General features: G+C 49.3%; 24 protein-coding genes across 24 annotated transcripts; 14 read left to right on the forward strand and 10 right to left on the reverse strand.

Moving 5' to 3' along the window:
• The first annotated feature begins 1807 nt into the window (after positions 1 to 1807).
• Positions 1808 to 2144, forward strand: C7974DRAFT_405354 (uncharacterized protein). Its single transcript, XM_046143034.1, has one exon. It carries the CDS (start codon positions 1890 to 1892, stop codon positions 2103 to 2105), a length of 216 nt encoding a protein of 71 aa, XP_045991877.1. The 5' UTR covers positions 1808 to 1889; the 3' UTR covers positions 2106 to 2144.
• Positions 2145 to 2849: 705 nt separating this feature from the next.
• C7974DRAFT_368991 (non-ribosomal peptide synthetase) lies at positions 2850 to 42172 on the reverse strand (the record flags this gene model as incomplete). Its single annotated transcript, XM_046139926.1, has 7 exons — positions 2850 to 7739; positions 8010 to 8047; positions 9317 to 15796; positions 17036 to 20254; positions 21485 to 32491; positions 32546 to 41272; positions 41381 to 42172. 7 exons carry the CDS (start codon positions 42170 to 42172, stop codon positions 3035 to 3037), a joined length of 34968 nt encoding a protein of 11655 aa, XP_045991878.1. The 3' UTR covers positions 2850 to 3034.
• Positions 42173 to 43992: 1820 nt separating this feature from the next.
• C7974DRAFT_405360 (amidase signature domain-containing protein) lies at positions 43993 to 46382 on the forward strand. The gene is made up of 6 exons (XM_046143035.1): positions 43993 to 44112; positions 44178 to 44624; positions 44676 to 44701; positions 44766 to 45336; positions 45388 to 45923; positions 45977 to 46382. Exons 2-6 carry the CDS (start codon positions 44230 to 44232, stop codon positions 46099 to 46101), a joined length of 1653 nt encoding a protein of 550 aa, XP_045991879.1. The 5' UTR covers positions 43993 to 44112; positions 44178 to 44229; the 3' UTR covers positions 46102 to 46382.
• Positions 46383 to 49163: 2781 nt separating this feature from the next.
• C7974DRAFT_322139 (uncharacterized protein) lies at positions 49164 to 49937 on the forward strand (the record flags this gene model as incomplete). The annotated part of the gene is made up of 1 exon (XM_046138840.1): positions 49164 to 49937. The coding sequence occupies one exon, from the start codon at positions 49164 to 49166 to the stop codon at positions 49935 to 49937; it is 774 nt and encodes a 257-aa protein (XP_045991880.1).
• Positions 49938 to 52003: 2066 nt separating this feature from the next.
• On the reverse strand, positions 52004 to 53816 carry C7974DRAFT_77027 (GDP-mannose transporter). Its single transcript, XM_046147240.1, has 4 exons — positions 53445 to 53816; positions 53296 to 53386; positions 52867 to 53247; positions 52004 to 52811 (listed from the first exon to the last, which is right to left on the reverse strand). The coding sequence occupies exons 1-4, from the start codon at positions 53700 to 53702 to the stop codon at positions 52372 to 52374; spliced, it is 1170 nt and encodes a 389-aa protein (XP_045991881.1). The 5' UTR covers positions 53703 to 53816; the 3' UTR covers positions 52004 to 52371.
• A 4876-nt stretch (positions 53817 to 58692) lies between these two features.
• Positions 58693 to 60367, reverse strand: C7974DRAFT_345837 (O-methyltransferase-domain-containing protein). Its single transcript, XM_046139362.1, has 3 exons — positions 59991 to 60367; positions 59179 to 59899; positions 58693 to 59094 (listed from the first exon to the last, which is right to left on the reverse strand). Exons 1-3 carry the CDS (start codon positions 60267 to 60269, stop codon positions 58772 to 58774), a joined length of 1323 nt encoding a protein of 440 aa, XP_045991882.1. The 5' UTR covers positions 60270 to 60367; the 3' UTR covers positions 58693 to 58771.
• Positions 60368 to 60585: 218 nt separating this feature from the next.
• Positions 60586 to 62509, forward strand: C7974DRAFT_77040 (uncharacterized protein). The gene is made up of 4 exons (XM_046147241.1): positions 60586 to 60954; positions 61026 to 61220; positions 61287 to 62005; positions 62084 to 62509. Exons 1-4 carry the CDS (start codon positions 60810 to 60812, stop codon positions 62276 to 62278), a joined length of 1254 nt encoding a protein of 417 aa, XP_045991883.1. The 5' UTR covers positions 60586 to 60809; the 3' UTR covers positions 62279 to 62509.
• A 3229-nt stretch (positions 62510 to 65738) lies between these two features.
• Positions 65739 to 67457, forward strand: C7974DRAFT_428871 (uncharacterized protein). Its single transcript, XM_046144615.1, has 4 exons — positions 65739 to 66036; positions 66118 to 66312; positions 66358 to 67079; positions 67136 to 67457. The coding sequence occupies exons 1-4, from the start codon at positions 65895 to 65897 to the stop codon at positions 67247 to 67249; spliced, it is 1173 nt and encodes a 390-aa protein (XP_045991884.1). The 5' UTR covers positions 65739 to 65894; the 3' UTR covers positions 67250 to 67457.
• Positions 67458 to 69672: 2215 nt separating this feature from the next.
• Positions 69673 to 74311, forward strand: C7974DRAFT_428872 (lipid A export ATP-binding/permease protein-like protein msbA). The gene is made up of 6 exons (XM_046144616.1): positions 69673 to 69957; positions 70009 to 70114; positions 70163 to 70305; positions 70358 to 71242; positions 71306 to 73972; positions 74025 to 74311. The coding sequence occupies exons 1-6, from the start codon at positions 69766 to 69768 to the stop codon at positions 74049 to 74051; spliced, it is 4020 nt and encodes a 1339-aa protein (XP_045991885.1). The 5' UTR covers positions 69673 to 69765; the 3' UTR covers positions 74052 to 74311.
• Positions 74312 to 74755: 444 nt separating this feature from the next.
• Positions 74756 to 76109, reverse strand: C7974DRAFT_466778 (uncharacterized protein; the record flags this gene model as incomplete). The annotated part of the gene is made up of 2 exons (XM_046146341.1): positions 76023 to 76109; positions 74756 to 75961 (listed from the first exon to the last, which is right to left on the reverse strand). The coding sequence occupies exon 2, from the start codon at positions 75800 to 75802 to the stop codon at positions 74756 to 74758; it is 1047 nt and encodes a 348-aa protein (XP_045991886.1). The 5' UTR covers positions 75803 to 75961; positions 76023 to 76109.
• A 530-nt stretch (positions 76110 to 76639) lies between these two features.
• C7974DRAFT_444904 (pyrroline-5-carboxylate reductase-like protein) lies at positions 76640 to 77575 on the reverse strand (the record flags this gene model as incomplete). The annotated part of the gene is made up of 2 exons (XM_046145532.1): positions 76640 to 77484; positions 77533 to 77575. The coding sequence occupies 2 exons, from the start codon at positions 77573 to 77575 to the stop codon at positions 76640 to 76642; spliced, it is 888 nt and encodes a 295-aa protein (XP_045991887.1).
• A 731-nt stretch (positions 77576 to 78306) lies between these two features.
• C7974DRAFT_322077 (Alpha/Beta hydrolase protein) lies at positions 78307 to 79446 on the forward strand (the record flags this gene model as incomplete). Its single annotated transcript, XM_046138834.1, has 3 exons — positions 78307 to 78571; positions 78633 to 79206; positions 79353 to 79446. 3 exons carry the CDS (start codon positions 78307 to 78309, stop codon positions 79444 to 79446), a joined length of 933 nt encoding a protein of 310 aa, XP_045991888.1.
• Positions 79447 to 84427: 4981 nt separating this feature from the next.
• On the forward strand, positions 84428 to 85489 carry C7974DRAFT_369008 (P-loop containing nucleoside triphosphate hydrolase protein; the record flags this gene model as incomplete). The annotated part of the gene is made up of 1 exon (XM_046139927.1): positions 84428 to 85489. A coding segment is annotated over one exon (1062 nt), but the record flags the coding sequence as incomplete, so codon positions are not given.
• A 534-nt stretch (positions 85490 to 86023) lies between these two features.
• On the forward strand, positions 86024 to 86479 carry C7974DRAFT_322042 (uncharacterized protein; the record flags this gene model as incomplete). The annotated part of the gene is made up of 1 exon (XM_046138829.1): positions 86024 to 86479. One exon carries the CDS (start codon positions 86024 to 86026, stop codon positions 86477 to 86479), a length of 456 nt encoding a protein of 151 aa, XP_045991890.1.
• A 261-nt stretch (positions 86480 to 86740) lies between these two features.
• Positions 86741 to 87989, forward strand: C7974DRAFT_77059 (uncharacterized protein). Its single transcript, XM_046147242.1, has 2 exons — positions 86741 to 87029; positions 87079 to 87989. Exons 1-2 carry the CDS (start codon positions 86771 to 86773, stop codon positions 87942 to 87944), a joined length of 1125 nt encoding a protein of 374 aa, XP_045991891.1. The 5' UTR covers positions 86741 to 86770; the 3' UTR covers positions 87945 to 87989.
• A 9757-nt stretch (positions 87990 to 97746) lies between these two features.
• On the forward strand, positions 97747 to 98690 carry C7974DRAFT_405383 (uncharacterized protein). Its single transcript, XM_046143036.1, has one exon. The coding sequence runs from the start codon at positions 97776 to 97778 to the stop codon at positions 98439 to 98441; it is 666 nt and encodes a 221-aa protein (XP_045991892.1). The 5' UTR covers positions 97747 to 97775; the 3' UTR covers positions 98442 to 98690.
• Positions 98691 to 103197: 4507 nt separating this feature from the next.
• On the reverse strand, positions 103198 to 104317 carry C7974DRAFT_405386 (uncharacterized protein). Its single transcript, XM_046143037.1, has one exon. It carries the CDS (start codon positions 104281 to 104283, stop codon positions 103279 to 103281), a length of 1005 nt encoding a protein of 334 aa, XP_045991893.1. The 5' UTR covers positions 104284 to 104317; the 3' UTR covers positions 103198 to 103278.
• A 3065-nt stretch (positions 104318 to 107382) lies between these two features.
• C7974DRAFT_322208 (uncharacterized protein) lies at positions 107383 to 108175 on the reverse strand (the record flags this gene model as incomplete). Its single annotated transcript, XM_046138845.1, has 2 exons — positions 107383 to 108060; positions 108110 to 108175. Coding segments are annotated over 2 exons (744 nt in total), but the record flags the coding sequence as incomplete, so codon positions are not given.
• An 824-nt stretch (positions 108176 to 108999) lies between these two features.
• Positions 109000 to 110344, forward strand: C7974DRAFT_77084 (uncharacterized protein). The gene is made up of 2 exons (XM_046147243.1): positions 109000 to 109168; positions 109223 to 110344. The coding sequence occupies exons 1-2, from the start codon at positions 109059 to 109061 to the stop codon at positions 110202 to 110204; spliced, it is 1092 nt and encodes a 363-aa protein (XP_045991895.1). The 5' UTR covers positions 109000 to 109058; the 3' UTR covers positions 110205 to 110344.
• A 960-nt stretch (positions 110345 to 111304) lies between these two features.
• C7974DRAFT_380923 (uncharacterized protein) lies at positions 111305 to 112070 on the reverse strand (the record flags this gene model as incomplete). Its single annotated transcript, XM_046140561.1, has 2 exons — positions 111305 to 111558; positions 111620 to 112070. 2 exons carry the CDS (start codon positions 112068 to 112070, stop codon positions 111305 to 111307), a joined length of 705 nt encoding a protein of 234 aa, XP_045991896.1.
• Positions 112071 to 113720: 1650 nt separating this feature from the next.
• Positions 113721 to 115478, forward strand: C7974DRAFT_322137 (uncharacterized protein; the record flags this gene model as incomplete). The annotated part of the gene is made up of 4 exons (XM_046138839.1): positions 113721 to 113893; positions 114167 to 115049; positions 115116 to 115181; positions 115329 to 115478. The coding sequence occupies 4 exons, from the start codon at positions 113721 to 113723 to the stop codon at positions 115476 to 115478; spliced, it is 1272 nt and encodes a 423-aa protein (XP_045991897.1).
• A 288-nt stretch (positions 115479 to 115766) lies between these two features.
• Positions 115767 to 118777, reverse strand: C7974DRAFT_77104 (uncharacterized protein). Its single transcript, XM_046147244.1, has one exon. It carries the CDS (start codon positions 118425 to 118427, stop codon positions 116055 to 116057), a length of 2373 nt encoding a protein of 790 aa, XP_045991898.1. The 5' UTR covers positions 118428 to 118777; the 3' UTR covers positions 115767 to 116054.
• A 1843-nt stretch (positions 118778 to 120620) lies between these two features.
• Positions 120621 to 122629, reverse strand: C7974DRAFT_77136 (uncharacterized protein). The gene is made up of 3 exons (XM_046147245.1): positions 122464 to 122629; positions 122279 to 122339; positions 120621 to 122149 (listed from the first exon to the last, which is right to left on the reverse strand). The coding sequence occupies exons 1-3, from the start codon at positions 122550 to 122552 to the stop codon at positions 120983 to 120985; spliced, it is 1317 nt and encodes a 438-aa protein (XP_045991899.1). The 5' UTR covers positions 122553 to 122629; the 3' UTR covers positions 120621 to 120982.
• Positions 122630 to 123460: 831 nt separating this feature from the next.
• Positions 123461 to 124111, forward strand: C7974DRAFT_321981 (ribonuclease H-like domain-containing protein; the record flags this gene model as incomplete). Its single annotated transcript, XM_046138826.1, has 2 exons — positions 123461 to 123845; positions 123888 to 124111. The coding sequence occupies 2 exons, from the start codon at positions 123461 to 123463 to the stop codon at positions 124109 to 124111; spliced, it is 609 nt and encodes a 202-aa protein (XP_045991900.1).
• Positions 124112 to 136415: the final 12304 nt, after the last annotated feature.

Consider the following 136415-nt stretch of genomic DNA (forward strand, 5'->3'; position numbering starts at 1 on the left):
AGATAATATATAGATATTGATAAAATAGATTAAGCAGTGTCTAAAGTATGTTTTTGCACGTGCGTGAGTTATGCCCAGTCTCTCTGCACCTCTTGCAGCGCGCAAGAGCCTGGCGGCTGAGGCCTGATTGCTCTCTACCTTGACGCTGTTCACGCTCTATCTGCTGGTCAGCCTCCTTTTGAGCGAGTATATCCTCTCCCTCTCCCTTTGTTAAGGTCCCCTGCTTCTGTATCCGCTTCTTTTTGCGCTGCCTGCGCTTTGATGCTGCCTCGTTGGCTCTCTCAAGGCTGGTGATCCGATCGCGCATCAGCTCAGCCGAGAGCATCATTACCTCTGCTCCTTTCTTGAGCTGGCTAATCGCCTCAATTATCGAGCCTGGCGACGAGCTCTTGTGCTGCCGCACGCGATTACGTATTAATGTTGATTGAGCCTCAAGCTCACGTACGTTGCTCGGCGTACGAGCCTCCCAGGGGGCCTCTGGCGGAGCGGCTGGTGTAGGCGTACGAAGCTGCACATCTAGCTTTGATAGAACAACGTCTGGCTGGAGAGGGACAAGGCCTGCGCCTCGAAAAGCTGAGCAGATATTGGCTGCTGTGAATGACCGTGTAAAGGCTGCCTTGAAAGCTGGCAGAAACTCAAGCTTTGTGATGTGGTTGATGTGGTGGCGGATCAGATCTTCAATCTCACGGCTGTACGCGCGCTTCAGCACTGAGAAGCAGACTACGTCAAGTGGCTGCAGCAGGTGCGACGAGTGAGGCGGCATACAGAGCGTGTAGATATTGTTCTCCTTGCAGAGTTCTCGAAACTCAAGAGACTGGTGGCTCTCATGGCCATCAAGGATAAGCAGCCGACGCGCCCCAACCACCTTGCCCTCTGTATGCTTGATGAAGTGCTTCAGCCACTCAATCCCAAGCTCGTTAGTCGTCCAGCCATTGTTGCTGACAGCGATCGCCTAGTCGCGCGGTATATCCTCCTCATACCAGGCAGATAGGTGGTGCTGGCCAGCAAAGACGATAAAAGGCGGGATAGCCCAGCCAGCAGCGTTAATTCCCTGGATTACTATCACCCATTCGCGATTGCCTGGCTGGATAGCCTTTGGCCGGCCTCTCCTCTCTGATCCTGTTACGACAAGCTGAGTCATAATCTTGCCCATCATGAAGCCAGCCTCGTCGAAGTTGTAGACGTCCTCGTCGCAGATGCCGTACTTGGCCTTTGTCTGCTCTACAAGCTCAAACCAGCTCCTGATTAACACAGGATCTTCGCATAGAGCTCTCTGCCTATCGTACGCTCGATTGAAACGCGTCGCAAGACTGTCTGTACGCTTAACAAAGTTGCGTGGCCATTGGACGCCGACACGACCTGCGCCGCGCGCAGCGAGCAGCTTATTCGCCATATCACGTACAGCCGCGTACGTAGGCGCAAATCCACGTTGATCTAGGTCAAGTATATATCTGACAATCACCTCCTCTTCTAGCTGGGTAAGTTTCTTTGAGTTAGGCTGGCAATCGCGTCGGGCAGGCTTGCCAGCGCGTCGGCGGTGGAGTGTATCTCGAGAGACATTGAACGTCTGTGCAGCGACTGCCTCACTCTGAAATTGGTTTTGCTGAAGAGCTGAGATAGCAAGGTGTATATTAGCCTCAGAAGAAGCTGGCTGGGCTTGAGTTGGGGGTGCCATGACAGCTAGGAGTTCACGCGTCGCAGAAAGTTGGTGGGGTGCGCACTCGCTTGTACCTAATGCGCACTCGCTTGCAAAACACGTTATCGGTAAAACAATCATGCCCGTAGAGAGTCAGATCACTCCTAGTTTCAAGACCATCAGGACAGACGCCACTGTCTCTTTTGTCAATACTAACGGTTATCCCGTAACGACGAGTAATAGCTGCTGCGACATGCCAGCTTTTTTTGCCGGCTCCGGCGTTGTCATCATCGAGGGTCCGGGCCACGGATATGAACGAGCCCCATCCAAATGTGCCTTCGACCTCGTTGTAAAGTACATGAAGGATGGAATCTTTCCAGAAAATGAAGTAACCTGCCAGATGGACGTCAAAGCAGACTACTTTTGTGGGTGTCCCTCGCCAGATCGGCTTGACGCAAAGGGGACGTAGATGACGACCTCGTTAGCGCTACTATGGGTGATCTGTGGCGTGCATGGGGGTTCTTTTAGTATGAAAATAAATACTTTTGAGGGGTTTCTTCTCATGTTCAAGATCCAGTTGCTTTAGCCATAGACAGTATATGTATTGATGGTGCATTATGTGAAGATATTAACTATTGATTTGAATCACGAAACACAAATCAAATTGAAATCCAGTCTCTCTAATGTTGTGAATTGATGCAAGGCACAGACTGGGATGGAACAAGACGAAAATGCAGAAGTTTGCATTTCTGCAACGCAACCCAATTAGTATATCACCAAGGCGGAAAGTTACTCGCCTCCAGCACTGTAGCAGGACTGTTCAGCTGCTAGAATCAATGTGTGAAATCGATCTTGAGCGTCTATCGAAGAGATCCAACCAAGCAGTAAGATAAAATACGCCGAGTAAAAGATGGGAAATGCGAAGCGCCTAAGAGATCGACACATGGATATCAACAGCACTACAATCATCCAATGTCTCTCATAGAAATCTGGAGGCTAATAGTCTTTCCCTTGGATCAATGGATATACGACATTGACTAATTTCTGTCAATCGAGGGCACTACAGTATGTTTGGCTGGCAATTTTGCCCGGCACAAGCCAGGCGAGCACTTGAGTTTCTCTCCTTCAAAGTCATCTTAGAAGGTACTGCGTTTATCATGTAAAACTACCATAGTTAATAAAGTGTTACGCTTAGAAAAACAAAAAGTATATACGCCTATCTACCTTGATATAACAAAAAGCAAAAACGCCTACTCCTTAAACTGCAAAACAAAGGTAATAACAATAACTAATCAAGATCCGAGCTGTGAAGTTCCGGGTGGGTATTCAATGACCACGGAATCCTAGTCAAGATCATAAAATGCCAAATGATGTGACCATTTCCTTGGTGAGCTATTTTTACAACATCTTGTTCAAACCCAAGATGATATCGCAGAACTCTTCGTGCATGCGGTCCACAACCTCCTCCTCGAAAATCTGCCTGCTAGCGGTAAGGACAACTCGTACATGAAGTCCATCCGGCTCAGGGATTCCAATCATATCAATCTCATGCATTGGTGCGTCATCTAGAACTCTCTTGTTTGGAGCGGTAGCGCCATTTAGTGGTTCTGCATCTTCGGGATTTGTCAAACCAGCCAATCGAACACGTTCGTCCTGGACTTGACTTTGAGGCTGCATCTCGAAGTTCTGGAATGTGCTGCAGCAGCCGTAGTTTGTAGTCGACGCTGGCCATTTAGTGCAGTTCTCTTTGATGTCATCGAATCCTAACGTTTCAAACGGCAAGCTGTCGATGTATTGGTCTTGCACCATGCCGAGAAGTTCTCTTGCATTAGTGTGATCAGTCATGCGAATACGCACGGGGACGATGTTTGTGCAAGGGCCGACGATATGTTGGTCATTGATCGGCAAAGATTGACGCCCAGATACGAGTCGGCTGAAGGTGATGTCGCTCGATCCGGTCATTCTGGCAAGCAGGATGGTGGAAGCAGTGGTAAATACTGTTGCCTGCGTAATGCCATCTGAGTTGGCTGGGACAACAGCCTTGATGATCTTCTCGACGAACCAAGCACCCTCAGGTGATGATGGTTGTTGAGCGCGACGGCCAGTCTCTACGACTGTCATCGAGGACTCCTCCAGGACAGATAGCCAGAAATCGTAACCTTCTTTGCGGCTGTCAGTCAGATGCTGAACATACTGAACAAACTTGGGTTGTGTTGGGATGCGGTCGCCATTATACAAAGCATGAAGTGATTGCACAACGTGCTCGAAACTCAAGCCATCGTACAAGCAATGAGAGATGCGAAGTACCAAGCGCACAGCTGACCTCGTCTTCACGACTGCAAAGCGTAAGAATGCTTGTCCGAATTGGAGCGGATTTTGTTGATCCTGTTCCTTCAGGACACGAGTTGCAGTACTGATGTCTTCCTCGGTTTCGATGACCGAGATGGGTACGTCAAGCTCTTCCAGAACGACTTGGTAAAAATTGCCGGCAGCCTGAACAAAGACAGTCCTGAAGATATCGAAAAGCTGAATGAGAGACCGACTCGCATTGCATACTTTGTCGCAGTCAGCGTTGGCTGGGAAATCGACAAAGAAGAGTGATGGTGCACGTGGAAGTCCTGTTGCTGGATCAACAAGGAAGTGCTTTTGTATCCACGTAACAGGATAGACATCCACGATTTTGGCTGACTGATGAGCAAGTTGCGGGACAATGTCGCGGTCGATGATTTTCTGCGAATCTTCAGAATGTAGTAGCTGGAAGGGGATGCTGTTCGTTGTCGACAAGGCTCCGTTGTCCATTGCATGACCTTGGGACATGTAAGACGAAACCTTGAGTGCTAGATCTGCGGGCACAGGCTGATCGAATACGTCTTTAACAGACACGCGAATATCCAGCCGGCGGCTAATGCGAGCTGCGAGCTTGGTTGCCAGTAGCGAGTGCCCACCGAGGTCGAAGAAATTGTCAGTGATGCCGACCTCAACGCCGAGCACTTCAGCGAACTCCTTACAGAGCGCAGTCTCCAATTCATTGCGGGGAACTACGCGCCCTGCCGTAGTCTTCTGTCTAGGTGCGCTCTGAGCCATGCGATCAAGCTCTTTACGATCGACCTTTCCATTGGAATTCGAAGGCATCTGATCAAGGATGATGATGCGAGATGGGAGCATGTAAGGAGGAAGGATGCTCTTCATCCGGTTGAGGATCGCCAATTCAGTTTGTAGCAAGTGTTCTTCCTGGCTCTCCCCGTTCTTGGGTGTATTGTTCTCAATCACCACGAAACCAATCATTCCCTTCTCTTGAATGTCCTGGGTAGGGACGACAACAGCAGCATTGCGAACTGCGCTGTGACTGAGCATGGCGTTCTCAACTTCCGCCGTCTCGATACGGAAGCCTCGAATCTTAATTTGCTGATCCATGCGCCCGAAGAATTCCAATTGACCGTCTATTCTTCGGTAGCGGACACGATCGCCTGTTCGGTACGCCCTCACGACCTGACCATCGATGTTGACCTTGATGAATCGGTTGCGGTCTAGTTCCGGATCAGTGTACCCTCGAGCAAGTCCATCCCCAGTGACGACGAGCTCTCCCATTACTCCGAGAGGGACGAGCTGTTGCAGGGCATCCATAACGTAGGCTCCCGAATTGCTGGCGGCTGTTCCAATGGGAACGCCATTCACATACGAATGCTTGTCGCTGAGATTGTAAAGCGTGCTGATGACCGTGTTCTCGGTAGGTCCGTACATGTTGTAAACGCCTCCGGGAACAAGTGCTTGCAACTCAATGGCATCGCGACTATCGAGTCGGTCTCCACCCGTGTAGATCACCTGTAAAGCCCTGAGCATTTCGGGTGCACTGTTCACACACTGCTTGAGCAAGCCAGGAGACAGCGAGGACGCGGTGATCTTCTCTCGCTTGAACATGGCCACGAGAGCATCAATGTCCAAGAGGGTGGAGTAATCGACACAGATCAGGGCACCCCCATTCAGCAGTGTACCATAGATCTCGTAGTTTGCTGCGTCGAAGGCAAGGTTGAACTGATGAGCGACACGAGCGGCTCGTGGGAGCTTGGCGAGGGTATTGCTGTTTTTGACAAGTCGCACAATGCTTCTGTGCTCAATCATAACGCCTTTAGGCTTGCCTGTCGACCCAGATGTAAAGATAACATATGCAAGGCTTGCAGCGGAGGGCTGCAACTTGGCGCATGTGCTGTTGAGTTGCAAACTGTGGCCTAAAGTATGATTGATCTTGACGAATTCAGCATCTGCTGATCCAATGCTTGGAGCAGCCACATGTGAGCCGAGTAGGACTAATGTGTGGCCAGGGACTGTGGACAATATAGTCTCAATGCGAGCAGCTGGAACATTATCGTCTAATGGCAAGTATGCGAGGTTGGCCTTGAGGATTCCGAGGAAGGCAATAATTGTCTCGCAAGATCTAGGAGCCAGAACGCCAACGATTGTCTCTGCCGGAATGTTATGTTGGCAAAGCCAGGCAGCCAACCGGTCAGATTGCTCGTCCAGCTGAGCGTAGGTCAGCTCTAAGACTGAATCCTTGACGGCTATTGCTCTAGGATTGGCTGCCACCTGATCACGGAAGATATCAACCACACTAGAGTCCCGTGGATAGTTGGTTCTCTCCATTTGGAGCAGACCCATGCTGCGAAGATCCTCGGACGCGCTGTCAAGGGGCAAGACTGCAATAGGCGTTTGGGGTTGCTCAAGTCCTCGGCGTAAGACCTCCTGGAAGACGGAGACCAGTCCTTGAATAGTCTCAGGCTCAAACAAGTCTGTTGCAAACAGTACGCTACCACCTAACTTCTCAGCTTGCTGGAAAAGATGGAACTCTACATCCAGTCTGGTGGACACTGGTGTGGGAAGAGCTTCTCCTGTCAGATCCTGGAGATCGATTCTTCCAAGGTTATGCTGTGAGTGAAGAGCAAAGCTGAGCTGCACTAGTGGATTTCGGGACGTGTCTCTTGAGCCAGGCATCAGGGCTGAGACGATGCGTTCGAATGGGACATCCTGGTTGACCTGCGCAGCTGCTGTCGTTGCCCGGACTTGCTGCACCAATTTGTCGAAGGTATCGTCCTCTCTGATTGTCACGCGTATACACTGGGTATTGACAAAGAAGCCAATCAGACTTTCTAGTTCTGGGCGATTACGATTAGCAATTGGAGAGCCGATGGTAGCATCCTCAGCGCCCGTGAGACGGTAGTGGGTTGCACGGAAGGCTGCGAGGAGTACAGCGAACGAGGTCGTTTGATGAACGCGGCAAAAGGCTCGAAGGCGCTCGTAGACTGCGCCCTCAATCGTGAGTTGAACGAGACCGGCCTTGCCGGTTGGCACCGATGGCCGGGGTAGATCCGTAAGAAGCTCAGCTGGAGAGCTATCTGCCAGTTGTTCGGTCCAGTATTGTAGCTGGCGCTCATGCTCGGCCACTTGCTCTGGCTGCTTTTGCCAGATAGAGAAATCTCGGTACTGGATAGGCAGAGGGCTCACTTGCGCCAATGGATCCTGGCCCTGTAGTGCAGCAGTATAGAATTGGCCAAGCTCTCTGCATAGAACATCAATAGACCAACCATCATAGATGATATGGTGCATGACAATTGACAGAATGAAGTCGGTCGGGCCCAGCTGCAAGAGGGCGATCCTAAACCCTGGCTCGGTCGTGAGATTGAATGGAGCTGTCCGTTCCTGTCGCAGGGCTTCCGTATAGTCGTTCTCGGACGCGTCAATGACTCTCAGTTTCTTGCTGTTACTGGGCCGAATGACTTGCATGCCTACATCGTCGTGATCCACGAAGGTTGTTCGGAGAGTTTCATGGCGTGCCTCGAGAGCAGATACTGCAGCTGCGAAGGCGTCAACGCGCAGAGGTCCGCGCAGGCGTAGAGCAAGAGGCATGAGATATAATTCCGATACGCCCATATTCAGCTGATCCAGGAACCAAAGTCGGCCTTGCGCGAAAGATTGCTCCACGGGTCCAGAGTAGTTGGTCGAGGGAATGGGATTATGAGGGATCGAACCTCGTTCAATTGACGCTGCTAGATCAGCAACGACAGGGTGATCAAAAACGTCCTTGACAGAGACGCGAGCGTCGAGGTGCTTGCTGATACGGGCTGCGAGCTTGGTGGCCATGAGCGAGTGTCCGCCCAGGTCGAAGAAACTGTCTGTTATCCCGACCTCCACACCAAGGACATCGGTGAACTCTTCACACAGTACAGCTTCCACTTCGTTCCGTGCACTGACCCTCTCAGAAGCTGGTTTCTCGATCTTAAGTACTGCTTCAGCTCTTCGTGCCAGGGCCTTCCGGTCAACCTTGCCGTTCGCATTCAGAGGCATCTGGTCAACCATCACAATATGTGATGGAATCATGTACGATGGAAGCACACTAAGAAGCTGTTCCTTGAGTTTTGTCTCCACCCTTCGGCTCTGGAGACGCTGTAGTGGTCGGTTCGTAAGCGAGCCTGCCCGGATGTGATTGTCGGTCGGAAATTGTAGCAAGACACGGCTACCTTCTTGCGCAGGTTTGTAGTGATGGAATACCGCATCGATCGCTCCATTATGAGACCGCTGTCGTGCGCAGCTGAGCTCCACACGGAAGCCGGTCTCTTCAGCAACCTGTACAAGGTGGATCGCAGACAAGGATGCGCACTGTTCAGCGCTGGAGCGGACTGCCGAGATCCAAGCAGGGCCGTCCAGCATCTCTTGTGAATCCTCTGCACTGAGTGACTCAACAATATGCCGCGCCACGATCGTCTTGCTGTAGGGAATATTGCTGACAGCGATAGCTTCAGCATTTGAGCTCTGTAAGAGACTGACGAGCGCACTGCGGTCCATTTGAGAGGTGCTGAAATCAATCCAGGCGTCCGATTTGACCGTCTGCACAGTCTGCGCTCGTTGTGGATCACGGATGTAGACTATAGCCGCGTATCGGTATGCGCTGAGTTCGTTGGTGGCCTGCATACGCTTAGGTAGGATCTCAACGTGCTCGACCTGGCCTTGAAGCTTGGCCGTTAGACTGGTGAAGAACGTTGGGTCGACAAGCAGTTCCTCCTCGTAGTCTTCGAGCTCAGCCATTTTGCTTCGTACAGTATCCTTAGTAGCCTTTTCTCCTAGCTTGTGTAGGGCTCTGGCTGCAAGGAAATGGTCATTAGTAGCGTAGGATCGTATGTCGCCGAAGAAGAGTCGTTTCACGCCTGGAATGTGAACCAGAGCGCGAACGACATCGGCCAAATACTCAGGCGATGGGAAGTATTGAGCTACCGAATTGATAACCACCACTTCGGGGTGAAGATCTCGCATCCAAGCCACATCTGTTGCTGTGCCGACGTGAACCTCAGACTTGCCTGCCAGAGATGGGCGAGACTTGATGGCCTGATTAACGAATGAGGTTGCCTTCTTCGAGGGATCGAGGCCTACGTAGCTCTTCAATCCCACCCTCTTGGCTAGGTTGAGCAAGATCATGCCAGTACCAGTACCGATTTCGAGTACGTGGCCTGGTTGTCGACCGTCGAGCAGTGTGCTCATAGTGTCGTCCAGCCACTCCTGCATTTCGTCTTTGTCGATAGCACTACCGTCGTACATGGACGTCCAGCCCATGAAGTCGTTGCCAATGGCAGAGGAATCGATCTCTTCGATCTCAGCATATATGTTACTCTCAAACTGGTTACCCCAATCTTCGACTTGGTTGCTGGCTTCGTCGTTGTCAATTCCCTTATCGCTACGCGTAGTAACAAAAGCAATCATCTCTAGCTCCTGATCTTGCTTGCGAGTAATTACGGCAGCATCTTGCACCATACTGTTGTCAAGTACGGCGTGCTCCACTTCGGCTGGCTCAATACGATGGCCACGAATCTTGATTTGTTGGTCCATGCGGCCGAAGAACTCGATCTGACCGTCTTTAGGTCGGTAACGAGCGCGATCACCTGTTCGATAGGCGCGCACCGCCTGATCACCATCAATCGCGATCTTAATGAAACGATTGACATCTAGTGCTGGATCGGTATATCCTCGAGCGACTCCGTCTCCTACCACGATAAGCTCTCCCATAACACCCACGGGGACGAGCTGTTGATTGGGATCCATGATGTAGGCACCTGAGTTGCTAACAGGGCGACCGATTGGAACTCCGTTGACGTTGGCGTCGCCTTTGACCACATTGTAGATGGTACTGAGAGTCGTGTTCTCGGTAGGGCCGTACGCGTTGTAGACACCGCCTCCGACGAGCGCTTGTGTCGCCGCCGCGTCGCGCCTATCGAAACGGTCGCCCGCTGCAAGTACCACGTCTAAGGCGCTGATAGTCGCAGGGATGTTGACCAAACACTGCTTGAGCAGCGCCGGCGGAAGCATGGCCGCTTGGATTTTTTCTCGTGCAAACACGGCTTCAAGCTCCTTGCTATCCAATGTAGTGAAATAGTCAATACATATGAGAGAGCCGCCGTTAAGGAGCGTAGCATAGATCTCCCACGTGGCAGCGTCGAAAGCGATATTTGATAGATGGGCAACGCGTGCTGCCTGAGGCATCTTTGCTACCACATTACTCTGCTTGACGAGACGTACGACACCACGGTGCTCGACCTTGACGCCCTTGGGTAGGCCTGTAGATCCGGACGTGAAGATGACGTATGCAAGACTTGTGGCAGAGGGTTCGGGGCTGGTGCATGTACGAACAGTCTCAGCCGTGGCTTCATCAATCCAAACATATTCGACGTCCTTTAGTTGTACCGCAGGAGCGGGGACTTGAGACCCAAGCAGTACTAGCTTGTGACCAGATATGGTTGATAAGATCGCCTCAATACGGGCGGCTGGGACGTTGGTATCCAATGGAAGGTAGGCTAGATTAGCCTTGAGAATACCAAAGAAGGTAACGATGGTTTGACACGTTCTTGGAGCGTATACAGCAACCAAAGTCTCAGCTGGCATATTGCGTTGGAGGAGCCAGGCAGTGATCTTATCAGACTGGTCGTCGAGTTGACTGTAGGTAAGCTGTGAGGTGGAGTCTTTGACCGCAGTCGCGTCAGGGCATGCGGCAACCTGAGCACGGAAAACGTCGATCACGCTTGAGTCGCGCGGATACTCAGGCCTCTCAATCTCAAGCAGGCCTTGACTGCGAAGATCTGCCAGCCCATCAGTGAGTGGGAGAACCGCGAGCGGGGTCTGTGGCGTTTCAAGGCCTCTCCGGAGAATCTCTTTGAAGATTGCAACCATTCCTTGGATAGTCTCTAGCTCGAACAGATCCTCTGCGAAAAGAACCCTTCCAGAAAGGCGTTCTGCCTGCTGGAACATATGGAACTCAATGTCAAAGCGAGTGGATGCAGCCGTGGGGATAGGCTTCGTGTCCAGGCCTTCAAGCTGGAATTTACTGATATCCCTCTGAGAATGGACGGCAAACATGAGTTGAGCAAGAGGATTCCGGGAGGCGTCTCGCGAGCCTGGTAGAATCGCGGACACAATTCGCTCGAACGGAACATCCTGATTGGCAAAGGCAGTCGTCGACGTAGAATGGACTTGTTGTACCAATGCTTCAAATGTATCCTCCACGTCTACCGTGATCCTGATACATTGAGTATTGACGAAGAAGCCCACCAATCTTTCAAGTTCCGGCCTGTTACGGTTGGCAATCGGGGTGCCGATAGTGGCGTCAGTAGCGCCTGTCAAGCGGTAATGAGTTGTTCGGAAGACCGCCAGCAGGACCGTGAACATTGTTGTCTGATGTGCTCGGCAAAACGCCTGGAGCTGATCGAACACCGGACCATCGATAGTGAGTTGTACGGCTCCAGCCTTGCCAGATAGGACCTCCGGCCGGGGTAGATCGGTCAGGAGCTCGGCTGGAGTGTTATCTGCCAGCTGCTCGGTCCAGTACTCGAGCTGTCGATGGTGCTCAGCAACTTGATCTGGCAACTTCTGCCACAATGAGAAGTCGCGGTATTGGATTGGCAGAGCGTCAATCTGCGCCAGAGGATCTTGGCCCTTGAGCGCAGCAGTATAGAATTGCTTCAGCTCTTGGCGCAGAACATCCACGGACCATCCATCTGAGATAATGTGGTGCATGACGATGGAGAGGATATGATCGTCTTCGCCCAAGCGAATGAGCGATACCCTCCAACCTGGATCTGAAGTCAGATCAATGGGGAGCGTGCGCTCCTTGTGGAGGGCTTTAGCATAGTCGCCGTTTTGCTCTTTAGATACGTCCAGGATTCTAAGGTCCTTCTTGTTGGTAGGGTGTACAATTTGGATGCCCACACCATCTTGTTCCTCAAATGTTGTTCTCAGGGTCTCATGACGCTGTTCTAGTGCAAACAGCGCAGTAGTGAGGGACTTGACGTGAAGGGATCCTTGCAAGCGTAGCGCGAGAGGCATGAGATACCACGAGGCACCGAAGTTGAGCTGGTCTAAGAACCAGAGACGGCCTTGGGCAAAGGACTGTTCCACAGGCCCGGTGTAGGCGGTCTGTGGGATAGGTTTGTGCATGATTGAGTCTTGCTTAATAGTGGATGCAAGGTCAACGAGGACGGGGTGGTCGAAAACGCTCTTGACGGATACTCGGGCATTCACGCGGCGACTAATACGCGCTGCGAGCTTGGTTGCCATGAGTGAGTGTCCTCCAAGGTCGAAGAAGTTGTCGGTAATGCCGACCTCCACGCCGAGAACGTCGGCAAACTCTTCGCACAATGTCCTCTCCATGTCGTTGGTGGGAGGAACTCTTACGGAAGGAAGGGAAACTGCCTCGCTCTTCTGTAGGGTTTGTGCTCTTTGCGCGAGCTCTTTCCTGTCAACCTTACCGTTAGCATTGACAGGCATTCGATCCAGTACAACAATCTGTGTAGGAACCATGTAGAGCGGAAGTAAGGTCTTGATCCAGCGACGGACTTCATTCTCGATCCGTGCTGTGAATTCCTCGACTGACTGCTTCTCAATGGAAGTATTTTCATGGGTAGTGACGAAAGCAACCATTTCTGGTTCTTGACCCTCAGGTCGCCGGATTGCGACAGCCGCATCGCGGATAATGTTGTGGGTGAGAATAGCGTGCTCTACCTCAGCCGGCTCGATACGATGGCCTCGAATCTTGACTTGCTGATCCATGCGACCAAAAAATTCAATCTGACCATCCTTTGGACGGAAGCGTACGCGATCACCGGTCCGGTATACTCTAACCTGTTGGCCATCAACAGTCACCTCAACGAAGCGATTTACATTCAGTGTGGGATCGGTATATCCTCGCGCAAGGCCGTCGCCAGAAACGACGAGCTCGCCTAGCACGCCAACGGGGACGAGCTGTTGCCGGGAGTCCATGATGAAGGCTCCGGAGTTGCTAATGCTCTGACCGATGGGAACACCGTTCACGAACGAATCGTCCTTGGCAATTTCGTAGATAGTACTGATGACCGTGTTTTCCGTGGGGCCATAGGCGTTGTAGACGGCGGTCTTGACGATCGAGCGCGCTTTCATGGCATCCTGTTTGTCGAATCGATCTCCAAGCGCGTAGAGCACCTCTACGTCATCGAACATAGTAGGCATGTTGGCTAAGCACTCTTTGAGTAGTGCAGGAGGCATCAGAGATGTCTGAATGCGTTGCTCCTTGAACACGGTCTCGAGGGCTTTGCTATCCAGAACGGTGGCATAGTCGATGCAGACTAGCGTTCCTCCGTTGAGAAGGGTGGAGTAAATTTCCCATGCAGAGTTGTCGAAGACGAGGTTCGTCAGATGTGCGGTGCGAGGCGCGCTTGGGAGCTTAGAGACAAGATTCGTCTCTTTGACAAGGCGCACAATACTGCGGTGCTCGATCATGACACCCTTGGGCTTGCCTGTGGATCCAGATGTGAACAGAACATACGCAAGATTTCTTGCCAATGGTCCTACACTCTTATCTGTAGCATGAGAAGGGACAGAGCGGCCTAAGATTTCACTGATTGGTACGACATCGACGTCTGGGAGCTGGATTTCTGGGATAGGTACGTCCTGCCCAAGCAGAATCAGTTTCTGCCCTGGAATGGACGACAAAATGGCCTCTATGCGGGCAACCGGCACTTTGACGTCTAGCGGTAGGTAGGCTAAGCTTGCCTTTAAAATACCAAGAAAGGCAACGATCGTTTGGCAAGACCGTGGTGCTAGCACGCCCACCAAAGTCTCGGGCGCCATCTTTTTCTGACGCAGCCAGCTGGCTAGCTCGTCAGAGCGGAGATCCAGCTGTGCGTAGGTGAGCTGGGAGGCAGAATCTGTGACGGCCGTGGCATCCGGGCGGGCACCAACCTGCTGGCGGAAGATATCGATGACGCTGGAGTCTTGAGGGTAGGCGGTCTTCTCAATATCTAGCACACACATGCTGCGAAGCTGCGCAATACCATTGGTAAGAGGCAAGACCGCAATTGGCGTCTTGGGTGTCTCGAGACTCTGGCGGAGGATCTCTTGGAAGACGGAGACGAGGCTGTCGATCGTCTCCGGCTCGAACAGATCTGCCGCGAACAATACAATGCCGCCTAGGCCCTTCTCTTCCTGGAAAAGATGGAACTCTAGATCGAAACGAGTTGATGTGGCTCGTGAAATGGCCTCGCTCTCTAGGCCGTCTAGTTCGATCTTGCTGATGTCTTTCTGAGAATGTACGGCAAACATGATCTGAGAGAGCGGGTTGCGGGACGTGTCTCGGGAGCCTGGGAGTAGGGCTGACACGATTCGCTCAAAAGGTACGTCTTGGTTGGCGAAAGCGGCTGTAGATGTAGTCCGAACCTGGTGGATGAGTGTCTCGAACGTGTCCTCCTCTTCTACGGTAATCCGCATGCACTGAGTGTTAACAAAGAACCCGACCAAGTTCTCAAGCTCTGGTCTGTTACGATTAGCGATAGGCGTACCAATCGTAGCATCCTCTGCTCCAGTGAGGCGATAGTGGGTGGCTCGAAATACAGTGAGGAGCACCGCGAATAAGGTGGTCTGGTGGACTCGGCAGAACGCGCGGAGACGATCATAGACTGGGCCTGTAATAGAGAGCTGGATGACTCCAGCCTTACCGGACAGAACGGCTGGCCGAGGCAGATCGGTCGGGAGCTCGGCTGGAGTATTGTCGGCTAGGTTCTTCGTCCAGTAATCAAGCTGCCGTTTATGCTCGGTGATCTGATCCAGCTGCTTTTGCCAAACGGAAAAGTCGCGATATTGGATATGCAGGGGGCTCAATTGCGCCAAGGGGTCCTTGCCCTTGAGCGCGGCGTTGTAAAACTCCCTGATCTCCTTACGCAGGATATCGAACGACCAACCATCAGAGATGATGTGGTGCATCACGATAGAGAGGATGTTGTCATCTTCGTTCAGGCGGAACACCGATACCCTCCATCCTGGCTCCGTTTCTAAATTGAACGGAGTTGTTTGCTCTGTGTGCAGAGCCTGAGTATAATCGCCATCATGCTCTGCTTGTACATCAATCACTCTGAGTTCTTTGGGGCGATGTGGCTGAACAACCTGCATACCAATGCCGTCGTGCTCTTCAAACGTCGTTCGCAGGGTTTCGTGACGCTCCTCCAGAGCGTGTAACGCCGCCGCGAGCGCCTCAATCTTAAGCGGTCCGCGCATACGTACTGCGATTGGTTGCAGATACCATGTTGAACTGACGTTCAGCTGTTCAAGGAACCACAGCCGACCCTGAGCGAAAGACTGCTCCACAGGCCCGCTATATTGTGTTGCGAGGATGGGGTTGTGTGGAGTTGAGCCTCGCTGAATTGCAGCTGCTAGGTCCGCTAGGATAGGATGATCAAACACGTCTTTGACAGAGACCTTCGCATCGAAGCGACGGCTACTGCGAGCCGCAAGCTTCGTGGCCATGAGAGAGTGTCCGCCAAGATCGAAGAAGTTGTCATTAACGCCAACCTCGACACCAAGCACTTCGGCAAACTCCTCACAAAGGAGAGCCTCTATCTCGTTGCGAGGCCCAACGCGTTCAGCGGTTGTCTCGACCCTCGAGACCATCTTAGCTCTGCGGGTAAGCTCTTTTCTGTCAACCTTGCCGTTCGCGTTCATAGGCATCTCGTCCAAGACCACAATGCGGACTGGCATCATATAGGACGGCAGTATAGCTTGTAGCCGCTCGCGCATTTGCACCTCGATTCGTCGGCTCTGGAGTCGTTGCAGCGGCCTGTTTGCAAGCGAATCGAGCGCTCGGCCTTGATCATCTGTCGGGAACTTGACCATGACGCGAGCTCCATCGTGCACCGACTCGTAGTGGTGGAAGACCGCGTCGATTCCACCCTTCTGAGACCTCTGTCGCGCCCAGCTGAGCTCCACGCGGAAGCCGGCCTCCTTGGCGATTTGAACGAAGTCGACTCCGGAGAGTGACGCGCACTGTTCGGCGGTAGAGCGAACAGCCGATAGCCATGCTGACCCATCTAACGAGTCCTCGACTTCATCGTCGTCCAAAGATGCGAGGACATGGCGCTCATAAATCGTCTTGCTGTAGGGGATATTGCTGATGGCTACAGTTTCGGCCTTTGGTGAGCTTTGTAGGTGGCGAAGAAGAGCGTGTCGATCCATCTTGGATCCTCGGAAGTCAACCCAGGCGTCTTGATTGACTGTTACGACTGGTTGTGCCTCCTGGCCTGGAAGCCGTATGTGTATGACGGCTGCATAACGGTATGAGCTCAGCTCGTTGGTAGCTGTCATCTGCTTGGGCAGAATCTCGACATGCTCGACTTCTGACAGCCAGCTGGCGAGGCCTGTGAAGAAGGCTGGATCCACGAGTAGTTCCTCTTCGAATTCCTCTAGCTCCACCATCTTCCTGCGAACATCGTCCTTGTTTGCCCTGGCTCCTAGCGTATGTAGAGCCCTAGCAGCCAGGAACTGCTTGTTCATGGCGTAGGATCGCATGTCGCCGAAGAACAAGCGTTTCACACCTGGGATGCGGGCTAGAGCAGTTACTGCTTCGACTAGGTACTCGGGGGAAGGGAAGTATTGAGCTACCGAATTAATGACGACCAAATCGGAGCGGAGGTTTTCGAGCTGGCCTACGTCGGTCGCTGTGCCAATCTCAACTTTAGCCTTACCCGCCAAGGATGAGATAGTCTCAATCTTGCGATTGACGAATGCGGCTGCCGAAGTCGACGGCTCGAGGCCGACGTAGCTCTGCAGGCCCTTGCCGAGATTGAATAGGATCATGCCCGTGCCTGTGCCAACTTCGAGGACGTGGCCAGGCTCTCGGCCGTCATGGAGGGTTCTCATAGTATCGTCGAGCCACTCCTGCATCTCTGCTTTATCGATCGCAGTACCGTCGTACATGGACGTCCAGCCCATGAAGTCATTGCCAACGGCAGAGGAGTCGATCTCCTCGATCTCAGCGTAAACGTTGCTCTCGAATTGAGCCCCCCAGTCCTTAACTTGATTCCTAGCTTCGTCGCGTTCTACGGTTTGATCGTTGGGAGCAGAGACGAAAGCGACCATTTCCAGATCTTGGCCTTCCTGCTGTCGAGTAACCACAACTGCGTTTCGGATATCGTCGTGGCCAAGTATGGCGTGCTCGACTTCAGCCGGCTCGATACGATGGCCTCGAATTTTCAGCTGTCTGTCTATACGCCCGCAGAACTCAATCTGGCCATCTTTGGGTCGATAGCGGGCTTGATCGCCTGTGCGATATGCCCTCAGGACCCGACCGTGGATATTGACCTCCACGAAGCGATCACGATTCAGAGCGGGGTCGGTGTATCCACGGGCGAGACCGTCTCCTGTGACGACAAGCTCGCCTATCACCCCTAACGGCACGAGGCGCTGATTAACATCCATGATCACTGCGCCTGAATGGCTGACTGCGCGGCCGATAGGTAGTCCGTTGACGCAGCGTTCTTCTACCCCCATAGGATAGACAGTGCTGAATGTTGTATTCTCTGTCGGCCCATAGACGTGGCAGAAGCTACCAAGAACTAGTTCTCGCGTCTTAAGAGCGTCTTGAGGCCTCATTCTCTCTCCGCCTGCATATAAAAGCTCGAGTCCAGTGATGGTAGATGGCTCTTCGTAGAGCCGCTGCTTGAGCAAAGCAGTTGAGAAGAACGCAGCTTTGATCTTCTCGCTTGAGAAGACGAGAGCTAATTTAGCAGGATCCAACACAGTGATGTGATCAATGCAAACGGTAGTTCCGCCATTTAGGAGCGCAGCGTATATCTCCCAAGTTGCAGCATCGAAAGCAAGATTGGAGATGTGAGCTACTGAGGAAACTGCCTTTGCTGCTGGGACTAGGTTGGTTTCCTTTACCAAGCGTATAATGCTTCGATGCTCAACCATGACACCCTTGGGCTTGCCTGTAGATCCAGATGTAAACATGACGTAGGCAAGACTGGTTGCTGAGGGGTATTTTGCTGGAGGCCCTGCATTCGAAGCGTGAATGCTTTGGCGTAAGATGTCGTTGATCCGCACCAGCTCCACGTTGACAAGTGGAGCCTCTGGATCGGGGACGTCAGCACCAAGGAGGACCAACTTATGGCCGGGGACTGCCGAGAGGATCGCCTCGATACGAGCAGATGGGACGTTGACGTCTAGCGGGAGATATGCCAGGTTGGCCTTGAGGATACCGAAGAATGTAACGATTGTTGGACACGATCTAGGCGCAAGGACGCCTACCAGCGTTTCGGGAGCCAGCTGCCTTTGACGCAACCATGTAGCCACTTTGTTGGATTCTTCATCAAGCTGAGCGTAGGTGAGCTGCGAAGTTGAATCTTTAGCGGCGATCGCATCCGGGCTGGCAGCAACTTGGGTGCGGAACACATCAACCACGCTTGAATCGCGAGGATACTCTGGAGTGTCGACATCGAGCATACCGACGAGAAGCTCCGGAATCTTGTTATCAAGAGGCAGGACGCTGATTGGCATCCGAGGTGTCTCGAGTCCTCGGCGAAGGATTTCCTGGAAGACGGAGACTAAGCCTTGAATAGTCTCAGGTTCGAACAAGTCGGCAGCAAAGTGGACAATACCGTGCAAGCTCTCTTCCTTCTGGTAAAGATGGAACTCAATGTCGAAGCGCGTCGATACATCTCTTGCGATTGGCTCCGTCTCAACACCTTCGAGTTCAATCAGGCCGATACCCTGCTGTGAATGAAGTGCAAACATGAGCTGCACCAAAGGGTTTCGGGAGGCATCTCTTGAGGTTGACTGGACGGATGAAACGATTCGTTCGAAGGGAACGTCCTGGTTAGCAAATGCAGCTGTTGTCGTTGATCGGACCTGCTGTACCAATCGTTCGAATGTGTCGTCCCCTCCGACTATAATGCGCATACACTGGGTATTGACGAAGAAGCCAATCAGGCTCTCCAGTTCGGGCCGATTCCGGTTGGCGATGGGAGAACCGATTGTCGCGTCCTCGGTGCCTGTTAGACGGTAATGGGCAGCCCTAAAGGCTGCGAGAAGTACCGCGAAGGACGTTGTTTGATGAATTCTGCAGAAAGCCCGGAGACGCTCGTAGACTTGGCCGTCCACGGCAAGCTGTACGATGCCAGCAGTGCCAGACAGCACCTCTGGCCGCGGGAAATCGGTGATAAGCTCGGCAGGCGTGCTGTCCTTCAATTGCTCAATCCAGTAGTCGAGTTGTCGCTGGTGCTCGGCTACCTGCTCCGGCTGTTTCTGCCAGAAAGCAAAGTCACGATACTGGATTGGGAGCGCGTCTACTTGCGGCTCCTGGCCCTTGAGAGCGGCGGCGTAGAATAGTTTTAGATCTTGACGCAAGATGTCAACAGACCAACCGTCTGAAATAATGTGGTGCATGACGATGGAGAGAATGTTGTCGTCCTCCCCAATGCGTAGCAGAGACACTCTCCAGCCTGGCTCGGTCGCGAGATTGAATAGAGTCTGCTGCTCCTTCCGTAGAGCCCTGATGAAGTCACCCTGATAGTCAGCCACCGTATCGACAATTCTAAGCTTCTTCGGCTGGTGCGGTTGAATGACTTGCACACCAACGCCGTCGTGCTCTTCGAAAGTCGTGCGCAACGGTTCGTGGCGCTGCTCAAGCGCATTGAGTGCTGTGGTCAGCGCACCAATATTGAGCGAACCGCGTACGCGTACGGCGATTGGCTGGATGTACCACAGCGAACCGGCGTTAAGCTGGTCCAAGAACCACAGGCGGCCCTGAGCAAAGGACTGGTCGACGGGCCCTGAGTAGGGCGTTGCGACGATTGGGTTGTGTGGAGTTGAGCCTCGCTGAACGGCGCCCGCAAGGTCGGCGAGAACAGGGTAGTCAAAGACATCCTTGACAGAGATGCGTGCGTCAAGGCGTCTGCTAATTCGAGCAGCCAATTTTGTGGCCATGAGCGAATGACCGCCAAGGTTAAAGAAGTTGTCAGTAATGCTGACCTCAGTGCCGAGTAGATCTACGAATACTTCGCACAGCGCGGCTTCGATCTCGTTACGTGCACCGAGTCGCTCAAAAGCTGGCTTTTCAACTTTCTGAACCATGCCAGCCCTTCGCTCTAGGGCTTTCCTGTCTACCTTGCCATTGGCATTCAAGGGCATCTCATCGACCATCACGATAAGCGACGGGATCATGTAAGATGCAAGTACAGCGCTGAGCTGGTCTCGAATCTGGGTCTCCAATCGTCGACTCTGTAGCCGCTGCAGCGGTTGGTTTGTGAGTTGTCCTGATAGACGAGGTCGATTATCAGTCGGGAACTGCACCAGGACACGACCACCATCCTGGTTAGGCTTGTAGTGATGGAAAACAGCGTCTAAAGCTCCGTGATGGGTTCGTTGCCTTGCCCAACTAAGCTCCACACGGAAGCCTGTCTCCTGGGCAAGCTGCGCAAGGTCGAAGGCGGACAGCGATGCACAGGTTTTGATATTGGACCGGATAGCAGACATCCAAGCAGCTCCTTCAAGCTTATCTTGTGGATCATCGCTGTCTGTGAGATCGTCATCAAGCGACTGAACAATGTGGCGCGCCAAGATCGTCTTGCTGTACGCGATGTTGCTAACAGCAATACCTGCAGCATCTGCTGAGTTTTGCAAGAGGTTGGCAAGAGCAGTGCGATTCATTTGAGATGCGCTAAAATCGATCCAAGCGGTGGGATCAATGGTGTGCACCGTCTGCGCCTGCCTTGCTGGGTCTCGAATGTGAACAACTGCCGCGTATCGGTATGCGCTAAGTTCGTTGGTGGCCATCATTCGCTTTGGCAAGATCTCGACGTGCTCAACCTCTGGAAGCTCGGTCGCTAGGTTGGTGAAGAAGGTCGGGTCAACGAGCAGTTCTTCCTCGTAGTTTTCGAGTTCCGTCATCTTGCTTCGAATGGCGCTCTTAGTAGCCTTGCTACCTAGATTGTGCAAGGCGCGAGCTGCAAGGAACTGCCTGTTGGTAGCGAAAGATCGCATATCGCCGAAAAAGAGACGCCTGACTCCTGGAATACGGGCCAGTGCGTACAAAACCTTAGACAAGTACTCAGGCGACGGGAAGTACTGAGCCACCGAGTTGATAACCACTACTTCCGGGCGGAGATCTTGAAGTTGGCTTATATCTGTCGCTGTACCCACGTGAACCTCAGCTTTACCAGCAAAAGCTGGAAGTGTCTGAATCCTGCGATTAACGAAAGCAGCGGCTGAGCTAGAAGGTTCAAGACCAACGTAGTCATGGAGTCCGTCACCTAGATTGAACAACACCATGCCTGTGCCAGTGCCGATTTCGAGAACGCGGCCGGCTTGTCGGCCATCAAGTATTGTCCGCATAGTATCGTCGAGCCACTCCTGCATCTCTGCTTTATCGATCGCAGTACCGTCGTACATGGACGTCCAGCCCATGAAGTCATTGCCAACGGCAGAGGAGTCGATCTCCTCGATCTCAGCGTAAACGTTGCTCTCGAATTGAGCCCCCCAGTCCTTAACTTGATTCCTAGCTTCGTCGCGTTCTACGGTTTGATCGTTGGGAGCAGAGACGAAAGCGACCATTTCCAGATCTTGGCCTTCCTGCTGTCGAGTAACCACAACTGCGTTTCGGATATCGTCGTGGCCAAGTATGGCGTGCTCGACTTCAGCCGGCTCGATACGATGGCCTCGAATTTTCAGCTGTCTGTCTATACGCCCGCAGAACTCAATCTGGCCATCTTTGGGTCGATAGCGGGCTTGATCGCCTGTGCGATATGCCCTCAGGACCCGACCGTGGATATTGACCTCCACGAAGCGATCACGATTCAGAGCGGGGTCGGTGTATCCACGGGCGAGACCGTCTCCTGTGACGACAAGCTCGCCTATCACCCCTAACGGCACGAGGCGCTGATTAACATCCATGATCACTGCGCCTGAATGGCTGACTGCGCGGCCGATAGGTAGTCCGTTGACGCAGCGTTCTTCTACCCCCATAGGATAGACAGTGCTGAATGTTGTATTCTCTGTCGGCCCATAGACGTGGCAGAAGCTACCAAGAACTAGTTCTCGCGTCTTAAGAGCGTCTTGAGGCCTCATTCTCTCTCCGCCTGCATATAAAAGCTCGAGTCCAGTGATGGTAGATGGCTCTTCGTAGAGCCGCTGCTTGAGCAAAGCAGTTGAGAAGAACGCAGCTTTGATCTTCTCGCTTGAGAAGACGAGAGCTAATTTAGCAGGATCCAACACAGTGATGTGATCAATGCAAACGGTAGTTCCGCCATTTAGGAGCGCAGCGTATATCTCCCAAGTTGCAGCATCGAAAGCAAGATTGGAGATGTGAGCTACTGAGGAAACTGCCTTTGCTGCTGGGACTAGGTTGGTTTCCTTTACCAAGCGTATAATGCTTCGATGCTCAACCATGACACCCTTGGGCTTGCCTGTAGATCCAGATGTAAACATGACGTAGGCAAGACTGGTTGCTGAGGGGTATTTTGCTGGAGGCCCTGCATTCGAAGCGTGAATGCTTTGGCGTAAGATGTCGTTGATCCGCACCAGCTCCACGTTGACAAGTGGAGCCTCTGGATCGGGGACGTCAGCACCAAGGAGGACCAACTTATGGCCGGGGACTGCCGAGAGGATCGCCTCGATACGAGCAGATGGGACGTTGACGTCTAGCGGGAGATATGCCAGGTTGGCCTTGAGGATACCGAAGAATGTAACGATTGTTGGACACGATCTAGGCGCAAGGACGCCTACCAGCGTTTCGGGAGCCAGCTGCCTTTGACGCAACCATGTAGCCACTTTGTTGGATTCTTCATCAAGCTGAGCGTAGGTGAGCTGCGAAGTTGAATCTTTAGCGGCGATCGCATCCGGGCTGGCAGCAACTTGGGTGCGGAACACATCAACCACGCTTGAATCGCGAGGATACTCTGGAGTGTCGACATCGAGCATACCGACGAGAAGCTCCGGAATCTTGTTATCAAGAGGCAGGACGCTGATTGGCATCCGAGGTGTCTCGAGTCCTCGGCGAAGGATTTCCTGGAAGACGGAGACTAAGCCTTGAATAGTCTCAGGTTCGAACAAGTCGGCAGCAAAGTACACAATGCCGCCTAGGCTCCCTTGCTCTTGATAGAGATGGAACTCGAGATCGAAGCGAGTGCGTACAGCTCGGGGAATAGGCTCCGTTTCGCAGCCTTCTAGTTGGATTTTTCCGAGGTCCTGTTGAGAGTGGAGGGCGAACATGAGCTGTACAAGCGGATTCCTTGACGTGTCTCGTGAGGTAGATTGCATAGTAGACACGATGCGTTCAAAGGGGACATCTTGATTCGCGAAGGCAGCCGTCGCAGTGGCTCGGACCTGACGTATAAGACTCTCGAAAGTGTCGTCTCCCTCGATAGTAATGCGCATACACTGAGCATTCACGAAGAAGCCAATCAGGTTCTCTAATTCGGGCCTGTTGCGATTGGCGATAGGTGTGCCGATAGTGGCGTCTTCGGCTCCTGTAAGGCGATAATGTGCTGCACGGAAGGCTGCTAGGAGTATGGCGAAGGCAGTTGTCTGATGAGTCTTGCAGAAAGCCTGCAGACGCTCATATAGCGGGCCCTTGATAGAAAGGGCCATTTCGCCAGCTTTGCCTGACAGTACGGCCGGGCGAGGTAAGTCAGTTGGGAGCTCAGCTGGGGAGCTGTCTGCCAGCTGCTTGGTCCAGTACTCAAGTTGTTTTGCATGTTCGATGATCTGGTCTGGCTGCTTCTGCCAGAGCGAGAAGTCGCGGTATTGGATTGGGAGCGGGCTGATATGCGCGAGGGGATCCTGACCCCGGAGGGCAGCAGCATAGAACTGCCTCAGCTCGTGGCGCAGAACATCGACTGACCAGCCGTCCGAAATGATGTGGTGCATGACGATGGAAAGATTATGCGTGTTTTGGTCTACTCTGTGTAAAGTCACCCTCCAACCAGGCTGAGTTGCTAGATTGAACATGGTAGTCTGCTCGTCACGTAGCACTTTAAGGTAGTCGCCCTGGTGGTCGGCCGCTATGTCGACGATTTCGAGTTCCTTCTGCTGGAATGGCTGAACGGCTTGCTTGCCCATACCATCCTGCTCAATGAATGTTGTTCTTAAAGTCTCATGTCGCTGCTCTAGCGCATGTAACGCCGTGGTAAGGGCCTTGATATTGAGTGGCCCACGAATCCGCACCGCAAGCGGTAGGAGATACCACGTTGCCTTGAGATTGAGTTGTTCAAGGAACCAAAGGCGGCCCTGGGCGAATGACTGCTCTACAGGTCCAGAGTACTCAGTGGTAACGATCGCCGAGTGGGGAGTCGAGCCTCGCTGAATAGCAGCGGCAAGATCCGCTAGAACTGGGTGGTCGAAAACGTCTTTGACAGACACCTTTGCGTCAAGTCGGCGCCCAGTACGTGCAGCCAGCTTCGTAGCCATGAGGGAGTGTCCACCAAGGTCGAAGAAGTTGTCCGTGACACCAACTTCGGCGCCGAGGACTTCACTGAATTCTTCGCACAGAACCGCTTCGACTTCATTTCGGGGTTGAATACGCTCCGCAGCTGTTTCAATTCTTGGGACCACCTTCGCTCTGCGCGTCAGCTCCTTGCGGTCGACTTTGCCGTTGGCATTGACTGGCATCTTATCTAGCACCATGATCCGAGCTGGAATCATGTATGATGGTAGCATAGCCTGTAGTCGCTCACGAATCTGTGTTTCGATCCGGCGGCCCTGAACTCGCTGTAACGGTCGATTCGTAAGAGACTCCATCGATCGACCCTGGTCGTCAGTCGGGAACTGTATTAGAACACGGCTACCTTCTTTGGGAGATTGGTATTGGTGGAAGATAGCGTCAAGTGCACCGTTCTGAGACTTTTGCCGAGCCCAGCTGAGCTCGACACGGAAGCCCACCTCTTTAGCAACTTCGACGAGATCGGTTGCGGACAGCGATGGACACTGTTCGGCGCTGGAATGAATATTTTTGTTCCAGGCGGATCCGTCGAGCGAGTGTTCTTCGTCCTCATCCAGAGATGCGACAAGATGACAATCGAAATTAGTTTTGCTGAATGGAATGTTGCTGATAGCTACAGTCTCAGCCTTTGACGAGCTCTGCAGATGATGAACAAGAGCGCTTCGATCCATCTTGGTGGCTGTGAAGTCGACCCAGGCGCCCTTTTCAATTTTCGCTATGTGCTGCTCTTCGGGAAGAGCTAGATGAACAACGGCTGCATAACGATACGCGCTGAGCTCGTTTGTGGCGATCATTTGTTTTGGAAGAATCTCCACATGCTTGACCTGGCCTGGCAGTCGGCTGACCAGACCAGTGAAGAAAGAGGGATCGACAATCAACTCTTCTTCGAATTCATCCAACTCAGCCATTTTCCGGCGGATGTCATGTTTCTTCGCGTTGGACCCTAGCGTATGAAGGGCTCGGGCTGCAAGGAATTGCCTGTTAGTAGCATAGGATCGTATGTCTCCAAAGAACAAGCGTTTGACACCTGGTATCTGAGTGAGGACACCGACGACCTCGAGGAGATACTCTGGCGTAGGGAAGTATTGAGCCACAGAATTGATGACGACAACTTCCGGATGGAGTCCCTTGAGTTGAGCCGCCTCCGTTGCAGTGCCGACATATACCTTGGCTTTGCCAGCTACCGTTGAAACGGTCTTGATCTTCCTGTTGACGTACGCAGTGGCCGAGGTTGAGGGCTCAAGGCCGACGTAGCTTTGCAGTCCCTCTTTCCCGAGACCAAACATGATCATACCGGTACCAGTACCGATCTCAAAGACATGACCAGCAGGCTGACCATCAACAATCGTCTGTATGGTATCGTCAAGCCATTCCTGCATCTCGGCCTGATCGATCGCGCCGCCATCATACATGTTCGTCCAGCCGACAAAGTCCTTGCCAACATCAGACTGGACAAGGGTGTCGAGCTCTGCATATGTACTCGTTTCGAAGTGGTCCCCCCATCCAGCCACTTGATTGGTGGCTTCATTGCGTTCGATAGACTTGTTATTGTGGGCTGCAACAAAGGCAACCATTTCTAAGCCTGCACTATCTTGATGGCGAGTGACAATGGCCACATCAACGATGTCATTGTGGCCGAGCATGGCATGCTCGATCTCGGCGGGCTCAATACGATGACCACGAATCTTGAGCTGTCGGTCCATACGCCCAAAGAATTCGATTTCGCCATCTTTAGGTCGATAACGCGCGCGGTCACCAGTTCGATAGGCGCGCACGCGTTTACCATCGATAGTGATGTGCACAAAGCGGTTGCAGTCCAGGGCGGGATCTGTATATCCTCGGGCAAGGCCGTCTCCAATAACGACAGCTTCTCCCATGACACCAACTGGGACGAGTTGTTGATTGAGATCCATGACGTAGGCCCAAGAATTGCTCACGGCCTTTCCGATAGGCACACCATTGGTGAACTGATCGTCATCGGCAAGCTCATAGATTGTGCTGACGATTGTCGTTTCTGTAGGGCCCCATGCATTGTAAACTGGGCCCTTGACAAGCGCTTTTGTCGCGATAGCATCGCGCCTATCAAAGCGATCGCCACCGGTGTACAGAGCGGACAGCTTGCGGAGAGCTTCTGGTACAATAGTGATGCACTGCTTGAGTAACGTAGGCGTAATCATAGCCGCAGTAATCTGCTCCCGCTCGAACAGCACACCGAGGGCTTTAGCATCGAATGAAGTGAAATAATCGACGCAGACCAGAGTCCCTCCGTTGAGAAGCGTAGCATATACCTCCCATGCTGAGACGTCGAAGGCGATGTTGGTCAAGTGCGCAACGCGAGCTCCGGAAGGCATCTTGGACATGGAATTGCTCTCTTTTCTCACGAGGCGAATGACGCTTCGATGCTCGACCATCACACCCTTTGGCTTACCCGTCGATCCAGATGTGAATATGACGTACGCTAGGCTGGTTGGAGAGGGTTCTGTTGTCGCCGTACCGGCAGAGGCAGCGTGGCCGAGAGTGTCTTCGATGCGCACCAACTCAACATTCTGCAGCTGGATCTCCAGGGCAGGCACATCAGAACCTAGGAGAAGCAGCTTGTTCCCTGGCACAGAAGACATGATTGTCTCAACGCGGGCCATCGGGGCATTGACATCGAGAGGTAGATAGGCTAGGTTCGCCTTGAGGACACCAAGGAAGGCTACGATAGTCTGGCACGATCGCGGAGCGAGGACACCCACCAGAGTTTCTGGCGCCATTTTTCGGTTTCGCAACCAGGTGGCTATCTCATCGGATTGTTGATCAAGTTGCGCGTAGGTCAGCTGTAAAGTCGAGTCCTTGACAGCAATTACGTCCGGATATGTAGCGACTTGCTCGCGGAAAATGTCGACCATGCTAGAGTCGCGGGGATAGTCAGTCCGCTTGAAGTCAACCAGATCCATCTTGCGAAGATTATTCAGCCCGTCAGTAAGCGACAGAGCTGCAATCGGCGTTCGTGGCTGGTTGAGGCCGCGACGTAAGATTTCTTGGAAGACAGACACCACCCCTTGGATAGTCTCGGCATCGAACAGATCGGTTGCGTAATACACAACACCGTTCAACCTCTCTTCTTCCTGGAATAGATGAAATTCCGCGTCAAATCGAGTAGAGATAGCTCCAGCAACTGGCTCAGATGTCAAGTCTTGCAACTCAAACTTGCCAAGGTTCTTCTGGGAGTGAACGGCAAATACTAGCTGGACGAGCGGATTACGAGATGTGTCTCTTGAGCCAGAAAGAAGGGACGATACGATTCGCTCGAACGGCACGTCTTGATTAGCATACGCTGCAGTGGCTGTTGAGTGAACCTGGTGGATCAGAGATTCGAACGTATCATCTTCCTCAACCGTGATCCGCATACACTGCCTGTTAACGAAAAAGCCGATCAGGTGCTCTAGCTCAGGTCGGTTACGATTGGCGATCGGTATGCCAATCGTCGCGTCGTCAACACCCGTCAGGCGGAAGTGAGCAGCTCGGAAGGCAGCGAGCAAAACGGAAAAGGAGGTCGTTTGATGAGCTCGGCAGAAGGCCTGAAGCTTCTCATAGACCTGACCTTCGATAACGAGCGGGACCGAGCCGGCCTGCCCGGACAGCACAGATGGACGTGGCCGGTCCGCAAGAAGCGTAGCAGGGGAATTGTCAGCCAACTGCTCAACCCAGTACTTGAGCTGTCGTTCGTGCTCAGCAACTTGCTCTGGCTGCTTTTGCCAGAGAGAGAAGTCGCGGTACTGGATGGGGAGTGGATCAGCCCCTGATAGGGGATCCAGGCCTTGGAGTGCAGCGGCATAGAATTGCTTCAACTCCTGGCGTAGAACGTCGACAGACCATCCATCGGAGATGATGTGATGTAGAACTAGAGACAAGATATGATCGTTGTCGTTCATACGGAGCAGCGATACCCTCCATCCTGGCTCCGACTGTAGATCGAAGGGGGTCGTCTGCTCTCCCTTCAACGCTTCTGTATAATCGCCGTCGTAATCGGCGGCAATATCCATTATCCTGAGCTCCATTGGGTCATGTTCTTGGACGACCTGCATACCAACGCCGTCCTCTTCCTCAAAAGTGGTGCGCAACGTCTCGTGACGTTGCTCTAGGGCATGCAGCGCGGTAGTGAGCGCGTCAATATTGAGTGATCCGCGTATGCGTATGGCAATTGGCTGAAGGTACCAATTCGAGCCAACATTAAGCTGGTCCAAGAACCATAGGCGCCCCTGGGCGAATGATTGTTCAACTGGTCCGGAGTATGTGGTTGTGAGGATCGCATTATGTGGAGTCGAGCCTCGTTGAACCGCTGCTGCAAGGTTGGCTAAAATTGGGTAATCAAAAATGTCCTTAACAGACAACTTTGCATCAAGTCGACGAGCGGCGCGGGCTGCAAGCTTCGTCGCCATGAGAGAGTGCCCTCCAAGATCGAAAAAGTTGTCCATGACACTAATTTCGACGCCAAGGACCTCGGCGTATTCTTCGCAAAGAATTGTTTCAATTTCATTGCGAGGCGGAACCCTCTCTGGAGCGAGGTATGCCGTCTCGCTTCGCGGCACAGTCCCCGCCCTCTTAGCAAGCTCTTTGCGATCGACCTTGCCGTTGGCGTTGAGAGGCATGCTGTTAAGCAGCACCATTTGAGCTGGTACCATGTATGATGGAAGCAAGACCTTCACTCGATCCAGGATATCCTTCTCTGGGTGCTTGCTGTCGTTATCGCCTCGGACTACAGCAAATGCGATCATTTCGATCTCCTGGTCAGCTTGCTTGTGGACAATGACTGCAGCGTCCTGGACTAAGCTGTTATCGAGGATGACGTGCTCTACCTCAGCCAATTCGATACGATGTCCTCGGATCTTGACTTGGTGATCCATTCGGCCAAAGAACTCAATCTGACCGTCCTTGGGTCGGTGTCGAACACGGTCACCAGTGCGGTAGGCTCGTACCATCTGGCCATCGATTTCAACCTTGATGAAACGATCAACATCAAGAGCTGGATCAGTGTAACCTCGGGCTACACCATCGCCAACCACAACAAGCTCTCCCATGACGCCCAACGGGACAAGCTGCTGGTTGAGATCCATGATATACACGCCAGAGTTGCTGACAGGAAGTCCGATTGGAATACCGTTGACGTTAGTATCGCTATCCACAACGTTGTATATTGTGCTAAGCGTGGTATTTTCCGTAGGACCGTAGGCATTGTATACACCACCTCCAACAAGCGCCTGCGCCGCAATAGCGTCGCGCCTATCAAATCGGTCACCAGCAGCGAGGATAACATCTAGCGCGCTGATGGTCGTGGGGATATTGAGTAGGCATTGTTTCAGAAGCGCCGGTGGGAACATGGCTGCACGGATCTGTTCTCGCTCGAAAACGGCCTCGAGGACCTTGCTGTCTAGCGTGGTGAAGTAGTCGATACAGATGAGCGAGCCACCGTTCAAGAGCGCAGCGTAGATTTCCCATGTCGCGGCGTCAAACGCGAGATTTGAAAGGTGTGCAACACATGCCGCCTCTGGCATCTTTGCTACCACGTTGCTGTTCTTGACGAGGCGAACAATACCGCGGTGTTCCACCTTGACGCCCTTCGGCTGGCCAGTGGATCCGGAAGTGAAGATAACATAAGCAAGGCTTGTAGCTGAGGGTTCAGAGTGGGTAGTATTATCCTTCGCCATGTTGTGGTCCATCGTTTCATTGATTCGTACGAATTCGACGTCATCAAGCCGAATTTCCGGCTGAGACTGATCAGAACCAAGTAGGAGGATTTTCTTCCCTGCAACGGACGATAAGATTGCCTGAATACGGGCTGCCGGGACGTTAATATCGAGTGGAAGATAGGCTAGATTAGCCTTCAAAATACCGAAGAAGGTAATGATAGTCTGGCATGATCTGGGTGCTAGCACGGCAACCAGGGATTCTGCTGGCAAATTTCGTTGATGTAGCCATACAGCCACCTCATCGGACTGCTTATCAAGTTGGGCGTAGGTGAGCTGCGACGTCGAATCTTTCACAGCGATTGCATCTGGGCAAGCAACGACCTGAGCGCGGAACACGTCAATGACGCTCGAGTCGCGGGGATATTGAGGCTGCTCAATTTCAAGCAGGCCTCTGTTGCGAAGCTCCGTGAGGCCGTCTGTGAGCGGCAGGACGGCAATGGGGATCTGAGGCTGGTCAAGAACTCTGCGCAAGATCTCCATGAACACAGAGACCATGCCCTGGATAGTCTCCGGCTCGAATAGATCAGTCGAGAAGAGCACATTTCCGCTGAGACGACCGACTTCCTGGAACAAATGGAACTCGACGTCGAATCGAGTGAAAGAAGCCGTGGGAATCGTCTCGCCCACGAGGCCCTCGAACTGAATTTTGCCAAGGTCCTTGAGAGAATGGACAGCGAACATGAGCTGTGCCAGTGGGTTGCGGGCGGTATCGCGAGAGCCCGGCAGGAGTGTTGACACGATGCGTTCAAAAGGAACGTCTTGGTTTGTAAAGGCAGCCGTTGCTGTAGATCGAACCTGGCGCACTAGCTGCTCAAACGTGTCATCAGCTCCAACACTAATTCTCATACACTGAGTATTAACGAAGAATCCGACCAAGTTTTCAAGCTCTGGCCGGTTACGGTTGGCGATTGGTGTGCCAACAGTAGCATCTTCGGCACCTGTAAGACGATAGTGCGTTGCGCGGAAGGCTGCTAGTAGCACTGCAAAAGTTGTCGTCTGGTGCACTCGACAGAAGGCTCTCAGGCGGTCATAGATGGGGCCTTCGATAGTGAGGTGGACCAGTCCGGCATCACCAGACAAGACGGGTGGGCGTGGGAGATCGGCAAGGAACTCAGCGGGAGCACTATCGGCCAACTGATCGACCCAGTACGCAAGCTGCCGCTCATGCTCGGCGACCTGCTCAGGTTGCTTCTGCCAGACAGAGAAGTCACGGTATTGAATTGGGAGCGGGCTCACTTGTCCCAATGGATCTTGGCCCTGGATTGCAGCAGCGTAGAACTGGCCCAGTTCTTGACACAAAATGTCGATAGACCAGCCGTCGTAGATGATATGGTGCATGACGATAGACAGCACATGATCAGAAGGCTCAAGCTGAAGAAGGGCGACTCTGAAGCCCGGCTCTGATGCGAGATCAAATGGGGCAGTGCGTTCGTGATGTAGCGCCTCAGAAAAGTCGCCCGCAGGTACATCAATGACTCTGAGTTTCTTCTTGTGGCTAGGTTGAATGATTTGGATGCCTACGCCATCTTGCTCCTTGAAGACGGTTCGGAGAGTCTCGTGTCGCTGTTCCAATGCGAAGAGCGCAGCTGTGAGAGCATCGATGCGGAGAGGTCCACGCAAACGCAACGCAAGAGGCATGAGATATAAAGATGCACCGAGATTCAACTGGTCTAAGAACCAGAGACGGCCCTGAGCAAACGATTGCTCTACTGGACCAGAGTACTCGGTTGGGGTGATAGGATTGTGAGGGGTCGAACCACGGCGAATGGAGGCGGCGAGGTCGGCAATGACAGGCTGATCAAAGACATCTTTAACAGAGACTCGGGCGTCAAGGCGTCGACTGATACGGGCCGCGAGTTTGGTCGCCATAAGCGAGTGTCCACCGAGGTCGAAGAAGTTATCCGTAATACCAACCTCAAGTCCGAGAACGTCGGTAAACTCCTCACAAAGCACAGCCTCGGTCTCATTACGGGCACCAACACGTTCGGAAGCTGGTTTTTCGACCCGTAGCACTGCCCGGGCTCGTCGTTCCAATGCCTTCCTATCCACTTTGCCGTTGGGGTTCAGGGGCATTTGGTCGACCAGCACGATGAGCGATGGAATCATGTATGAAGGCAAAACGGCCCGTAGCTTTTCTCTAACCTGTGTTTCAATTCGCCGGCTCTGAAGTCGCTGCAAGGGTCGGTTTGTAAGCGGGCCGGATTGGCGTCGATACGTATCGGTCGGGAACTGAAACAGAACACGGCTTCCTTCTCGAGCGGGCTGGTAATGATGAAAGACTGCGTCGATTGCTCCGTGATGAGATCGCTGTCGAGCCCAGCTGAGCTCCACACAGAAGCCTGCCTCCTCACCAAGCTGTACAAGGTCGAGAGCCGATAGTGATGGGCAGTGTTCGGCCTTGGAGCGAACTGCCGAGATCCAGGTAGGCTTATCAAGTTTATCTTGCGCAACGTCCTCGTCTGCATTGTCTTCGTCAAGCGATTGGACGACATGTCGCGCCATGATAGTCTTGCTGTAGGGGATATTGCCGATAGCAACAGCTTCGGTGTTTACCGAGCTTTGAAGAAGACTGATGAGGGCCTTGCGGTCCATCTGAGATTTGCTGAAGTCGACCCATGCGCTCGATTTGATGGCATGCACGGTCTGAGCTCGTCCCGATGAATCGCGGATGTGCACCACAGCTGCATAACGATAGGCGCTGAGTTCGTTGGTAGCCTGCATGCGTTTTGGCAGAATCTCAACATGCTCGATTTGGTCCGGAAGCTCGGTTATTAGGTTTGTGAAGAAGGTAGGGTCGACGAGCAATTCTTCTTCAGAGTTTTCCAGCTCGACCATCTTGCTTCGCATAGCAGCCTTCGTAGCTCGTCCGCCCAGCTTGTGCAAAGCCCTAGCTGCGAGAAACTGGTCGTTGATGGCGTAAGATCGCATGTCTCCAAAGAACAAACGCTTGACGCCAGGAATTTGGGCCAGAGCGCGCACGGCTTCAGCCAAATACTCAGGCGAAGGGAAGTATTGAGCTACCGAATTAATGACGACTAAATCGGAGCAGACGTTTTCGAGCTGGCCTACGTCGATCGCTGTGCCAACCTTAACTTTAGCCTTGCCTGTAAAAGCTGAAAGAGCTTCAATCTTGCTGTTCACGAACGCAGCCGCCGAGGTAGATGGTTCGAGACCGACATAGCTCTGTAACCCTTCACCAAGATTGAAGAGGATCATACCCGTGCCAGTGCCGACTTCGAGGACGTGGCCGGCTTGTCGGCCATCAAGTATTGTCTGCATAGTATCATCGAGCCATTCCTGCATCTCAGCCTTGTCGATCGCGCTGCCGTCGTACATGGAAGTCCAACCCATGAAGTCGTTACCGACAGCAGAGGCATCGATTGCCTCGATCTCGGCGTAGACGTTGCTCTCGAATTGAGCGCCCCAGTCTTCTACCTGGTTGCTCGCCTCTTGTTCGATCGACTTATTGCTGTTTGCTTCCACAAAAGCAACCATCTCCAGCTCATCATTTTGTTGCTTTCGGATAACGACTGCAGCGTCCTGAAGCAAGTCATTGTTGAGCAACGCATGCTCGACCTCAGCTGGCTCAATACGATGGCCTCGAATCTTGACCTGTTGATCCATTCGGCCAAAGAATTCAATCTGTGCATCTTTGGGCCTGTAGCGGGCACGATCGCCAGTCCTGTAAGCCCTCAAGGTTTGGCCTTCAATGGTGACGTTGACGAAGCGGTTGACGTCCAAGGCTGGGTCGGTGTATCCTCGGGCGACACCGTCTCCTACTACGACCAGCTCGCCCATGACGCCGATAGGAACGAGCTCCTGATTCATATTCATGATGTAGGCGCCAGAGTAGCTGACAGGGCGTCCAATTGGGACGCCATTCACATTGGCATCGCCCTGAACGACATTGTAGATAGTGCTGAGTGTTGTATTCTCCGTCGGTCCATAGGCGTTATACACGCCTGCTCCAACAAGAGCCTGCGTGGCTGCAGCATCGCGTCGATCGAAACGGTCACCAGCGGCAAGGACCACTTCCAGTGCGCCGATAGCTGCGGGAATGTTAACCAAGCACTGTTTGAGCAGTGCCGGTGGAAGCATAGTCGCTTGGATCTTTTCCTGCTCAAACACGGCTTCGAGTGCTTTACTATCCAGCGTGGTTAAATAGTTGATACAGACGAGGGTGCCGCCGTTGAGCAACGCAGCATATAATTCCCACGTAGCCGCGTCAAAGGCAATGTTTGACAAGTGAGCAATGCGCGCAGCTTGTGGCATTTTTGCTACTACATTGCTCTCTTTAACGAGGCGGACAATACCGCGGTGCTCTACCTTAACACCTTTGGGCTTGCCAGTCGATCCAGATGTGAAAATAACATAGGCGAGGCTCGTGGCAGATGGACCAGATCCAATGCGACCCGGCAAATTGTGCTCGACTGTGTTGTCAATTTTGACGAATTCGACATCAGCGAGCTCAATCTTGGGAGCAGAAACATGAGATCCGAGTAAGACAAGTATGTGGCCAGAGACTTCCGAGAGAATTGCCTCGATGCGAGCTGCCGGAACATTGACGTCTAGGGGAAGATATGCTAGGTTGGCCTTCAGAATACCGAAGAAGGCCACAACTGTTTGGCAAGATCGAGGCGCTAGCACAGCGACCAAAGTTTCAGTAGGAAGGTTACGCTGGTGTAGCCAAGCAGCGACCTTGTCAGATTGCTCATTTAGCTGAGCGTAAGTGAGCTGCGAAATCGAGTCCTTCACAGCGGTTGCGTTGGGAGAAGCCGCTACCTGGCTACGGAAGACGTCGACAACGCTCGACTCGCGGGGATAGCTGGGCCTTTCAATCTCAAGCAGCCCCCTCCTGCGAAGCTCAGCCAGCCCATCGGTGAGCGGTAGAAGCGCCAGTGGCGTTTGGGGTTGGTCAAGTGCTCGAGCGAGGACTTCCTTGAAAATGGAAACCATCCCCTCAATGCTCTCAGGCTCGAACAAGTCTGTTGCATACAGTACGTAGCCGCTGAGGTGACTCGTCTCCTGGAACAAGTGGAATTCGAGATCGAAGCGGGTTGACAGAGTTGTATGCACAGGCTCTCCAACATAACCTTCAAGCTCAATCTTGCCGAGATCTTTGTACGCGTGGAGTGCGAACATGAGCTGCACTAGCGGATTCCGCGATGTATCGCGTGAGTCAGGCATAAGGGCTGAGACGATATGCTCAAAGGGTACATCTTGGTTGGCAAAGGCGGCAGTTGCCGTAGATCGGACCTGGCGGACGAGTGTCTCAAAAGTATCGTCTTGCTCGACAGTAATACGCATACACTGGGCATTTACGAAAAAGCCTATCATATTCTCCAGTTCAGGTCGATTACGGTTGGCAATTGGCGTGCCGATGGTGGCGTCTGCGACTCCAGAGAGCCGGTAATGAGTTGCTCGAAAGGCGGCCAACAGTACCGCAAAAGCGGTCGTTTGATGAGCTCGAGAGAAGGCCCGTAGACGCTCGTATACAGGGCCGTCGACGGTTATCGGGATGACGCCTGCCTTGCCGGACTGTATGGTTGGTCGAGGAAGATCGGTTAGAAGCTCTGCAGGTACGCTGTCCTCGAGCTGGGTGGTCCAGTACTCGAGTTGCCGGTGGTGCTCAGCAACTTGCTCAGGCTGCTTCTGCCACAGAGAGAAATCGCGATACTGGATAGGCAGAGGGCTTATTTGGGCTAAGGGGTCCTGGCCACGGAGCACAGCGGCGTAGAACTGACCAAGTTCCTCGCACAAGATATCGAGAGACCAACCGTCGGAGATGATGTGGTGAATGACAATCGACAGAATATGGTCATCCTCCCCTTGCCTCAGCAGAGCAATCCTCCACCCTAACTCTGTGGCTAGATCGAAGGGTGTTGTTTGCTCCTGCTTGAGCAACTCGGCATAACCTTGCTCTTTAGTGGACACGTCGATTATTCGCAGCGGCGTCTTGCTGCTTGGCCGGACGATCTGCATGCCCACACCATCCTGTTCCTCAAATACTGTCCGTAACGTCTCGTGGCGCTCCTCAAGGGCATGCAGCGCTGCAGTGAGTGCCTCAAGATGGAGAGGCCCGCGCAAACGCACTGCAAGAGGCATATGATACCAAGCAGCCCCAAGGTTCAGTTGGTCCAGAAACCAGAGGCGACCTTGTGCGAAGGACTGTTCAACCGGCCCAAAGTATTTAGTTGGAGGGATTGCATTGTGAGGAGTCGAGCCTCGCTTGATTGTGGCGGCGAAATCAGCGACAATGGGCTGATCGAAGACATCCTTGACGGAAATGCTAGCATTAAGACGGCGAGCGAGGCGAGCAGCGAGAGTAGTAGCCATGAGTGAATGTCCGCCGAGGTCGAAGAAGTTATCAGTGACGCCAATTTCAACACCAAGGATGTTAGCAAACTCCTCGCACAGTACGGCCTCGATCTCGTTCCGTGCTGCCACGACAACACGCGAGCTTGTTTCCATGGCTGGGCTCAGCGTCAGTCCTGTCAACCCTCGTCGGTCAACCTTTCCATTCTTGTCGAGCGGCATGTGGCCTAGCACGATGATTCTCGAGGGAATCATGTAGGAGGGCAGCGTAGCCTGCATCATGGCACGCAGGCTTGCTTCTAGCTTTTGGTCCAATTGCTCAATCTCCATTCCGCCATGGTCGGTGGCGTTTCGATGGGGCTTCACAGGCTTCTGCTCTCCTAGCACAATAAAACTGACAAGCTCTGTGTCTTGTGCTGAGGAGCCGTGCTGCCTCAGCAGTGTGATGGCGTCTTTGATGGCAGGGTGCCTGTTCAAAACTCGTTCCACCTCAGCCAACTCGACACGATGACCTCGAATCTTGATTTGGAAGTCCATGCGGCCAAAAAATTCCAGTTGACCGTCTGTAGGCCGGTATCGAACACGATCTCCGGTGCGAAACGCTCTTACAGGCTTTCCGTCCATTGTAAGCGTCAGAAAGCGGCCTTCGTTGAGTTCTGGCTTGGTGTATCCAATTGCAAGTCCTTCGCCAGCGACGACGAGCTCACCCATGACGCCGTAGGAAACAAGCGACTGCTTTGGATCCATAACATATACGCCCGAGTTGTTGATTACTCGGCCAACAGGCACACCATTGGTGCACATGGCGCCAGTGGCAGCATGGAAGAGAGTTGTGCAGATAGAGTTCTCACTCGGTCCGTAGGCATTGTACACGGCCGTTTTGACAAACTCACTTGCTCTGGCAGCATCTTTCGGAGGGAATCGATCTCCCAGAACATAGAGTGCCTCTAGTTCATGCAGTGCGTCGGTAGCCTGGGCTAGGAGTCTGGTGAGCAAGGCCGGCGTCATCATTGCGACGCGAATCGCTTCCTGCTTGAAGATGGTAGGAAGCTGAGTGGCATCGAGTGCTACCAATGTGTCGATGCAAATCAGCGTATTGCCATTGAACAAGGCAGTGCACATTTCGAACAGGGAGGGATCAAAGGCGAGATTTGTGATGTGAGCGACATTTCCATAGGCAGGTCGCTGCTTGATCACGTTGACCAAGCTGCGATGAGGAACCATGATACCCTTTGGCTGGCCAGTAGATCCAGAGGTGAAGATAACGTAGGCCAGGCTTGTTGCTGTAGGTCGAATAGCCTTGTCGGCGGCGACACTCCCTGAACTCGAGCCACGCAGCGCCTCGCCGATACGGACAAGCTCGAGGTCGGCCAGCTGCGTATCTAGCAGAGGCACATCTCGTCCGAGCAAGACCAGTTTGTGGCCTGCTACGGTTGACAGGATTGCCTCGATACGAGCAGCGGGGACATTAACGTCCAGAGGGAGATAGGCCAGATTGGCCTTGAGAATACCGAGGAAGGCAGCCACGGAGTCACAGGATCGAGGTGCTAGCAGCGCAATCAATGTCTCGGCTGGGATGTTGCGTTTGCGCAGCCAAACGGCTACCTTGTCAGACTCCTGATCCAGCTGAGCATACGTGAGCTGCGAGGTCGAGTCTTTGACGGCAGGCGCGTTAGAACAAGCGGCTACCTGCTTTTGGAACATGTCCACAACGCTCGCCTCGCGCGGGTAGTCGGTCCTCTTAATGTCCAGCAGGCCGGCATTACGAAGCTCTCCAAGCCCATCAGTCAGCTGGAGATGCGCAATAGGCGTCTGTGGTTGGTCGAGGCCGCGGCGCAGGATCTCCTGAAAGACAGAGACCAGGCTGTGGATGGTCTGGGGCTCGAAGAGGTCCGTGGAGAAGTTGACGACGCCGTTCAGTCTGTCGTCTTCCTGGAAGAGATGGAACTCGACATCGAAGCGAGTCGCCATTGGCGTGGGTACAGTCTCGCAGGCCAAGCCCTCGAGATTGATCTTGTCGAGGTCCTGCTGCAGATGGAGCGCAAACAGGAGCTGGGCCAGCGGGTTGCGAGATGTGTCTCTGGCGCCGGGCAGGAGCGCCGACACGATACGCTCGAAGGGGACATCCTGATGCTCGAATGCGGCAGTCGCGACGGACCAGACTTGACTGACGAGCGATTCGAAGGTGTCATCGTCGGCGACAGCAATGCGCATACACTGCGTGTTGACAAAGAAACCGATGAGCTTCTCGACCTCAGCACGAGTACGATTAGCGATGGGCGTGCCGATTGTGGCGTCCTCTGCGCCGGTGAGACGGTAGTGGGCAGCACGGAAGACGGCTAGTAGCACCGCGAATGATGTCGTCTGGTGGACACGACGAAAAACGCGCAGGCTGTCGAAGACACTGCCTTCGATAGTGAAACGAACCTCACCGGCACGGCCAGACAACTCGGCAGGGCGGGGGAAGTCGGTAAGCAGCTCTGCAGGCGCGCTGTCTTCAAGCTGCTTTCTCCAGTACGCGAGCTGTTGTTGGTGCTGCGCCACTTGCTGTGGCTGCTTCTGCCAAACAGAGAAGTCGCGGTACTGGATCGGGAGCGGGGTCACGTGTGCGAGTGGATCGGGACCTCGCAGCGCCGCCGCATATAGGTCGCCGAGTTCCTCACGCAGTACGCCCAGCGACCAACCGTCGTATATGATGTGGTGGATGACAATCGAGAGGATGTGCTCATCGTCGCTCACTCGTAGCAGCGCGGCTCTCCATCCGGGCTCTTTGGCCAAGTCGATGGGTGTTGTCTGCTCTCGCTTCAACACCTGCTCGTAGCCGCCGTTCTGCTTACCCGACACGTCGATGACGTGCAGCTCCTTCTTGCTGCTTGGGTGGATGATCTGCACGCCTATACCGTCTTGCTGCTCGAACGTCGTTCGTAGCGTCTCGTGGCGCTGCTCCAGAGCATGCAGGGCGCTGGAAAGGGCTTGTACGCGGAGCGGCCCGTGGATGCGGACCGCGAGTGGCATTAGGTACCACGATGCGCCGGTCTTGAGCTGATCCAAGAACCACAAACGACCCTGTGCAAACGACTGCTCGACCGGCCCGCTGTACTCGGTGGTGGGAATAGCACCTTGTGCAGTCGAGCTCTGCTGCATCACATTGATGAGCCCCGCCAGTGAGGGGTTCTGAAAGATGTCGGAGATGCTCAGTAACAAGCCTGCCGCCCGTGCCATGTTCACCATCCGGATTGCCGCAATGGAGTCGCCGCCCAGATTGAAGAAGTTAGATTTGTGTCTCGTGGAGTTGGGCTTGAGACCCAGGCTCTGGAACCAAATGCGTTCCAGTGCAATCCCTTCGGTCGTTGACGAAGCACCCTCCTGTTCCTCCTGTGACGCCATGCCCTCCACGGCTTCCCTAAGCAATTTGGTACCGATGGCTCGAAGTGCTTTCCGATCAGACTTTCCAGTAGCGGTGGTGGGAAGATGGTTGATGCGAATATAGTGAGACGGAATGCAGTACCCGGGTACAATCTGTCGCAGTTTCGAACTGATGCGCTGCGTGGCACTGCCCTCCAAAACGTAAACGTCCTCTTCCAGAATGGTGTTTTCGCCAACCAGAAAGGCAACCAGCGTCATGCTCTTGGACATGCCCGACAGACTGACAGCTTCGACAACTGGTACCAGTTGACTGGGAAGCTGTTGTCGCAAGCATGTTTCTACTTCGCCGATTTCGACGCGCTGTCCTCGGATCTTGATCTGCGAGTCTCGTCGCCCCAGATACACCACGGTGCCGTCGGATCGGTAGCAGACAAGATCGCCAGTTCTGTAGAACTTGAAGTTGTCGAGCGGCTGCGTCCTTGGGTACCAATCAGGAAGCGTGTCAATGAAAGGCGTTGCGTCCGCTGGCAGAGGAATCAGATATCCACGCGCGATGCCAGGACTTTCAACAAGCAGCTCGCCTACGCAGCCGATTGGCGCAAGTTTGTTGGGGTTATTGGGGTCGGTAATCCAGAATCGGGCGCCCACAGCGTGACCGATATTGTGCGCCTCCACCGTCGCGGGAGTGACTTCCGTTACGCTACAGATCGTTGCACTCTCGCTCTGGCCATAGGCATTTTTAAGCTGAACGTGCGAGGCCCAGACATCGCGTATGTCTGACGGCATGGCTTCTCCCACCAATACCAGCGTCTTGAGGTTAGGTACGGTGGTGGGCTGGATGGCGCCAATGAAAGAAGGAGTGAGAATTGCCCAGTTAACGTTTGCGCGGCTGATAAACCCGGGTGCATCATTTATGCGTTCATCATCGGATGGGATGCAGACCGTGCCGCCGTGCATTAGGGTGGTCAAAATCTCTAGCAGGCAGGCACCGAAAGCATAAGAGGCAAATTGAAGAGCGCGTGTGTTGCTGTTGATGCCCAGCGCCGCACCAAATTTGAGACAGCAAGACACAAATCCGTGATGCTCCATCATACTGCCTTTTGGCTCTCCGGTACTGCCAGAAGTGAAGAGGATGTAGGCCAATGTCTGCGGCGTTGCCGTAAACTGGAATTGACCTGCATCAAACGCCAATGACTTAAAAAAGTCGTCGTCGACCACGATGCAGTCGGGCACCAGAGCGCGCATCATATCGCGCTGGTATGGAGACGCGATGGAAATGGTGGCGGCTGTTTGTCGACAGATCTGACGAGCCCTAGCGGGCGGGTTAGATGGGTCAATCAGTGTGAATGCTCGGCCAGCCTTGAGCACACCGAGCATCCCGACGATAGCCCATTTTGACTTCTCGAAGCAAAGCGGTATCGCTTTTGCATCGCCCAAGTCAAGTGATTGGATGTGCTGGGCGAGGCATGAGGAGAAGCTGTCAAGTTCAGCAAACGTTAGCTCGCCGTTCCAAGCGGATACGGCGATTTTCTGCGGCGTATCAGCCACCCTGTTGGCGAACACGTCGTGTATGCATTCCTGGCTGAATTGGAGTTGCTGCGAGTTCCATTTTTGAATCTCTGCGCTATCCTCTTGCGTGACGATATCAAGTTCCCAGAGAGGCAGATCGACTGCCTGGACACACAATTGCTCAATCACGTGCCCGAGCTGTTTTAGGAAACGGGCGACCTGGAGGTCATCAATCACACTGGGATCATAGCGTGCGAGAAGCGTGGCCGAATCGTCGTCCATTCGGCAGTCGAGCAAAAGGGCGCGATCAGTGCAAGACGCGAGTCTATGCGTTCGTGGCGCCTTTCCAGTAGTGACAGCAAGTACTGTCTGGAACTCGCATCCGGCAGACCCGTACTCTCCCGTGCCACGAATGGCGTCAAGACCGATATGCTTCCACTCGCGCAGAGCTGCATCGAGGGTATTGATAGCTTGCAAAAGGCCCAACCCAGCTTCCTCAAGGTCACGTCGGATGCGGATGGGGAGGATGCTTTGTGGTGATTCCTCTGTCGATGCCTGTTCACCGTTGGACGGGCGAGACTGTTCTACCAAGACGCCGAAGAGTGCTTCAGATGCATTCGAATAGCGGGCAAGCAGTATTGCGAGCGCAGCTCGGCAAAGGCTGGTGTTGTCCCATTTTTGCTTCGCCGAGGCTGAATAGGAAATGCGATGTGCTGTCTGCGCGTTGGGACGCGGGACAGTCAAATGGGAGGACAGAGCAGGAAACACAGAGGCGTTCAAGCCGTCAAAGTGTTGCTGCCAAAATTCGGTCGCTCCCTCCGGATGAGTATTGATGTCGCTGGCCATAGTTACAGTATTCGTGGAGTATCCCAGGATGGCTGCTGTCTTCGTAGTTAGTCACCTACCTTCTATTCGATATGTATCGCTCTTTGTCGTTATGGATCGAAACGCGAGGTGTGGCAAGGTGTCAAGAGGGTAAAACAAGTTTTACTGAGGAAGTCAAGAATGTTGCCACATCAAAAGATGTTTAATCAAGCTGACAATACGAGTGATCTTTCTCAGACAGATTCCCTAAGGATCAGCCCTTTCCCGCAGAATGAACAGTGGTTTGGTTAGCTTTGTTGCACAAAATCCTGTGGGCGAGCATAGCATATCTGTGGAGAATAATTCACCACATCTTTGGTTAGACTTGCAATGAAACTTCACGTATTATGCAACCGATGGTGAATTGTTAGAATTAGGCCATCCGTATATCAGGTACATTCGGATACCCGACACGTCATGACCGCAGAAGAGAATATTTTGTGAACAGATGGTCTACGACAATACACGTCTCTCTCCTCGTTTCCATGCTGCGAAATGGGAAAGCGGATAAATTCGTACCATTTGCCCGTGGACATGCTACGCTGTCCGCTGGCACTAAGAGCGATGACAGCAGCGCTAGCCAGATTGAATTCGAGCGGCGGGGGCCAGGCGTCTGTGTGGAAGTTCGGAGAGGCGAGTGGCGAGCATCTCTTAGCTCACAGACCAGCACGCCGGAGTCGATGGTCAAAGCTCTCGGCAGTGATGAGCTCAATGGCTTTTCTCTTACCTTCGAGGCCTCGCGGAATGACTGTCGGAAGATTAGAGCAACAATGTCTATTGCAATGCACAAGTCATAGCTAGATCATGTTGCGTTGTCTCCTTATTTCTTGGTGGACGGCCGGTAGTGTCGGGGGCGCGCCCTCCGGTACGTTGTTCCCCACAATCCCTGGCCGTTCGCGCCGTTGCAGCCTCAGCACAAACTAGCCCTAAATCAGCAGACCTGGACCACACTAGATGCCTGATGCAAAACCCTTTCCCGATTTGACCGCCTTGCCCTGGTCGACTGCATCCCGGCCTACTCCAATCTGATGGATCTACACGCCCTCGGCGAAGCCGTCCGCAACCCTGTCCATGAAACCTTAAAAGAAGCCAACTAAGATGCCGCCTTGTTTCATGCAACCGGGAACTCAATCTCAGTTCTGCCGAGTCGGCTGCTAAACAGGTCTTGCTCAACATAACTTGCACACCCGCATTCAGGCTCCAAAATAGTTGTCGGATGCTGGGAATTACTGACTATCATCTGGGCGATGTCATCGGCAGCTGAGTGGAATCATTTCGACGATATGGCCCCGGTTGAAGCTGCACGTGGGATAGTGGTATCGTTGATAGGACGGCGCGCATACGAGTTTGGCAGGATCAGTTCGCGCATTCTATAGGGACAAGCAACCATATGGTTACATCGACAAAAGGGGGCTTACCTTAGTCTGCAATCGCTGGCGATTGCAGATTCACCACACCACACCGGCTGTGAAGCGAGATATAGGATTCCTGTGTTGTTAAGGCACAGCTGCATGGCTCTGTTCCTGCACCGCACTCTCCTCTCCTCTTGCCAGTGCACGTCAATTTCTGCAGGCATTGCGTCTTCGCCCCATCACAACAGCTGCTTAGCCTCACCTTCTGTAAATGTTTTAGCGCTAGCTGTTGAGCCACGGGGGTGTCAGAATTGTTCGCACCGGGGGTGACAATATCATTCAAACACTTTAGGTGACATAATCACCTTAAGTCCTCATAAAGTGTCCGAACAGGACGCTAAACACACAGTTTAACTAGGTAGTCAGCTATCAACAAAGAGTAGGCTACACCCTTGCTGGCACATCAGCCTAAGTTGGTGTTACTGCCTGCAAGGGTGAAGCCGCATTGCTAGTGACTGTAACGTGTCCCAATTTTTCTTTGAGTGGAAGTGCCGCGCTCGGTACGATTAGGTAAATTGCCCAAACAGCTAAGCATTATAAGTGCCTGGGTATCAAGCCAAACTGACAGAGGTAAGTCATTGGTATCCAGCCATCGTCTGAACACGACCACAACAAAGATCAGGCGCCATGACTGAACCCACATGGAAGACAGTTGCATCGGAGAAACAGCAGCAGCGTGAATCCAAAATCCCTGCAGAATGGCAAATTCCGAAGTCGCTGCATCCAGCTCCCGAAGTAACCTTTGTTCAGGACTTCCCAGCCAAATCGGGAATGTTCACCAATCGAGAGCTGCAACTAACAGCGGCGACTGCATCGGATGTGACGGCGAAGATCTCCACTGGCGAATGGACGGCCGTGGAGGTCACGACTGCTGTGTGCAAGCGAGCTGCCGTGGCTCAACAATTGTTGAATTGTGTAACGGAGATCTGCTTTGATCAGGCTATAGCAAGAGCGAAGGAGCTTGACGCGTATTTTCAAAAAGGAGGGAAGACCGTGGGCCCACTCCACGGATTACCAATCAGGTATCCTGGCCTTCAATAACACGTGAAGCCAATAGCTAACCATCAGAACAGCTTAAAAGACCAGTTCAATGTCAAAGGTAACGATCAGCTCAGCAAAAAGCTACACGGCAAGAACGTCATGTCAGCTGACTCACAAGCCAGGCTTCGACTCCACCATCGGCTACTGCAGTTATGCTAGCAAGCCAGCAACGGCAGACTCAACTCTCGTCAAACTCCTGGTCAAGGCTGGGGCAATCATCTATGTCAAGTCCAATGTTCCTGTCACGCTGATGATGGGCGAGTCATTCAACAACATCTTTGGACGCACACTCAACCCCCGCAATCGGGAGTTGACCACAGGAGGCTCATCAGGAGGAGAAGCAGCACTGGTCACGTTCTGTGCCAGCTTCCTCGGTGTGGGCACCGACATCGGTGGCAGCCTTCGCATACCATGCTCATTCACCGGGCTGTATGGGCTAAGACCATCCCACGGCAGAGTGTCATATCAACATGTGCAGAACACCTTGCTCGGACAGGAAGCGGTCAGATCATGTGCTGGACCCATGTGCCGTGCGCCGGAAGATATCCGCTTGTTCATGTCGAGTCTAGCTGCCCAGCAGCCCTGGCTTTGGGATCCCCAGAGTCTGCCACTCCCATGGCGGGCGGAGGAAGAGGTCTTACCGAAGAAGTTGTGTTTCGGTTTTGCTCTAGGTGATGGCCATGTAGGCCCATCGTAAGATCTCCTCATACCTCTCGTTGCGCAGGCTAGACTAACTTGTTGACGGCCACCATTGCGTCGTGCAATGGACATAACCAGGAAAAAGTTAAAACAAGCAGGGCATGCTGTCATTAACTTCAATCTCACAGAAGGAAAAGAAGTAAATGAGATCATGAACAAAATGTTCACTGCGGATGGGGGTGCCGAGTTTCAGCGCGACACCGATGCCACGGGCGAGCCCCTGCCACCTACAATAGAATACTGGCTCGGCCACAGCTCGCAAATCAAAGCCTCAACCGTAAGCGAGACATGGAAGAATCAGCACAAGAAGGCGTTGCTTGCGCAAAAGTTCCTGGAGAAGTGGCAAGCAACCAAAGGGCGAACGCGCACGAGTCGCCCTATCGATGGGCTGATCATGCCATCGACGCCATTTCCGGCCAGCCGTCACGGCAGCGGCTGGCCATGGCACTTTGGCGATCTCTCTGCCCTGCTGGATCTGACCACGGGCGTTTTCCCAGTCACCCGGGTCAATCTGGAGAAAGACGCCGTGCCGCCAAGCTGGACGCCCATGTCTGTGAAAGACAAGGAGGCGATGGATTACTGTAAGCTGACACGGGCTTGTGACGTTGTATAATCGAGACTGACTGCATGCTAGATGAGAAGCCAGAGAATCACGAGAATGCCCTAGTCGGCCTCCAATTGATTGGTAGAAGGTTGGAGGAGGAAAAGGTAACGGCTATGCTTACGCTTATTAGGAATGTGCTTGAAGTAGATTATTAATCGCAGTTTGGCACTTGAGCATCTGCGCCTTATCGAGCGTCACGATTTCTAAATCACAGAGTATTGATGCATTTAGTTTCGTCAGTTGAGCGGCTGTGTTCTACGTCTTGTGCTCGCTTCCTTACCATACTTTCCTTCCTCCTCGTTGCCATCTTCCCGGTACTTTTGGCTACGTTTGATGCTTTCAATGGAGATTCTGCTCACCAATCTTAGCCTACATTCTACTCTAGAAGGCAAAGTAAGAGAAATTCTGCTTCTCCTCACTTTCTACACTTCTTAGGCCTACAATTTAGCTCTGTTGTGGCCAAAATCTACATTGGGCCCTGTGTTATTACCGTGAATCTAAATTCCGATCATACTTCATGAGAAATTGATTAATAGAAAGTAAAGGAAATAACTTAGAAATAGTTTGTAAGTTAATAGGACTCCGGGAAAAGCGGCTAGTTTTAAAATTTGAAGGGTACCATCAATTTACTTTTAAATTCATTACACTTATAGCAAGCCCTTTACCAAGCAAATTTTTTTCTTAGGAGTACAATTTCTGTCCGAACTATAAGTTATATTATTTGTTACTGCCTTATTGGTAATGTTGCTGGTTGCCGCTCTCGCCGCCCGTGTGCCTGTACTGCAGCATCCTTCGCCAATAACGTCCTTACACAAAACCATTTTTGTAAAACCAAGGCTGACGCGTTGGACACGGGCCGAAGTGGGACTCTCGCGCTAATAAGCCTCCTTCCGTCCTCTTGCTCGTATACCATTTGTAACCACCACGATTGCGCCTATCGCTCTCGCTCTCGGTTCTTCCGCCACGGATAGTCAACATGGCGTTGCAAGAGCGCCGTGCCGCGGTCACGAGTTCCGATATCCTCTCAGCGCATGCCATCTCGTCTCCCGCCTTGGCCGCAGCGGCCATCAACTTCGCCGCCAGCTTCCATCGAGATGCCCGCACCTGTTGCAGCGCGCATGAGCGTAGCCAGCTCCAGAAAGTCTACCGCGACAAGATCCTCGCCAACGACAAGTTTACGGTCAACATTGCTGCTGCCTTCCTCTCCGTCCTGGGCCCCAACGCCGGCCGTAACGATGCAGGTGCCGAGCGCGAGCGCTGGGGCGACTTTGACCGCCTGGCGCAGCGAGGCAAGAACATGCGCGACCGCGAGAGCCAGCATTTGCAACATCAGTCGGGCATCATTGCCGCCTGGGGGCCTCGATGCTTCGAGTACTACGGCTGGCATGTCCTGCCGCTGCCGCTGCTGCGTCAGGTGCACGACCTTGCCGTGCTGATACCTAGCTGGGACGACGCCGTTGACCTGCTGAATTCCAGGATGCTGGTGCGCCACGAACTGCGTGTGCTGCACGGCAACAACAAGGCCCTCCGAATCGGTGAGCACTCTGCCGCTTCCAAAGTTCAGGACTCGCGCTCACCTGTTGAGCGTACCGACATCGTGGCTGCTCTCGACTGGGCTCGTGCCAACGCCACTTCGGCTGCGGCACGTCAGGCGGTCAAGGAAGCGGCGCAGGGCATGAATGGGACTCCGATCAACACATTCGGTTTGAAGCGAGATCGCTATGGTATGGTCGTACCCTCGGTCGGCCCCTACGATCCTGATGGAAATGATGACAATGATGAAGACGTTGTCGATGTGTCCCCTCGGCCAGCGAAGCACGTCAAATTGTCAGCAGCAGAGCCGCTTCGTCTGATGTTTCCAGGTTCATTGAGTCATGTCCAGGCTTGTCAAAGACGTGACGCTGACGGCGAGAAGGCCAGTACTGCACCCATTCGTAGTAACAAACTGTCCCAGTCCAAACAGCCAGAGCTAGACACAGCAGCCGAGAGTCTTCATACGAGGCATATTCACAATGAACACAGCAACGAGCCCCTCGACGAAGTCTCGGACTGCGATCTATCTCTCCAAACAATAGCTGTGGGAGGAGGGAGCGCTCGGGAGGAAACGCCAGACCAAGATGTGGAACATGCGCATCCTGAAGTTGAGATAACATCCGCCATAAGCAGTGAGCTTAGGAAGGCACACGAGCGTACCGATGGTATAGGGATAGGGCGTGTGGTTATGAGGCGCAGTCACTGTATGGAAAGAGAACAGGACAAGCAGACCAACGAAGAGGGGGCAGGAGAAGTACAGTCACAGCGGGACAGGAGAGCGAGGGACTTGGGAAAGGATATGGAGACGGATATGGAGACGGATATGGAGACGGATATGGATGTTGACAGCCAGCTGGAGGAGATGCTGGACGTACATGCCCTGGAGGCGCAAAGAAATCACGAAGAAATGTCGGATGGTGAAGATGTTGTTGCAGGAGTGGCGGGCCCGGGAACGCCAAAGCACAGGGCGGCGGAAGAAGGAGGATGCAGAGAAAAAGAAGCAGAGAATGCCAAAACGGATGAGGAGCAAGTGCAGGACAAAGCAGCTCTGGATCAGGCGGGAAATACGAATACGAATCGAGAGGTAGAGAACGCGGGACCAAAAGCGCACAGCCAAGAAGGTGCCCTGCGTGCATCGCGAACGGGTACGAGCGTGGAAAGGACAGTGGAGTTACACTCAGCGCACTCAATTCATCAAAGAGCGAGTGTGAATACAACGGCTCCTACCGTGTCGCGATCAAGCGATAGCGAGGACAGCGATTCACTCCAGTCACCCACGCCGCTTCAAAATCTGCAAGCCCATCTCGATACCAGAACTCACCAACTCACTCAAGTGCTGAGCCAGCTCAACTCAACACCTGACGTCAGACACCACGCTCAACTGCAGCTTGACTGGTTAAGTCCGCAACGATGGGCCAGTGTCTACGTGGAGCCAGAACATCACATGGGCGCCACTTCCTCAGCATCATCAGACAGCGCTGACATTTGGTGTCTGGACTGGGACACGTTCCACCAGTATGCTGACAGCAACCATGTCTTCCGGCGGCCTGTTGTGATCAAGCAAAAGTTCCAGGACAGCGGTATGTATGAGGTTGACAGATACGTGGATATGCTGTGGCAGCGCTTTCCGGAGCAGCATATTGAGGTCCAAAACAGCATTACAGGCATTAGTCGATCGATGAGCATGGCCGAGTATTGCTCTACGGCTTTGACTGTTACGGAGGCTGGCACGAGTCTGTCTGACAATACCACCTCCGTGAGCAACGCTGTTAACCTTCGCTGTCTGGCTCGCGCAGACGAGCCGCTCTTGACCCGACTCGAGCGCTTCCAACTGCTCTCGACGCTCGCATCTCGCGTCGCAGGCACAATTGGCAGGACCGAACATTCTCCACCTAGCAATCTCGAGAGCCTCCTCGGATTCGACGTGCTCAGCTTTGCCGACGCGTTTTCAAGCTCACATGCCAATCTCTTTGGCGGGAGTTGGGTGCGGTGCCTCGATGGCCTCAAGATTTGTGCCATCGCTGCAGACCTGGATGCAGAGGACTGGCGGCGCTTCGCAGATGAAGGATGCAAATGGTCGCCTCGAGGCAAAGGGCGCTTGATCGCCCTAGAGGAAGACGATGTTCTGTTCATTCCGCCTGGCCTGCGGGCCATACATGCCAGCTTCACGCCAGAGCCCTGCTTGATGGAAGGCGGTATGCTGTGGGACGAATGCGCCATCCCTGAGATCTTAGACGAGCTGCTCTGGATTGCACGACATCAGGCAGGCACTAACCAGCCTCTCGCATTTCAGCTGTCAAGTCTCATCGATGCGTTGGAGCAGTGGTTGAATGAGAATAACCACATTAACCAGTCGTCGCCATCACACACTGCAGCTGAAGAGCGCCAGGCGCTCAAGGCTAGCATTCAGTCGCTTCGCGCCTGTTTGAGCGGCAGATCAGCGGCTTTCCCATCTTGACTTGCATCTACCTAGATATTTCACGATAGTTTGTTACTGGAGGCAATGTGCGAAGTGTTGGCAGCACTAGTGGACTGCACGGATGGGTACGTAGATAAATGGGAAACGTTCAAACGTCCATGGAATTAGACCAATCTTTTGATCGCACTCGCTGGCGATAGGGTCAACCTACCTATTTCAGCCTGTTTCTATACGCGCACCTATTTCCTGTCGGTTTTGGTGGTGCAGCTGTCGAGCTGGTTCATGGTGGTTACAGAGGAACATTCACAGGTCTTACCCGACTAGGGCTAGCCGCATCTACGCGAGACGCTGGAAACCATCAATTGATAGGTAGGTAAGGTAAAGCTAACAGAAAGTTGCTCGATTATATGTCTGGTGCGCACGCCAGAGCTCTTCAGCGGTCCCATCGCGCCTCAGCTTCATGCTCGACGCAATCTCCTCCGCCACCGCCGCATCGAGCAGCGGCTCGTCTGCCCTTCCTCCCGCTTCTCCCACCTCTAAGGATTCGTTGCGAGCCGAAGCAGCATCTCCAGCTTCACCGGGAGCTGGCTCAAGGTCCTCGAAGTCGTGATCGCCGTCAACGTCCTCCGCAACGGCGACGAAGTTGTGCACCGCGGCGAGCGCGTACACCAGCTTTACCTGCGTTCGAAGGTCGAATGCAGGCGCGCGATCATAGATTCCTCCAGCGTCGCTTGAAGACACCGAATGTACGCTCCACCACCATCCTCCGCGAGCTGTGCCTGGAGTTGAAGAGCTCAAACTTATCCCTAGGCCTCCTGCCTGCTTGCCTCACCGCCCGAAGACGGTACCGGACGCCGTGATAGGGCGTGAGCCGCATGGAAGGTGTGTCCCTGTAGCCAGCGTCAGCAAGGTAATAGCATCTTGGTGGTGGCTTGAAGCCGCGATACTGCGCGTCGGTCGTTCATCACCCTGCCGTCATGAGCAGAGCCCTCCCAGCCTGCTAGAACGTAGGTGAATCGCATCCTGAAACCTACCACCGCTTACACGTTCATGCTGATGCTGCAATGCCTATCGCGATACGGTATTTGCGCATCTATCGGCAAGTGAGTTGGCAGATGAGTGCCGTCAAGAGCGCCTACGCAGTTCGCGAATGGACTGCGGGTAGGGTCCCGGGTGATCGCTGGCGGCGTCTCTGCTGATTCTCTGATAACCTCGACACCAAAATCAGGTAGCAGGTCCAGCACCTAGTGGAAAATCTTTCGTTTTGTAAGCAAACCCCTACCAACTGCGAGGATGGACAGCAAGCTTACTGACTGATAGTCGCCAGTGAATGCCCTGAGCGATATTTTGCATTTCGGTAACCGCTACCCTACGCGCAGATATACAAAAAGACCAACACCTTCTCCTCCGCGCTCACGAGCCTGCCACCCGCAAATCCATGATCCTTGAGCCACCTCACCAGCGCTTCAAAGGTAGGTGTGCGAAGCCGACTATCGCAGTACAGCTGGTCTGGGTCGTTGAGGCAGCTCACCACTGCCTACCGCGCACCCAGTCATCAGCGTTCGCGCGCAAGCCTGTGTTATCAGCTCGCTGCTGCTCGCGGATCTCAGCCATCACAGCCGCGGCCGTGACCACCCCGGCGTCAAGGATCAGAGAAATTAGGCGCTCGCCATTCTCCTCTTCTTCAGTCATGGCGATGGTTACAACAACGTCAACTCAGGGCGGGGTATCAAGATAGGCGCAGCGCCGCGATAGCTCGGTACGGGGTCGAGATGCTGGAAATCCTGCTCTCCACCAGAATTCCCAGCATATCGACGAACTGAGGAAGCCGCGCCGCTCCCGGCCCCGTCGCTGCACTATGAAGCATGTTACTTATTTTGTTAGCAGTATCTCGGAGCTCGGCATCCATCAAAATTTTGCTAGCTACCGAACGCGACAATCATTCTCGTATCGGTCAAATACGCCTGCTGATCACCTGCCTAAGTGGGCGATATGCCACCAGCATATTGCTGAACCGAACAGGCCCTTAGGCATACATTGGTGTGTTACAGGCTACTTTAGCCTAAAAGTACAGCTTTTGGTTATTCCGGCGGGTGCGCTGCGGGATAGTGTGACGTTATGGACTGGCGACCGATGAGAGCACCGATCGTGCCGACTATGTGCACCAGAATGCAGTACGTGGATGTGAATATGGGCCAGGATTATTCGAGCGCTGGTCGTAATTTGGCAGCACTCCGATGCGACAGGTGGGCATCTTGTTATACGTAAATTTTTATGTGCTTGCGATCTCTTCTCCACCGGGGTTTTCAATGCGATATACAATTACTCGCAGGGCATGCTGTCCATGTCCAAATGCCTCTTGACTGCGTCCAATTTGTTGCTGCTGGCTTGCGTGTTGTTGATATTGTCAACAACTTAACGTAAGCCGAGAGCGAATTGCTCGTCTGTCACCATAGCGCGGGGCAATCTTGGTTCACAACTTGGATGCATCCTTCTGGCTCTGAGAGCTGGCGCTCATGGGCGGTTGAGAGATGGGGAGGGCCTGCTTGGACTGTTCCTTTTGCCTCATTTTGCCATAGCCGTAAATGAGGCCACTAAAGGATCCCAGCAGAATAGCCGACACGCTACCGAACGTGACGGGTGTGTCAAAAAACACAATGCCGCTGATGGCGAGGGGAAGCTTGTTCAAATATCCAACAAACGAGTATGTAGTAGACGACGTTTTGCGAATGCACCAGGCCGATGAGTAGGAGATGAAGATGGCACCGAGGCCAGAGTAGAACATGCCCACCATCAGGTGGTTTCGCGACTCGGCGGGAAAGTTTCGCGCCAGATTGGCCATAGACCAGTCCTCGGCGAGCAGGGAGCAGATGATCAGAATGGGCAGGGAGAGCAGGTTGTTGTAGAACATGGCTGGTCATTCGAATTAGTTTCCACTGCTGCCCTGCGACGTTGATCGCAAACTTACTATCCCACTCCTTTAATTTCATTGACATGATAAACTTGCGCGTACCCAGGACGTACGTGGCCGAGCAGAAGACATTGAGCGCCATCCACACATAGCCGGCATTCAAGGTGGAGATGGCAGCAGCCGTCTCACCTGAGTGCCCCACGCCGCTCAGGGCAGCCTGAATATCAGCCCACGCGGCCACAACCGAGCTGAGCACCATGAAGCCAAAGGACAGCAGAAGTAGCGAGGTGAGATTGCCGCCAAACCACAGAACCTCGCCGTATGCAATGACCACGATTGTCAAATTCTTGAAGATGGTGTACACCGGAACCGACAAGTATTGCAGAGCCTTGGTGCTTGTATAGATCATGCCGACAAAAACGGCGGACACGGGGAGCCCTGACGATAATTTAGCATGCATGGACTCACAGGTTATGGCAAACATACATCTCCTCGCTCGGTGGCCTTCAAAAGCGGCGAGATTGACGATGAACCCCGCATGCTGCAAGGCCAAGATAGCAACTGTACAGATGACGGCCTGCCAAATGACGTTAGTTGAGCGCAGCGAGGTGGTGTGGGTATGGAGCGGCACGTACCTGAGTAGCCAGATAGAGAAAGTTCAAGTTCCAAGACGAGCCCGACACGACGTACTTGTTCACGACGGTCATGCTGATCGAGGAGAAGCAATAAGCCAAAACAGCAGCGCCGGGACTATTGTCGAGCCGCGCAAGAAGGCCGCTCGTGCCGCCATCGACGCGAGCGCGGTAGTGAGGCGCCGACTTGGGCAGAAAGCTCTCGTGCTCAGCCGACCCATTGCCTCCCTTCTCAAGGTCCTCGCTCTTCTTGTTCGACATTGTGCTTTCGGTAGAGGTACGGGGGTGGTGGTGTGATGGTGCGGAAGGCTCGTGGACGTCTGGCTGAGAGAAGCGGTGGACAGCGAGGGAGGCGGCAGGGGTGCAATGTGAGGGCGGATGCTGCAGCGAGCAACAACACTGACTGCGATATTACCGTGGTACACGCCGTGACGCACGACCCCGCGTGCCGCACGCGATCATCAAAACAACGAATTATCCTCAACACCATAACTCAACAACGCAATGACTTTAGAAGATGCGCTTGGAGATGCACGCGCAGCTGATGCGCGTGGTGAACTTTGCTACCAAAAGATTGCAGATACGCATGGTGTTGATCGTTCAACTTTGTCGCGGCGTCACCGAGGCGTTCAGTGTTCTATGCAACAGAAGGTAGAACAACAACAAAACCTCACTAACCACGAAGAGCTGGAGCTCGTTGATTACATAGATCAACTCTGTAGAGAGCACCTTCCTCCTACGCGCGATATGATTCAAAACTTTGCCTCTGTTATCTGCGGATTCGACGTTGGAAAGATGTGGGTTACCCGATTCGTCACCAAGCATCACGACGCGCTCACTCCACGATGGACCTCCGCCATGGCCTCTGAACGTCACGCCGCTGATTCTTATAGCAAGTACAGCTTGTACTTCGACATGCTAGAGCTCAAAATAGCCGAGAAGAACATACAGCCAGAGCAAACGTACAATATGGATAAGAAGGGCTTCATGATTAGCAGGATAGGCAGGCAGAAACGAGTGTTCAGCAGGACAAGCTGGGGCAACAAGCGCTTCCGCCAGGCTCTGGAGGACGGCAACAGAGAATGGGTGACGCTTATAGCGTGCGTGAGCGCTTCTAGAGTCGCTCTTCCTCCAGGCCTAATCATGGCGAGTGATAGCGGCAACGTCCAGGACGCATGGGTGCGAGATATCAAGCAATCCAAGCATCGAGTCTTTGTCACGGTCACGCAGAGCGGCTGGAGCAACGACGACGCTGGCCTTGGATGGCTGCAACAGGTCTTTGACGAAGAAACAAAGGCCTCCGCACGTCGAAGGTGGAGGTTACTTATCATTGACGGCCACGGCAGCCATATAAGCCGCTCGTTTCTAACCTACTGTTATCAAAACAAGATACTTGTAGCTATCTTTCCTCCCCACAGTACTCACACGCTCCAGCCAGCCAACGTCGTCCTCTTCAAGCCGCTATCGACAGCATACTCACAGCAATTGACAGAGCGGACTCAGCGCTCTAAGGGCTTGTTGCCAGTAAAGAAAGGCAGCTTCTTCTTATTGTTTTGGCCCGCTTGGCTACAATCATTCACCAAAGACAATACACTCAAAGCCTTTGACACGACAGGCCTTCACCCGCTCAATCGCGACAAAGTACTCAAGCGCTTTCCTGAAGGAGCTGCTGATCAGTCGACTCCTCCGCCGCCTCCATCAGGTATAACAGCACGTAGTTTGATGAGCGAATTAGACTCTGTTGTGGCGGATAAAAGCTCAGAGGAGGCGCGCGCCCTCCGTCAGAAAGTCCACACACTTGCGGTCAATAATGAGCTACTTCGCAACGAGAACGACGGGCTCAGTGAGTCTCTCGCGATTAAGAAGAAGCAGAATAAGAAGAGCAAAGCACTTAATTTAGTCAAGCCAACGTTAGATGACTGGGGAGGAGCTCGCTGGTGGTCGCCTCGATCGTTCAAGGAAGCCCGCCACAGAGAGCGGATTCTGAAGGAGACTGCGCATGCAGAGGAGCTTGAAAAGGCCTCAGTAAAGGAGCTCAAGGCTGCCAATAAGTTATACAAGGATAAGATCAAAGAACAGAAGCGCGAGGCAGCTGCTGCAGCGAAAGTTGTTCGTGACGGAGAGCGCGCAGAAGAGCGCGCAGCAATCAACGCTCGCAAACTGCAAAGGCAGAAAGATAAAGAAGCTCACGACGCTTAAAAAGCCTCCCAATTGCCTAAAAAAGGCAAGCGCAAGGCTTCAATTACTCCTAAGACGCCTGCAGCCAAGAAGCGTCGTGTTGTGGCGCCTCGTCGTGGTGCTGTTGCTCCAAGTCCTCCTCCGCCAGCCCGCACCCACACCACCCGCAGCGGCTGCACCGCTACTCAGAACTATTAATACTTTACTGTACACTGTTTTACATATCAACACGTTACTCCGCCAAAAACTCTCGCAATAATAGCTATTGTACGTGGCTCAATGACCTCATTTCTGAAAAGTGACTGAGGGTGGTTGGGCGGGCGGCACGCGGGGCCGTGCGTCACGGCGTGCACCGTGCACGGACACCGAACGCCCGGAGACACCGAACGCCCGGCGCATCACATCAACACCAGTTTTCAACGCGTAATAACTCAACCAACCATGCCAGGAATTAAAGATGCGCTTGATGAGATTTGTAAATTGAAGCCAGGCGAAAAGCTTGTATATACTCATATTGCAAAAAAACATGGTGTTGCGCGTTCTACGTTGTCGCGCGCGCACCGACGCGTGCAGGTGCCCCGGGAGGTTATGACACCAAACAGCCGCAAACTCAACGACCAGCAGGAAACTGACCTTATCAATTATATTGAGAGGCTTACGGCGCGTCACCTACCACCTACAAGAGCTATGGTTCGAAATTTCGCGTCTGCTGTTGCCTCAACTCCTTGCTCTGATAAGTGGGTTACGCGCTTCCTCCGCCGTCACCGCAACCGGCTCACCTCTCAATGGGCGACGGGTATGGACTCAAATCGTCACAACGCTGAGTCAGGGTATAAGTACGAGTCGTACTTCAAGCTTCTGCAGCAGAAGGTCACTGAGTATGACCTTGAGCCTGAGCACACGTACAATATGGATGAGAAGGGCTTTGCTATCGGGGTACTAGGAAGGTCAAAGCGCATCTTCAGCAGGCGTCTATATGAGAAGAAGCAGGTTAGGCAGGCTCGTCAAGATGGCTCACGTGAGTGGGTGAGCCTATTGGCTGCTATTTGCGCGGATGGTACAGCACTTCCCCCTGGCATCATCTTCGCGTCGAAAAACTCCACGATCCAGAGCCATTGGGTGGCCGATATTGAGGCAGGAACTCGCTCAGTTCACGTGGCTTCTTCGCCTACAGGCTGGACGAACAATGAGATTGGATTGGCCTGGCTTGAACAGGTGTTTGACCGTTATACCAAGCCAAAGGCGCGGTTGAAGTACCGCCTCTTGATCGTGGATGGCCATGGGAGTCACCTGACGCAGCCTTTCATCGAATACTGTCATCAAAAACGGATTATACTTGCAGTGTTACCCCCTCACAGTACCCAAACGCTACAACCGTTGGACGTGGTCTGTTTCAAGCCTCTCTCTTCTCACTACGCCAGCGAACTCGATGACCACCTCCAGCAATCCCAAGGCCTATCCCCGCTGTCGAAAGGTGACTTTTTCAGCCTATTTTGGCCTGCCTGGGTATCGACGTTCACTGCGGAGTTGGTTGTGAAGGCCTTTACAGCTGCTGGTATATCCCCGGTAAACCCCGACGTTATACTCAATAGGTTCCGCCACACAACACCCGATAACTCAGGATCAGTCTCCTCTGCTTCTACGGCCTATTCTGCAGATGAGTGGCTCAAGGCTTGCAGTACCCTGAATGCGGAGGTGAAGGATCCGCGCAGTGTAGGTGCGCGGAAGCTGGGTCAAACGATCCATCACCTCTCAACTCAACTAGAGATCGCCAACGCCGAGCTGGAAGGTTTGCGTAAGAAGCTATACCAAAAGCAGAAGCGTCAAAAGCATCCTACTAGGCAGTTAGACCTGCAACAGCATCAGGAGTATCACGGTGGGGCGATGATGTGGTCTCCTCGAGCCTTCCGCGAGGCGCGTGCCCGCATGGCTGTTGCAGAACGAGAGAAGCAAGCTGATGAGCTACAAAAGGCCGAGATGAAGGAGTTAGCAGCTGCTACTAAGCTCTACAAGGCCAAAGTAGCAGAAGAAAAGCGTGTGGCCCAGGCGAGGGAGAAGGAAGAGCGAGACCGGGTCAAGGCCAAGAAGGCAGAAGAAGCAGCTGAACGCAAGGTGGAAAGAGAGCGTCAAAGGCAGGCTCGCGACGCTAAAAAAGCTATACAACTGTCCCAAAGAGGCAACCGCACAACCTCTGAAGCTTCTGCAGTCAAAAAGAAGCCTGCGCGTCGTGCTGTGGGTGCTCGTAGTCATCCAAAGCCTGCAACGCCTCCTCCGCCAGCTCGCACTCACACTACCCGCAGCGGCCGCACCGCCACCCTATATAATTAATTTGTATGAAGGGACTTTGTTCTATAGGTCTATAGTCTATTACTACAAGATATCTCACAATAATAACTATTGCATGTGGCTCTATAGCCTCATATTTGTGGTGGGCGTGAACGCCCAGAGCGGGCGCTCGGTGTCTCCGGGCGTTCGGTGTCCGTGCACGGTAATGTAAGGAGTTTCGATATGAGATGACTCGATCACAGGGGTTAGAGTGTGCTGATGGTCGATAGCCACTTGCGACGATCATGGAAGTTTGAGAAATGTTGTTGAGACTTGAGCAATGAGATTACTAGGTATGGGAATAGAAGAGAATGTGGTGTTATCAGGAAGGCCGCATAATTCCAAAGGCTGAATGTGCGCCAGCCGTGAGGCTGACGTCGGTTTCATCGAAGCGGAATAAGATGGAAATACATTCATGATCAAGGGCAATGCCACATCAGCGAAGGAAAAGAATGGGATGAATAAGAATACAGTGATAGTCTTTGCAGAGCAGGATTATTTTCTCTTTGTGTTAACAAGGCAGTAGCCATCGATTCGACAACGATGATACCATTTGTGGCACATAGTAACCCTGCGACCACAATACCATACTCCAGCCAGAAACTTCGTCGTCCATGAAGTCACACTGACGTTGTCGACATTGCCCTCGGCGAACTCCTTGTCAAGCTTGACTTTGGTGGCCCATCATGTGTGAGACCTTTTCGATGAGTCTTACGCCTGCGCGATTTAGTCGAACACATAAAGTGAAGGGCAATTGGATTTTTATCTATTCTAGCGAAATACATCCACCTCAACATATGACAGGGTCTGAGTCACGGAGGACCGTCCTACGATGAGAGCTTGACTATAATCATAGTTGTAGCGGACTTGAAAGATCTCTTCACATTATGAATGTAGAGTCTCTGATCAGCCGCCTTGATCAAGTCATGAAATTCGGACAACCTACGCTCCTTACCGCCGAACAGCGTCATCATGTCAACGTCATAGAGAACTGATGACGCTGAAGGGGACTCATCCTTTACAATTTGATCGCAGATCAAAATACGACTGCGCTGCACGTCCATGGCAGGAACTATCTGCCTTAAGATCTTGATGCATGCTACATCAGGCCAATCGTGGAATATGTGTCGAAAGAGGTACGCTGCAGCGCCTTGAGAATTGGCATCCTGTCAGCATCACAAATGCTGTAGGGTTTGGCAAGGATGTGAGCCAAAAATGGACTTTATTGACATACCTGTAACCGGCTGAGGATCGAAGAAGTCATGTTGTTGGAAATCCAGAGCCAGAGCCGGACATTCTTCATCGTGGCCATTTATCTCTTGCAGCCCCTTGAGTCGTGGATCGGCAATTGCGTGTTTATCTTGGACCACGCAACGAAGCTCTGCTCCGGGGTTACAGCTAAGAATCTGTCGACTGACTTGACCCAGACCGCCGCCGACATCAACTATCACGCCTCCGTCCTCGGCAAGGCTCGCGAATGGGAAGAGATTCGGTATGTCGCTCAAATTGTTGATGGTAACGGCCTTCATGGCTTGGTTGAATCGATAACCTCGTTCGATATCAGTGTTGGCGATGAACTCCCAGAAGTTTTCCCTGCACTCAAATGCCAGATTGAAACCACTGGTCTCATTGGGGAACGGATCGCGGTAACCGTTAAGTTGCAGTGCATCTGGCTCTCGACTTGCCGATCGAAATCCCTCATCTAGGCGATGTAGAAGAAGATAGTACATAGCTGGCTTTTGCATCGTCCACGAGATGGAGGTATGACAATAGACGTCTGGTTCGGGCTCTGCGAAGACGTGCTTTGTCATCACAACGCGCATAATACGGGTAAGTAACACCCGATCTGCTCCCACTGCCTTAGCCAACTGCTCCACCGACTTCTTCTTATTCTTCGGAATTTGACGCCCGATTCCCAAGTCGAGAACGACCTTCAAGCATGAACAGAAATGAAACTTTTGAGAGCATTAGTCTTTGACACAATGGATAAAGGCAGCGACGGCATAAAGTCGCAGAGAACGATCCGATTGCAGGAGGTTAACGCACCTGAAGTGAATCTAATAGGAGGCTCGTAGCTGGATCCATGGTTGTGGCCAATATTTTTTGTGCAAACTCAATGACCTTCATCCTTTCTTGAAGGCCCCCCTCGCTAAGAGCCTCAGTTGACTCAATGTTGCTAGGCGATAGTCCGGGCATTGGGAGGCTCTCTTTGCGCAAACACTGGCTATAGGCCATGACGGCCTGTAACAGTTTCGTTCCTAGTTCTTCGTACTCATTTATTTGATTTCCGTTCGAAGAAATATCTAGAGCTGTTGCAGAAGTCATTGCCGTAAACCAAGTGGGCTACAGGGAGCAAATTCCAGTCGAGGAGTATACAAATAATGATGATGGTTATGTTCGCAAGAATCGAGCAAGCTCACAATCATCCTGTTGGCAATACAAAGCAAGAGCTTTTGTTCCCGCTCTTATGAGTCATTGAAGATAGGCTCGTCCTAGCAAAGTGTGTAAGCAAGTTTTCACGATGATCCGTGCGCCCTGGTGATGCTAGCGACTGTAACCCTACCCTTGCTATGCTGCATGTCAGATGTGGGTACATTATATATTGCTTGATCCTTCTATCCACTTCCCATCTTTTAAATGCGCAGTGAACGCTTTTAGGCAAAATTCTTCGCCGCTTATTCCCGGTAGTAATGTATGCACTTTTAGCATTAGTGAATTAGCAGCTGCGGTCAGCGTTACCACAACCTCTTCCATGGTTGTTGCAGCGCTCACCAGCCGTTCCATCAGATCTTTTCAGCCGCCACAGCCCACAGTTGGTATTCGTCCAGGAAAGCGTAGACGGTCGTCTCTCCTCTTCTTTTCGTTATGTCCTTTATCGAGACCATTATTGTCCCTGATGACGAGGGAAACCTGTCGGCAGAACATGGCCGTTCCGTAGTTAACAGCACCCAATGTCTAGATGGTAGGGAGAAGAAGAGAATCCAAAATCGTATTGCTCAGAGAACGAATCGTATGTGCATACCATAATCGGAAGTCAAAGATTGTGGAAAAGAAAACAACAGCTAATAGTATCATTGACAGGTCGCCATATGAAAATGAAGCTAGAAGTACTCCAAGAAAAAATAAAGACACATGAGAAGAATATTAAGGAACCAGCCAAAGTCCAGTCATCTAGCTCAACTTCAGTATCACCCACAGCATCTACCACAGTAGACTCGATATGTCCGGTGCCGGCGGTACGGGATGATCATGCAACGATTTTTGAGTTTCTTATGAGTAAGTAGACCACATCGCTACTGGCAGCTTTATGTGTGGCAAATAAATGGTTGCTAACTTCGTCAGCGCCACTACCTGATGTTGGTGACGGCTGTCCTTCACATGAGATCGAGGCCGTGAACCAAGCAACGTTCGTCAACCCCGATAGTTCAACCGCAGCCTTCTCGCTAGATATCCCGCCCTGGACTTGGAACACAACACCCGGTTTGCAAGAACCTCCAGCTCCTATGTCATTATGTTCTACGTCTGGCGCACCGGCGAGATTGGAATTGGACGCATTCTGCTCGCCACAAAGCCTTCATGGCCCGAGGCCCAACAAAGAAGCTCACCTATGCTTGTCCGACTACCTCACCGACATGCCACAAGAGGAAGTCCAGCGAAACGTGGATACAACTGTTCCCCTTCAGGAACGTCTCCGTTATATCAAAGATCAGGCCGTAGCTATGGGCTTTCGCACTTTTGACGAGGTCATTGCAGCATACTACACAGAGTTGTTTGAGCCTACTTCTCCATTGTACAAGGAACAGAGATTAAGCCGCAACCGGCGACTACCTCAGCTTCTGAACACCTTCCACAACGCGGCTAAGGACTGGGCCGAATGGGAGCGTCGAGGGTTCCGCGAACAGATTACCCAAGGCGCCGAAGAGATTCTTGTCGAGGAGTTGAATTCGTACATTGCGCGGCATTCGTTTAGCGCTGCTGGTGAACGACTCGCATCCTATGGCCTAGAATGCAAGCATGCTGGAAGGAGAGACCGTCAGGAGAGACGGGAAGTTCAGGACGACGTAAGCACGCACTGATTTTGTGTCTCTATTCAGTATCTTTGACTGGCGTCAGCAACGTGGAACTGATCAGACAAACAGCTTCCAAACCTTTGGGCTTTAGCAATAGCTCTACTATCAAGAGATAACACACTCGATCAAAATGCCCGCCGAGACACGGTGCTCACTGTCATCGAGACGTTGTGCTTCGACCAAAGTGAAAACCTCGAAGGTCGATTACAACGGGAAGGGGAGGCAGTTGTTCACATTAATAGCACTGGAAGTTCTTGCTCTTAATCTTACAATAACTGCAATAGATTTTAGGAGCAAAGATGCAATAGAATCCCTGGTCGTACCCTCCTAGTCATACACACAGCTATATGTATACAGTAGCCATGCACAAATACACACACATACACCACAAACTATATGGATCTTTCCTATATTGGCATGCACTGAAAAGGGCGAGATTGGCTGCGTTGATGGCCTAGATTGATGCACCCTTACTTTGAGAACATAGATGGTCGCTGAGATTGCCTAGCTCCAGTGCGCGTGGATATTATGGCGGCAGAATGGCTGGCAGGCGCCGCATTGCACTCCCGTCCAGGGATTGCATGGGTGGCTCCGAAGCCCGACGCTTAAGCTGCATGTAGGATGCAGCTTTCATATAAACTTCGGTTGTGAGTGGTCGCGGATAAATCCCACTGTCTTGCCTGCTCACTGCATGGACACGGTATTGGAACGTCACAGGCCGCCCCGTATCCAGCAATCCCTAACTTCATGTGCTATCTCAACAGCTTTTCCGGCGATTTTCCTGCCTTTCTTATGCAATCTTTGTGCACATCTGTCATTACTTTTCGGACTGTTCTTGCCTTGTGGTTTCCAGTTCTATGGTACGCTTCCCATGACTCTTCCGTGATACACAGGCTAACGTCCCTCTCCGTGTAGCGAAAAACCCGGTGTGCCGAGAAAGTCGTTGAATTTCGACCCCACAGATTGCCATGTAAACAAGCAGAGTGTGATGGATCTATTGCTAATTTTGGATTTCTTAAGATATCGTTCTGAGGCAGTGGAAGAGAACATAACGTGTTCTATCAGTAAGCTGCGCACCCCATCAAAATTGAACCAACTCTTTATACGATAGCTTCACAACAACATAAAATAATAGCATTAAATCTTGTAGATAGCTAATCTATTACTGTCTACATTAAGTCCTTGTGTGTTCTTGGACGTAGCACTTTATACACGTTGGTGGTGCGCGCTGACGTCCTTGAGTAGCCGGAGCTTGTTCACTCTCCGCGATTACTCTTTTAGCCTCTGCAGCGAGCTGCTGGCCTTGCTGAGCCTGTAGCGCTCCTCCACGAGCTACATAATGCCGCCGCTGATCTCTCTTACGCCGCTGGCGCTCATTAGCTCTACGTAGCTTCTTAACCTCCTCTGTAAGTATTGTCACTGAGTTAATCATAAGCTGATCACTTTTGACGAGCTGGCTGATAGCCTGCATTATTGGGCTCTGTGATCGGCGACGAAGCAGGTCCCGTATGTGTTGAGCTTGCTGCTCAAGCTGCGCTATCGTGCGCGGCGTCTCTGCTGTCCATTCGACGTTGTTGTCTGCTGTTGTCGCTGGTGGAGACGGCGTTCTGACGACTATGAGCGACGATAGAACGCGATCTGGACAGTATGGGATAAGGCCAGTCGCCTGGAAGCCAGCCTGGATATTCTCCTGTGTGAATACCGCCGGCCGGATCCGTGTATAGGTTGTGAGGAAGTCTATCTTGTCAATGTGGTAGACGCCTTGGCGAGCGAGCTCCTGGATCTCGTGACCGTACGCTCGCTTAAGCGGTGAGAAGCAGCTTACGTCAAGTGGCTAGAGGAGGTAAGAAGTATGAGCTGGCATACAGAGAGTGATAATCTTGTTCTCTGTGCAGTAGTTATCAAACTCAGGCGTGGCGTGGCTGCTATGGCCATCTAGGATAAGAAGCCGGTAGACTCTATGGGTACGAGGCGCTGTATGTCTGTTGAAGTGCTTTACCCACTCAACACCAAGCTAATTAGTTGTCCAGCCGTTGTCTGATACTGCGACTATCCAGTCTAGCGGCAGGTGTTGATACCAGCTAGCCTGGTGGAGCTTCCCGGACAGAATCACGAACGGTGGAAGACACCAGCCAGACGCGTTAATACACTCAATTGTCGTGACCCAGTCGCGATTACCTGGCTGCACATTGACTGCTCGGCCTGTAGTGTCTGAGCTTGTGACAACCTTAGACGTAGCAGTGACGCCCATCATAAAGCCAGTCTCATCAAAGTTGTATACGTCGTCGTCGAGTATGCCGTACTTGGCCTTTGTCTGCTCTACAAGCTCAAACCAGCTCCTGATTAACACAGGATCTTCGCATAGAGCTCTCTGCCTATCGTACGCTCGATTGAAACGCGTCGCAAGACTGTCTGTACGCTTAACAAAGTTGCGTGGCCATTGGACGCCGACACGACCTGCGCCGCGCGCAGCGAGCAGCTTATTCGCCATATCACGTACAGCCGCGTACGTAGGCGCAAATCCACGTTGATCTAGGTCAAGTATATATCTGACAATCACCTCCTCTTCTAGCTGGGTAAGTTTCTTTGAGTTAGGCTGGCAATCGCGTCGGGCAGGCTTGCCAGCGCGTCGGCGGTGGAGTGTATCTCGAGAGACATTGAACGTCTGTGCAGCGACTGCCTCACTCTGAAATTGGTTTTGCTGAAGAGCTGAGATAGCAAGGTGTATATTAGCCTCAGAAGAAGCTGGCTGGGCTTGAGTTGGGGGTGCCATGACAGCTAGGAGTTCACGCGTCGCAGAAAGTTGGTGGGGTGCGCACTCGCTTGTAATGCGCACTCGCTTGCAAAACACGTTACAAAGGGGCTCGTTTTCGGTGATGCACCAACCTTCGCCCTAATATACTAAGGCAGTCAGTGCTTCACCAAACACGAGCCCCTTCGTATAGCAGTAGCGCACCAGTTGGCCGTGCGTGACGAATTGCTGGTGTTGAGACTACTGTTATGATGGTGAATAGTAGCAGTGTAGCACGCTCGAACTCGCGAGCTAAAGTGAAGGCAGAGCTAGGTACCTCCCCTGCTGGGGTAGGCTAGCTGGTGCGTGCGCGCGCAGAGCAAGCGAGAAGGAGGCTCCTCGGCACGGGAATGCAATCTTCCGCCGGATCTGCCCGGTCGTGTCAGACGCCACTGATATCTTGGCACGTGGGCACAGTCACTACCTATTAGATATTGCGGCTTCACTCTTACAGTCAGCAACACCAACTTCGGCTGATGTGCCAGCAAGGGTCTAGCCTAATTTTTGTTGATAGCTGGCTAGTTAAACTATGTGTTTGGCGTCCCACAGTTAGCGCCAGCGCATTCACAGAAGGTGATGGGGCGAAGGAGTAATGCCTGCAGCAATTTACGTACTATACACCAGCAAGAGGCGAGAAGAGTGCAATGCAGGAACAAAGCCATGCAACTGTGCCTCAACCACACAGGAATCCTGTTTCTCGCTTCACCCGTACAGGCAGCAACGCCGATTTGCCAGCAAGGGTCCAGCTGCGTTCATCCCGACCTTGAACATACGCATCTCGGGATGCAACCCCATTTGATCACGTAGTGCGCTGGCCCACTGCTCAGGTTGATAGGGCCGAAAGCGCCTCATGGCTTCCAGATACAGACCCTGGTTCGCCACTCGTTTCTTTTAGCCCCGTGTTCCGTATACCGCCTGCTATGTCTAACCAACCTCTTCAGGCCCCCAGTGAGCTGGATGTTCTGAGGGAATGGCGTTCCCTCCCGGCATATCTTAGGCTCAATCGCTCCATCAAATATCTTTGACTGTCGCTACATAGTTCGTATTCTTATCCGAAAAGTGTGCGTAGATAGCTCTGTTTCTTTCTCCATGACCTTTGTCGAGACTCTAGCCGTCCCGGACAGTGAGGAGCGTCCTTCGGCTGGACACAATCGTCCTGTAGCCGACAGCACCAAGTGTCCCAACGCGAGGGAGAAGAAGGTTCAGAATCGTGTCGCCCAGAGAACACATCGTATGTACATCCCATAGCTGAAGCCTCATCAGCACAGCGCTAGGTGGGACTGGACACAGCAACTGATCGGGTTTTCAACAGATCGCCGTTTAAAAACAAAGCTGGAAGTGCTACGGGAAAGATTGAAAGAGCCTGAGAAGCAAGTTGGGGAACCTGCCAGGGTCCAGACATCCACCTCCACGCTGGTGTCGGGTGCGGCAACCAGCTTGGCAGATTCGATGTGCTTGGTGCCAGCAGTGCAAAATGACCAGGCCATGGCGTTTGATTTTCTGATGAGTAAGTACAAAATGCTGTTGCTACGTTCCTTGCTTAGTTTATCAGTGCCATCACCTTCTGTTGGTAATGGTTGTCCTTCACATGACCTGGAAACCATGCGCCAAGCTGCGTCTGTTCATTCCAACACCTTAGGCGCGGCCTTCCCGCTAAACAGGTCGCCCTGTACTGAGAACATGACGCCCGAATCGCAAGTTAGTCTAGCTACCGCACCATTGTGTTTTACTTCTGTCGTCCCGGCGGAGTTGGACATGGACGCTTTCTGCACGCCTGACAGCAGTGATTGGTCGCGGCCGAATGAAGAATCTCTCCTACGTTTGTCCAATTATTCTACCTCCATGTCACATGCAAACGTTCAATGGGGCGTAGATGCAAATGCTCCGCTCCAAGATCGTGTGCGCTACATGAGGGACCAAGCCGTCGCCATGGGCTTCGGCTCTCTCGATGACGTCGTCGAGGCGCACTACACACAGAAGCTTGAGTGCACCAGCCCATCGTTCCAAGAGCAGCGACTGAGCCGCAATCGGCGACTGTCGCGGCTGTTGAGCACGCTGCACAATGCGGCCAAAGACTGGTCGGAGTGGGAGCGACGCGGGTTGCAAGAGCAGGTTACCCAAGGTGCCGAAGACATCTTTGTCTCCGAGCTAAATTCGTACATTACACAGCGCTCGATGAACTCAACGGACGACAAAATCATCATGGGCGGCCTCCTGGACGAGCAGTCTGGACTGAGGCAAGGCGTGGAAGAGAGGCGGAGACTCCAGGACAGTGTACGTTTACCTCGCCTGTCGTAACTTGCATTTCAAAACAATGACCAGGCAAACAGCTCCCCAACCTAAGTGCCCTCCTCACCACTCTGCTGTCAAGGTCCAACGCACTCAACCAAGACGCCCGTCGAGACGCTGTACTCGCCATGATCAAGACAATGTGCTTTGACTAAGACGAGAACAGGAGTACATCATAGGTTTCCATCGCGTGAACAAAGAAGCTTTGCTATTCAAAGAAAACGTGTATACATACAACCATAGACGCGGCACTCGAACGCACAGATATACGACTGATACATGAGACGGCAACGTGCGTTTTTGCCGTGCTGTTGTAACACCCCTTGTACATGAACCCGGTTCCTACTTCCGTGACGCTCCGGCGATGGGTAGATCAATATAGTGATGAAAGACTAAGACTTGCCAGATTCATGGCTTATATTAGAAAAGCTTTGAGAAGAGATGTAAAAAGGAGAAAAGTTGTAGCTCATGGAATTTCTGTTTGGAAGTACGGCATCTGTCCACCACCCTACGACATTCGGGACGAGCACTGGCGCTGTCTGACGAGCGTGCGCGTCCATGTTTGCCTCAGATTTTAGAAGTTTCTTTTTCACATCAGTCACTTGACTTGGACTTTGCTGTCTTGGGACGTGTCCTTATGTTTGTATTATCATTCAGGTGCTGGTAGAGTGATTTGACACGTTAGTAGTGTGGTTGGATATTGGTGGAGCGAATGATGTGCCAGACGTTGCCTTGACTCTTCCGTATCTCCAGGGTCGGCGTAATCAGATCCCGCCATCCCAAAACATTTGCCTGGTCTCATTTCTCCTCGAGCAGTTGGACAAGGTAGCTCCTGAGCTGAGTTGTCTCGCTTGCAAGTTCGCTCAGAGCGTTGATGAATCACCGCACCGGGTCGTCACGAAGCGGTGATGATTCAATCTGATACGACAAGGAGAGGTATTAAGTTTTCTCCTTCTCCCACTCCTTCCAGCGTCGTCGGCTCGTTCCAAGTTGTCAAAGTGGGCCCCCTTGTTGGTTCCGGGTAGGCTGCAGTACATCGCCAGGGTCAACAGTGAGTTATTGCTGTTTAATTAGGTGTTGCGGATCAGCATCGAAGATTATGCGATCATATTCTTAATTAATATAAAAAGGTTTCAGCTTACACTACCAAGCTTGAGTGTCCTCTGCGTAAGTCGTATTATGAGAACAGCAACTTCTCAAAGTCGACACACGACATTGATGCTTTGCAGCAGCGGCGGAAGAACAAGCACGACCTGAGCTTGCTTCAGCTTCTGCCTGCGTCTGCGCACCCGCGGCCGGTCATCGGAGGCCGTCGCTGTAGCGTATGTTATGAAAGACACCCCCATGGGCTTAGCAGGTCTCCGGCGGAAAAGGAAGCGCATTTCTCTCTCACACTTCCCAGCAGTAAGCAAAGATGGTATGCAGCTGAACCGTTCCTAAGACGTTCAAGTTGCCTGTATGTCGGGGAGAGGTAGTTTAAGAAAGAAGACACAGCACCTCCCTGTAGGCGAGCTAGCCAAGGGCTGAAACTTGAGAGGCGCGCAGGGAAAGGGAAAGGGAAAGGGAAAGGGAAAGGGAAAAAGGCAGTGGAGGGATGGAGCAAGATAAACAATGGCGAGGCGCCTCAGTCCACAGGCAAGCTTACTATGTATGTACTATCAGTACTGGAGAGTCAACCACAATGGTGAGGCCGACTTATCATCTTTTCTCATTGGATATTAGACCCATTCTCAGGCCCATTAAACAGGCTACGATAACTGATCGCCTCGCTCTCATTCTTCTTGTCTCCATGCGTGCATGCATGCCTGCCTCTATGGTAGGGCGGCGGCGGTGGTGGGCGGAGAATTCATCGTGAGCACAGACCAACGCTCCGCGATCGATGCCCTAAGCTTTGTCTCTTGCTTTACACTTTGGCTGCGAAGGTGGCGGATGTCTCGAGTTGGTAAGCAGTAGCCCCGCCCTGTTGTCTACTGACACTGTATTTTGCGTGCTTCGCTACTCGAGATTGCTGGCGAGCTGCGGTCGGCGTATCTCTAGAGCGCTTTCTAGACCTGTAGGGAGGCGGTCTTGGCTCGTTTGCTTTGAGCTATTGATAGACCTGATGGCTGAGTGCGGCGGTCAAATCAGGGGTCTTTCTAGCTAGAGGGAGCAGAACGTGATCTAGCAAGCGTTCGTAGATGCTCGGTGGATACAGGAGCCAATCCACCATAAGACCCATCCTTCTGAATGTGCTTCCTACACCACTCCTGCATTTGCACGCAAGATTGTCCAGAATGAGGGCAGAGATCGCTAACCACTTGGTTTGGAGGTCTTCGAGCAAAAACTCAGACATGTGGCAGTTTGACAATGCATCCACCTTTTCCCTTCGCTCCCTGCATATTTGCAGAGCTCCTAGGACTTCTAAGTGAATGGCCAATGCTGGTCTCGAAAAGTCGTACCTCGATGAAATGTGGTGTTCCAGGCCCATCGTCGGCTGCCAAGCGGCGATCTCCTTCGGGCAGGGCATACCTAAGCGCGGATCAGCCACTTCCCCTATATGCGGCGTCATCGCCAAAAGCTTTCCACGCTCCCGATCCTGCACACGCAGTCAGTGTCCTGCCTGGCAGTTGCATGTCTTCTCTATGATAGCCTCTCTCACTCTGCCTGCTTTCCTTCGCCTTATCCATCTATTATGAGGGCTATCGAGCTGCCGCCGCTGCGCTCGCCGTCTGAAGAAGCAGCGAGGGCAGAACACAATGCGCAGACACTCGCACACGAAAATGCAAATATCGCGGGCTATGACGAGAGCCCGGCGATCCAACAAGTCGAGAGCGATGCTCCAGAGACTAAAGGAGCCCCGCAGGCTTCTTTCAAGAATTACTTTGTGTGTAGCCACCCCCTGCGTATCGCGAGAACACCAGCTAACGGCAGCCAGCGTGTCTTTTCATATGGGACAAAGCTTGACTACTTTTTAGTTTCGCTATGTTGCTTTACGTCTATCGGAGCAGGTACTGCGATGCCGCTGATGAACATTGTCTTTGGTATGCTCTAGGATATTCCAGCTAGTAATCTTTGCTAAATCACCACAGGCAAGCTCGTAGGAAATTTTACAGACTACTTCATCCCAGGATCAAATGTCACCCGACAAGAATTCGAGGCAGAGATTAACAAACTAGCCCTCTATATCTTCTACCTCTTCATAGGCAAGTTTGCCATGTCGTACATTTCCATGGTACGTGCAACTTTCTCCGTTTCACTATATAATAGATTGACAATCGAGACAGCTCGCAATTCGGATCAGCGGTATGAGAATGTCGGCTGCGCTTCGCCTGGCATACCTGCGCGCACTCTTCGCCCAGCCAGTGAGCGTTATCGACACCGTCAGTCCCGGCAAGGTTGCCAATCGCATCACGACGTCATCGAATATCGTCCAGCTTGCCATCTCGCAGCATTTTGCAACCCTGTTCCAGTCTCTTGCCTTCACCATCGGACTATACGTGGTGGCGTTCGTAAAAGGGTGGAAGTTGACGCTGATCGCCTCGACGGGTCTCCCTTTCATCCTGATCGTATACGGCGCCATGTTCCCGCCCTTTCTCCGGATCCACCAGATCACCGACAAGTTCCACGAGGAAGCATCGGCTATGGCGTATGAAATGTTCTCCTCCATTAGGATGATTGTCGCCTTTGGCACCGAGTCGAGACTTGCTAAGCAGCACGGAGTCATGCTCTCCAAAGCTGCAAGGAATGAGAAAAGAGCTGCGCCGTTAATGGGCTTGACCATGTCTCCGACCATGGTGGCCATGTACGGTATCTTCGGTATCACCTTCTGGTTCGGAATCAAGGAATATACAAAAGGGAGAATCTCAAGCGTCGGCGACATCACCGTCGTGCTCTTCTCAGTCATGATGGCCGTAATGAATATTGGGCGAGTCGCGTCTCCGATTATTTCCATCGCAAAAGCCGCGGCTGCTGCGACCGAGCTCTTTGTCACAATCGATGCTTCGTTCCCCGATACATCTGGTGTCAAGGAGCCCGAGGTTACAGGTAATGCTGATATCACTTTCACCAATGTCGCCTTTTCGTACCCGAGCCGGCCGGGCGTCCCAATTCTTGAGGGACTTGATCTGACAATTACTGCTGGCAAAGTCACTGCCATTGTAGGTCCATCGGTAAGTGAGCCCAGTATGTAATCCCACATGAAACAGACGTTGACCGTGTACTTTCGTACTTAGGGGTCCGGAAAAAGCACGATTGTTGGCCTTATCCAGCGATGGTACGACCTTCTCGGCACAACAGCTACTGCTAAGAAAATCGACGAGACAGAGATTCCTTCATCATCTACTATGGCCTCCAGCCCAATAGAAGCAGTCTATGACAATACAGACAAGAAATCCAAAAAGGGGAAGGCCGGGGAAGAAGAAGAAGGACCAGAACAAGATCTCGGGCCAAATACGTGCACTGGCTCGTTGAGTGTTGGCAGAACAAATCTTCGTAATGTGGATGTGAGATGGTGGCGTTCGCAAATCGGCATGGTCCAGCAGGAGCCTTTCTTGTTCAATGATACAATATACAACAATATTGTGTTTGGACTCTGCGGAACCCGTTATGAAGGACTGTCCAAAGACGAAAAGAAAATTATGGTCGATGAGGCGTGTCGCGAGGCGTGCGCGGAGGAGTTCATCTCGCGGCTCCCACAAGGGTTGGACACGCTTGTGGGCGAGAGCGGCATCAAACTTTCTGGTGGCCAGCGTCAGCGTATCGCCATTGCCAGGAGTATTATCAAACGACCGCCGATTCTCATTCTAGACGAGGCAACGAGTGCCATCGATGTCAGAACGGAGCGAATTGTTCAGGAAGCGCTTGATCGTGTTTCTAAGAACCGTACCACGATTGTCATCGCACATCGCCTATCCACAATCAAACGGGCGGACAGCATAGTCGTCTTACGGCAGGGCCAGCTGGTCGAGCAAGGCACGCACGAAGAGCTGCTGAAAAATGGAGATGGGGTCTATTACGACTTAGTTCATGCCCAAGAGCTGGAAATGGACGCTGAAGACGACGATGCCCACAGCTCAAGCTTAAAGAACATCAAAATGAACGACACTAAGGAGGATATTGCTAGTAGCGGATTCGAGGGACACGCTTCTAAAGAAGATCCAACATATCAAAATGTAGGTCTACTTCGCAGTCTCGGTCGACTTGTTGTAGAGCAACGTCACCATTGGATCCTCTACAGCGTTTGCTGCATAGGCATACTCGGAGCCGGCGCAGTCTACCCACTCCAAGCGTACATTTTCGCAAGGATTATTAACGTCTTCACACTTACAGGTCCCGAGCTCGTCAAACAAGGCAACTTCTGGGCAGGCATGTTCGGCGTACTTGCAGGTGGGGTTGGACTGTCGTACTATCTGCTTGGTGCTGCCTCACATCTAATTTCTGTCGAATTAACACGCACGTATCGATCAGAATACCTCAGCAACATGATCCGGAAACCAATCCTCTTTTTTGACGATAAAGTTCACAGCCCAGGCGCCCTTACGTCAAGACTGAGCTCGGACAGTCAACAGGTCCAGCAGTTGTTGTCGATGGAGATGAGCATGGCGCTCATTGCCTGCACCAACCTTCTCGGATGTACAATTATCGCCTTCGTTTACGGCTGGAAGCTTTCCCTTGTTGGTTTATTTGCTGCCTTGCCTCTCATTCTTGGTGCCGGACTCGTGCGCACGCGTCTCGAGATACAACTCGAGGCCGAGAACGCAAAAGTTTTCGAGGACAGCAGCCAGTTTGCCACAGAAGCGGTGGCGGGTTTCCGCACTGTGCTAAGTCTGCTCATGGAGCCGATGATTAGAAGCCGCTACGACAAGTTGCTCAAGGGCCACGTTGTGGAAGCTTTCGCCAAGGCAAAATATGGTACCATTATTTTCGCTGCAAGTGACAGTCTTGAGCTTGCATGTATGTCTCTGACCTTCTGGTACGGCGGAAAACTCCTTGCGTCTCGTGAATATGATCTCATTCAGTTCTTCATTATCTACATGGCCATCATTCAAGGCGCTACGGCAGCAGGAATCTGGTTCTCTTTTACTCCAAGCATGGCTCAAGCAACAGGCGCTGCAAACCGAATCCTTAGCATGCGGCCAACATCGACGGATCCATCATCTTACTCGCCTCTTCCACGCTCAGATGAGGGAGTGGGCATTGAATTTCAACACGTCTCCTTCAAGTACCAGTCCCGAGACGTGCCCGTTCTTTCCAACCTCAACCTGCAAATCCTACCGGGTCAGATTGCTGCGTTAGTAGGCAGCAGTGGCTGTGGTAAATCAACAACCCTGTCTCTTCTCGAACGCTTCTACGATGCGAGTTCGGGCCATATTCTATACAACGGGCAAGACATCACCACGTTCGACCCGGCAGAGCACCGGAAACAAATGAGCCTGGTGAGCCAAGAGCCCACGCTCTACCAGGGCAGCATTCGAGAAAACATCTCTCTGAGTGTAGAGTCTGCATCCGACGACGACATCAAACAGGCCTGCCGTGATGCGCAAATCCATGACTTCATCACCTCGCTTCCAGAAGGCTACGAGACGCGCTTGGGACCGAAAGGAATGTTCCTCTCAGGTGGTCAGAAACAGCGAATCTCTCTTGCCAGGGCGCTGTTGCGCAAACCAAAAATCCTGCTCCTCGATGAAGCAACCAGCTCGCTAGATTCGGAGAGCGAGAAATACGTCCAGGAAGCTATCGAGCGAGCTGCAAGCGAGGGTGACCGAACCGTCATAATTGTTGCGCATAGGCTGGCTACAATTCAGAAGGCGGATATTATCTTTGTGCTGGGCAGTGGAAAGGTGCTGGAGAAGGGGGATCATCAGACACTGCTCCGGAAAAAGGGCGTGTACTGGCAGATGGTATTTCAACTCTTGGTCACGAAATTTTTTTGAAGATGCTAATTAAATGCAGTGTCAAGCCCAGGCCCTCGATCGCTGAAAACGCCCTTTTTTTCTTGCTGTCCCTAGATCCCTTCTCTGTATCATGTAGAGTTAGATTTCCCTCGGTTCGGGATCAAATACTACTTCCTATCCTGTTGCTCACTTAGGCCAGCAATATTGGGGTACGCAGAAACTCAAGTCATGATCATGTAGTATACTGTATGTAAAACGCACAGCGGGGTTCAACGGCGCCTTGTTGGTTTCAAAACACTTTTACAGCATGTAACTAATGATACTATCAGTAGCGTTTCAAACGGTGTTTCATCTTTTTACTTCGTCTCTGCTTTTGCTTAGAGTTTTGTAAGATGAAGTGAAGTGAAGGCGAGAATTATAAATTCATGAGAGATGTTAGAGTTGTAGATTTTATCGATGCAGATTAGAGTCTCATTAAGCCGACGTATAGTCTATCTTTAGCCTCTATATATACTGTTGCCAAATCACATGATCCTCATACACGGTCCTTACCCCACACAGTTAGATCACTCCTTGATACAGTATATAGTCTCGAGAGCTTTACTCTCCTTAAACAACACAGCTCTCATTCTTCTTGCAGACTTCATGTTCTCACATATACGAATAGCCTAGTTACAGCTAAACCAAAGTGAGCTCAAAAGATGATACAAAAATGTTTGTCTAGAACGCTAAGAGTCAAGAATGTGTTGCTCCGGCGATTTCCCTGTCCGGTATCTATCCTTCCTTCCCTCAGAGCCGCGCCAACCCCCGCTCCCTCCTCCCATTCGAATTCCCGCCCTGCACCAGCGCATTCGCCGTTGGCACACCCTTCGCCCAATTATCCAGATTCCTCAGCGTGCACTCCGCAATTTCCGTGAGTGCCTCTTCAGTGAAGTACGCCTGGTGGCCAGACACAACGACGTTGTGAAACGTGGTGAGGCGCATGAGCAAATCGTCATGGATGATGTCACCCGAATGGTCTTTGTAGAAGAGCGCGTGCTCGCCCTCGTAAACGTCGAGGGCTAGCCCGCCCAGACGCTTGCTCTTCAGCGCCTTCATCACGCTCTGCGTGTCGACCAGCCCGCCACGCGACGTGTTGACGAGCATCGCGCCGCGCTTCATTTTGCTGACTGTTGTGTCGTTGATGATGTGCTGCGTCGAGTCCATCAGCGGGCAGTGTAAGCTTACAATGTCGCATTGTGACAGCAGCGTATCGAGATCCACGTATTCGCCGTACTTCTTGAAGGCTTCTGTAGGCCGAGGATCGTATGCCAGCAGCTTGCATCCGAAGCCCTGCACGATCTGCGCCATGGCGAGTCCGATCCGGCCTGACCCCACAATGCCGACTGTCTTGCCGTGTAGTGTTCGTCCGAGTAGGCCGTCGAGGTTGAAATTGCCGTCCCGCACGCGGTTGTATGCCCGGTGCGTCTTCCGGTTAAGTGTTTGGATGAGCGCGACTGCGAACTCGGCGACTGCCTCCGGCGAGTACGAAGGGACGTTGGCGACGAAAAAGCCTAAGCGCTCGGCCTCCCTTAGGTCAATATTGTTGTACCCTGAGCAGCGGAAGAGAATGGCGCGCACGCCGGCGGCGTATAGTTCGCGGAGGACGTTGGCGTCAAGCACATCGTGAACGAAGACGCAGACGGCATCAGCGCCGTTCGCGAACGCGGCCGTCTCGCTGGAGAGCGGGACGTGCAGGAAGTTGATCTCAATTGCAGGCGAGGAGTTTTGCTTAGTAGCGATGCCACCCAGGTATTCGATATCGTAGGGCTTTGCACTGAAAACGGCGAGCTTCATCGTAGGCGAACGGGCGTTTGTCCGGGCGAACAACTCGCGATGCGCTAGTCCAGCCAATTGGCTAGAGAAAAAGATTGATAGTGGAATCACGGGCGAGGTCACCTGTCCTGATTATCTTATCGTGCTGGGTTTTCTTCAGCGAGCGGTGATGCGATGTGGCTGAGATGTGGTTAGTCCTACGAAGGGGAACGGCATATATGACATGATGTGACCCCCGTACCTGCTACCTACTCCCGAAAGGCGACCCGCCGTCATCTTGAGCCTTGTCACCACAGAATTACTAATTCCGTCTCCCTGGGATTTCATTAGTCAGGTCAGGATGGTTGGGTAGTGAACGTAAGTTCGGACCATGACTGGTGGGACGATGGTCTGTGCTGCCGATGCAGGTACAAAGTGCAACCGAAGAGGCTGAAGCCGCTAAAGCCGTGGCGCATGCTTCTAGAAGCGTCTTTATTTCTTGGAGCGCAGCCGCAACCGGGTTGATGACACCAATGACAGTTTACAAGGCGAATGACAGCGTAGATTTCTAAAGATCTTTGTCCAAGGCGTCACGGAGCGATGGCACCTTGGATAGAGCTTCTACGCGGTGTCAGAGTCAATCGTTTCATTGGTCGGTGCTTCAGAGGCTTGTTGTTAGTTGTTAGTCGTTAGTGGCTGTACAGAAGGCATTTTTCCGCCTGACTACATGAGCGGTCTTGATGTAAAGTTTCACGAGTAGGTATGTGGCTGAAAGAAACAAAAGTTTGGTTCGTAACTGTCGTTACCTGATCAGAGTTCTGGACGGAAATGCAAAAGTCCTGCCAACGGCCAGTGCTTTCTACGAATTCTATGCTCTTCCTACGCGTTTTCTTTCGACCCCAGCTTTTTTGCTTCTTTCGCGGCGACCATCAACGCGTTGGAGATAGTCGATCTCAAATTTCCTTGTTCAAGTGCCAGCAGACCCTGCATGGTCGAGCCTCCAGGTGACGCCACCTGGTGTCGTATCGTCCAAGGATTGCCGCTCTCTAGCACCAAACTGGCAGCTCCCCTCATTGTGTAGGCCGCCATGTCGACTGCGTCCTTGTGACTTAGCCCCATGGCTACCGCACCATCCACCATAGAGTCAATAAATACTGCAAGAAATGCGGGCGATGAACCACAGAGAGCAGTACATATGTCATAGGCAGATGGTTGGATGTAAAAGACGCTGCCCACGGCTTTGAAGACGGTGTCGGTGACGTGAAGCAAGGCCTCTGGGAAAGTTCGCTGAGGCTTCTCGATGACGGTTGCAGAATCTCGTACAAAACATGCGATATTTGGCATAGCTCGGATCACAAAGTAATCCTCACCATTCCCCAGCGCTGCTTCGAGTTGTGCTGTGGTAACGCCAGCCAGCACGCTGATGATCAGTTTCTTCTTCAGTGCCTCTCGCATCCCTGGCTCGTCGAATAGAGCTTTGTATAGGTGCGGTTGGCAGGCTAAGAGAACAGCATCTGCTTGCTTGACGCCCCGTAGATTTTCCTTGTTCAATATCTCGACTTTGTTCGCATTGGCGTGCGAACTGATCTTATCACTAACAGCAGCACCGGTCTCTTTGCGACGCACACAGGCAGCGAAATTCGTAAACAGGCGACCCGAATCATCGGCTCTCTGATCTGCCATAGAAGCAAGTATGCCCGAGAGAATGGCGGTGCCAAGCGCACCTAACAGTCTGTTAGCCAGATCTAATAATGATACAAGAGAAATCATACCGCATCCGAGCACCGCTAGAGTGTTGCTTTCCCCGTTCGTCATCGTGTTGATTTTGGTAATTCGTGGTATTTGGAAGTATGAAGTATTTTCAACAGTGCATTCCCTACGGGGTTATCAGATCAATAAAGCGAAGGTGCATGAATGTTTTGCGATACAAAGCACTTTAAATGTTCAACACGTTAGTGCTTATAGAGCAGAATTGTAAGCGGGGACTATCAAGCACTACCAGGGTCCGTGCTAAGATGGAGCCAAAGTGGCCTGCCTGCTGGTGAGGAGATGCAACACTTAACATCCGACTTGGCATGGAGCCGACCATACATCAGGTTAGTAGCCTACCGTGCGACATGTAGAAGCTGTTGATAACGAGCAGACTCCTAATTAAGGATTCATGACCAGCATCTAGTATTTCACCGCGCTTTTGAGCAAGTGACCAAGAGCTAAGTGATAAGCTCAATTTGAGTGATTATGCTTATTTGGTCGACTGCCTGGAATAGCGGTGACGGAGACGCCACAACCACTGATGACGCGATTGTGGTAAATGAGCCGCGTGATGCGAGGACAAGTCTGCAAATCCTCCATATAAAGCACGCTATGCCTGAAGTTAGGATCCAGCCGACTCTTGTCCTTACCTCGCGGCCCCGCCTAATCTAACCCACGTGACCCGACAACGGAAAGTGGGGGAATCTAGTAAGGAGAAAGAGCCAGACTCTCTTATCTCATAACAAATTGCCCTATTTCTCGTTGAGGGTATCGGAAGTTGCAAAATAAGGAGAATGGAGAGTGAAGACAATCCATTGAGGATACAAACCGGCTCGCTCTGCTCATTCCAACGACCGACTCCGCTGGTACTCATTCACGACTCTAGTGGCACGACCTTTAGTTATTTCCGCCTGGGCAGCTTGAACCGCGATGTCTGGGCTATTCATGACCCACACTTTGATGAAGGCACACCGTGGAAGGGCGGGTTTGGCGAGATTGCCGAGCACTACATAAAATTGATCGAAACGGCAGGGATTCGAGGTTCGATCCTGCTCGGAGGTATGTGAACAAAAAATGGTACCGTACGCCGTAGATTGAAGCACTCACTCATATGTCGCAGGATGGTCGCTCGGGGGTTATCTCGCGCTCACGATTTCTCACAAATTAACGGCTATCACGAATCCTACCTTCTCTGTCGCCGGCATCTTGCTTGTTGACTCTCCGTATCACACCCCAATGAGTAAGCTGCCACCTCACGCCCCAGATCCCAACTTTCAACACCTTCCGGAACTTGTCCGTAAGTCATTCGAGAATTACGATGTCCTTTTAGACAAATGGGAACTACCTCCATGGACCGCGCCTGCTTTGGAAGGCAAAACTATACGTTGTAGCGCGGGTGGCAAGACCTTCATGGTAGCAAACGGCAGGATCCTATACAAGCCCTTAGGTAAGGGCTGGGAAGATGTCAAAATGCAAAGCTTCGAGCATGGCACCTCTACCTTGGAACGCTGCATCGAATTACCCCCAGCAGCTCTGATCAGATGCGCTCAGGCCATACCAACTGATACAGATTCGAAAATGCCGTGTTTCGTAGATCGATTCCGTCACGAGACACTGCTAGGTTGGGATAGTAATTTCCCCAGTTTCATCAAGGCCGCCGTGGACACGAACACTCACCACTTCAACATATTCGAGTCTCAGAATGTACGTCTACTGGCATCTTTTCTCTCTCGCCTGACACAAGAGAGCGTGTTGTTTATCAGCATTTCTCTCTATCAGTTTCGATACTTCATCATACATTCTGCCGGTCATTCCGGTCGATGAGAACTTAAGATACTAGTGCTAACATAAATTTTATTGCACAGTTCAAACCATTAACGATACAATTGAATGAATGTCTAGAAGTTCTAGATAGCTGTTGCCCGATGGGATAATCTTCCTATTCGGTTGCGGTCCGCGCGATGAGATACTGCTGAACTAGCAGCCATACTATACCCTAAAACTATACTGATAGGGTAGGGTTAGGTTGCCCCTAGGGGCGAAAATGGCAGTTGCCCCTAAGGGCAAGGTCTTAGCATCGCTTGCCCCTAGGGGCAAGGGGTCTGTGCTAGGATTTATAAACTCTTAACTTGCTTATAACTAATCTAACTAACTTCTATAACAAACTTTTCTCTATAAAGACACTACCTTCCTAAACACTCTAATTCTAATAAAAGTAAAACTGTAATAAAGCGCACAGGCAAAGACGTCTTAACTAAAATAGGAAAAAGGCAATATATAACTGTTAAGGAAATTAGGGAGGCAGACTCTATCTATAACCAAGCTATGCCATACCTGCTAGTAATAGCTAAGTTCCTAATTAACGCACTTACCTTAGAATAGAGTATTAGTATAAACTAACCTATTAACTAAGCGCACAAGCGTTACCTCCGCTAGATTTTTAACAAGGTAGGCGTTCTTTAGCAAGATATAGGCTATTAGTTGCAAGTTACTTACTCTAAGGCGCAGGTGCAGTAGATACTAGATTACCTAGAAAAGAAAGGCAAGGCTTAGACTACTGTTACTGTAATTAAGGACGCTAAGAAGGGGAACTTAAAGTAGCTGTTGTTTAAAGGTTAGGTAAACGTTATTAGAGCTAAGGCAGAGCTTATTATAGGCTATTATTGCATTAAAGCTTTTAAGGAGTATCTACAGCTTTGTTAGTTACTAGAGGAGAAGTAGTAGTAGGTGTGCAGTATCTATAACAAAGGTTTTAGCTGCTATACATGCCAGCCTAGACAATAAGCTAACCTAAAATATAGACACACTTCTAGCGCACTTGCGCATCTAGCTTTGTGCCAATTAAGAAAACATTGTTCTTCCTAATAGCTATAGCTAGATATAGATAGAGCTAGCAACCCTGTTATCTAACAACAGCTAGCTGTTTTAAGGTTCTAATAGGTTAGTTAAGCAGGAGATGTAAGAGTACTTTAGGCTTAGTAGTTAAGTAAAGTTCCTAGTCTAACAGCTAGCTATGCTATAGAGAAATCTTAGCTAGAGACTAATAATTACTTAATAGTGCCGCACCTTAATTAGGCAGGCAACCTTTAATATCTCTACCTTTAAGTAGATAGTAAGCTATAGAATAGATAATATAAGTATAATCTATAACTGCTCTACACAACTACACTAAATAACACTCTAGTATTGGTTTTCTGCACTAAATAAGGTAATAAAAATTACTAAGGAAATCTAAAGCTAGCATAGACTAGACGTCTAACTAGCTAACTAGAATAAGCTAGCTAGCTTACTATAAGTACAAAGCGTACGCAATGTACAGAGATTGTTCTATCCTAGCCTTAAACCTAATATAGAACTCTATCCTTTAAACCTGTGTTAATAGAACTTCTTTTTAAATATAAGTAATAATGTATACTTTAACTTATATTAATTAGTGCTTATAGAACTAGCACGCTAGTTTATTAACGTCTATACGCTTCTAAAGACTATAAAGTAGAAGGGGAAGCTAATAAGCATTATAATATCTTATATTAGTTATTAGATAAACAAAGAGCCTAAAAAGGTTTTAGACTACAACAACAACAAGCCTGCGCTATAGAAGGACCTAGTTCCTGCTCCATCCCATGCTCAGATCGACTCGAGTCGATTCGTTTAAGCGACCAATCACAATTGCTTGCGCTGATCTGCCGAAGTGAACCCGGAACACCTGCGCGACAAAACGCGCATTTGTCGCGACTAGCACGCGTACTGCGTTATTGCAAGCAATTGTCAGGAAATGGATCTCTTCGAACTCCATCAGCACTATCAAGTATTGATCTGTCGCGAATGTCTGTACTGCGTCCGCCCGACAGTCAGTGCCCTCACCACACACCTTCGCGCCAAGCACAAGTTGCACCCAGACGTGCGTCCCCGAGATAGTAAAGGAGGGGCAGCTTGTGTCGCCCGGCTGCTCTGCAGAGCATTTCCCAGCGCTCTAGACCCAGCACAAAGCTCCATTTTGTACCCAGAGCCGACATCACCTGCGATACCTGGACTATCAGTACACCAAGGCTTGAAATGCTCTCATTGTTCAAAGATCGTTACCGCTTCGCGCTGTGCGGAGAACACCATGTCCAAGCATTTTCAGAAGCACCGTGCAGTACGAACTACAAGAGGTGGTCGTCACGTTCCTTTACAGCACCTGTACGAAAACGGGAATCTTATCTACACACACGTCCATTGCCAGCGTTTCTTCGCAAGCGGCGCGCATTCGTCATACTTTGAGGTCGCTCCTGCGTCGAGCGAGGACGCCGCGGTCGACCACCCAATCTTAAAGGAAAAAGCACGGAGGGCGGCTCTATCCCGAGAGGCGCTGTTGCACGAGTTGATTGAGTCAGAGCTGGGTAGCAGTCAAAGGGCGCTGGAAGCCGAGTCAGACATTTGTCAAGGTACCTTGGTAGCAACGGAAGCCGATCCTTGGCTGGACGCTACGCGATGGCGACAGCTGTTCAAAGGCGTACCACTCCTGAAAGCTGCTTGTCTTGGCCATATGTCTGTGTCCGCTATAGAGCCAGACCTATACATTCTTACCGAAAGTATCGATCGCTTAGTTGAACAGGCTTACGCTGCTATTTGTGATGACAGAATTGGTTTCTTCGATCAATTCCGTATCAACAGCTTCATTGACAACGACTCAACTCGAGCTGGTGAGAAGGCACTGATGGTCAATCTGCGGAAAGAGTCTTACAGAGCGTACAAATACACTTGGAAGCGTCTTTTGTGCTTTGTGTGCAGAACCAGCCGAGACGGGGACCACGGTGAAGTGGCTCACCTTCCTCACCGATTCACTGCCGAGCAGCTGACGTGCCTACACGAAGCAACCGAACATGCGAGGAAGCACTGCAAAAGGCAGAGCAACGACACAAGAGCTCTGGACAGAGCGACACTACTGCTGTGTGTATCACTGCTCGATCATCCACTTCGCGGAAGTGTGTTCGAGAGCCCAGTCGTCGTGTTTCTCGCCGTGCTTGGCATTGATGAGAAGAATGCTGGTGCGTTCTACAATGCTGCTGCTTATTCGCCAGCGCTGTCGAAGTTCATCAAAATATCGCAAATGCTTGTGATACAGCGAGCTGTTGCAGCTGCTGAGGACGGGGATGTGGAGTATCCCGCTGATATGCTCGACGACCTGAGGAAGCGCTTCCTAGTGCAGGGCTCCCGCTCGCCATTTGATTGGGCGTACAAACAGCGACAGATTGCAAGAAGAATCGCCAGCAACACAACAGGGACAGGCGCTATCATCTGGACAGAAGACTGTCAGAGGGTCGCGTACCATGAGATCAGCTTAAGCATGGGAGACCTGAGAGATTTCGTCGCCACGCAGGTTAAACTAGCGCAACGGGATCTCGAGGAGCTACTGATGTTACACCCGGAGGAGCGCAGGAGCGAAGTGATACCACTCCTTCGATTATATAAGCTGGAGGATAACCACGCGAATAACGAAGCAGGATGGTCCTTTCTCAAAGACGTAAGGAATGCTGAAGCTTTGCAGTACAATATAGGTGGCGCCGGACGGTGGCTCATGGACCGAGTCATCAGACACGACTGGCTTAGCGATGAGTTCCTTAGTCTATCTAAGTCTGATCAGATCAAGTGGCGGAGGAAAAGGGTCGAGCAATATTTTCAGGATGTTGATCTCTTCCTAGAGAGACTACTGCTTCTGGTACACGTTACCTCTGGGCAGCCTGCTCGTGGCACAGAACTTCTCACGCTACGACACATGAACACATCAAACGGGCACCACCGCAGCATCTTTATTGAGAATGGGTTGGTGGGTACGGTCACCAGCTATCACAAAGGCTACAATGTCACCGGCACACTAAAGATCATCCACAGATACTTGCCGAAGGAAGTAAGCGAGCTGCTTGTCTACTATCTATGGCTCGTGCTACCGTTCTGGCAGAAGTTAGACGTGCTGGTGCATGATCGGAAAGAGCCGCCGTCTCCATACCTTTGGCCAAAGAAGTCAGGAAGCTGGGACAGCGCTCGACTGAGTCAGGTGCTCAAGAGAGAAGCGACTATCCACCTGAAGATCCCAAGCCTGAACATCGCAATGTACCGTCATATTGCTATTGCTATCTCGCGGCAGCACCTGAAGTGCGGCGGTTTCAAGCGCGACTACGGGCCACTGGAGGGAGGGATCGCTGAACAGCAAGCAGCGCATGAACCTCTTTTTGCTGGAGCTGCATATGCTAGAGGTGTTGAGGAAGCTCCGGGTCACGTGAAGGCGAAAAGACTCCAGTATCGACTTGTAAGTCGCGAGTGGCACACTTTTCTTGGGTTTCAGGTTGGCCTGGGTGCCAGGAAGCGAGCGTTAGCTGAGATAGCTGTCTGAAACGACACTATACAACAAGATTAATCTCCTTGCACGAAGATGAGCAGAAAGGCTTCCAAAAAGCTCTGCCGTAATGATTGATGCGTTCAAGATGATTGAGTAAATCAACCCTAACTCTGCGTATGCTGCACAACGACGTGACCCGTTGCACGGCCTTTATCTGGGAGCCAGAGCCAGAGGAGCAGTGGGGGGATGATGGAGAGAGCGATGGCGATGGCGATGGCGATAGCGGTGACGATAGCGAGGAACTCAGCCAGTCGAGCCAGCAGAGGCCCAAGCCGGCTAACCCAGGCGGATACTGGGGCACTGACCGCATACGCCGCGTCCTGCGCGAGCAGACCTTCCGCTACATGGGCGCTGCTCTCGGAACTCGCGCATGGCGGCACGCTTATCCTGCCATTCATCGAGAGCTGGCAAAGGAAGGACAAGCGCGCGACTTTCTAGAGTCGCTCTACTGGAGCAAGGAGCTTGTGCTAGACGATGCGCGCGCGCTGCAGTCGGGCCACACGCTGCAGACAGAGGAGATGAATTACGGTCGCTCTATGAAGGAGTCGCCCTTCCAGACCATGGCAGAGCGTGAGAACTTCCGGCGGGTAAGCATGGATTGGCACTGCGTGCTAGAGTTTGCCTCTGCCTGGGAGGACGGCCGCATGCATCCTGGCGTCCGGGCAGAAGCAGTCGCGCAGCAAGAGAAACAAGCGCTCCAGCGCTGGTCGGCGCTTGCGGCAGCAGACCTCAAGTCCGAGTTTAGACGGCTTGCTGGACGACCAGACGCCGAGTATCGGGGCAAGCAGGAGGAATGCCTCCAGGCGATCGTGCAGCGACGACTGCGCGTGCTGGCTGTGATGGCTACAGGTACGGGCAAGAGCATGCTGTTCATGCTGCCCGCGTCCGTCTCGTCAGGCGGCGTTACGATTGTCGTTGCACCGCTCAACGCCCTGCGGGACAGTCTGCAGGGCCGCTGCGATCAGCTAGGCATCCCCTGCGCGAAGTGGGACGGGAGGAGGCCACCGTACTGGGCTCGCATCGTGCTGGTGACGCCTGAGAGTGCAGTCACAAAGGCCTTTAGCAGATTTATCGACGAGAAGCGTATGCTGCGACAGCTAGACCGCATCGTGATCGACGAATGCCACGTGCTGCTGGAGTCGAACGCAACCTGGCGACCAGACGTCCTTAAGCTGACGGAGATGACGGAGAATGGCACACAGGTTATCTACCTTACAGCAACCCTGCCACCCACGCTGCAGCCTGCCTTCCTGCAGACCGCAGGGCTTAACCTAAAGACCTTGACCATCTGCCGCGATGAGCGCACCACGCGGACGAACATTGCTTACCAGGTGCTGGGCTACGAGCGTGGCACGCTAGACGGCGTGCTTACTACGCTGGTTGCAGCAAAGAGGAAGAAACACGGACCTGAAGCGCAGATCCTTGTGTTTTGCACAAGCGTAGAGGAGACCAAGCGGCTTGCAAAGCTCCTCCAGTGCTCGGCGTACTACCGCGAGATGGCCACCGACGACGACAAGGCGCGTATGGTCCGCAACTTCACATCAGGGCTGGAGAAGCTATGCACGGCCACCGGCATGCTCAGTCTTGGCTTGGATGCTGCAGGCGTCAGGGTTGTGATCCACGTCTCCATGTGTCGCATGCTGCTCCAGTACGTCCAAGAGAGCGGTCGAGCTGGACGGACGGGTGCAAGCAGCGAGTCCATTGTGCTAAGAGCGTACTGGCAAGCCAGAGGAGGGTACGTAGAGAAGTCGCTCGGCTATAAGTTGGAGCCAGCTGCAAAAGACTTTTTGTCTGCAGAATCGTGCCGGAGAGTCGCTCTAGATACGCACATGGACGGAAGGCAAGACAGGCAGCAATGCGAGGTAGGGGAGGCAAAGTGTGATCTGTGCGAGCAGCTTCCACGCGGGGTGAAGCGAAAAGCTGCAGAGAAAGAGCAAGACGCACAAAGAAGCCAGATGTCAACGACAGCTATTGCGGCCGCAAAAGCGCAGCGCAAAGAGCTCCAGGGGCTTGCAGCACTCGAGGAGCGGAAGAGTGAGATCCAGCTGCGACGGAAGACAGAGCAGGCATGCTACCAGCTGGAGCGACTCAGGCAGCATCTTGATCGCTGGAGCAATGCATGTGTCATCTGCATGGCCGCCCACGCCAAGTCAGCAGACCACAAGTGGGAGTGCTGCCGAAATGCCAGCGAAGCGCAGATCGACGCTGTGCGGGAGAAGGTTAGGTGGATGCACCGGGTGAAGTGGGCAGGTTACGCTCGCTGTAATTACTGCTGGACGCCACAGGCACTTTGCAACAGATGGGAAGAGACAGATACGCCAGGCGCGTTTGCGAGAAGGAGTAATGGACTGTGCCAGTACCTAGACGTACTGCAGCAGGCAGCAGCTGCAATACTTGCTTTGCGAGAGTCAGCATGCAGGCCGTGGCTTGAGCAGCAGATGCAAGAAGCAGCCATTGTGCAGGGAAGCTACGATGAGCAGCTTCGCAAATGGCTTGGCCTGAAAACTAAGATGAGCGAGAAGGACGCAAGCTACATGTGCTGTCTGTTGTATGCTTGGGAGGAGGGGCAAATACAGCGCTCTAGATGATGAGTGTTGATTTACAGAATCAGACGCCTGTGAACTGGCGGTAGTAGTAAAGGGGAATGTTTAGAACAGTCGGACAGCCGATAGGGCAGGCATGCGTAGTGTTCGTATGGTATGTAAGGCCAAGAGGCAAAGGCGGACTTCGTCGGGGTTGCAAGTGGCTGATAGGATTGGCGACGCTCTGTCAGCCAATTATGGCACCTTGTTGACATAGCGGGGTAAGGTGCATACTCAGCCTTGTGCCTTTCCTGCTACCATGGGGCACATGTACCTGTTATACAACAATCTCAAGCCATGCCACTACCCGGGTTTTCACCATTACCAGGTTCGTCTGACTTAGGGCGGCTCGTTCAGAATCGCCTCGACAAGGTACAACAGGGGTTTCCAGCCTTGCGGCCAACTACGCTCGAGGACTTCCAGGTACTAGCAAACAAGGTCTCTACGATCGCCCAGGCGTGTCAAACAGTCACACAGAGACTAGAAGCGCAAGGCAACGGGCACGACGCAGCAACGGCCTTCGAGCAGGTCCGGAACGAACTCGACTGGGCTGAGTGTAAGTTCATGACCAAAGCTCTCGGAAGCTGCTGACGAGGATCTTTCAGTCCTAGAGGTGGTTAAGGTTGATCCAGTCCCTGTCAAGCGCACGCTGCTTTTCCGCGCACACCAGCAGACAGCCAGGGACCAGCCTGGAGAATTTCATGCGCGGACAACAGGAGTGGTGCTCAACGACCACTATCGGCAGGCCACGTCAGTGAACGACTTTGTGCTCTCTCTGGGAAAGCATCTGGGCAAGACCGCAAGAGAGACGAAGGAAGGAAGACGAGTGATAACAAAGTTCATTTCGACAAGCTCAAGGTTGAACTGGACTCTCCACCTGACAGGGAAGAAGTCGCGGGAGCAAGACGGGCTGAGAAAAGCAGATCATGTTAACTTCGTGATCCTTGACTTGCAAGCCCTGAGCGAAACACCAAACGTGACTGTGTTTCGAGTCGCAGACGTACTTGACTTTCTCCAGCTAAGTGGAAAGTCCAGCCTCATCTCATATGGGCACCAGCGATGGGCAAGAAACTGCGACGAGTACGTCATCATGGGGCGAGACGTTGGAAACGCTGTTGTGCAGATTGTGCCATGGATCGAGCTCCGATGGATCCCGATCATCAATCAGCATTTCCGCAACGCATACACACTGAAATGTTACCAGCAATTTAGGGATGAAGCTGTAGACAGACGCATTGAAGCAGGGTTTGAGCAAGTGTGCAAGATGGTGGTGGAGTCTGCTAAGGCAGTAGCGGGTCACAAGGCAAGTGATGCAGCATTGGTGCAGCTGTTAGTGAGGTTGATCTTGAAGCCTGAGATATGGTTTTGGGGCATTAACACGACTATTGGACAAGAAGAGATCAGAGATGGATGCAAGACGATCATAGAGAATGAGCTAGTAGTAAAGATGGGTCAAATTTCAGTAGGTTAGCAGTAGTTCGCTCATATAAAAAGTACTATTAGAGGAAAATATAAGTACACAAAAAGCTTTCAGGCTTTTCAATATCCACGTACTAAGCACCAACCCGCGTAGTCAGCACGAAACCGCTTGGGTCCTCGAGTAGTTCCACAAGAGGGTAGGCGGTAGGCCTACCAAGTTATCCAGGAGGATATCCAAACGTGTTTGGATATCCAAAGGTGTTTTTAGCAAATACCTTTAGATATCTATAGGTATCTCCTAGTTTTGGCCTATTCCTAGTGCCTATAGCGTACTAGTGCCCTAGATCTACCTAAATAGGGTTTAGTTTGTTACTTACGTAATCTTTTATGCTTAGATATCTAAACACCTTTAGATACCCAAGGGTGTTTTTCCTAGACTAACTAGGATAACTATCTCTATTCTATACCTACTATACTATCCTAGTAGTATAGTAGAGGCTAAATAGAGTTTAGTTTATTGCTTATATAATATTTAATAGTTAGATATCTAAACACCTTTAGATATCCAAGGGTGTTTTTTAAAGACTAAGTAGGATATCTATGCTATTATCTAGTATATTCCTCTTCTATACCTACTATACTATCCTAGCAATAGAGTAGAACCTAAGTAGAGTTTAGTTAGTTGCTTATATAATCTTCTACAGTTAGATATCTAAACACCTTTAGATATCTAATAGTCTTTTTCTAGAATAACTAGGATAGCTAACCTATTTTCTAGTTTATTCTTATTTTATAGCTATTATATTATTATTATAGTATATAAGTACCTTATAGAATACTCTTAAGTACTAGCTTATATCTCTTTAGTTTTCTTTACTTATATTTTATTTATACTATATCCCTAAACTATACCGATAGAGTAGAGTTAGGTTGCCTCTAGGGGCGAAAACAGGAGTTGCCCCTAGGGGCAAAGAATAGAAGCTGCCCCTAGAGGCGAAAATAGGAGCTGCCCCTAGGGGCAAGGAATAGCTATGCTAACAAGTCTAGGTATTGCCTAAGGATATTATCCTTCCTAATAGCTATAGCTAGATATAGATAGAGCTAGCAACCCTATTATCTAACAATAGCTAGCTATTTTAAGGTTTAAATAGGTTAGTTAAGCAAGAGATGCTGCAGCAACTAAAGCTTAGCAGTAGAGTAAAGTTTCTAGTCCGATAGCTAGCTACGCTATAGAAGAATCTTAGCTAGAGACTAATAATTACTTAATAGTGCCGCACCTTGATTAGGTAGGCAACCTTTAATATCTCTATGTTTAAGTAGATAGCAAGCTATAGGATAGACAATGTAAGTGCAATTTATATCTAGGCACGCTCTATACATCTACGCTAAGCAACTATCTAGTATTAGTTTTCTATAATAAACGAGGTAAGAAAGATTATATTAAAGTTCTAAGGCTAGTATAGACTAGATGTTTAGCTAGCTAACTAGAACAAGCTAGCTAGCCTACTACACATATAAACTATACACAAGGTGCAGGGATTATTCTTTCCTAGCCTTAAGCCTAACATAGACTCTTATTCCTTAGGCACACGTTAGCAAGACTTGTTCCTAGATATAGACAATAGTGCATACCTTAGTTTATATTAAATAGTTCTTTTAGAACCAGGACGCTAGTTTATTAATATCTAGGCGCTTTTAAGGACTATAAAGCAAGAAGAAAAACTAATAAGCATTATAATATCTTATATTACCTTATAGATAAACGCTAAACCTGCAAAGGTCTTAGACTGCGACAATAATAAGCCTACACTGCAAAAGGACCTAATCCCTACGCTGCAAGCAAAGTATAGCAACAAAGCTAATAAGAAGTCTTAAGTCCTCTAACAGGTAGTCCTTAATTATATACAAAGGAATGCAAAAGACTTTATTAGCACTATACTAGAGCACTATCTCTATAAGTATCTAAGCAGAGACAACAAAGCCTATAGCATATAGTTTAAGCATAAGGTATAGAGAGAAGTACTATCTATTATTATAATCTACGCAGGACTATCTCTATAGCACAAGTACATTACTAGTCCTATTCTAGAGGAGGCTAGCAAGATTAGTTTGCCTACTATTGCACAGACTGCGCATAATCTTATCTGTTAGATTCTAGAAGTTGCAAACAATCTAGCTCTTTAGTTAGCAACTATAGCCTAACAGCTACTTAGGATAATGCAGCTAGTAATTACTTAATAGATAATATAGCAACACATAGATGCGTTAGATTCTTATAGCAAAGATAGGTAACTTACTACTATCGACCTAGCAGATAAGCAGCACGCAGAGAGTAGGCTATTCTCTTAAGCATTAATTAGCTATACAACACATAAAGGGCAGCTATTAGCAGAAGCATAGAACTATAGGCCCCTCCCCTAGGCCTAGAATAGATTAAGTACGCACAAAGCTATCTAGGAGCTAACTACTACCTAATTACCAAGCTCTAGATTAACAGCGAAGTTAGACGCAGGGGTTTTACTACAAATAGAGATGTAGGAACAAGTGCTAATTAACTTTTCCTTAGACAGGCTAAATAATCTCTAAAAGCAACACCGTTATAAAAGCACAATTAACTAGTAGTTAGATTAGCTGTAATAGCATCCCCTCGCTATAGAGTCTTACTAGCCTAGATATCTATCTATACCTCTTTCTTTACGCGCTACAACTAGCTTAGGAGAACGTTAGAGGCAGAGAGCATTAGCAAGGCGTAAGAAATAATAAGGATTTATAAACTTTAAACCTACTACAGAAGGTCTAATATTAGTGCCTAGCACCTACTATAGTAGCTAAAGATTATTAGCGCTAGCAAACATAGAATAGAGATTGCGTTCTATATTTAGTGCTCTTAAGTTTAATCTACCCTATAGCTTGCCCCTAGGGGCAAGCAGACACTATGCGATCCTTCTACTAGATCCTATTAGTAGTTACTTCGCCTATTCCTACTATAGGAAAGTGCTACCTATATATATCTCACGATAGATTTTAATATATTTAACAATAAGCTTTTAAACCTAAGTCCACCCTAAGATATAGATCTATAGCCTAATTTGCCGCTAGCTATTATTACAACGTAGCTAATAGACGTGCAACAAAGTGCAAATAGTAATAATAATAGTTCTAGAGATAATAATAGACTCTATAGCAACACATTGCCTAGCAAACTTAGGGATAACTACAGCAAGGGCAGCTTTAAAGACAAGGAATAGGTAATAGTAGCAGTAGACTAGTACTTATAGAAGATTAATTACTCTAAAGGGGACTATAAGTTTAAATGTGTGTTAGTATATAGTAAACTATATACATATATAAACGCAAACAGCAACTAATAATATAGCAGTATAGAAGTTTATTATAGCTACTAAGAGCACATCTTTTAATAGCAGGCAGGCTATTAATATACTACAAAGGCGATATATAATTAACTATAGAAGCAGAAAGGCTAGCTCCTAAGCTACTGCGTTAGAGAACAAGTACATACTATTATTCTTCCTTAATCTTCTTATTATTATTAGACAACTACTTAGGCTAATTATGCAGCTATCTAGCTACTTTTTTAACAACATAACTATTAGCTTTAAGAACTAGTAGGCTTCCTATAGCAACAAGCACGTTTATAGACTATTATTTAACTTAGAAAATCGCACCTTCTAACTAGCTATAGCTGCAACACAAGAGTCTTAGTTTATTATTATACACCCTGTTGCTAACGCACCTAAAGAGCTTCTGTTAAGGAGCAAACGTTAAAAATACTACAAGAAGTCCTCCTAATATAGCGCCCTATAGCTCTGCTATGCCTAGTTCCTTATATTATATATTAAGGAGGTCTTCCTTATTAGCGAGCTATTAGGGGAGGGCGTAGAGCTATCTTAGAGATTAGATAGCCTACACACGCAAAAGATTACCTTTAACAAATAGATAACATTCTAAGAGGCTTTTATATTAGGGTAGCTAGAGCACATAAGTATTACAATCCTAGGAACACAGAATTATAGATAAATAGAATAACTAGCTAAAAAGCGGCACAGTTAAAGGATTCTAGGTATCCTACAAAGAAGCAAAGGTTAGCAGTTATTAAGTTAGCACTTAGTTCCTATTAGAACAAGATTACGTGCACTAATCAAGGGCTTAGCAATAATTAGTTGCTTAGCAATTAGTATAATTAGTAATTAGTAGTAATTAGTGCGATTAGTATACTAAGCACTCTACACCTCCTATATATCTCTTTAGTATATAGCACAGTAAGAACATAACCTTTAAGGTTCGTGTTTAACCTTAAGTTTTAAGTTACAATCTATTATATCTTACCTAACCTTTAAGCTAGACAGATTATATCTATACTACTTATCGTTACTCTTGCAGTCAAGACAGACAGATCGCATCTATACTCCTTATTGCACATACTACCTACAGTATAGTTTCTAAGCCTATATTTATCTATAAAACCTAACTAAGAAGTATTTACAAGCTTTGCTTAGAGTATAACTTTTAATAGTAAGATAGAGCACGTAGGATATATTTTAGACAGAGAACTAACTAGCCTTCTATATATATAACTATAGAGCAAACATTAAGATAGATATAGCTAACTAGCTATAGGCTATACCTAAAGAAACCTAACTCTAGCCTATTAAAGAAGAGTCTAACTCTAAGGAAGAGGCTGTTAAGCTAGGAGGTAGTGCAGAGTATAATAAGACATCCTATAGTAGTACACTAGGAGCTAGCGCGATTCCCTAAGCTAGCTATAACTACTAGAACCTATTTATAGGTAGGCTATACTAGCTTTAAATAGAGCTTAAGGACAAGTACGTTCTTAATAGTATTAAGACAGTCTCTTATACTCTAGTAGTAGATATTAACTACCTAGATAGACATTCCCTAGACCTAGACAACAAGCTAGCGCGCTATCTCCTTGCTAACTATAACATAGTTCTACATAAGTACCAAGAGCTATAAGACTTTACCTTCTACCTACTTGCCTTCTATCCTATATATAGCAATTTTTTGTTACTATAACCTCTAGCGTTCCTAATAAACAACCTCCTCGCAGTTATATAAGAGAATATAAGCTACTAGCACAATAGAGTAGGCATGCTAAGCTATAGATACTTCTAAGGATACTCTAATATTAAAAGAAGTATCTATTATAGGCCTACTAACTTGCTTGCTACTAAGAGAGTTGCAACAGCTGCTCTAGCGCTACCTAACCACGACAGAAATCTATCTACTTGTGTAGCTGCTAAGCAGGATTATCTTCTGCAGTAACTACAAGGCTAATTAACCCCTAACAACTCTAATTCTTTAAGGCTATTTATTTATAAAGGATAGCAGATTAAAAACGCTATACTTAGAGAGGAATATGCATTTAGGATAGAATAAGTGCTCTTAGTCTAGGTCTTAAGGCTAGCTAACAGCAGTTAGAGCTTCTCTACTATACTTAGGCCTATCTTCTAGCTAATGCGTCTTTTCCTTAAAGAGCTGCAATACTACACGCATATCTTTCGATCCTTCTGCCTATCTATGTTTCTAGGCATTCTAGCCTCTTTCGCAACTATATTTGTGCAGGCAATAGATAGTCTCTATGCTTGCTTTAAGGCTGCTAGCTCTAAAGGACTGTGCGTTGCATTGTTAGAAGGGGTTTCTACCCTTGATTGTCTTAGCAGCTACTACTTTACTAGATTCCTAAGGTCTCTTATAGGCTTGGTGCTCTAGCCGCTAGAAATAATTAAAGGCATTAAATAGGGTAGGTAGCTGTTTATTAACCTCTATATGCTAGACCTATAAGGCGCTAGCAACCTTAACCTAGCACAATAGCCTCGACGTAATAACAGACGGCTAATTATAATACATATAGCATCTATTGCTTTCTACTATAGGCCTAAGGTTGCTACTAGCTATTATAGCAAGGTATAGTTTAATAAGCTTAGGGGGCTTAGGGTATAGGGGCTAACAAGTGCGGCTAAGTTTCTTAAAGAGGTGTTATAGGAACTATAGAAACTATAGATAATTACGTTTATAACGCACTAGTTTTACTATAGTTTAAACAAGGGTATTTAAAGCCATATAGTAAGCGAAGGCCAGGAGACACTGCAGTTATTAGAAGACTAGCAAGAATAGGTAAAGCTATAGGTATAGAGCAAGAACCCTTTCTTATAGAAGTGTATTAAATCTATGTTATGCAATTTATTATTAAGCTACTAATAGAATATAGAGAGTATAAGTTAGTTATCCCTATCTTCTTATTACAAGAGACTATGCCATAGTCTACTATATTGCGCAGAATGCGACGCAACTTTGCACAAGACCTATACACTAGCTGCATAAAACCTAACTAATTAGCAGGTAGATTGTTCTACTTATAGAACGCAACCTAGTTCTCTATACTCTAGGCTGCTATATAGCATACTAGGGTAAAGGCAATAAGCAAGGACTACTAGATTAGCGCAATTACTATAGCTATGCTCGCCTATTAGATTAAGTGTCTGCTAGGCTTATATTAGTTAAGACTAAGCTACTATAGAGTAACACGACTAGTAGGCTTAGCTCTACCTATAGCTACAATAGCGGCAAGACCTAGCAGCCTTAAGCAGGCAGCAATTAAGGTAGAGCATTAAGCTAAATAGCTATCGCTAAGAAAGAGCGTAATTAACTTTAACTACGCAATACTATTTACTATAATACTATAGCTTGTTAAGGATAGATTCTAGCAGCAAGAAAAGGTATTTAAGATAGGCAATTAGGGTATACTAGAGCACTACTAGACAGCACTATAGTGTCTTATAGAATGCTTAGGCGACTTAGTATACGATGTTATACTAATATTAGTATTAATATTAACGTACCTCACGGGCTAATGGATCACACGGGTCAATGGATCACTTTTGCCAAGACCACACCAAAACACCATCACCATCTAAATGCCCCCCCACCAACCTCAATTAGACGCGTCAAAAGAACGTCAGATACAGCTTGCGCTTCAGGCTATCAAACAAGCCGCGAAAATCTCACAGCGACGCGCTGCAGCTATCTACAACGTGCCCCAAAGTACCCTAAGCCGGCGATGCGCTGGACAGTCCTCACGAGCTGATTCTATGGCCAATCGACGGAATCTGAACAAGTATGAGGAGGAGGCGATTGTTGATTACGTTCTTAACCTCATTGACCGAGGAAGTCCTCCCCGCCTCTCAGATGTGGCTGCAATGGCCAATTTGCTGCGAGAAGAGCGTGGAATGCCCCATGTTGGGCAGAACTGGCCCAAAACGTTCGTCAACCGTCAACCAAGGCTCAGAGTGAGGTTTAGTCGCAAGTATGACTATAAGAGAGCCCTCTGTGAGGATTCAGAGGTTATACAGGCCTGGTTCGACCTAGTAGCCAATACCAAAGCCAAGTATGGTATACTAGACGACGACACGTACAACTTTGACGAGACTGGCTTCATGATGGGCCAGATAACCCCTGGAGCAGTTGTCACAGATGCAGAGAAGCCAGGACGAGCTAAGCAAGTCCAGCCGGGCAACCGAGAGTGGGCAACAGTCATCCAGGGCATCAATGCCACAGGGTGGGCTATTCCAGCCTTCATCATCTTCAAGGCACGCAACCACCTGTCAAGCTGGACTAAGGATCAAACTCTGCCGCCAGACTGGGTTATTGGAGTCTCTGAAAACGGCTGGACTACAAATCAGCTTAGTTCCAACTGGCTAAGGCACTTTGATGCGCATACAAAGAAGCGCACTGTAGGGACCTACCGTCTGCTTATAGTAGACGGCCACGAGAGCCACCTATCACTGGATTTCCACCAATACTGCAAGGCCAACCAGATTATATCTCTATGTATGCCTGCTCACTCATCGCACCTCCTCCAGCCTCTTGATGTGGGTTGTTTTGGCCCTTTGAAGCAGGCGTACGGGCGCCAAGCCGAAGGGCTTATGCGCAACCGGATTAACCACATTACAAAGCATGAGTTCCTGCCATGCTTCAAAGAGGCCTACAATAAAGCTATTACCTCTAGCAACATCCAAGGAGGATTCCGAGGGGCTGGACTGGTCCCTTTTGACCCACAACGGGTCATTTCAACCCTTAATGTGAAGCTGCGGACTCCATCACCCCAACTACCCACCAACAACGAGCTGTGGCAATCCCAAACCCCCAAAAACCTAATTGAATTTGAGTCGCAATCGACTCTAATTCGAGACAAGTATAAGAGGCAGCAGGGCAGCTCACCAAATTCTGTTTATAGCGCGCTTGAGCACTATGCAAAGGGGGGAGCAAAGGTAGCGCACGAGCTGGCTTTGCTTAAGAAAGAGCGCACTGAGCTTCAGGCAGCTCTAGCAGCTGCAACAGAACGCAAATCACATAAAAGAAGGCGGATTCAGCAGGAAGGGACCCTTACAATTGAGGAATCCCAGCGTGTAGCTACCCTAAAGGAGTTCGGCGCTCGTGGTGATGGTAAGAAGCCAAAGAAGAGGGTGCGCGCTGAAGGAGGCGAACCATCCCAACGACGGTGTAGAACGTGCGGAGAGACAGGGCACAACGCGCGAACGTGCAAGAATAATGCAGATGTAGTCTCTGAGTAATAACACAGGTTGTTTTACCTTATACTGGCCCATAGTGGGCGGATGCGGGCCAAAGTAGGGTGTGATGGGGGAGGGTCTTGGCAAAAGTGATCCATTGACCCGTGTGATCCATTAGCCCGTGAGGTACGTTAGTAGTATTATAAAGGAGATGTAAGATAAATTAAGGCAGGAGATAAATAAGTTCTATAAAAGATAAAAGTACAACTAAGTATAATAGAAAGAGAGAAGATAGAAGAGGGGAAAAAAAGGCAAGAAAGGTTGCAAAGCTAGAGTAAAGATATTTAATGCGTTCTTTACTAGCTAAAGGCATAAAGAGTAAATAAATCTAGCTTTACCTAAAAACAAGAAAAAAATAAATATATATATATAGATATTAAAATAATAGTAGAAGAAAGCAGACTAGACAACTATATATATATTTAAGTGCTCTAGAAAGTAGAGGATAGAACTTAGTAAGAAGAGTTTATAAAAATATTATAAGCCTAACCCTAAAGACTAGCCCTAGCCGTACTCAGGTATTGCGTTACGGAATGCCCCCCCATTCCAGATCTAAACTTCTTTTGGGGTAGCGTCTAACGCTCAAACCACCCCACCCAACCCCTACCCAATCCAACCACCTCTCGTCCACCTCCCTTAGTTCATTACTTTGGCCCCGTGTATAGTCATCCAGATATCTTTCTTAGGTTGTCGTTACATAAAGCGTTGCCTTTCGAGACAATTTCTCACAGAGCAGTCAAGCACAACACCACAGGCAACAAGGTCCTTGTTGAGTGGTCACGCAAAGGCTTCACATCATAGCAGACTCCTATACTAGACTCTTCTGATCATTGTTCTGTGCAGCAACCTCCCACCAAGTACGTGAGACCGTGCTTATACCCCTCGGTTGACTGATGAACAAGACGAAGTTGATCAGTGACTAGTGTTCCGCAATGAACAGATATGGCCGTGGACGCTCATGGACCTAGTTTGGCGAGCACATCGACACTCAGGTCAACAGCGTGCACATAGTCCATATCGTTGAAGTCGTGGCTCTTCTCGACGCGGGATACGGTACCGTACCGGTAAAGTGCCCTTGCGCAATGTCTGGTCGTACCGGGACAGATTGAGATCTAATGGAGCTCATTCCAGAGCTAGGAATGAACTAATATGGTGAGTACAAACATTTTTACCTCTCGCTTGAGCTCTTGAGCATTCAAGCCACATTCGCACTCTTTTCATAAAGCTTTATCCTCACCCGAGCGCGACTATTAGCTCCCTACCTACTTTCTGCGATGTTTGCTTCGATCTGGTCATATCTCGGCTGGAAAGAAGAAGTGCCATCATCAAGTCCTCCGTCTGTCACCATCACTGGCGTCAGAATACCAGCCGATGGTGCTCCGGCTCATCTCGTTCAACTTACCACAATAAGCGCCTCTGATGCTACGGATGGCTTCCTCTTCCACGTACCTGACTTACGTCAATATTGGAGGACAGAGCTAGCCTGGCACCAGCGCGATCTACTCAGACTAGATCTCCAGCAAGATCGTTACGCGAGTTTTATCCAGCTATCGCAACATCTCCAGCAAAAGCAGCATCTCAAGGAACTTCTCAATCCTTGGGGACGGCCTGATCGCCAACGAAGACTTCATCTCAACCAACGCTATGTTCTTGATCAACGGTATCATTCCGTACAAGAGCCGTTCTATTCATGTGTGGGCATCTATTACGTTATTTACTCCTTCTGCTCAGATGAGTTACCGCTCAATACATCTGTCCCTGACTGGATTAGAAAAGGCGATGAAAGTTTTTCCTGGCAGTATTATGGCGACGTCTTTTTAGTCAAGATGGCACCACACGAGTACAAAGAGTATGAGTGGGCTAGCTACGCTAATATCTCTCCTAAATTCCTGGACTTACTACTGGAAGGGCCACTAGAGCGCGATACGGCCGCTCTTTAGATTATGCACAGATTCTTTGGGTAGCAAAGAAAAGGAAGAGGCGAACAAGTATGTCCCGCACTTGACACCAAAAAGTCTTCCACGCTTCACCATCATCATCTGCGGAAAGCGCCGCAAGACGCGCTTCTACCCAACGACTGAGAAAGACTGCAATCGATCTGGGAACACGAAACCTGGTAACGTTGTTGACTGTGGAGTGACGGAAGCGCGGAGCTGGGATTTCTTCTTACCAGCACATGCCGTACTTCAAGGGACCGCGCGCGCGTGGCCACTACTACGTTGTGCACGATGAGATCTTCCGGCAAACATACGCCAAGTCTGTACCGCCGCCATTCCAGAATGTTGGTGATGTAGTGGAAAACTTGACCCATAACATGGATTACTTGTTTGAAACAGCAATCAAGGCATGCCGGCCTGACTTGTTAGCGCGCGCGATGTTACTTGTTGAATCTGTTCGACACGCCGACAACAAGTGCAGCGCCCTCTGTAGCTGGAGTCTCCACTATTTTGTCTCGCAGGACCGCCTCACTACAGTGCAGGCACAAGGACTGTAACAGTTGTAGCAGCGCTAGCCAAGGATATTCTACGGTCAATCGTTAGGGAAGACACACTGCAAGTTCTAGTTCTACTGCCAACGGCTGGCGTTATTCGCCAGTGCCATGAGAAGAAGTTTGTACTGTATTTATTTATTTATTTCTTTCGTTCCTACTCGGTTGCAGCCGCGTACTGAGTTTGTACTGTACTATGGGTAATTTCCGAAATACCTTGTGCACGTGTGATCTAACAAATCTCAGCGAATCAATTTTTTCCTCTGCGTAGCCTTACTGTATATATCATAAGCTAGCCAAGACCCTAGGGTTTAGCGCCCACACCAAGTGCACGTTTCTTACCTTTGCTAGTAACTATATTTTCTACTCTTAACTAACGTTACCGTGTCCGTGCACCCAATGCACGGATTCAACCAATGCACGGGGAACGCGATTTGCAGCCCAACTTCAACGCGTAATTACTCAACCACCAATGCCAGGAATTAAAGAAGCGCTTGACGAAATCAGTGCTTTAAAGCCTGATGAAAAACTTTGCTATACTACAATTGCGAGAAATCATGGTGTTGATCGCTCCACGTTGTCGCGCACGCATCGACTCAATCAGGGTCCTCGACGCGTCGCAAACGAGAACCAGCAGAAACTCAACCACCAACAAGAAGTAGACTTAGTTAAGTATATAGAAACATTGACAGCGCGTCACTGTACACCTACTAGGCACATGATACGAAATTTTGCATCCTCTGTTGCCTCAGAGCCCTGCTCGGATAGCTGGGTTACGCGCTTCCTCAACCGTCACTACGACAAACTTACCTACCAATGGAGCACGGGGATGGACTCCAATCGCCACAACGCTGATTCAGTACGAAAGTACGAGCTTTACTTTGAGCTTCTGCAAGCCAAAATCACCAAGTACAAGCTGGAGCCTGAGCACACATATAATATGGATGAGAAGGGGTTCGCAATTGGGGTGCTAGGGCGTACCAAACGGGTGTTTAGTAGGCGTCAATATGAGAAGAAGGAGGTTAGGCAGGCTCTTCAAGATGGCTCACGTGAGTGGGTGAGCCTTCTGGCTTGCATCTGCGCCGACGGTACTGCTCTTCCTCCTGGCATCGTCTTGGGGTCAAAAAACTCCACCATACAAAGCAGCTGGGTGGCGGATATTGAGGCAGGAAAGCACTTAGTTCACGTCGCCTCTTCGCCGTCGGGATGGACGAATAATGACATAGGATTGGCCTGGCTTGAGCAGGTTTTTGACCGTTATACAAAGGCAAAGGCACGGTTAAAGTACCGCCTCTTGATTGTAGATGGCCACGGCAGTCACCCGACTCAGGATTTCCTCGAATACTGTCACCAGAAACGGATTATACTTGCAGTTTTACCCCCTCACAGTACCCAGACGCTGCAGCCCCTAGATGTAGTCTGCTTCAAACCTCTCGCTTCCAACTACTCCTACGAACTTGATAACCACCTCCAGGCATCCCAAGGCCTCTCCCCACTATCAAAAGCCGACTTTTTCAGACTTTTCTGGCCTGCCTGGGTGGCTACGTTCCAGGAAGATCTCATACTCAAGGCCTTCACAGCCACCGGCATATCCCCAGTTAACGCCGACGTTATCCTTGATAGATTCCGCCACGCAACCCCTGACGACTTAGGATCAGTCTCCTCTGGTTCTACAGCTTATTCTGCAGAAGACTGGCTCAAAGCTTGCACCACGCTTCAAGCAGAAGTCAAGGATCACCGCAGTGTAGGTGCGCGGAAGCTGGGTCAAACTATCCATCACCTATCAACCCAAGTTGAGTTACTTCAGGTTGAAATTGATGGCCTGCGGAAGGAGCTATACCGAAAGCGGAAGCGTCAGAAGCAACCCAACAGGCAATTGGACCTGCAACAGCATCAGGAGTATCATGGAGGTGCAATGATGTGGTCTCCTCGTGCCTTCCGGGAGGCGCGAGCTCGCATGGAAGTACAAGAACGAGAGAGGCAAGAAGAGGAGCTAAAAAAGGTAGAGATAAAGGAGTTAGCAGCCGCTAATAAGCTATATAAGGAGAAGATTGCAGCAGAAAAGCGTGATCAACGGGAGAAGGAGAAGGCAGCGAGAGACCAGGCGCGGGCGGAGGAGCGAGCAGCTATAGAGGAACGCAAGGCTGAAAGAAAGCGCCAGAAGCAAGCTCGCGACGCTGAAAAAGCTCTACAATTATCCCAAAGAGGCAATCGCAAGACTTCAAAAGCTTCTACAGTCAAACAGAAGCCTGCGCGTCGTGCTGTGGGTGCTCGTAGTCATCCCAAGCCTGCGACGCCTCCTCCACCACGCGCTACTGTCACCACCCGCAGTGGCCGCACCGCCACAAAATATAAGTAGATTTGTATAAGAAAGTTTGTCGCATAGGTCTATAGAACACTCCGTCAAGATATCTCACAATAATAACTATTGTGTGTGGCTGTACAGCCTCATTTTTGTTGTTGCAGTGTAGGCTCGGAGCGTGCATTGGTTGAATCCGTGCATTGGGTGCACGGACACGGTAACTAGCGTGCACGGCCTCGTAGTGCACACCGGCGCGTGATGCACACCCCACCAACATTGACGCCTACCTTGCACCCCCCCATAACTCAACACCACCATGCCGTTAGAAGAAGCCCTTGCAGAGCTAGATACTTTAGGACCTGACGATCACTTCTCATACCAGGCTATTGCCAATGTTGCCGCTCAACTTTGACGCGCCGCCACCGCGGCGTATGCGCGTCGCGTGAAGACAAGGCAAATGACCAGCTAGTTCTCCACCCACGCGATGAGGTAGAGCTTGTACAGTACGTCAGATCACTTACAAAGAGACACCTTATGCCTACAAGGAAGCTTCTTGTGAGAATGATCACGCCTCTGTGCAGGTGGCCGCCAAGCGATCGATGGATTTCTCGCTTCCTTCATCGTTACCCCGATGAGCTCCTCACCGCCTGGTCAGCGCCTATGGAGAAGCAGCGTCACGACGCTGCTTCATACAATTCCTTTCGCCTGTATTTTGATCTCCTGCACAGTACAATAAAGCAGCATGCGATAGAGGTAGAGAATACATACAATATGGATGAGAAGGGCTTCATGATTGGAGTGATAGGAAAGAGCGTTAGAATCTTTGATAAGCAGCTGTATGGACAGCGGAGATTCAAGCTAGCATCTCATGATGGCAACAGGAAGTGGGTGACAGTGGTAGGAGCAATAGGAGCTGATGGTTTTGCATTGCCGCCTGCAGTCATTTATCCTTCATCTTCCCTCACTGTACAACACAGCTGGTTGAAGGAACACGAAGCCAAGAAAGACTGTGTACACTTTGGTACCTCACTAAATGGCTGGACGAACGATGCTCTTGGTCTTGCCTGGCTTGAACAGGTGTTTGATCGCTATACTAGAGTCAGAGCGCGAGGGAAGTACAGATTCTTGATCCTTGATGGTCACGGCAGCCACGTTACCAAGGCTTTTATTGAGTACGCTTATGCCAACAAGATTCTGCTACTTTTATTCCCTCCGCATGCTGCTCACGCGCTTCAGCCGTTTGATGTAGCGTGCTACAGGTCACTGGCGCATCACTACTGTGAAAAGCTCCTTCATCGCGGCCACATCACTGAGGGGTGGACGCCTGTAGGTCAGGGTGACTTCTTCCCACTCTTCTGGGCAGCGTGGAAGAAGACCTTTACTGAAGACCTCATTAAACAGGCCTTTGAGTGCACTGGAATCCACCCACCTGATGCCGACGTTGTGCTCAAGAAGTTCAAAGAACCAACACCAAAGACGCCCAGCACATCCCCAGAGCCTGCAGGGCTTCAGCCTGCACTAAACCCACCTAGTTGGCGCAAGACGCAGCGGCTGCTTAAGCGTGCAAGAGAAGAGGATAAGTCTAGTGCTGAAGAGGCAGTTAGGCAGCAGTTTCGAGACAAAGGCACAAATATATGTATACCCCGCCATTCAGGCAAAAATGCTTAGAAGCCATATTTAGCAGTTCTTAAATAGAGGCACCTAAAAGTGTATTTGGACAGATCTTATAGACACATAGACGTAAAGAACAGTAACTTCTAGGCAGAAACACATATATCTACAATGGGTTTTTCAAATAAGAATACGTGCATTTATGCAGGATTCCTTGACAGAACAAACATGCCGCAACCCTATCATCAATGGGCAAAGGAATCGTTGGGTATAGCCATCAGTCCCCCGAGAAACCCTACTCAGGTATGGCGACACGGAACACCCCTTAGGTAGTACCGTAGCGTCTGACCACGGCGGCTTACGCCGACTTATCCAATCATCTGACCGGCACGGCCCTTACCCTCAATCTGCCCATTTTCTTTTGTATCATGTCTATACCAATCTCTCTTACACAATCATCAAGTGTAGGATCGTCTTGCATTAACTGTTGTGCAAGTCTTAATGAGGACCGCTTTGGTCTTTTTGTTTCCAAACCTGCAAGCGCACAATATACTTGTTCGAGTCTCCCAGCCACCTTGTCGACTGCACCATCGTATTTGCGAAATATACTGCTGCGAATCGCGCTTGGACTCAAGCAGCTGTCGAAGACGTCATGTCTTTCGTCAAGTTCGGGCAGTATGTCATCCAATAGCTTCTTGTCAAACAAATCTTGAAGGCTCACTCGAACCTTGATTTGCTCCTTCGAAATCCTCGAAACGAACAAATGTTCGGAATCATAAAGCCTCAAGTTTCTCGGTTCGGTTAGTCGGTTATAAGCCTCCTTGCTCAAGCGTAAAGACGTAGGTTTCGCGAGCGCTCTCTCCTTGAGAGCTTTTGCAGAGTAGCTGCCTGAACTCTTTATAGTAGAGATGAAGATCGTGGATGCATCTCGTGTGTCAAAGCTTTGGTATTTCCATTCATAATAAGCGACTTTGATGGCTCGAACCGGGTCGTGCGTCACAGATATCAAGGTAGTGTCCTTCTTGCTTGTTTTGTCGGAATGGAACTCCGCAAAATGTAGTGCGATTTCGTCTTCTGTCTCGACTAGCCAATCGGGGTTTCCGGCGACAATGTCACCACTCTCGTCTTCTTTTGCTCTTGAGTTTGAGTGCCAAGTTCGGTATAAGAAACGCAATGGTTGCTGAGATAAATTTGTGGGCTCCGGTACACTGGGAGGGCTAGTAGACAGTTTCTTGACTGTTTCAGTCAGATTGGCGATAATACCTGTCTGAACTTGTAAAAGGTTCATCAGTGTATCATTCTTCGTCTTCTCGGCTAACAGAGCATCTGTTGGCGCATTGTTTTCTGGACGCTCAACAGGATCGCCACCATGGATAGCCATTCGAGCCGGTTACAGAACCGATGTTTCAAATTTGACAATGTACTGAACTCAAAACCATCCGGGCTTTTGCATTATATATTTTCGTAGAAAGCGAGCGCTAGCGGTTTACAGGGCTAACGGTGATGCTTGTCGCAAACGGAACTTCTCCTTTGTTGTGCTTAGCCGCATACAGTTGACCTTATGGCCGGATGAGAACAAAACTGCCGCGTTTGGACTACTTCACACTCTACGTATAAGCAGTTGTGACTTTCGCTCTAATTCTCACCCTGCTCTGTACGTTGATGATGATGAGTGGGGTAGGCTCACCAGATATGCGTAGCCTCCTACAATGGTCGTATTCGACTATGCACCCAATCTCTGACGGCCCCTTTCAAGACAGGATCGAACTTTCATCGGTTGCGCAGGCTCATCTGGAAGCTCAATGTACGCTGTGCATTGCAGGACCTTGTGCCCCGCCACCCCCGGCTGCCAGCTTTGTCCAACGTGCAGCACGACACGCACCCGGCCCGCAGCTCGCTGAAAAGCCCCTCCTCCACATGCTCCCACTCCGCGCTTGCATTGCTCTTCTCGTCCTTCCACCTCTGAGCCTACCTCCAAGCGACACTCACGTTTAGGGCCCGACTCGTGTTTTTCCCGCGGTTCGGCCTGTTATCGTTTCCACTTTGGGCCTTAGTTCGGTTCCTTCCCCTTTTACTGCCCGTTTGGGCTTAGCTTAACCCCTAAGCAGAACTGCTAGACATGCTTAGGAACTCTGCCTGCAGCGGCAATACTGCCTTCTGCCTATCTTCGCATGTATCTGCAAGTCTTTGAGCGGAAGGCTACATCTCTAGAGCTACATGACCATATTCAACCCTCGCTGGATTTTCTCGACAGCTGATTTGCTCGCTTGTTTCACCTCGGCTGTGCTCGCGCTAATACCTTGCCTCACCAAAGTCTACGCTGCGATCGCAGGCCTACGAATCCTGCCTCGCGTATAATACAGCACCAGCTGGCTGGCGTGATTTGTCCCCCGCTCTTGAGATTTGTCCCCCCTTTGAGATTTGTCCCCCGCGCTAGCTATATCGTTACTAGCGTCAGAACATAACCTTGTGCACATCTTAGTGGTGTTCTGAACGCATTGCGGGATGGGAGAGTAGGTACGGAATGGAGAAGAAAGACGAACGATATGTTTTCGGCACAAGTGATAGCAGGATTCGGGCCAACTGTGTATTCCATTGCGGATTGTATAATACCACAATCGCTGGATGCTTCGAGTGGTTGATCCAAGGATATCGCGTAGGTCTATATCTCTGTTTGACACGAGTCTACGTGTCAATGCAGCGGACTTGCGCGCGTAGCGGTGTATGAACGTATCAAAGAACGCTATTACGCACGGTTGGTAACACAGCAGCTGTCGCAATCTCCGTGCATGAGGCTGTGCTAACCAAGGACGCATACCTTCTCCAGGCTTCAGCATAGCTCCTTTCAATGTCGCAAAAAAGTCCAGTGTTAATACTGCCAGAAGCCATTAAAAGTAAAGTGAAGCTATTTTTCACCACGTCAAAGGACCTTGGTGTTGCGATGTTGTTGACGCGTTCGAAGAAGCACTCCGCCCCAGCAGCCACGCACGAGCTGCCTACTACACCTGCAGACAATACCAAGCATATAGAAACTCAATAGTTCAAAGGTGTTGCCAATCCTCTCTCGAAGAGGTAGGGGGAGCTCCTAAAATTACGCGCATATAAATTAGAATTAAAGGCGCGAATGGCGTGTCGTGAGCCTGGCGAGTTACCACAAGCCGGCCAACTTGCGGCTGCTGTACAAGCTGAGAACATGCTTGGTAGAGTAGGTGAACACGGCGGTGAGACGACGATAATAACAATCAAGTACTTATTCAGAGCTTACAGGACAATGACGTTAGCTGCGTACGTGTGTCTATACGCTGGAGCTTATCCTCTTAGTCGCACAAGCATCTGAGTAGATCAACGACAAAATCGCCCCCATTCGAGAGAAGACTACTAAACGTTGGCTCTTTCATCAGGTGCACGGACACGGTATTGAACATCTCCTAGCAACTGGCTCATGGAAACAATTGCAATCTGGTGACTAGATAAGCTGCTCACCGCAGAAATCATATGACCAAACAAGATCTTGCAGATAATACTGTACCCCTTCTCACCGTCAAGAGTGGTCGTATAAGCGTGAACCGCGGCCTGAGCAAACTCAGGATCGTCCCAAATTTGATACACGCCCGCTGAAACTTCTCTTTACTAAGAGCTTTCAGCCTAACGATACCCTACTTGTCTACCATCTCATACAACTGGGCATAAGATCTCAGTTCTCCTATCGACAGAGCATGGAGCCTCCCAAAAACAACTCTCAACCATCCATCGCGAACACAGGGGGAGCACATCCTTACAGACCTTAAGGCGATCTTGCTTCCGCAGAGGACTTCCCCACTATTGACGAGGAGGATTCTGTTAGGGAGTTTCCTCCAGGTGTAAAGATTTTATCAGCGCAAGAGCCCCACTCCGATGGAAAGCGTTCCCGATTGTATCCGTCAGACCTTTAACAAACAGTATGCCTTGTTCCTGCAAGCTCTGCTATGAAATCTTTTGGACTTGAAATAATATGTGCTAATCTTGGAGAGCGCAAATAATCAGCAGTGTTGGCCATCGGTGGAAAAATTCAAGGTGAGGAGCTTGGACCTTGCATTTCCATCGAAAGCTTCGAAAAAGTCAATGGTTTGCTGCTCGAAGGTTTTTTTTGTTGGCCTGGCAGGAAGTGGTGAGCAGTCTAGATGAGCTAAGTGGACGAGAGGGGATCAGTCGTCGCGCGCAAATCGCAGTGTGGAGAGCAAGTGTATCGTAGGGGACACTTACAGCTTCTATGGGGTGACTTTGGAGCAGGAAGGATATGCCAGCTGAATGACGGCGACTTGCTCTCGTCCTTGAACCTGTTTTAGAAATTTAAACCTGTCCAATGAGTCGTTCTCAAACAAGTTCGCCAGCCAACATTGAATCGTTACGCCTCAGTCGACATCACATTTCAACATATAGCATATTGTTCAGACGATCACTTGTCCCACACCATCGTACTTCGACTGTATGCAGCTACCATTCAAGATCCAAGCTCTAAAACATGGCTATGGAATCCATCGCATAGCGTACAAGAAAAGGCTGGGTACAGTTTGACTTTGGCCATATGACTCACTTTTCCGCCAGTTCCTTTCCGGCAATTTGGACAAATCCTCCCGTCACTTTCGTTCATAGAAGCCACGTTCGGGCAGTTTTGCGATCCAGAATGGCTATAACGACAATGATCACAGGTAAAGTGATATTCGCCTACATCCTTCACCATGGTTCCATATCGCCTGCCCAGAAGGAGATCCGTCGCGAGGTCTGCGTTTGAACGAAGAAGATCTACCACAGTTTTATTCTGTAAGGTCGACTTCAACAAATAGCAACGACTCGCAACTGCAGTAACAACAGCATTACGTATCTCTCTATGAGCCGGTGCTTCAGTCGTCGTAAAGTCGTATATGAAAGCAGCAGTCGCACGCCACTCGTCGCTTTCGACCGCTTCTACGGACCTTTCAAATGATTCTTTTGCAAGCCTATACAGAGACGCGCAGTCGTATTTGTCCGCTAGTATGGCGACTTGGGCATGGAGGAGGGCTTCGGATGTGTCGTGTTTCGATGCATTGTAGCCTGCCTCGTAGAAGTACGTTATCATGCAGTCGACTGCGTCAGCGTACTCAGGCTCATCTTGCAGGGTGATCACTCCGCTCTTTGTTTCCTGTAAACCTTATTAGGTCGCTCATTTCAATGCTGTCCTAGGTTCTTACCTCAAGCCCTCCAGTAAGAGCCTTTCGAAACCACTTTGAGTGGCAAATTGTGAGAGCTTTGTGGATCTACCAGGTCTTGCCCCCAAAGTTCAGGGTGAGATCTGATAGCTTGCCAGACAGTAGGTACGAGAGATCGCAGATGTAGTTTTGAAGATTCATGGTTGCATTGAACTAAGTGTGATTATTACTTTTCCAGTTTGCAGCAAGTCGTTAAATTGGTAAGATGGCAGTTGATATGGCTTGTGACCCGCTACATTCCACCGTCCAGAGCACAAGGCTGGTGCGCTGCAGTAATGAATGCATCGAAACGTTCACCGACAACTATTCGGCACAACTCTTGCCTAATCATTTACGTAAGAGAACGAAGAAGCTCGAGTTTGGGGAATGCGCTAACGCTGAAGCCCACGGTTTTGTTAGAGGCAACCTCCAGACCTCCCTATTGCGTCGAGGGGTTGGTGCCACATTGCAGACTCATCGGTGTACGATGTAACGCATGCAGTGCATCTCGCTGATGAGTTTGTTCGGTAGAATTATCAAATCATCATCCATTTTGCAGAGGGAAGAATTCCTTTCTTCACCGATGTGAGCATCCAAAGTGATATCCTGGGTTCAGATCGTTTGCCAGAATGCTGGGAAGGGCTTTGACACTATGAAGGCCGATCCGGAGGTGCATTGCCCCAAGCCCATGATGATCTAGAATCCTACGTTTTCGTCAATGTAGTCTTCCTTGAGTCGCGAGAGGAAAGATACCATACTGCGAAAGCCTGGTTTCCGCTTGCGGAACAAAATCCAAAGTCACTGACTAAAGGAATGACGACAAATCACCCTCAACAAAGGATGTGGGAATGCAAACAGATACCGAAATCCGCAGCTGAGCAACCTGTTGCGTTAATTGAACCACGCTCCTAAAAAATCACTTTCGTGACCTTGTTCTTAGGCAACTTCTGCTATGGCAAAGAAAACCAAACAGAGAAAGCAGGCCCGACAGGATGCAGAGAGGACATCCATGATTAACCAAGATTCAAACTCTGAGGGCCAGCCACAACGGCCGCTTACTTCGTAAGATGCTCTGTCTGGTTGTATCAAAGGTTGCTAGCTGATAACCACCGTTAGTCCTTATGCAGAAGTTCCGGTCGAGCTAATTGTTGGCCCTGAAAAAATAGTGTACTACGTTTCCAGGTACGCAGTGCCTTCTGCTTGGAGCAAGGCCAGCCCTGAAAACCGATACTATCTCCCAGATGTAGACCGAGAAACTGGTCATACCCTCGTCCACTATCTTTACAAGGGAGCCTACGAGACGCTCGAGGTCATAGCGAATGCTTCACTGTCTGGAGCATGCGCTGAATTTGCACAAGCCCTTCTCGTGTACATGATGTCGAGCAAATACAGCGGCCTGAAAGAGCTCCAACGCCTGGCGATACTCAAGATGGAAGACATCGGACAAAGACTGGACATTTGTGAGGTTCTTGGGGCGATCAAGAGTCAATTTACGAAACTTCAGTCGGACAGCTGGGTTCATGATTATGTGTTCAAGAAGGCCAAAACTGCGTTCGCGGAGGATCGCACTGTCTTCAAGAGCAATAATCTTGCTGAAAGCACGGATAATGCATACGAAGGGTTCTTAATGAGGTGCATCATAGATTCGTACGATGAGAGAATTTTTCACATGGCTGAGACGGAGAGAGTGCTGTTAGAAAAGTTGGATAATCACGCACTTGCGTCCCCTGACAAATTGGTCAAGAACACTCTCTCTGAAGAGAAAGCAGAGGGGCTGGAAGATTTCATCCTACCTGATGTGGATGACGTGGACGTGAAAGAGTCGCGTGATCAAGATGAGCATGAGCAGTATAGCATCTCGACCGGGGACTTCAGTACGATTGAATGCTCGTCCTCGGATTCCGCAGCGAGTGCCTCCACAGAGAGTGTCTCTATTGAAGAAGCCATCGTCGAAGAAGCCATCGTCGAAGAACGTCACATTCGGCAGCCTTGCCCGCGCCAAGCCGCCCACATGCTCGAAGAGAAAAGATGGAAGAATTGCAAGTCGTGTCGGGCCGTATTACACAAGGTAGCCATTCGACTGGCTCAGGCCTCTTGATTTCCGAGGATCGAGCAATCATTCATCGCAAAGTGTTCGAGAGATAGACTCATCTTGCTATATGGAACGGATGGGACGGTTGAGCAGAGGGCACCCCTTTAGCTGGTGGGTTTCGGTAACCGGCGCCGTAAACATATTATCACCGCCGTTTCTTCCATTTTATTGCGCTAAATCCACGGTATAAAGTATCGCGTGTTCAATTGCACGGTACGTGCCTCACAAGACATAGCCTCTTCGCGCACAAGCCAGAACCAATCCGGACAAATGACAGGAACTCGTGTCAGGCGTTCTTGATGTAATTGCATCCTATATGCTCCTGATGAGAACATTTTTGCGGCAATAATGGCTCGCTCACGCACCCAAGAAGCCTCGGATATCTTTGCTTTCTAACGCCAAAAATCAAATCACATTGGTAGAGGAGTGCACAAGTGAGTACTTCAAGCTTTTGCAGCGGTAAGCGTAAAGTACTTACGAGCTAGCGACGTCGAGTTTTAATCACCATAGCAAAAGGGCCACCGCTCCTTCCCAACGCGATCCTGGTTCGCGGCTCTGCCTCCCCCTTGCGCTGCTTCAAGATCTTCTGTCGTGTCCCCTAGAACACAATACTGGTGCTGTTTGCTCCCTGTTGGTGACGCATGCATACGGCAATGCGATAGGCGGACAAATGTTCAGATGTGGCTTGAAGTTAATATTGTACACTACATAGAAAAGAGCAGCTCTTAAATAGTAGATTACAAGTTACAATGTTGATCTACGCTGTAGCTACTAGACGACCTAGCCAATTCAGAAGATTAATGAATATTAATCTTTGGGCCCTGGAGGGCCATTGGCTCCCTTGCTAAATGATCCGCCCCTCTTTCCGATAAGCCCTTCCTCCTCAATGAAGGTTTTAGCTTCTGGCGGTAGGTGCTGCAATAGATTCTTACACTGCGAGTCCTGGTCGTTCATTACAAAGAGAAAGTCGTCGCTGGCCTTGCAAATCCCAGCGAAAGCTCTGACCACGCGCTCCTGTTCCTCATTCGTGACCTCCATAGCGCTGGGCCAGATGCTCTGTGGACGCGGCATGAGATACGCAAGCATGTCGCTGTAGCAACCCTCCTCTAGGTACTGGACTCATCGATGACCAGGGGGACTGTGGTCTCGCCAAAATTTCGCTTTTGGAAGCGAAAAGTCCCGATAGGTGCGACGAAGATGCGCCGCTCCTTGAAGGCACCGCCATACGCGGCGGTCAGTTCAATCTTTTTCTCACCATTTGTTGTTCTGTCGGGCCCGATTTGGATGCTGATTGTATAGGGTAGGGTCATGTCAGTCTTGCAGACGGACTCAAAGTCGAGCGTGAAGCCGTGCGAGTTGCCTGAGGGCGAGAACAGCTCGAACAGCGGCTTCCATAACCACCACAACAGTGGGGGCCGTACCTGTGAGGCTGATGGGGTCACCGAAAGCTTGTTCAAGTCGACAAGCGAAATCATCGGTATATTCCAGGCTCGATAAATGGAGCTTCTTGTGGTCCGGGAACAGCGCCGTCATGATATGAGGGGAACAGAGAATCGTGGCCATCTTGGGACCGAATCGCCCAACGACCTGCGCCACGTCTTCGACAGACTTTTGGATCTCGACGAGCAGGACGGAAGGCTCTGGCAAGGGTGTCAGTCCGGGGTGCTGTTGTAAAACTACGTTGCTGACCGAACAGTTCGTGTTCGTGGCGTATAATGTAGCTGTCGATGTGGTCGTAGGAGTAGCTATGCCCTCATTGCTGCTGGTGGTGCTATCATCTCCGTAGCCGTTACTGTCGTCCACGTCGTCCAAATTCGTATTGGTGTTCCCAACGTCTGTACGCTTGTCCAAGTACCAGAAGGGATCGAACATACTAGGTAAGGGACCGTGGAAAACCGGTAAAAGTTACAATCTGTATAGATAACGCTAGATAGAACGGCACTTTATGGGAATGTCACCAACAATTTTCACAAAAGCTGCGAAAGCGCCAGAGTGTAAAGAGCGGAATACCAAGCGAACGTTGTATATGTCGGTATGTTCTGTGGCGGGAGAGAACGGTAGCTGAGTCGTTAATGTCTGATGATTATGCGGAAGCAGCCAGGAACAAATTGCCTGTCGTAGCTCAATTGGTAAGTCTTCCATACTCTGGTCTCCGTTGGAAGTGACAATGGACGCGTGACGGTCATTGTTTTGGTCGCAAATGATTTTCGCGAAACTCTGCAAAAGCCGTATGGATCTAAGTCACGGGGTGCGGCCGGTGTTTTGCAAATGATAATAGTGCTCTTGGATAGGGCGTTAACCTCTCGGCATTCAGCATATCCATACTCCAACTTCACATTCTTCTAACGAACGAGACGTATCTCGTTGACATTCATACGCTCGGGGAAGAGGCCTTAAGCAATCTATCCAGATTGGCCTGGAGAATCGAATAATAGTCAGTAGTTGCATCTCTTCAAATAAGATGCTCCAGATTGGTCCAGGATCGTAATACTGATACGCATCGACAGCAAGCACCGCAAGAAACATGATCGACGGTTCAATCGCACAGTCGATTCATGTAGCCAAGCTTTCCAGTATAAGAAGGATCTTACGCGTCATCGACGAGTTCGCCACCCAGATTCTGTTGCCGGTACTGTTCTGTGGTTCTGCTCTCATCAGGGCTGCAAGTATTGATGTGCACAATGCCAGAGATCAAAAGGAGTAACATTCGGATGCGGTACGGAGGTCGAGGGCAAGCCTATACATTGCCAGATGAATAGATTAAGCACCGGGTAGTGGAACAATCGATCATTGTCCCCCCAACCCGCACTTTTTGACAAACGTACAACTGTGCATGAATGAATGGCTAAGTTGACAGGATCAATGCTGCACAGCAGTATAATTTCTACGGGAATCTCGGGAACGCGCACATTGTTCATACGATAATCCAGAAACCCAACGATTGAAGACGTGCGCCGTATCATACAAGACTTTGGTAGCCAATCGCACCGCATTGTCTTCCAAGATGGAAGCCCCTGCAACTGGTGTTCCAACCAGAGACTTAATTGCAACACAGCTTATTGACGAAACCGCTAAGCCTCCCCCGGGTGGTGCGCATCTCACATGAAGCGCGTTGGTGTCTTCTTGAGTGACGATGAACACGCCTCTGCGGGGTGATACCATCCTCACAATGCATCATTTGGATGTAGCGATTCTGTGAAGTGCTGGCGGAGTCGGAGAGCAGTGCGTTTGTTGAGCAAAAGTTATGGGTACACGGACTTGGGTATGCATTGTGTGCTCAGAAACGTGGTGAGAGTTAATTGGCTCCTGTAAGTGGGGTATTCCCGATACCGTAGAGACGCACGTCGTGTCCTGACACCGGAAACACTAGCGTCAGTCACCGCACCAGTCGTGAGGTCAATACCATTCATTTTCTTGCTTGCTTCGACCAAGCACTCATATAGACATTCAGTTCAAACCTGCGATTCTGGTCAACAAAGCCAGTAGGACGCGAATACTCTACTAAGCATGGACGGCGACCCAATGTACACTCTAGAAGACGTTCCAGGAAAGGGCAAAGGACTTGTTGCAAGAAAGCTCATTCCCAAAGGCACCCGCATTCTCGAGGAACGACCGATTGTCAAGACACCTAAACGCAAGAAGAGCGACGAGTGGCTGAACGCAAATGTAGCCCAGCAAGTTGATTCGCTGGATGAGTACCAACGATAATCTTTTGTCGCCTTACACAACCTTTATCCATACAAGAACACCACTGAGATGTATCTTGGTATTATTCGAACAAACGGCCTTCCGGTTGAGGCCGAAGGGACCGGAGGGGCAATTTTCCTCGAAGCCTGTCGCATCAATCACGCCTGCGATAACAATGCACAGAAACACTGGAACAAGCGCATCGAACGGCACACTGTCCACGCTCTGAGGGATATTTCCAAGGGTGAAGAGATCACGATATACTACCTGGGTCATGACAGCAGTCGCAAGGTTCGTCGCCAGACACTTCAAGAAAAATTTGGATTCCTCTGTTCATGCCATCTATGCTCCCTAGATTCGGCAGAGAGCCAGAAGAGCGATCAACGTTTGGCTAGAATTGATCAACTGGACGACCTCATTGGCGCGAAATGCATTTCAGGAAACTTTTCACAACAAGCTCTTCGCTATGTCGATGAACGGGTTCGGCTTTACGATCAGCAAGGACAAAGTAACTCTAGTCTGCCAAGAGCATACCTAGATGCCGCTCAGATCGCCATTGCCAACGGCGATCTCGCCAGAGGAAGCGTGTTTGCAAGGAGGGCAGTGGAAGGATGGCGAACAGCTCAGGGAAGCGATAGTGATGAGGTGGTTGAGTACGCACCATTGATACAAGATCCCGCCAAGCTGCCGCTATATGGTATATCGATGAGATGGAAGACGTCATTGGAAGAAGTCCCTTCGGAACTTGACTCGAACGACTTCGAAGACTGGCTTTGGAAAAGGGAACAGCCAAAGAAGACACACCAGTCAGGACAGTTGACAAGTCTTCGCTGCCGTGATGTCTTTCCTGGCTTCGCTGCTCTTCCATACAGCTTGGATTCGCCAGGTTTCCATCGAGGTTCTCAGGAGATTTACCAATCTTCACGTCATTGGTGCTTTCTAGGAGAAATCACTGATTCGATCACGCTCCATCATCTCGAGCTGGAACTCACAGATGCCGACGACAAAAAGATACCTTTGCACTTCAACACTGATGGTCGAGGTAGTGAATTCAGTATTGCGCAGCTTCGGAAAGGATATACAGTCGCAATTCTGTATGCAGAACGCCACACATTTATACACGGAGATCCTGGTATCAAACTCATAGATCCAAAGATGCTGAAGGTACGCAAGACCCACCCGCTATTCAATTCACTTTCTGATGCACTGACGCGGTTGAACACTACGAAGATTTTCCCAGTATCGTTGAACAAGTTGCTGGACCTGAGCGACCGGATTCAGCAATTCTCAGGCGACGTGGACAGGATCAGAACATGCCACGGGTGTAGCAAGAAGACCGCGTTGTCGAACCGATGTGGGAGATGCTCTCTCTTCTGGTACTGTGACGATGTAAGGCCACCATTTCCCCACGGTTTTTATGAAAGTCTAACGTTCTCTTGCAAGGCCTGTCAACGGACTGGTTGGGTTGAGAAAGGGCATAAAACCGATTGCAAAATGCTGAAAGATTCTGATTTACGTGGGTTGTTTACCCTGGAATGGGACAAGCTGGACACCCGTACGCACTTTCCTCTTGATGTCACGACAACTGCCTAGCATTGGGTGACCAATGACGTAGGCGCGGAAGACCTTGGACGGTGTTTCAGCGCGAATGCGGCGACTAAGCATCATATTGGAGCATGACATTCGGATTGACGGCCATGCATCAAGAACAACGCGACGAAAGATGTTGCGGTGCAAGTCGGCCCTACAGGCCTCAATCGTCACTCCTGTGACTATCCTGGACTAGCACGTCTCAGAGCATGTATATATTGACGCTCCCTAGCTAGCAAGTAACGCAAGCGCAGTTTCCATCATTTTCAGCGGCTGCTTCTGCCGCCACAAAAGAAAACACAAAAAGGACAAGCAGGTTCTGTAGACTAAACGCTATTAGGTCTAGGATGAATGCGCTGGGAAAGTATGGACACGTAGTGATGAGAAGGTTCTGCTGATTTTGGGAGGTTGGCTTGAGCGGCGATCGCAGTTGGTCTCGTCCCGGTTTTGTAAAAGAGATGCACGTATTTCTTGAGCTCGATTCTAGGTTCAGTAATCTCTGCAAAATCTTCTCACCAAACAGTGTTTGTACTTTATGATTCGCTCAACGCCCTGACTTTCTATGCACCTGGGGTTCTTTCATGCCAGTCGAAACATGTCCGCGTTCCACCCATACGCTCTTCCCAGCCGCCTTCCGTACCTCCTTGCCCACAGGTACGGGATCTTGTTGTTAGGGTGAGGCTCGTGAAATTGTATGCTTCTTTCAATACCAATATCCGGAGTCTGGGGGGTGAAGTTCCATGCTGAGCCGTGCAGCTTCTGAGCAGAGAAGCCTACAGACACCATCGAGTAAAGGAAGTCAGCCCAAGGAATTTCTCCGGGCGTATCTGGGCTGTTGGGCGAGTGAAACAATGTTCGAAAAACCTTATGGGCGCGCTTATCGACGCCAAAAAACGCCGCGATCTCCTCGGATTCATGCTGGATGCCAGGATGCGTTTCGTCATCCGAAGTTGCGCTACCACGGGTTTTTGTCTTTGGCGCCTTATAGAAAAGGGATGCGCGGTCAAATGTTCCAGTGACTTGTTTTGTGGGGTCGTGAAACACGGTTGAGAAAGGCTGATACACGTACTGGTCCTCACCGAGGGGCGATATGGTCTTCTCAGGCTCGATCCACTCGGGAGTTCTCTGAATTGCTCGATCACTACGCAGCAAATGAGCTACCAGGTCTTGCTGTGACTTTCCAATCGCCTTCGACTTATAGTGGTGATCGACCGCTTTCCAGAATGAATCAAGGTTTGCTTCAGCCTTACGCAAGATTTCGACGTTCTGCCTGTTGCGTCGTCGTTGGACTGGGTAGTTGAACTTTCCGTCACTTGGGTCGGCACATCGATAGACCTGGGATCCTTCGAACTTGACTCCCAAGACTGGAACCCAGTCTTTGAAAGACTCCTTATAGATGTTTCGTATTGTGCTGTCATTGACTTCCATGTCGTCTTCGATCTTTCGTGACCAGGGCTTGAAAAGATGCAGCTGATGCAAGCACTCAGAGACGACAGTCAGAGACGAAAGCCGTCTGGCAATCCAAGGCGATATGACAGCATTGACACCGCTATCGCTTTGCATCAGACGTCCTATCTCATCTATCACTGTGTGTAACCCATACAGACGAAGCTGTTCCTCATCGAAGAGAATGTTGAAGAAGGGCATGATGCGCTTGACAGCATGGTTTTGGTGCGGTGGCTGATAAATTGCTCGGATTACGGATGTTCGCGGATCTTGAGGTTCGCGAGAACAGAACTGTCGAAATGGCGGTGATGGAAAGAGGCCAACTCGCAAAGTCTGAATGAGGTTGACTTTTGCAGCGTCCAGGAGGAAACGAAGGTTCTGGAAGGCCATGGACAAATCTGAAGGTAGACTGACTCCGGGCTTGACCCGATCATGGTATCTCGCATGCAGTAACGTCAGGTTATTGACCTGTCGAACGATCTCATCGAACGTAGCAAACCCGAAGTGCGACTCAACTAGGACGTTGCCAACAACACGGTTCCAGAACAATGGACGCCCGGGCGCTTTCAAAGTTGGATGCTCGTGACCTTCGGTATCACGGAGCATTTCCTGGCGATGCACCGATGCCTCTTGCATTCCATCGGCAAAGTAGCCGGGATCCTCGCGAAGAGCCCACAGATGATCTTCTCGTGCGTTACGCTCAGCCGACGCTATAGCCTTTAAGCGGGCGAAATCTAGATGAGCCGGCATACGGTACGGAGCTTCGAGGGCGATGATCTGTAGCGACGTGACATCTCCCAGAGTTGGTGGTGGCCCGGGGTTGAGGAGAACATCGCCTTCGGTTTGAGAAGGTACGTCTTGGAGTACACTCTTGGACCACGTGACGAGGAACGCCCAAATACGTTGTTGTATCTCCAAAGCCTGCAGGCCATGACCGGGGTGCATGCCGATTTCGTTGGTCATATCTTCAAAAGCGTCCTCTTCGTCGTCCCAGGAGATTAGATCGCCATATTCATCGGCGGTTTCGCCCCTATGAAAGTACATGGTGTATCCGTTCAGAAAGGCTGGCACAGTCGTACCGCTGGCTTTACCAAGTGCTGCTTGTTCGAGATCCGAGTGGACAAATGCTCTAGGATGATATCTACCGCGAAAATGGAGCAGAAGCAACACTGTGTTACGTTGGGCGAGGTCTTCGAGGTTCATGTACGGCCACAAGTAAGCTTCCCTCCATTCTAAACGTTGACGCCATGCTTCAACATCTGGTCGGTGGTGGGTTGACATATTCGGCCAGGCCTCCAACAGCAACTTCTTCTTCTGTGAATTGGACTTCTTGCTCCATCTCGTGCGTATTGTTTCCTCGTGGCGTTCAACAATCTTCTTGAGGGTTGCATAGTCCTTGTAGAGCTCTGTCGCAAGTTGCTGTGCGTCCCGGCGTACATCGTCGGAGGATGGAAACGAGCCTGGCATAGGCAGATTCGGAGGCAGATTCTGAAAGAGCTTGGACATGTTCGTGATTGTGGTATTCAGCGCCAATGCCTGACCCGCGTTGTATTGTGCAAACTTGAGTTGGGCAGGATTAGAGGTGCTACAGACGCCGGGGAGCGGGGTTCTGGGTATCACGATCTGCCCCACTTAACATGGCGTTGTATAAATAGAGGGCATTACCACAGTAGATTTGCCCTGTGCTGCTTTGGAAGCGCGCGGCAATACATCGCATCTTTGCTTGCGAACAATCCCGCACGGTGCGCGACAAGTTCCTAGAGCGCTGCGCCTGCAAGATCGTGCATAATCGGTACGCACCGGAGCGTGAGCGCTGGTTGTCAAGGATTGCCAAGATCGCGAACTGCAGAGCATCGCCCAATTTCGTACGGCGGCAGAGCCATGTACAGGTGCACAGAGTCTTTGTGTTGGCTGTAATCAGTCATCATCGGGACATGCTTCTTCCGCATGATTCGTGGGCGGTAAGCGGTAGCCGATGATGATCCTGACGTTCCAATCAACAGCGTCGTTTGCGCGTTCTGGGGTCCGTTTGCCCTGCTTCGGTAGCGGCAACTCGTAAGAATCACACACAATCGCGCGACAGTATTATTGTCATAATTTGAAGAGTGCGCTGTGAGAATACGACATCACAGCAACGAATACACACAGTTCTTAAGCCTCGACAAAAACGTTCTGACGCCGCCTGCAGTTTGTACCTCATCGCTGATTCAAGCGGCCATGAAACTGATTGGCGGACAAATGTATGCAGCCCTCCGTCGATTTGTGCAGTACTCAACTCAATTAACTTAGTGATGCGATCTGATTGGAAGATCATGCTTTGCTTATCTTTACACTGATACGACAACCACGCAGCTGTCTCTGTCGTCAGCAGCTCCTATGCCTTATGAGTTATGATCAAACACTCTCGGCGATAGATAGAAAGCCAAGTTCTATCTGCGGTCATTGTTGCTGACAATGTTTCTGTGGCACGCAATGACGGGTCTTGTAAAACTGATGATCATGACATAGACGGTCGCAAGAGGTGACATTTCTTCCTTCTTTAGCTTGACGATGATGATGATTAAGCTATGCTGACCGTCAGTACCTCCGCGCTGAGCACATCGTGCTGACCCTTGTGCTGTGCTGACGATGGCGCTTACCGTCAGCATCCTTCCAATGGTAAGCGTCGCCCTGATAAAGCTAATCCTAACTGTATCATTGCTCTCGTTGCCACTTTGTCTGCGCGGCTCCTCCGCCAGGCTTTGTAACCACAGGTCCGCACAACGTGGAATAATTCATGTCTGTATACATGCCCTGGTTGCGGCACCCACGAAGCGGTCGTTTATGGCAAAGTCGTCAACAAACGATATTAGCATAACAATATCGGTTTGCTTGGGGTCTATTTGAGTTAATCAACTGTCTATTTTACTTTAACTCTTACTATATTGGGTAAGCGGCACCTCTGAGAGTGAATATGTTTTGTTTGTTGACAGCTCTGGTTTATGGACACCAAGATACACTTGAAATCCCAAGAAGCCATGCCACTCCCGACTAACTATCCTATACTCCGTGCTACGCATCTTGATATGACTTGGCGCATCTTGGAGGCCCCTGGCGTATACTGTACCTGCAACCCAAGTACCATGGGTTGCTTGTTCGTCTACAAGCTTCTTATCGACCCCATAATCCCTCTTGAAGCCGCCACTCGAGAGATGTTGGTGCGCAATCGCGATCGCAATGTGGCGATACACCAAGATACTCAGCGGAGTTTCTAAGTGAGCTCTTCCTTCGCGGCTGAGTACGCCCGTTAGCCTACTTGCTTTCCAGCTCTCAGTTTTGCTTACAACGAAGGTGGCATGTCTGTCAGGGCACTCACGTCGGTGACATGTCAGACTAATTGTTGGGTCTGCATGTCTCTCCCAACCAGCGTTACCTGAGTAAAGGCTTTCCTTTTTTCCCGGATTGGAGTACTGGAAAAGGCACTCATGATCTCTAGGGCTCTGAATCGTTTGTGTAGAGAGCATGCCTGTTGAGATTCCATGGCATGTTGAGGGCGACGATCCAGGTCAGACATTACTCCGGATGAGGCAAGATATGACGCGAAAAAGAGAACATATGGAGATGTTCTCTCCGCGCATTCATTCAAAACACAATTTTTGGATCTGATCAAACATTTTCGGGTTGACATCTGAGCGCAGCCGGTGTCACGGGCTTGCGTAGGTAGCGATAGATAGTCTGAGAAGAGCGAATGGAGCTTGGCCGCGTTGAGGGTTTAGCGTGTGTATGAGCGGTTCTAAGCTTATTGCTCTTGAGATCAGCCTCTGACCTTTTGTTGTGTCATCTCAGTACATGGAACATAATCAAGATTCGGCTTATTGACAACGCGCACGATATCTCAGTAAACGAGACTCGTCGGATACAGTCTGACAAGCTGTAGACCACGCATACACTGCTCATCCGTACCGAATCGAATCAAGGACCTAACAAAGACTGGCTAACATAGCTTCATCCAAGATACTGGGAACTGAAATGGCATAGTACAAAATTGCAGAACCCTGAGGATGCACAGGCCTCTCTCGCCACTAGTCTCCAACAGCATGCTGCCTTGCGAGAGCAATAGACATGTCTTGCAAGTACTCGTCTTTGTGGTATTGCGGTCGAGGCGTGTTGAAAACCTTTACTGTCGTCTCTCGCTTTCCTTGCCAAGCGAGTCGTCTAGCATCTCGCTTATGCTTTTCAAGGGTTTCCTGATCGGTGAACGTACGACCGCACATACAGACAAGACTGGCTTCTAAAGGCCTGGCCCGAGTCGACACTGAATCTAGATTCAGAGAAGCGAGGGAGTAAAGTAAAGAGTCGTCTACTGGTTCGTTTCGAGCTGAGGGTACTATCGAGAGTATTGAGGACGGAATCATCCCGGGTACTGACGTATAAGCTGGAGGAACCGAAGTTGGGGGTAAATGTAGAGCCTTGAAGGGTACCGAACCCGGTGTTGTGATCTTGAACCTAGGCTCAGACCTAGGCTTCCCTGTCAGGTGGGTCTTCGAATATTGCAGATGCTTGTTCAGCAGCTTTTCTTTCGCAAAGCTCTGTCCACAAGGACACCGGATCGTCGTCTTCATAGTTTCCGCAGGAGATATGAGATACTCCCCTGCTGTCGATGCAGAGGCCGCATTTAGTTCTAACTCCATGACCCGGCCTGGATCTGATAAAGCCGAAGGCATGTTCATCTGTCGTTCCCACGTTGCAGGGCAGCATCCGTGTTCGGGAAATGCGAGAGAACGATTCGACACAGTGTCAGACATACTGACTGCAGGCTTTTGCGATGGAGCTGGAATTGGAGCTGTGGCTGGGACGATAGTAGTACTTCGATTGATGCTTGAGGGTTTGTGTGTTACATTTCTCTTCTCCAGATGGGTTGTGCAGTGCTCTTTGTGCTGCAGATACGCCATTGCATCCTCGAAACTCTTTTTGCAAGGGCACCGAACCTCGATTGTGCATATCCTTTCTGCTGCGTCTGTCATTCTGGACATCTGGGCAGAACAAGGTGATGTGAGCTGTAAGTGGCTGACTGGAGTTAGATGGAGTGGGCCAGGGCTTCGCTTATGGTGAATTCGCCAGCAAGGGTGTCCCGCTCCTAGGTAAGCGCTGGTCAAGGCCGGGCCACCTGCAGCGTTCAACATGCGAGCAGTGTAGCGCGCAGAACCTGCTACTGTACGACATTCGTAGCACCGCACTTTGTCTGTGTCCTGTGCGCTCTCTCAGCACTCCGTACCTTGACATTTAGCGCACAATCGCAACTTTGATGTCCCCTGAGCACTCACGCTGATGAACTACAATGCATGGAATGCACACATAGAGTAGATAGGAATGCATACAGCTAGGATAACTTTGAAGCAAGAGGTCACGCTCAAGGACTCCTTCTTAATCCGTAGAGTTCTAGATGTTGTCAGCTGAACATCAAATCGTCGTGCATATCTCCCTTCAACTCTGCGCTAGGCGAGCGCGGCTGAAATCGAGGAGGAGTGGAGCAACCAATCAACGCCCTACGCAAAGATCATACCTATGCGAGTCTAGGTTGTGACACAGGTCGCTGCCGCCATAGTTTAGCCACGCACTACATGACGCCGTGAGCGCCTGCAGTAGCGTCATGACGGATTTTGGTCAAGTTAAACGACTAACGTTACAGTCGACGCTTCCAGACAGGCTTTTTAACAGCTTGAATTATGACACAGCAGCATGTTGAGCGGACCAAAACTCAATCATATGCGATAGTAGCCAGTACACAGCTTCAACACGATACTTTAGAGTCATCTGATGGGTTGGTCATCACGCAGATGTAGTACATGTTCAGCCCATGCTTTGCGTCACATATCATGCAACAACCTGCAAGTCCACGTATCGCACTATACCTATTATGTATCACATACTAGGAAATTCCATTCTCGAAACTTGTCCCGCAAGGACAGCGAACCTCGACTTTGCGGATTGTCCATGGGGAGCCCTTCATCTCGTCCTTCGCGCCGGAAGAAGAGAGCTTTCGAGTAGATGTAGGCGAAAGGCGAGGGCTCGATTTTCTCAGGACAGGGTTTCGATACTCACTTTGTTATCGCCTGCATACTCCCGCTTCTGACGATGGGCAATGCGGGGAAGCTGCCAGCAAGGGTGCCTCGTCCCGCCCGATTGCCTCATTGTTCTGCTGGATTTCATCTGTACGTGCATTCGTCGTGTGTTGCGCAACTATGACACCGTAGGAGCTTCACTCCGCGGCATGCCGTTGGGCGCTCCGCAGCTACATTGAAGTACTATCCGCCAATAATGCGACGCCACGAGTCAGAGCATGTATTGCTGTGCAACACGCATTTGGTCCAGCTAATGTACAGCCAATAATGTAGCAACAGGTCGCGGTAGTGACATCCGATTGCATTCGTTGCACTCCGAGTCTGTATAGATACTGAGTCGTGGTGATCAAAGCATCATCGGAGAATGGCCCCCCATTGAAGATCGACCGAGTTACTCCTTTTTCGCGCTCCACCATATCAAACGTTCGGAAGGACGAAATGAACCCAACACCAGAAGGCTTTGCAACAACAGTAGACCTCCTCCGCAATGCCCTCACCAGAAAGATTGCTATTGATTGCGAGATGATGCAGGCCAACATCGGCCAGGTCCTCGGTCGCGTCTCTATCGTGAACTATGAGGGTCAGACTGTCTTTGACACCTTTGTGTGCTACCCTGAACCAATCAAGATCACAAACACACATCAAGAGTATTCGGGCATCAATTGGAACGACATCGACCCGAAAAACGGCGCGCAACCATTCTCTGAAGTCCAGACCCGACTGGTTGAGCTTCTCCATGACCGCACTGTCATTGGCCATGACATACAAAAAGATCTAAGAGCCATGTCGATGGACCTGCCTGCTTGCGTCTCAAAGCTTCAGGGTGTTCCTCGGTTCGCAACTCCTATCGTCTTCGACGTAACAGTCCGCGACACACAGAAATATAGTGGATACCGAAAGTATGCCAATCGCGGCGCCCATCAGGGGCCGAGTCTTAAGAACCTGTCTCAGCAGGTGCTAGGTCGTCCGATAAAGCAGGGTCGGGTCTCCAGCGTAGAGGACGCTCGCGCAACTATGGAAGTTTATCGCAATGCTGAGGTAGCTATCGACCAGGAGCAAACTACGGAAGGCACTCGCGTCACGAAGTAGCAATATGAAACACTTAACATCACCCACCATTGAACGGATCACACCACTGAACGGATCACCTTTGCCAAGACCCTTCCACCACCCACCATCTATCATAATGCCACAATCACCTGATCTTGAGGCGCTCCCTTGAAAAAACAGGATGGTCTTTGCTATTCAAATCATGAAACTCGACGCTTCAATAAGCCAGCGACGCGCTGCTGCTGTATAAAACGTTTTTCGAAGCACCCAACACGCCCGATCTATTGGTCGAACTTCACGACGCGACATCCACCACGGCCAATCAAAGCTTTCAAAGCATGAAGATGAGACATTCATACAATACATAAGGAAGCTTGACGTGCGAGGATCTGCCCTTACGTTTACCAACGTACGCAGTATGGCCAATCAGCTGCTGGCTGCACGTGGTAGTGGCGAGGTTGGGTATACCGTCTGATCAACCGGAGATCCGATAACGTGTTTTATAAGCGGGTAAGCATTACTAGCGAATACGCACCCCACCAACTTTCTGCAACGCGTGAACTCCTAACTGTCTTGATACCCCCAACTACAACCCAGCCAGCTTCTTATGAGGCTGATATACACCTTGTCATATCAGCTCTTCAGCAAAACCAATTGCAGAGTGGGGCAGTCGCCGCACAATCGGTCGATGTCTCTCAAAATACGCTCCACCGCAGGCGCGCTGGCAAGCCTGCCCGACGCCATTGAGGTGAAAGACCAATTAGACTTTCTCATCGGGGATTTCGACACTAGACGTTCTGGATAGCAAGAGCGGCCTAGTAGTACTGAATGCTCATAACAAGCGCTGAACAATGTTTGTTCGTTCTAATTACTCTAACTTATATCGTTTGACGAGTTTTGATACGAATCAAAGAGCACAAATTCAATAGCGGCTCTGAGTCGCCTCCAGACCTATTCTTCATCATGGAAGAATTCTGTCATTCACAGGAAACGACGCACAAAAGTAGAATGAGCTTTCAAGTAGTGACAGCTTTGGTGCAAGCCACTATCAGGATAAGAGTGACGGTCGGCACAAACGAACTCAGACGACGCTGACAATTGTCGGAAGATCCTAGAACGGCTTATGTTCGAGTAAGTCCTCAGACTCAGCAGGAGTATGAGCACCGTAAGCGCGTCCAAAGTCCGCTGGTAATCGGTATCACCGTTGTGGTTATCATCAAGAACATCGAGTAAAGATGCTCCACCAAGCAGTGTAATACTCAGTGTGTTACTGGGACTCCACGTAGTACCTCATGTGATCAAGCTGAGGTGTCTCGAGTGAATCTATCGTTCGTCCGGAGCTCGGAGCATGTGGTCGCCACAGAAGAGATAAAAGCCATGTGGCAACCCAGAGATATTGCACAATGCTGCGACAGTATAGCTCGGTATAGAACAATTTGCTGGTCATCAGTCGTCTCAATCATGCCGTCGTTTCCGTACCCGTACCCTTTCTCCTCGAGAATAGATAAGGCGCTTCCAAGGGAAGAAGAGCGGCTGGTAAATAACAGACGAATAGAGATTATAAGGCAGACAGAGTATGCCATGCTGAGAGGTATATCTTTCTCGTGCTCTTAATCCATCAGTATTGATCAGAGCAGGTATCACCTACCTCGACCATGGAGGGACGACGCTAGCGAGCAAATCGCTCATGGACTCTTTCTGCACGCAGATGAAGGCTTCGATCCTTTCTAACCCTAGAAAACCTATACACCTAACCTAACCTAACCTAGTATATAATGCTCCGGTGATTTGGCCCCTCAAACATCTTTATTAGGCAATCGCACACCCTGCCCCAAATCTGCATGCATGCAACGCGAACCAGGTGCTAATTCTCTCCTATTATAGTCTAGCGTAGCGGCACCCCTTAATTTACGTGCTTTTAGTCTAGCGTAGGTTCTAAGAAACATTACTACTAGCAAAGCTATCCCTACCTACAGGCAACCGCTTTTAGATTCTGTTAGTAACTGTATCTAAAGTGTAGAAATAGCAGCAGGCTAGATCGTGTCGACGCTAGCATCTATTGCTAACTATCTTGTACACAATGTTAGTTGCTAATCCGCCAAGGTTGCTACCTAACCCCTATAGAAACATGAGTCAACTGCTCTAGACTATGTTACATTTATTGCTAGTAAGAACGTTATCGTCTACACTCCCTGTTGCACTGCTGTACCTATTACTAGTTTAGACACTCACTTACAAACGTGCCACTATGTGCCTTCTAAGCTATGGCAGACGACAATAGCTCGATTTAACGGCGTGCCTGCTGCCTAATCCTTTAACGACCTAGTCCCTCGCTAAGATAGATCTGCACCGCTTTCCTATCTCTCTTTACCTATGCCTAGATTTTGTTGTCTACACTGCACAAAGGGAAAGACTATTAACTAGGATCAAATGCGACGGCATGCAAAGGCAGACCACAACATTAATACTCCTAAGTGCTTTTAAGATCAACCTTAGTACAAGTGTCACCTGCAGAGCTAGACGAAGTACTCGCCCAAGTACTAGGCAGTTAATCTAGACGATAGCTCTAGCTAGCATTATAGCGAGGACCAAGCACACTATATAAGCAAAAGCGAGCAACTAGCACGAGTAGAGGACAAAGAAGAAGAACAACGCTTTAATAATAAGCCTGCTGCTGTGGCTCTAGATGCACAGCTTAAGCACGACAAGAACACAGAATAGCTTCGAGGCTGCAAGTGGCCCGCATAGTTTGCTCACAAGCCTATCTACATTATTGTCGCAGCTGCAGCGCTGCCGTCCGCAAGGACGTCGGAAGATCTCGTACTAGGCCTCTAGAATAGATTCGAATGTGTAAGCCCAGCACAGACAGAGAGAATCATCTAGAAGATACTAGAGGCAAGCAAGACTATTTTCTAACGATGCGAAGCAACGCTTAAGTAGACTCCGCGTGTTTTACGTTGCTAGCTGCGCAGCTAGACACCTTCTTTCCTTCCTTACCCTTTTAAGCTACCTTAATGCAAATAGACCTAGCGAAGGTACTACTCTATCTATAAGCAGTTTCTTTGCTACATCTTCCGAGTCCTAGCACTATCGCGTAATCTAAAGAAGTCTACAAAAGATATCTCTAGGCTACAGCTAACTATAGCTTAGCTAGCTATAATAAATTATATCTAGAACTATGTCACTATTGTTAGCTAGCAGGCAGACCTTAGAATCCTGCTTTAGTTATTACTAACTAGCGTCTATAAAAATCTCTTCTAACTTCTTATTATGTTCTAGACAGATCTGTTATATAATAGGAATATAAGTTATAGTGCTATTATAAACTTCTCTAGCGTTTTAGAAATCTATCTAGCAGAATTATATTTTTATAAACCCTACAATTATACTCTGTTTATATTAGCACTCCTATAGGTTAGATAGCTAATTATACTTAAGTATGCCCTCCTACTTACACTATATAACTATCTTAAGACTTCCTAGCCTACGCATATAGCCTACCCTAACTAAGCATAGCGACTACGTAAGCATATACAACCTAAGTATCTCTAATAAGGAAGTCTCGCACTAGCTAGTTATCTTATTAAACAACTCTAGCATAGAAGAGCAATTACTAGGCGCAAGGGCCCTTAAACTAATATATCCTAGTCTTTAAATAGCTTAATACTATATATCGCAGATATATAAATCTAGATGCGTTACTTCTACAAAACTATATATAACGTTATAGTTAGATTACAAAGTCTTGCATAAGAACTCCTTTTTAGGTAGTAGCTAGAAGTTTAACTCGATACTATATAAGACAATCTTATAACCTACTACCTAGAGTTTTTATTTCTAGCGCACCTAGCTAATAAACTTTAGGGATCCTTTCGCGCTTTAAATAAAATAGCGTTTTTAAAGTAGAGCAGGTTTTCCTTAGAGACTAGAAAAGGTAGAATAAAGTAGAAGTAGTATCTAAACTAAAGCAACAATTTTATATATCTCCTTTACGCAGCAATGCATATAACATCTAGCATACTAGCATATAGAGAAGAGTTTAGAGTACTACGCTAGGCTAACACTATCTCTATATAACAAAACATCTTTATCTATAAAGGAAGCATAATACTTGTCTTTATATACAATAAAGCAAACACTAACACTAATAACTTATTCTATATTATGCGCTCTCTCTACCCTCTAGTATAGTAGATCCTTTACTTATACCTTATTTATATTAGCCTATTCTATAGTCTTATTAGCTAAGATCTAGAAGTATAATTAAAGAACTTAGCTAACCCTCACTTGTTTAGCACACACAAGAGTATAGTAGTATGCTTCTCCTTAGACTAGGCCTACTCGAGCTTATAAAAATCAATAGCTATATATATTACTCTAACAACTACTAGCCTATATAGGTAAACTGCAATAAGCATTGCTAAGAAGCACCTCCTAAGCCTTGTTACTATATTTAACCCTAACACACCTAAGGATTATAATAGATTTCTTTAGCTCCTTACTTTCTAAACAGGTTATAGGCCTATTATATATGCTAGTATATACGCGCTTAAGCATAGCTTTCCTACTAAACTCTAGCTAGACCTAATTAACCGCTACCTTATAAACAGTTATATATAGCACAAGTTTACCTTAACCTAAGAAGAAGACATTCTAGATTATAGTCTAGCAATTATATATAATACTCTAAGTTAAAACTTATAGGTTAGCTACTACCTAGATAATATCGCTATAGGAACCTTAAAGTATGTTATACCTAAGATAAGTAATAAAGAGTTCTTAGACAAACCCTCTATATAGACTCTAGAGCAAAGGCAATAAAGAGGGACTAAGCAACGTAGAGAAAGTAAGAGTCTTAGCCCTCTAATAAGAAAAATCTATACTATATAGCAGTAATTAGACAATCTTATTAAAAAACGCGCAAGGTTAAGGAAATTATAAGTTTTAGGGCAACGCAATAGTCGCATCTTTATAGAAAATAATTTAGAAAAAGGGGTAGATCCTAGCAATAAGGAGGATAAAAGGATACTTTAGGCAAGGACTAAAACTCTAAAGGACGCGAATCGCGAAGACTCTAGTCTAAAAGCTCGAGGTGCTTAGAATACAAGAGCTAAAAGCTAAAGAATAGACTAATATCTATATAGGAAGTGCTATAATCTATTATAACTATATTTACTACGTGCGTATATCTAAATATCCTACCTAACCTAACCTAACCTAACTTAACCTAAGGCTATACTACTTATAGAATATACTTTATATAAAACCTACCTTAAATTATCTACTCTATTAAGCTATAGCTTTTATTTCTATATTTCTAAGCTTACATTGCTATACTTAGAGTTATCTTAGAGTTTCTTAGGGTTAACTTACTAAGCATAGAGCTCTACTAGAACATACAGCTACCTGCAACGTCGACTACAACATAGTACTGCAAGTAACTACGTGCAAGCAAGATTATAATTAATAATATATAAGAGTACTTCTACTACCTCTAGTGCTATTAGGTACTAGTCTATAGGGAGCACGCTATAGGTATATAGAACGTTAATGTGCACCTATACAACTAGTATAGTATAGTAAGCAAAGAGAGGAAATCTATTATAGAGCACTACTAGTAATAGTAGATTACTGCACTATAAGATATTAAGCTACCTACGCTATTAGGGCCGCTAATTAAGTAGCTAGGCAAGCTATTAGACGTCTATTAATACAGGATTACTAGCAACTACAGCTTCTATACTGCAAATAGGATTAGAATATAGAAGTACTATAATAACGTACACTAGATAGCTTAGAGTAGTAAAGACATTATACTCTATAAGAAGGTTAAGGCATAAACCTTCTTCTAAACTAGCAGGCTCTAGCAATACTTTATTATTAAGGTAGCAGATAATAATTATGCACTATCTAACCCCTATAAGATAGCAGACGTTGTTAGAGAGTAGCTAGTAGAGTAGAAGCTAACTAAACACGCATATAAAGAGGAGGTATAGGTTATAGACACTAGCGTTGCAAAGACAGATAAAACTAGCTAGTTTAAGTAGACAGGCTACCTATCTACTATAAGGTAATAAGAGAGGCCTTATCTACTATAAGGTAACAAGAGAGGCCCTATCTACTATAAGGTAACAAAACAGGCTCTACCTAATATAAGGGCGCATAAAGAATACTAAATCGTAGTAAAATAGGTTTAGCGTTAGGGTTTTTACTTAATTAAGAAGCACATTTTAGTAGTCCCTTGCACAACTCTAATACCCCTAAATCGCAATTAATTTTTACTTAAATTAAAAAACATCTTATATAAACTCGATTTCTACATACTTTGCGCAGCAACGCTAAGTATTTAGTCTATAACTTTAGTAAAATATAGTGCTATTTTAGTAAGTAGAGTTAGGGTTTCTACACAATAGAGCTTATATAGGATAGCTAAGCAATAGCACCCTAATAAGCAAATATTATAAGTAGTAACACTATAAACTCTTATAAGTAGCTATAGCAGCTTGCGCTTAGCAACTATAATAGTATATTTAGCTTTCTTAAAGACTTTAGTATTATTATTTATAAGCAGCACTATATAGTAGTAGTAAGTCTAGATACGCATCTCTATAAACACTATACTATATCTACTATGCTATAGTAATAAATACTTAAGCGCTTTAGTTAATTTAAGACTATTGCTCTAAGTATAATTAAGCTCCTAGATAAGCCTATATAGCCGCTAGATAAGCTTAGAGAGCCGCTTAATAGTATATAGTATAAGACGTATAGCTAGATTACTATTAATAAAGATAAGATATATAGGCATTATAAGAAAAAATACTAGCAAGCTTAGGTAGAAGAGAAAAGCTTGCTCTATAATATAGTAATAGTATAGAGCTTCTTTTATACTAGGGGGCTGTAAAAATATTTTATTATTAAGGCTAGTGCTATTAAAAACAGGCAAAATTTAGACCTAAATTAGGTTATTAAAGAATAACTTAATGCATAGTGCTAGGTGCAAAATTAGCTTAAAGAAGATATATAGGTTATAGGCGACGCTATAAAGACTAATAAAACTAGCTAGTTTAAGCAAACAGGGTAGTTAGAGTTCTTAAAAGGCTAGAATCTTATTTATCTAGCCTATTAAGCCCGCTTACCTAACTATAACAAGGTAAAATTATAGGTAGCTACTTAGCTAATAGAGCAGCTAATTAAGAATTATGTTAAAGGCTTAGCAACGCTTCTATAGGAAACCTAGTAATAGCTTTATAGTATATAGTAGATAGATATTAATTAATAACTGCTAGCGCAACTATAAAACCCTAAGAGTTAGGCAATATATACTAGCTATATAGTCTAATTTATCTACTTCTATCTTTATATTATTATAGACAAAGAGCACTAGATAGATAAGTATCTATTATAGAGAGATTAGGCTATTTATAGCAGCAAGGAGTTAAGTAGCGATAGTACTAGTATAGAAAGCAAGTATAACAACAGCAATAACAATAACAATACTAATAGCAACAGCAATAATAATATTATACTAGAGCACTAACTACGTTAAAAAGTGCTAATAGATATAATAAAGGATGCATATAAAGTATTTAGCTAGAAGGAGGATTAGAAGGCACTAGCGATTTAGCTATAGATTGCTCTTAATAATAGTAACCAAGCAGCTTAAATTACTATTCTACTAGACTTACTAAGTTTGTTTATACTTATAAGCTATAGCAACAAGGTGTTATTAGCTAGATTAATATAGTTTCTTACTATACTAGGCATAGACACTAAGATAAAACACTTACGCACTATAAAGAACTACTTATATATGCTAGTAGGGATAGTATATTATATCTAGGTAGTTAGAGTTAAGAAGCTTCTTTCTATAGCAGAGCATAATAAGTAAATAGAAGAAGCATAGGATAGGTTCTTAGAAATATATAAGAAGTATCTAGCTAATAGCTTATATAGTCTAATAAGTAAGATAATTAGTCTTCTAGTATATAGTAAATATACTACACTAAACAAAGGCAATACTAGTAACGCATACTAGTTACTAGACAAGAAGATCTTCTATCTTAACAGGCAGCCTATTATTATTAAGCGCTTCTATTAGATAGCTTAGAGTATGCAAGCCAAGGTAGTAAAGTAGTTCTAGTAGCTATATTAGGTTAACATAGCTACTAACTACTTTAGTATTAATCTTACATAGATTTTAGATAATATTACGTTTATAATATAGGGCATATCTTTTATTAGTAATCTAGCAAACAGTCTATCTAGTAGACTAGCTTAGATACTTATAAGAGCCTAAAGCAAGAAGGGCAGCATATAGCTATAGATAGTAGATAGTTAGTAGAGAGGCAAGAAGGTATAGTAGTATCTACTATAGGTAGACTAGTTCTTAGAGCTACTAATAGGCTATATATACGTTAAGTATAGATAGCTAGGTTAAGAGTTAGAGATTATAATAATATAACACTATAATAGGCTACTATAAAACCGCAACATCTTTATTATAGATAGTACTATTATAACAGTCGTCTATTATTACAAGTTATAGTCTTAGTAGAATAAGCTAAAGGTTATACTATACTTTCTACTACTATAGTTAGGATAGATTATAGCTCTATACTTAAGCTACTTGCAGCTATTTTAAGAGTATCTTATAGTTTAGGTGCTAGGTAGCAGCTTAAGTAACTATATCTAGAGTAATAGGCAAGGGGCATAAGGCATAGATAAACTAATAAAGGTGCTTAAGCACAAGATAGGTAAGCAGCTAGGCGTTCGATTATATATATAGGGCTACTATTACATAGCTATAGGTATTAGTAGGGTTAAAGTAGGGGAGTTATTTAGTTAGGGTTATTAAGACAAGGTTAGGGAAGTAGACAAAGCTAAGATAGATAAAGATTAAGAGGATATTATTAAGCTATAGAACTTATAGACAATAGTAATAGGAGTTAGTAACTATAGCATGCTAATTAATATTATTAAGCATCTTAGCATATAGTTAATAGATATATTCTAGGCACTTAGCATAGCATAGCACTACTTCTTAGGCATAGATAGGCTAGCAGATAAGCTAGTAGAGCTAAGCAGTAGAAGAAAGAGACAGATGCAAGAGAGCATATTAGGGCTAGTAGGGTTACTAAAAGAAAAGACTGTCCTAGTAGAGGACCTATAGGCTAAGATAGTATATAAGGCACTATAGCAAGTGCTAGGCAAGTAGGACATTAGCTTCTAATCTACTAAGTAGGAATAGGCACTATATATAGTGCTAGATAATTAGACGCTACTTATTATAGTGCTTCTAACAGGAGGGGGGCAAGAGCTTGCTATTTATAGTGCTAGCTTGCATTAAAGATAGTATAACTATAGTTGTTATACTATACTAGGCGTTAATTAAGGACTTAGTTAAGCGGATTTATAGCTATAGTATTAACTATATAGAGTAGAAGCGCAGTAATAGTAACCCTATATTAGTAGTAGTTATTAGCATAGACATAGTAGGCAATATTATAAGCAATAGTAACTTCTTAGGGTATACTAGACTGCTAAAGAATAAGGGACTACTATAGTAGGTAGTAATAGATAAGTGTTATCTACTATATATATTATAGCACTAGTAAGAGAATCTACTTAAGGTTAAGAACTTATAGCTACTTAGAGGGTTATTAGTTATACTAATAGTAACGCTGCTACTAGTATAGGAGGGGTAGCTAGAGGCAAGTATACTAGTCTAGAACATAATATATATCTAAGTAAGTATAGTATAGCTAAAGGTGCAGTACTTTATATTATAGTGTTTATAAAGTAAGCTAGAAGACACAGCACTAGCAATATATAAGCAGTAGAAAGATAGGCTATAGTAGACAAAATAGAAGGGGGTAGTATACTATCTAAGCAAGGGGCAGTGCGAATAGATTGCTAGGTAGCTAGGCTGTGCGCATTATTATGCTAGTATAAATAATTAGGCAGAGTAGCTATAGGGATAGGTAGAGCAGGGTAGGCTAATTATAGCTATATTAGCGTTAGGGATAGGGGTAGACTTCCTAAGGATTATATATATCTTGCATATAGGGATACTATAGAGCATAATAGATTTTGCGTAGGCAAGTAGGCATAGGAGATAAGAAGGAGAGTAAGTCGATATAGTAGTAGTAGTAGGGTAGAGGGAGGTAGAGAAGTAGATAGAGAGAGAAAGTAGCAATATTAATGTGCAGGTAATAGGATAGTTTCTTATTAGGAGTAAATACTAATAGGAAGCTATAAGCTTATACTTAGATAGTAAGAGGGTGTAGTATAGGGATATAGAGGTAGTAGGCTATAATTAATATAGAGATGGAGAAGAGGTATAGATAGAAGAGCAGGAAAAGTAGTTATAGGAGTAGGTAGTAGTAGAGAAGGCATTTAGAGAGCTATAAGAGGGGTGCGCAATATACTAGGTAGTAGGGTAGTAGTTTAAGATAGTAAGAGAAAAGTAGTAGAGGGATTATAAGGTAATATAGTATATAGTATAGAGTAGAGGAATAGGGATATAGGTAGATTAGTTTTAGGTAAAGATGCAGAACTATATAGTAAGGAACAACTACTAATAGTGCTAGGTAAGCTAGAAGTACTATATAATAGGAGAAAGGATAGACAAGCGGTACTAGTAGCTAAACATAGTAGTGCTGCTAGCGTTTATAGCGTAGTTAATAAGGGGTAGGATATAAATAATAGGCAAGCTAGGATTTATAGAGATAGGAGACAAGGTATATACTAGGTAGCTAGAAAAGCTATATAGGTTAGAGATTTAGGGATAGATATTTAGCAATATAATAGCGATAGTAATTAGGCTAGTATTAGAGGGGTAGAAACAAGAGAGAGAGAAAGAGGAGGGTAGTAGAGTAGAGTAGTAAGTAGAGAAATTAATAAAGTAATAGGTATATATATATAGCAAAGCTATAACAAGGTATTAGCAAGAGAGTAACAGAGTAGAAAGGTAGTAGGCCTATCTAGGGTAGAAGAAGGGGGGGGTAGGCAGTAGGTAGTCTAGGGCAGAAGAAGGGAGGGTAGGCAGTAGGCCTATTAGGTGTTATAAGCAGTAGAGCAGTTAGGGTAAGTAGGAGAAGAAGGGGGGGGTAGGTAGTAGGCCTATTAAGTATTATAAGCAGCAGAGTAGTTAAAGTAAGTAGGAGAAGTAGAGAGGTAGGTAGTAGGCCTATTAGGTATTATAAGTAGCAGAGTAGTTAGGGTAAGTAGGAGAAGTAGAGAGATAGGTAGTAGGCTATTTAGGTGTTATAAGGAGTAGAGTAGTAAAGAGAAAGAGAGAAGAGTATAGTAGGGTATAGTAAGGTATAGTAAGGTGTAGTAAGGTATAGCAGAGTATAGTAAGGTATAGTAGAGTATAGTAAGGTATAGTAGGGTATAGTAAGGTATAGTAGAGTATAGTAAGATATAGTAGGGTATAGTAGAAGGCTAAGCTATAATAAAATATTATAAGTTAAGAGAAGAGAAGAGTAAGTAGTAGGTATTAAGAAAAAAATAGGTTATAGGTATAAAGAAAAAAGTAGGTAGTAGAAAAAAAAGAATAGGTAGTAGTATAGAAAAAAAAATAGTTATTAAGTATAAAAAAAATAGTTAGTAGGTATAATAAAAAATAGTAGATAGTAAATATTAAAAAAAAATTAGAAGAACTAGAGAGAGAGAAAAAGAGTATATAGAGTAGTAAATAAGTTAGTAAAGTATATAGACTAAAAAAGTATAGTAAAGTAGTTTATTAGAATAAGTTAGAATAGATAAAGTTAATAGAAAAAAAGAGTAGTAGTAGAGAGCTAGAGAAGAGAAGAGAAAGGTAGTAGAGTAAGGTAGTATAGGATAGGATAAGGTAAAGTAGAAAGCAAATAAAGTTATATAGAGTAGCAAAGAGAAAAAAAGAAGAGTATAGTAGAGTATAGCAGAGTATAGTAGAGTATAGTAGAGTATAGCAAGAAATAGTAAATAAGTAAAGTATAATAGAATATTATAGATTAAAAGAAGAGAATAGATAGTTATTAATTTAAATAGGTTAAAAAAGATAAAGTAAATAAAGAAGAATATAAATTAGAGAGTGCTAAGTAACTAAGGAAGAGAAGAAAAGGGGAGGGTAGTGGGGCCTGTTTAAGACAGAAGAACAGGGCGAAGACCTCACTACTAATCCTTTTCCATTTAGACCCTATATAATTTAATTTAACGCTAGCAGGACCCCTGCATCGGACCCTATATGATTTATACATCTTTTCAAATTATATAGGCCCTATCCAATATAAGGTGACGAGAGAGGCCCTATCTAATATAAGGTGACGAGAGAGGCCCTATCCAATATGAGGTGACG

Source organism: Boeremia exigua (genome assembly GCF_020726555.1).
Source record: "Boeremia exigua strain MPI-SDFR-AT-0100 chromosome Unknown C7974scaffold_14, whole genome shotgun sequence".
NCBI classification, from domain to species: Eukaryota; Fungi; Ascomycota; class Dothideomycetes; order Pleosporales; family Didymellaceae; genus Boeremia; species Boeremia exigua.

What these genes read in the sequence shown, in the direction of transcription:
- C7974DRAFT_405354 (XM_046143034.1), top strand. Translation starts at nt 1,890, where the DNA reads ATGCCAGCTTTTTTTGCCGGCTCCGGCGTTGTCATCATCGAGGGTCCG.
- C7974DRAFT_405360 (XM_046143035.1), top strand. Translation starts at nt 44,230, where the DNA reads ATGACTGAACCCACATGGAAGACAGTTGCATCGGAGAAACAGCAGCAG. An exon ending in CTCCACGGATTACCAATCAG is followed by an intron (nt 44,625 to 44,675) that starts GTATCCTGGCCT and finishes CCATCAGAACAG; the next exon opens with CTTAAAAGACCAGTTCAATG. An exon ending in AGACCAGTTCAATGTCAAAG is followed by an intron (nt 44,702 to 44,765) that starts GTAACGATCAGC and finishes CTCACAAGCCAG; the next exon opens with GCTTCGACTCCACCATCGGC.
- C7974DRAFT_77027 (XM_046147240.1), bottom strand. Translation starts at nt 53,702, where the DNA reads ATGTCGAACAAGAAGAGCGAGGACCTTGAGAAGGGAGGCAATGGGTCG. An exon ending in TTCTCTATCTGGCTACTCAG is followed by an intron (nt 53,387 to 53,444) that starts GTACGTGCCGCT and finishes GTCATTTGGCAG; the next exon opens with GCCGTCATCTGTACAGTTGC. An exon ending in GAAATTAAAGGAGTGGGATA is followed by an intron (nt 52,812 to 52,866) that starts GTAAGTTTGCGA and finishes TCGAATGACCAG; the next exon opens with CCATGTTCTACAACAACCTG.
- C7974DRAFT_345837 (XM_046139362.1), bottom strand. Translation starts at nt 60,269, where the DNA reads ATGACTTCTGCAACAGCTCTAGATATTTCTTCGAACGGAAATCAAATA. An exon ending in TCCTATTAGATTCACTTCAG is followed by an intron (nt 59,900 to 59,990) that starts GTGCGTTAACCT and finishes TGCTCTCAAAAG; the next exon opens with TTTCATTTCTGTTCATGCTT. An exon ending in CGATCCTCAGCCGGTTACAG is followed by an intron (nt 59,095 to 59,178) that starts GTATGTCAATAA and finishes CCAATTCTCAAG; the next exon opens with GCGCTGCAGCGTACCTCTTT.
- C7974DRAFT_77040 (XM_046147241.1), top strand. Translation starts at nt 60,810, where the DNA reads ATGTCCTTTATCGAGACCATTATTGTCCCTGATGACGAGGGAAACCTG. An exon ending in TATTGCTCAGAGAACGAATC is followed by an intron (nt 60,955 to 61,025) that starts GTATGTGCATAC and finishes TATCATTGACAG; the next exon opens with GTCGCCATATGAAAATGAAG. An exon ending in GATTTTTGAGTTTCTTATGA is followed by an intron (nt 61,221 to 61,286) that starts GTAAGTAGACCA and finishes TAACTTCGTCAG; the next exon opens with CGCCACTACCTGATGTTGGT.
- C7974DRAFT_428871 (XM_046144615.1), top strand. Translation starts at nt 65,895, where the DNA reads ATGACCTTTGTCGAGACTCTAGCCGTCCCGGACAGTGAGGAGCGTCCT. An exon ending in TGTCGCCCAGAGAACACATC is followed by an intron (nt 66,037 to 66,117) that starts GTATGTACATCC and finishes GGTTTTCAACAG; the next exon opens with ATCGCCGTTTAAAAACAAAG. An exon ending in GGCGTTTGATTTTCTGATGA is followed by an intron (nt 66,313 to 66,357) that starts GTAAGTACAAAA and finishes TTAGTTTATCAG; the next exon opens with TGCCATCACCTTCTGTTGGT.
- C7974DRAFT_428872 (XM_046144616.1), top strand. Translation starts at nt 69,766, where the DNA reads ATGAGGGCTATCGAGCTGCCGCCGCTGCGCTCGCCGTCTGAAGAAGCA. An exon ending in CCATGTCGTACATTTCCATG is followed by an intron (nt 70,306 to 70,357) that starts GTACGTGCAACT and finishes CAATCGAGACAG; the next exon opens with CTCGCAATTCGGATCAGCGG. An exon ending in AGGGCGTGTACTGGCAGATG is followed by an intron (nt 73,973 to 74,024) that starts GTATTTCAACTC and finishes AATTAAATGCAG; the next exon opens with TGTCAAGCCCAGGCCCTCGA.
- C7974DRAFT_77059 (XM_046147242.1), top strand. Translation starts at nt 86,771, where the DNA reads ATGCCACTACCCGGGTTTTCACCATTACCAGGTTCGTCTGACTTAGGG. An exon ending in CGAACTCGACTGGGCTGAGT is followed by an intron (nt 87,030 to 87,078) that starts GTAAGTTCATGA and finishes AGGATCTTTCAG; the next exon opens with TCCTAGAGGTGGTTAAGGTT.
- C7974DRAFT_405383 (XM_046143036.1), top strand. Translation starts at nt 97,776, where the DNA reads ATGTTTGCTTCGATCTGGTCATATCTCGGCTGGAAAGAAGAAGTGCCA.
- C7974DRAFT_405386 (XM_046143037.1), bottom strand. Translation starts at nt 104,283, where the DNA reads ATGGCTATCCATGGTGGCGATCCTGTTGAGCGTCCAGAAAACAATGCG.
- C7974DRAFT_77084 (XM_046147243.1), top strand. Translation starts at nt 109,059, where the DNA reads ATGGCAAAGAAAACCAAACAGAGAAAGCAGGCCCGACAGGATGCAGAG. An exon ending in CCACAACGGCCGCTTACTTC is followed by an intron (nt 109,169 to 109,222) that starts GTAAGATGCTCT and finishes AACCACCGTTAG; the next exon opens with TCCTTATGCAGAAGTTCCGG.
- C7974DRAFT_77104 (XM_046147244.1), bottom strand. Translation starts at nt 118,427, where the DNA reads ATGTCCAAGCTCTTTCAGAATCTGCCTCCGAATCTGCCTATGCCAGGC.
- C7974DRAFT_77136 (XM_046147245.1), bottom strand. Translation starts at nt 122,552, where the DNA reads ATGACGCTACTGCAGGCGCTCACGGCGTCATGTAGTGCGTGGCTAAAC. An exon ending in CACAACCTAGACTCGCATAG is followed by an intron (nt 122,340 to 122,463) that starts GTATGATCTTTG and finishes GACAACATCTAG; the next exon opens with AACTCTACGGATTAAGAAGG. An exon ending in GCTTCAAAGTTATCCTAGCT is followed by an intron (nt 122,150 to 122,278) that starts GTATGCATTCCT and finishes GAGAGCGCACAG; the next exon opens with GACACAGACAAAGTGCGGTG.